The sequence below is a fragment of the Paramisgurnus dabryanus genome, chromosome 19, assembly GCF_030506205.2.
Source record: "Paramisgurnus dabryanus chromosome 19, PD_genome_1.1, whole genome shotgun sequence".
NCBI lineage: Eukaryota > Metazoa > Chordata > Actinopteri > Cypriniformes > Cobitidae > Paramisgurnus > Paramisgurnus dabryanus.
The window spans coordinates 9,629,035-9,750,930 of NC_133355.1; the positions used below are offsets into that span (position 1 = coordinate 9,629,035).

At 37.4% G+C, this 121,896-nt stretch overlaps 8 protein-coding genes and 2 pseudogenes across 9 annotated transcripts in view; 5 read left to right on the forward strand and 5 right to left on the reverse strand.

The window, feature by feature from the left end:
* Positions 1 to 848, forward strand: part of LOC135773517 (sentrin-specific protease 2-like) — a 1,284-nt gene extending 436 nt beyond the window's left edge. The window contains exons 3-7 of the mRNA XM_073812656.1: positions 1 to 5; positions 94 to 182; positions 279 to 381; positions 459 to 564; positions 678 to 848. The exon at positions 1 to 5 is cut by the window's left edge and continues 61 nt beyond it. Coding sequence (XP_073668757.1) covers positions 1 to 5; positions 94 to 182; positions 279 to 381; positions 459 to 564; positions 678 to 757 — 383 coding nt within the window. The 3' untranslated portion in view covers positions 758 to 848. The remainder of the gene's footprint in view (positions 6 to 93; positions 183 to 278; positions 382 to 458; positions 565 to 677) is intronic.
* Positions 849 to 20,702: 19,854 nt separating this feature from the next.
* On the reverse strand, positions 20,703 to 23,550 carry LOC135771858 (E3 SUMO-protein ligase ZBED1-like). Its single transcript, XM_065282227.2, has 3 exons — positions 22,598 to 23,550; positions 21,551 to 22,179; positions 20,703 to 21,463 (listed from the first exon to the last, which is right to left on the reverse strand). The coding sequence occupies exons 1-3, from the start codon at positions 23,469 to 23,471 to the stop codon at positions 21,071 to 21,073; spliced, it is 1,896 nt and encodes a 631-aa protein (XP_065138299.1). The 5' UTR covers positions 23,472 to 23,550; the 3' UTR covers positions 20,703 to 21,070.
* Positions 23,551 to 29,683: 6,133 nt separating this feature from the next.
* LOC135771873 (barrier-to-autointegration factor pseudogene) lies at positions 29,684 to 30,160 on the forward strand (annotated as a pseudogene).
* Positions 30,161 to 30,227: 67 nt separating this feature from the next.
* Positions 30,228 to 32,596, forward strand: LOC135777807 (barrier-to-autointegration factor pseudogene; annotated as a pseudogene).
* Positions 32,597 to 43,556: 10,960 nt separating this feature from the next.
* On the reverse strand, positions 43,557 to 47,674 carry tekt2 (tektin 2 (testicular)). The gene is made up of 10 exons (XM_065282238.1): positions 47,460 to 47,674; positions 46,710 to 46,877; positions 46,480 to 46,605; positions 46,110 to 46,315; positions 45,854 to 45,997; positions 45,627 to 45,741; positions 45,427 to 45,534; positions 45,186 to 45,329; positions 43,887 to 43,966; positions 43,557 to 43,755 (listed from the first exon to the last, which is right to left on the reverse strand). The coding sequence occupies exons 2-10, from the start codon at positions 46,863 to 46,865 to the stop codon at positions 43,557 to 43,559; spliced, it is 1,278 nt and encodes a 425-aa protein (XP_065138310.1). The 5' UTR covers positions 46,866 to 46,877; positions 47,460 to 47,674.
* A 203-nt stretch (positions 47,675 to 47,877) lies between these two features.
* Positions 47,878 to 50,132, reverse strand: olah (oleoyl-ACP hydrolase). The gene is made up of 7 exons (XM_065288058.1): positions 50,072 to 50,132; positions 49,398 to 49,531; positions 49,180 to 49,318; positions 48,888 to 48,987; positions 48,578 to 48,747; positions 48,359 to 48,441; positions 47,878 to 48,267 (listed from the first exon to the last, which is right to left on the reverse strand). Exons 2-7 carry the CDS (start codon positions 49,525 to 49,527, stop codon positions 48,125 to 48,127), a joined length of 765 nt encoding a protein of 254 aa, XP_065144130.1. The 5' UTR covers positions 49,528 to 49,531; positions 50,072 to 50,132; the 3' UTR covers positions 47,878 to 48,124.
* Positions 50,133 to 50,583: 451 nt separating this feature from the next.
* Positions 50,584 to 67,009, forward strand: ago3b (argonaute RISC catalytic component 3b). 2 transcript variants are annotated; one of them, XM_065288045.2, is made up of 19 exons: positions 50,584 to 51,161; positions 53,489 to 53,660; positions 54,117 to 54,237; positions 54,359 to 54,567; positions 54,764 to 54,900; positions 56,749 to 56,883; positions 57,155 to 57,242; positions 57,456 to 57,603; positions 57,773 to 57,892; positions 58,161 to 58,304; positions 58,766 to 58,899; positions 58,979 to 59,163; positions 59,248 to 59,407; positions 62,481 to 62,571; positions 62,856 to 63,050; positions 63,225 to 63,359; positions 63,446 to 63,547; positions 63,791 to 63,990; positions 64,082 to 67,009. In XM_065288045.2, the coding sequence occupies exons 1-19, from the start codon at positions 51,143 to 51,145 to the stop codon at positions 64,188 to 64,190; spliced, it is 2,604 nt and encodes an 867-aa protein (XP_065144117.1). In that variant the 5' UTR covers positions 50,584 to 51,142; the 3' UTR covers positions 64,191 to 67,009. The 2 variants fall into 2 exon arrangements, with proteins under 2 accessions (XP_065144117.1, XP_065144118.1); XM_065288046.2 differs by having other exon boundaries at positions 58,161 to 58,283.
* A 4,157-nt stretch (positions 67,010 to 71,166) lies between these two features.
* On the reverse strand, positions 71,167 to 90,204 carry slc9a3.1 (solute carrier family 9 member A3, tandem duplicate 1). The gene is made up of 16 exons (XM_065288093.1): positions 89,950 to 90,204; positions 84,867 to 85,169; positions 84,251 to 84,411; positions 84,062 to 84,140; positions 83,768 to 83,945; positions 83,043 to 83,263; positions 82,742 to 82,944; positions 82,564 to 82,653; positions 82,399 to 82,469; positions 82,175 to 82,304; positions 81,791 to 81,957; positions 81,509 to 81,626; positions 72,205 to 72,375; positions 72,081 to 72,126; positions 71,938 to 72,000; positions 71,167 to 71,645 (listed from the first exon to the last, which is right to left on the reverse strand). Exons 1-16 carry the CDS (start codon positions 90,167 to 90,169, stop codon positions 71,380 to 71,382), a joined length of 2,487 nt encoding a protein of 828 aa, XP_065144165.1. The 5' UTR covers positions 90,170 to 90,204; the 3' UTR covers positions 71,167 to 71,379.
* On the forward strand, positions 72,586 to 80,104 carry LOC135777835 (uncharacterized). Its single transcript, XM_065288070.2, has 2 exons — positions 72,586 to 72,799; positions 73,311 to 80,104. The coding sequence occupies exon 2, from the start codon at positions 73,496 to 73,498 to the stop codon at positions 79,262 to 79,264; it is 5,769 nt and encodes a 1,922-aa protein (XP_065144142.1). The 5' UTR covers positions 72,586 to 72,799; positions 73,311 to 73,495; the 3' UTR covers positions 79,265 to 80,104.
* Positions 90,205 to 96,440: 6,236 nt separating the features above from the next.
* On the reverse strand, positions 96,441 to 118,500 carry slc9a3.2 (solute carrier family 9 member A3, tandem duplicate 2). Its single transcript, XM_065288081.2, has 16 exons — positions 118,067 to 118,500; positions 106,754 to 107,056; positions 106,504 to 106,664; positions 106,343 to 106,421; positions 105,856 to 106,033; positions 105,466 to 105,686; positions 104,802 to 105,004; positions 103,775 to 103,864; positions 102,899 to 102,969; positions 102,675 to 102,804; positions 102,158 to 102,321; positions 101,909 to 102,026; positions 101,616 to 101,789; positions 101,405 to 101,456; positions 99,739 to 99,816; positions 96,441 to 97,787 (listed from the first exon to the last, which is right to left on the reverse strand). Exons 1-16 carry the CDS (start codon positions 118,335 to 118,337, stop codon positions 97,525 to 97,527), a joined length of 2,556 nt encoding a protein of 851 aa, XP_065144153.1. The 5' UTR covers positions 118,338 to 118,500; the 3' UTR covers positions 96,441 to 97,524.
* Positions 118,501 to 121,896: the final 3,396 nt, after the last annotated feature.

Genomic DNA, 121,896 nt, shown 5'->3' on the forward strand with positions numbered 1-121,896 from the left:
TTCTGGTCTGTTTCTTTCCATTCTAAAGTCGTAACGTTTTAGAAACCACAGTGAAAGAATTTGGGGCCTGATTCACTCATTAACATTTTACAGGTGATTTATCCGAAGGAATGGCGTATATTATACATAAACTCATTTGGGGAAAGCCGAAGTAAATTACTTCAGTGCGAAAAGGCTATAAGGTCAGCTAAAATATGCTAGTCATGTCAATATTTCTTATTTGTTGGTCTGATTGTTAACTTGTATTGACATTATACATACTTTTGAACCCAACAAAGCAAATTTATGGACACAAGGGGAAAGGTTGGGAAGTGGAAATGTTCCACTGTACCGCACTGCTTCCAACAGGATGGCAATTCATGTGGGGTATTTGTCTGTAAAGTAAGTTTCTGTTATGCATTGTCTGAAATGCATTAATTCACATGTTGAATATTAAAGCTCTGTTTTGCTTTTTTTAGTTTGCAGAAGCTATTCTCACAGGTGGCAGTTTGCAGTTTGCAAGCACAGCAGACAACATTGCTTTGCTACGCCAACAAATAGGCCTCTGTCTGCTTCAAGGAAGTGGTATATTACACACACACACACACACACACACACACACACACACACACACACACACACACACACACACACACAACAATATTATGTGCATAAAATTGATGCATTCTATTCCACAGATGACCTGTCAGAATTATGTTTGACATGTGGAGACCAACATTCTTTCACAGAGGACATTGAGGACTGTTGGGTGTGTTAAGCAGTATGCTCTGTGAATATTTACCTTGCATTAAAACATGTTTTCAAGTGTTTCTTTTCTTTTTCAGATTCAGTGTGACTGTTGCAGTGGATGGTTCCACTGGGAATGTGTAAACCAACCCAGTCTTTCTGAAATATTTATTTGTCACGGATGCAGATTTTGATTTTGGTTTAATGGTTTTGTGTTACTAGAGTCATTTTTGTTTGGCATTGATGGCAATTTTGAAATTACTTGAAGCTTTATTTTGTAATATGGATGTGTGATTGTATTTAATCAATAAATACAAGAAGTTCATTTGTGTGTGTTTAATGACTGACAAGCTATTTGGTTTGGCCTAAGAATTGTAAACATTCTTTTATAACTGGTATAGCTTTTTGGTCTGTCTCATCCTATTTCCATAGCACACGGGTAAATACTAAAATTTTTTTTAGCTCTTCAGAACATGGGTCTTGCATTTAGATAAGGCATTCAAATTTGTATGTGTAAAACTTTTCATGTCATTCCATTTACATGTATAATTCACCAGAGAAACATGAGTACAGCACGTCATGAAAATCTGTCCTTCATGCGTGATTTTGTTCTTGACCCAAATGAAAAGATGCCATTCTGAATGCATTAAAATTATTGCAAAGGCTCATTTGTGAAAGGCCCTTTAAGTGTAACTGCGTATAAAAACTGACAATAAGCAACACAACAACAGCAACCATTTCCAAGTGTTTATTTGCACATCTTACATTCTTGTGAAAGTTATGATGCATTAAAATACAATACAGCTAAGGAGAACTTCAAAAGACCGTACAAAGACAAACGAGGAACAAGAGAAATGTGCTCGATCTGTGCACTTACTCACACGCGTAAGTTAAACAGCAAAAACATTACGTCGCCATAACAAAGCGTTCTGATAAAATAATTTGCGCAAAGCGCATTAGCCTACATTGTAAAGAATATAAACATTTGTACCTAGATCTACATGGGACGTATGACAATTCGGCTTTATTACCTTATAGAACTAACCAAACAAGAGCTGAAACACAATGAAAGACCACTCCATGCAATCGCTCGCAGTACTCGCCCATGGTAAAGCAACCTCATGAATATGCATATATGCCCCGCCCATTGAGACAGTTTTTCATGGGGACTGAATTTTACACAACACCGGTCCATCTCTCGTCGACGACGCGGTTTCGTTTATATCCAATCTTGTATCTTTGCTCCGCGATCATGCTCTTTATCAACTTCTCCAAAACACTCTCAACACAAACAAGTCCTCTGCAGTCGACAATCCACAATGTAGATGTTATATCTAACCTTTGAGAGGTTTCTCAGCGGCTCCGGAGAGCCTAGCCGGCTGCTATGCTACCCAAACAAACAAACGCGCAGGGAGGGGGCGTGGGCATTCCTCTCCATGCGCTTCTGTAGATTTGCGCAGAAGTACACTTTACTGACGTAAGTTGAATCCTTGTAATCGTTTCATGATTGGTTACTACCCCTGCCCATCAAAACTTTGCTGGCTAAGCATTGGCTGTCTTTGTTTTGGCGTAATCCAGTCAAAAGCCTATGGTTAGCTGAAGGACATCTGTCTGGGCAAATCGGTGTTCCCGATTCATTTTGAGTTGTCAAACCTTATCTGATTGAACAAAACAGAAAAATAGGGCGGGATATTTATCGGAAGAGTCTAACGAAGCAGGAAGAGATGGATTTTCACTGATAAAACTCGATATTTGATAGAAAATAAACATGCACGATCATACTAAGCGGACGCGCGGATGTAAATAAAGGAGGGCATTGCTGGATTTATCACTATATTTCGTTGTTTTGGATTAAAACGTGGGATGCTTTTTGAAGAGTGGACCCTTACGTTGCAATGTACGTTGAAGTTTTTGGGAATTGTCAGAGATGATCAGAACCATATGGCAAGACATGTGAGTACCCACACCCATTTTTATATGCGTTCCGTCTGCATTTCATGTAACCCTTTCCACACCAGTGTATTGATTGCAAAAATAAGCTCAGAACATGAATTTTGAGTGTTTAAACTTTCAAATAATGCAAAGTTTATGATTGTTGATTGAATATTTGATGTTAAACAAAGTACAAAAACACGTAAAAACGCCCCCTAGGGACCGCCGCCGGGCCGGTGCGTGTTAAGAAGTTTTAAGGTATTGTCATGTTCTACTAATGCAATTAATTAATATGGCATATTTATTTTTTATGTTCAAACCATCAAATGTATGATTCCTGCTTAACTGTTTCCAAATGTATACTGTGGTTAAATTAGTCATTGTAAATGAGAGTTCACTAAGTATGAATTTCTTTAAACATTACATTGCAGATTGATCAAACTATAAAGAGATTGAGAGAGTATAGGTGGGTGAGCTAATAGATTTGATTTGTTTATACTTAAGGACTGCTTATGTATGTACTTAAACACAAGACTTACAAAAGAAGTCTTGGGGTCGAGGACGAGACAGGGAGACAAAAACAGAATTGTATTAGCGTAGGGGCCGTTCGCATGTAATGCAAGTGTCATACATTATAGTGGTTTAATTCAGCTCGGTTCCAGACAGGCTAACTATTGCGGAAAGAGTAAATTACCCATATGAGGTATGTGAGTGCTTTGTTCTAGACAAAATAACTACTGCGGGGAAAAGTACATTTATTGGACATTCTATGTGAATGCTTGTTAAAGAAGAATGTATTAAGTTTAGATTTAAATTGCTCGACTGTGTCTGATGCTCGAACATTTTTTGGTAAGTCATTCCAGAGCTTAGGGGCCAAGTAGGAAAAGGATCTACCATCTTTAGACACTTTTGATATTCTAGGGATAATTAAGTAATCAGAATTTTGTGATCGCAGTTTACGTGGTGGATTGTATTCTGATAGTAATTCTTTAATATACGAGGGCGCTAGGCCATTTAAGGCTTTGTAGGTGATTAGTAATATTTTAAATTGTATGCGATATTTAACTGGTAGCCACAATCATCATCAACCTTTTTCTGTTTTTTGCTTCAGATTTTGTTTCCCAGAACGTTTTGCTTGATGCTGTTTTTTTAGTTTTACTCTGTAAAGACAAAGACTTGTAAATGTTAAATGTTCATTTAACTTTGAACAAAATTTTGCCAGTAAATAACATAAATTTAAATCTACGGTAAATTACCGGCAACCCAGCTGCAATTTCTACAGATTTTTTTTAGAGTGTACGCCTAAATTCTTAACCGTGGAAGATGGCACCACCATGCAGCCATCTATGGGCAACTTGTAACCTGACATATTATGTTTGCAGCGATTTGGTTCAATAATAAGTATCTCAGTCTTATTGGAGTTTAGCATAAGAAAGTTATGTGCCATCCAGTCCCTAATATCACTAATGCAGTCTGTTAGTTTAGCAAACTGGTGTGTTTCGCTCGGATGTGACGAGATGTAAAGCTGGGTATCATCCGCATAGCAGTGAAAACTTATGTTATGTTTCCTGATAATGTCTCCTAGAGGTAACATATATAGCGAGAATAGGATAGGGCCTAGAAACTGATCCCTGAGGTACGCCGCATTTAACGGGGGAGTGATAGGACTCTTCCTCATTTACATAAACAAAGTGATATCGATTGGTTAGATACGATCTTAACCATTTTACACATGTTAATATTTATATTGGCTTCTGTAACTCTGCTGTATACACAGTAGGGGTGGGCGATATGACCAAAATCTTCTATCACGATAGGATTAATTTTATATCATGATAACGATATGTATCACGGTAGAGTTTTTTATGTTTTAATAAGGTTTAAATCTTTAATACCATAGAAATGTTCATAATTCTCACAAAAAACATATACAAGCATAGAAAGAAGATAAAAACAAACAAAACTCAAGCTCTCTGAAGATACACAGTCAATAAGAATGATAATAAATAATTATGCATGTATGTATAGGCCTATATATATTTTTATTTAAGGTAGAAAAGTGATTTAATCAGGAGCAGTGAGAGATTTTTTTCTCAATGCTGTTTGATTAACACGAGTGACAGACAGGAGCAAAATTAGGTAACTTCCCCTTTAAGACCAAAGTCCGGATCCAATACACTGTTACACATGCGCTTTCTCTTTTAGCTGCTTACTTTCTCTTAAGACCTTACTGGTCGTGTTTATGATGATGCTTGCAAAGACGGGAATTTTGACGCATATGTGTATTTAAGGCCAATAAAGCGGGAAAAATGCTCACGAGCTCTCCTCACAGACAGAAAGAGCAGCGGTTGCCCGACTTGTCCGCTCCTGACACACAGAAAGAACGCACGCATACAGATCTGTTGTCTGTGTTTCAATGGCTTAAAATAACTTGTTTTAAAACTGCAGTGCTTAAATACGTGTACAAACGTTACGTTTTCGCGACCACACGCACAGGAGCGTGACGTGGGCACGTAACCTCGATAGAAACGATAGTCCAAAATCTCTACCGGTTGACAAATTTCTACCGGTTAATTTTGTCTACCGGTTTATCGCCCACCCCTAATACACAGTGCAAAACTTAAAAAATGGGCTTTTATTAGGCAAGGCAAGGCAGGTTTATTTGTATAGCACATTTCATACACAGAGGTCATTCAAAGTGCTTTACATAGAAATGAGAAAACAATATATAAAAGAGAAAAAAAGAAAATGTATATAGACAATAAAATCACAATAAAAACAAAGATACATGAGAATTTAAAATAACAATTAAAAAAAATAAATGTGATTTTAATAAAAACAGTTTAAAATGTTAAAAAGAATAAAACAGATGTAAAAGTGACTTGAGTTAATTGTGCAGTCAGTGTGAAGCAGCACAGTGCTCATTCAGTAAATGCAGAGTTAAACAGATGTGTTTTTAATCTAGATTTAAAAGTGTTCACTGTTGAAGCACATCTGATCTCTTCTGGAAGCTGATTCCAGCTAGAGGTGGCATAAAAGCTAAATGCTGAAGCACTTTGTTTTGAGTTAACACTTGGTATCTCTAACTGACCGGATCCTAATGATCTGAGTAATCTGTTAGGTTTATATTCAGTTAGCATATCTGTCATGTATTTGGGTCCTAAGCCATGAAGTGATTTATAAATGAGTAACAATACTTTAAAATCTATTCTAAATGTAATAGGAAGCCAGTGTAAGGACCTGAGGTTTGGAGTAATGTGCTCAGATTTTTTGGTTCTGGTCAGAATTCTGGCAGCAGTGTTTTGTATTAGCTGCAGCTGTCTAATGGTCTTTTTGGGGATCCCAGTAAGAAGTCTTTTGCAGTAATCCACCCTGCTGGTGATGAAAGCATGAACAAGTTTCTCTAAGTCCTGTGACTCCTGTCTTAAGACAAAACATCTAATTCTGGCAATATTTCTGAGATGGTAGTAAGCTGATTTGCTTATCGCTTTCACGTGACTACTGAAATTAAGGTCAGACTCTAAAATTACACCAAGATTTCTGACTTTATTTTGTGTCTTTAGACCCCTAGAGTCAAGGTATGTGTTAACCTTGAGAGTTTCATCTTTATTTCCAAATACAATGACTTCAGTTTTGTCTTTGTTTAACTGGAGGAAGTTTTGACACATCCAACAGTTAATTTCATCAATGCATTTACATAGAGAGTCAATAGGGCTGTAGTCATTGGGTGACAGGGCTAAGTATATCTGGGTGTCATCTGCATAGCTGTGGTAAGCAATTTGGTTCTTTTTCATTATTTGACCAAGTGGGAGCATATACAAATTAAACAGAAGCGATGCAAGAATTGAACCCTGCGGGACTCCACATGTCATGGGTGTCCACTCAGATTTATGGTTACCTATGTTCACATAGTAACCTCTCCCTTGTAGGTATGATTTAAACCATTTGAGGACCATCCCAGACAGCCCTACCCAGTTTTCCAGTCTATGTAAGAGTATGGTGTGATCTACTGTGTCAAAGGCAGCACTAAGATCTAGTAGCACCAGCACTGATATTTTACCTGAATCAGAGTTTAAGCGAATATCATTTATTATCTTTATGAGCACTGTGTCTGTGCTCTGTGCACTGTCGGAAGATTTGAGATTGGTCTGTAGTTGCTATGGTTTTGTCTAGGTTACTCTTTTTTAGGAGAGGCTTAACAACTGCTGTTTTTAATGACTCTGGAAAAGTGCCTGTGATCAGAGAGGTGTTTACTATTTTTAAGAGGTCAGTTTCTAAGCAGTTAAGTACCTTTTTAAGAAAAGATGTGGGGAGCATGTCAAGGCTGCAGGTTGATGCTTTAAGATGTTGTACTGTTTCTTCCAAGGTTTATATATCAATTATGTCAAATTCTGAGAGAATGACTAATTTCTGAGGTTGTTGCAATGATATCTGACTGACCACGGTACAGAGAGGCCCTTTCGGCGGAGTTTAAATCTTCATTCGAGTCTCTTGCGTCTACATTGGAGAGCATTAATTCCACCATTACTGATCACGGGCAACGCATTGTTACTCTGGAAGTTAACGCCACTTCAGATGACCAACAACTTCAGCATCTCGAGGGTGCCTACTCCGCTTTGCAGAAAGACAACGAGTTGCTCAAACTCAAAGTAGCTGATTTAGAGGGTCGTAGCAGACGTCAAAAAATTCGGATTTTAGGCCTACCTGAATCGATTGAAGGTCCTCGTCCATCAACGTTCTTCTCTCAACTACTTGTTGATGTTCTTGGTACGGAGATTCTCACTTCGCCCCCCGAGTTAGATCGTGCGCACCGGAGCCTTGCTCCTAAGCCAGCTCCGGGAGGAAGACCGCGGCCTGTTATTTTGCGTTTCCATCGATTCCAAGATGTCGTAATTCGCGAGGCTCGTAAACGGGGTGTCCTGGTGTATAAAGGCCATACATTTCGTCTGTTTGATGAATACAGTCCTGACGTGGTGAAGCAGCGCAGCGAGTATAGAGGTCCCATGTCGGAGTTATACAAGCGCGGGTTCAAGCCGGCTCTGCTTTACCCGGCCAAGTTGGGCATCACTCTTCCCAACGGAGATAAAACATGGCTCCAGTCCGTCTCAGATGCTGTTAAATTCATCCAGGACCAAGACAAGATCTCGTAAGCTAGCAAATCGTCTCTTTCAACCTGCGACTGATGATGCTTAAACGTGACTGACTTTTTCCTGCCTTATTACGGTCGATTGCACCGTACGTGGGCTTTAAGGGGATTGCTGTTTTGGTATATTTTCTGTTAACTATATATAAATACATATATATATTTGGCCTCACGGGTCTTATAAGTCCTGGCCTTGTTTCTTATAATGTGTTCTATTCCAGCTGTTTGATATGGTTTAACTTGTTCTCTTAAGGTTTATTTGCACTGTTTGTGGGAGCAGTGCGTTTGTTTTAGGGAAGTAGTAATACTCGCTGATCGTTGTATCAGAGGTGTGCACATTGCTGGTTTTGTTCTTTACAGCAATCGTGTTGGGGTTAGTATGCCCTTTTTTCTTTATTTTGAATTTAAGTTTGTAGTTTGTTTTTTTGTGCTTTGTGTGTTTTCCCTCTTTTTTCTTTTTTCTTTAATTTGTGTGCTGCCTGCCCCTCCCTCTTTTCTGCTGCTGCAAATTTATCATGGGTGCAGATCTGTTGGTTTGTTTCACCTTTAGCATATCCTTTCTTAAACTGTAATGCCAGGTTGGCTTCTAGTGGTGGGTTAAGGTATGTCAGCTGGAATGTGAAGGGGCTTAATTCACCTGTTAAACGCAATAAAGTGATTGACCACTTAAAACATTTAAATGCTAAAATTGCTTTTTTGCAGGAAACCCACCTTAAACCATCTGATCATCTTAAACTTCGTAGAGGATGGGTAGGCCAACTTTATCATTCTTCTTTTTTAAGTAAGGCTCGTGGGGCTGCAATATTAGTGCATAGGTCAGTACCTCTGTCTGTCTCTAAAATCATATCGGATCCCAATGGTCGTTTCATCATTATTACAGGTAAAATTTTTGGCGTCTCTTTGATACTAGCTAATGTTTACGGCCCTAACTGGGATAAGGAGGATTTCTATAAAAAATTTCTATTTTCAATTCCTGATATAGCGTCTAGTCACCTTATTCTCGGTGGTGACTTTAATTGTTGTCTGGACCCCTCACTCGATCGTTCATCCACTAAGCTCATTTCTCCATCTAAATCATCTAAAATTATTAAACTGTTCATGGAGCAGTATGCAGTCTCGGATGTATGGCGCTTCTTCAATCCCAGGGATAAGCAGTTTTCTTTTTTTTCCCCAGTACATGGTACATTTACTCGAATTGACCTCTTTCTCATTGACAATAAGCTGCTTTCGTCTGTTAACACCTGTTTCTACAGTCCCATAGTTATTTCGGATCACGCCACTATCATAGTTGATATCTCTTTTCCTGGTGTGTCCGTCACACGATCCCCGTGGCGTTTTAACTTGTTTCTTCTCACGGACCCGGATTTTATAAAATACATTAATGATCGCATCAATCTTTTTATTTCCACTAATGTTAATTCAGATGTGTCAGCATCAACAATTTGGGAGACGTGCAAAGCTTATTTACGTGGAGAGATAATTTCTTACTCTGCCTTTCGGAAGAAAAGCACTGTTGAAAGGAGTATCTCTATCTTTAGGGAATTGGCTGACCTGCAGTCCAGGTGCGAGGCTACACCAGAACCTGAACTTATAAAAGAATTGCTTACTAAAAAGTCTGAATTTGATATATTGGCCTCCGATGGTGCAATAGAAGCATTACTTAACCTGATCCGAATCCGCTGTACCGCCGGCGGCACACTGCATGTGTTTTGGTTGATAACATTGGGAAATACAACAACTTAAAAAAGACAAACCTAAACATATCATATATCATTAAAAAGCTGAGATTCTTGTGATTCGAACGATGTAAACCATATTAAGATCCAGTCAACACAGTCAGTGCAATCAGAGTGTTTGTCAAACAACCAACAACCAAAAAACCAGCTACAAAATGTGTATGAAAATGAAAAAACTGACCTATGACGCCTTCTTGTAGTCCAAAGATCCATAAAATTCCAACAAAAACGGTGTAGTTACACTCTGAAGGGTCCAGTAAATCCAATTCAGTGAAATATTTAGTCCACAGCACATGTATAAGTCAATAAACATCCAAGGAACATAGTAGTATCATTTATAAATAGCCAACAAAGCCACCAAATCTCCGACGCATTCCGTCGTGTAGCGTCTCTTCACTTGTAAACATTGCAGATGTGTTGATGTCAAAATGGCCGCTGAACTCTGCCCTTTTGATTGACACCTCACTTGAGCGAATAGGTGCTTCTCATAGGTGACAACAGGGAGAAATACACAAGGAACGCCCTTGAGCGAGGATGGGACCGTCCTCTATTTGATTGACAATAGATCGATCCTGTCGCGTCAGAGTTTGCAAATGACAGGCGTATCTGATAGCCAATAAGATTCTGAAAAGAATGACATGCCGCTTGACTAGAAAGATTCAACCTGTAACCCGATTGGCCGTGCACAAACAATCATTCGTTGGGTTGCGCGCTGTGCGCAAATCCCAGTGGTGACTCGGGGCCGTGCGCTAAAGCTGCTAATGCTGTGCTAGGAAAGCATTGAGCGTCTAAAAAGTTTTACAATGTCGAAAAGAGCAAGTAAAAGAAACTTTTCACTTGAAGAAGTTGTCGAGCAGTGTACCAGGCGTGAAAGTGATTTGTTGGAGGAAGACGTTTCAGACGAAGAGAGCGTTTCCGCCGTCAACTCGGTAGCAGGAAGAGATATTTTGGATGGGGGAGACTTCACTCTCGACAAGTAAGTGTTTTATTGTATTATAAAACATATTTTACTGTTGGTACTGAGGTTTGTGTTTGGGTGCGTGTTTGGGGATCTCATGCACGAGTGTGTTTGTTTGCGCTCATGCACAGGTATTTGTGCCCGTATTTGCGTGTGTGTCTGTGTGTGCTTTTGCGTTACTTTATGCAAGTAAAATAGAGCTTTGTTTGGGTGCGTGTTTTGTGATCTCATGCACGAGTGTGTTTGTATGCGCCCATGCACAGGTATTTGTGCCCGTATTTGCGTGTGTGTCTGTGTGTGCTTTTGCGTTACTTTATGCAAGTAAAATAGAGCTATGTTTTGCTGCGTGTTGTGATATATTGTGCGTGTTTTGTGATCTCATGCACGAGTGTGTTTGTATGCGCCCATGCACAGGTATTTGTGCCCGTATTTGCGTGTGTGTCTGTGTGTGATTCTGCGTTACTTTATGCAAGTAAAATAGTAGCATATGCAAGTAAAATAGTAGAATATAGATTATAAATGAAAAAAATATGTGCCTCAATGTTGTCTTATCTGTCCATACAGGTGCATGGGTGGTGTGGACCTTTCCAATGCCCTAATCAGCTATTATAAAGTGATCCACAAAACCCAGAAGTGGTAAAGGCCTTTTTTATCATTTCTTAGACATTGCCATTGTGAATGCCTTCCTGATTTACAAGCATATACCTAAAGGTAAAGGGGAGGTGCCAATGCACCAGAAGGCATTTAGTGAGACACTAGTGAGTTGCTGGTAGCGGCTGCTGACATGCCCGCTCCATCGCCCACTTCACACAGAGCACATCACAAGCCTTGGCATATTAGTGGAGACAGCACCACAGGTCGTCTAAGGTGCAGGCACTGCCATGCAAAGACAACTGTAAAATGTTCTTCATGTGATGTGCCTTTGTGCTTTTTGAAAAGCCGTGAGTGTAATAACGAGTGGCATGTTGCCAATAACCTGTAATATTATTGTAAAATTTCTAAATAGTTTTTTATATACATTGATATATTTAGATTGTGTTTTTTCTAATATTAAAAGTATTTTATTACTATAGAACTTGTTTTGTATCTTTATTTTTACAAGTATAGTTTCAAGAATTTAGTTTTTTCAACACTATAAAGTGTTTATGCTTCATTTACTATGTGTCAGCAATTATTGACAGTAAATTTGGACATGAAATAGAGTAGCTCTAAGTGTAACCTTTCATTAGAGCCCAAAAATATGATTGTACATTGAAGCATTCAAGAAAAACAGCATTTTATGTCAATGGTTACAAAGGGCCATTTGGTGTCTCCAAGTGCCCTTTATAAAAGGCCGCCTAGACATAAACTTGGATAAACATGTGAAAAAGACACATTTTCTAAGATATTGTAATCAAATTTGCTTGGTAAAGCTTTGTAAGGCTTCATGCTATGATCTGAATGTGTTTTCCAGCTAAAAGCTCCCCATTATTAGTCATCTGCAGGCAACTGTTTACAAAAAAAAAGTAGGCGGAATATTTTTTTCCCCTCTTTCAGTGTGTTTAAAATTCTATTACTTTATAACAGTAAGACTTAAAGTGAATCTGACTGTATAGGAACAAACTTCAGAGTCTTACCTTTCAAAAGACATCAAAATCATGCATATACTCCAAATACTTCAAGAACAGTATGCAATTTACTTTGGGTATGTTTTTTTTAGGCGTTTTTGCAAAATATAGCAGGATTGCAATGGGGTTAAGTCCCGTCATAGCTATTATGAATTTGGTGATAAGCCGGGCAAAATATTAGCTCACCAAATCCGACAATCTACTTCGGCTCAACATATCTTAAAAATCAATACAGTCAATGGCACAACTATTAACCCTCAAATTATTAATGACCAATTCAGAAATTTTTATACTTTGTTATACACTTCTGAGTGTTCGTCTGATGAGGCTGAATTGGAAAGTTTCCTTAGGCCCCTGAACATCCCTTCCATTGACCCCGAAACATCTTCTAGGATGGATGAGCCTTTTACGGTAGACGAAATTAAAGAGGCGCTACACTCTATGCAGAATGGGAAATGTCCGGGGCCTGATGGTTTTCCTATCGAATTTTTTAAAGCATTTACAGATAAACTTTCCCCACTACTTCTAAATATGTTTAACGAATCTCTAAAACATGGCATATTCCCTCCTACTTTAAGACAGGCCACCATTTCACTCTTATTGAAGAAAGGCAAAGACCCCCTTTTTTGTAGCAACTACCGCCCTATTTCCTTATTATGTGCGGACGTTAAATTATTGGCTAAATTGCTAGCAAGGCGCCTAGAGGCTGTTCTGCCTTCAGTCATTTCTACAGACCAAACAGGGTTTGTCAAGGGCAGGCACTCCTTTCACAATGTCAGGCGTCTATTTGACATATTGTACTCTCCCTCAACTTTAACCACCCCTGAGTTGGTTATTTCAATGGATGCAGAGAAGGCATTTGATCGTGTGGAGTGGCCTTATTTGTTCCACACATTAAAAAAGTTTGGATTTGGCTGTAAATTTATCTCGTGGATTAAACTTCTTTATGCTTCTCCTCTGGCCCGTGTCCGCACAAACAATGATTACTCCGATCACTTTCCCCTTGGACGTGGTACTCGGCAGGGCTGTCCCCTTTCCCCACTATTGTTCGCCATCGCAATTGAACCACTAGCAGTGGCCCTTAGATCTAGTCATATGACGGGCATTATAAGAGGGGGCGCTATGCACAAGCTGTCTTTGTATGCTGACGACCTTTTACTGTTCGTATCTGATCCAGACAGATCTATTCCCATCGTCTTAGATCTACTGAAGGAATTTGGGCGGGTCTCGGGGTACAAACTGAATCTTCATAAGAGTGAACTCTTGCCTATAAATTCCGCAGCCATAGCTTACCCTCTTTCAAAGTTGCCATTTAAGACATCATTAAATCAATTCAACTATTTGGGAATCTGTGTAACCAAGAACTACTCTGACCTGTTTAACTGTAACTTTTCTCCTCTTTTGGATCGATTAGCCGCAGATCTCCATCGCTGGTCTCTACTGCCTCTTTCTCTTGCGGGTAGGATACATTTTATTAAGAGGAATGTACTACCTAAATTTCTGTATCTTTTTCAATGCATACCTGTTTTCATTCCAAAGCGTTTCTTTCACTCTTTAGATAGTACTATTTCTCAATTTATTTGGAATGGAAAAACTCCTAGAATACAGAAAGGCATTTTACAAAAACCTAAGGAGCTAGGGGGTTTAGCATTACCTAACTTCTTGTTCTGTTACTGGGCTGCAAATGTTCGTAATATGTTAATCTGGTACTGGCCTAACGATCAGCCTCCACCCTGGTTAAGGATTGAGGAGGCTGCTTGTGGCAGCTCTTCGCTTACCTCAGAAGTGCGAACTTAACAGTAACTGGTTTTGTCACTGTATCAATCTCAGAATGACGTATTATAGGCAGTAGATTAGATAAAATTGCTGTGCGGCTGGAGAGGGTCTTCGGCTTTCTATCACATGTCAGGACAGAGATAGGGAAAGCTAAAGGGACATCGGGCGCCCGCTTGTTCTTAAAATATTTATGATTGTTACTGCTGACGTAGCGGGAACCCAACACACATCAATTACCAGTGCTGTTTGCAGATGAGGGCTGGTGTGATCCCTGACTTTGAGGCAGAGGTCGGAGTGCTCTCTCAGATGGAGGGGGAGGAGGAGGGCGGGCTGGGCCCGAAGGCTTTGGTGGTTGAGGAGCCCGCCGTTTCTTGGTTGATATTTGGGGACTCGCAGCAATAGAGTTGTAGTACAGCTGGTAAATAATCAACTTTAAGTTTATTTATGAAGAGACACTATAAAACAATTAAAGCTCAGGTGGTGTTGCTAACCCAAATTTGACTCTTAGGTGAAACTCTTTACAGACATGCAACTCTCTGTTCTCCTAATCTCTTCATCACAAAGGCTTTGGCACTGTTAGCCTTAAGGCTAACATCACTGAGTATCTGCTGAAATATATGATGTAATGTATACATATTATGTGGTTCTAAGATGGTATTTTATATTAATGTTAAGTATTATTTTAAAGGTCATGGTGCGATGAGTAAAAAGGTCTCATTTCTATAAGTCTAAGACAGGGGTCACCAACGTGGTGCCCGCGGGCACCAGGTAGCCCGCACAGAGTCTGTGAGGTGCCCGCCAAAGCACATTCTATTAATAGTCTCAACTGTAATATTTATTCATTACATATTTTTCTATATTAGCTTGGCTTGGTTTACGTATGTTAAAATTTTAAACAATACTAAAACATATAAACAAGTCAAATTAAATAAAATAAACAAGTAAAACAAAAAAGTTTTAAGTAGACTACATCAAAAAGTAGCCCTCCAGATTGTTTTATCCATTGTGGTAGCCCTTGCTCATAAAAAGGTTGGAGACCCCTGGTCTAAGATATGATGGATTAAGGTTTTAGAACTTTGGATAGAAGATGCATTTCTTGTAGAGTTGGGGTTTTGCCTTGATATTTCTGGCTAGTTTGACCAGTTGCCAAGATACTCCTGGCTAGTTTGACCAGGTGCTCTTTAGTATCACTTGGCACAGGTCAAACTGGATTTTGACCAAAATCTGTGTATAAAAGGTGGCCTGGCAAAACATTCTGGGAGGCATCCTGTAACCAGGAGCTCCCACACTCTGTGTGTATTCAAACCTTATGGAGGCATCCTGTAACCAGGAGCTCCCACACTTTGTGTGTGTACTAAAACATCATGGAAGAAATCTTTAACAAGAATCTTCCTACACCATTTTAGGTGTATTATATCCACGATGGAAGTACTCTGTAGCCAGAGTGTCTATTGCCAGGCATGACTTTTAACTTTTGAAACTGTTGATCATTTTAATTAATTGGAATTGAATCATATTCTGTATGATATTCTTTAATTGATGTTTGAAGCTGGAACCTGCCTGGTATAATAAATTGTTACATTTGATTCATCTAAATTCTTCAGAAATTGTATTGATTTATTTTAATTCTTTCAGAAATTATTATGACTAGTAGATTAGAAGGAGTCTGGTATTACCGCAAGATTATTCTGTCAGGATATGATCACACTGGTGTTTTGATGGTCGAATGGAGCATGGGGCACATTCATTAAAACTCTCAGATTTATGTCTATCACCTGTCTTAGCAAGTTGCATGAGCGCTAAACTAAAGTAACTATTTTATGATCGGAGCTAGCATGGAGTGGCCAGACATAAAAATATTAGTTTTCCCGGCAACCTCTGACTAAGATCAGACTGACAATTTTGTGTCCGTGAGATATACGCAACGGCCGGCGTATACTCTGTGCGATACCGGGTCCCTAATGACTATGGGAATTTATAAATAATCAAACATATAAATTATGATCAACAGATAATTGGAATAATGCACTAAATTCTTACTATATTAAATTGGAGTCAGATTATAATTTAACCACAGAGGTCAGAGAAATAAATGGAATTATTCTTCTAGAAGCTCTAAGGACGGCAAGAACATGTGATACCTTCACCAGGCCATTGGATACCTTCGTTGGACCGATGGGTGGCGTCTAACAGAGTGGAAGAGTTTTGTTCCAGCAGATGCCAGTTTCTCCATTTTCTCTGAAAAGCCCAGAAGTGGTGATGTTGGAGAGAGGGAGAGAGAGTGTGGTGACATCAGCTGTGATTCTGGTGTTCCTGAAGGCTGGGGGGGAGTGTTATCCACAGACAGTGGCGTGTTTACCCACCACGCAAACCACGCAATTGCTTGGTGCGCCACGGGCTTGGGGGGCCCCCTACTGTCCACAAGCGGTTAACTTATTTTATGATTTTTTATTTAATGATTGCAGAGTTATAAAAAGTCTGCGTGGTAAGCATTCCGCTTTTTTCTTATTTTTTAAGATCACACACTGAAGTTGCAGTACTGTATTAATTACATCATTTTAAATACATCCTATAAGGAATTTGCCAGCAAAGGATATATCTGAGATAGGCTTAAAAATATTTTTCTGTACAAAAGGGAGGCCTTTTGGAAAAAGTTTGGAAACCACTGCGGTAAAACCAAGACCTTTATGTTTTTGACAGAAAATGATTCTTTATTCTTTCGAATAAGACAATGGGCACTATTTGTATTTTTAAACCAAGAATTTTTTTCTTAATGTTGGGGCATGGGGGGTAGGGGTGTGCCGGTTTTAGAATTGGTGATGACGGTTATGACGGGAGTCAAATGTGACGGTTCGTCACATAACCGTCAGTGGGGGGCGTTTTGCTCGTTTAAATGCTCGTGGATTGACGGGAAAGTGTCATTTTACCATAAAATCATGAATGTGATGCCAAGTGTGTTTTAAACAGTAATAACTTTAAACAATTTAACAGAAAGCAATGAAATATTTCAAAAAAACACACTGTTGCCAGAAGACTGCGCTGTCACTCTCTGCCCAGCATAAATTAATCCTCTATCTATCATCTATTTTAATAATCTTCATAGAAACAGATTTGTGCATTGGGCTTTTTATGTCTGTAATTGTGTCTATATCTGTCATTACATGCACCAGAACAGCACGAAAACAATGTGGATTAAAAGCGTATTGAAGAGGTTTTGCTCATAAATGCAGGTAAAAGAAAGTAATGTGAACTTGAGATTGTTATTAAACGCAGCCGGTGCGCAGCAAACACTCTCCGCAGACGCGCTGCACAGTGCTCACCCGGCGTTTGAATAAACTAGACACTGATTAGCTACTTGCTCTACGTTTCTTTAAAATTAACAGCAAGACAACTAGCAGTGAATGTGCGTTCAAGAGAGTTAGTAGATTAGCATGGGAGGATTTGAACTTGAAAAGCGGAGTGTACTGACGCCTTTCCGCGGTTAAAACAACATTCCTTCTCATGGTCATTCATGTTTATTTGATGCTATAAATTAACTAGAAGGAAGAGATTATTTGAAAGGTGAGACTTTGTTTAATATGTTTAATCTCAAAAGTAACCGAAAAGTAACCTGGTCTGTCCTGTATGACAGCGCGTTGTCAGTGTCTGCTCCGCTTGGTATTTTTCACTGCGTGAGAACGTGAGGGGGCGTATAACACAGACTGTTAACAATTGTTTTTAATTACTATTTAAAAATTCTTTATGATAAAAAATGTTTTAATTATTTTATTTTATTTTAATAACACGGTTTTGGCGGTTGTAGAGTCCTAATGACGGTGTTCAACTATAACCGTCGGTCTCACGGTTATATAATGACCGTCACACCCCTAATGGGGGGTCCCAGGTCCTTGGACTTTGCTTAGGGCCCCCAAAATGATAAACACGCCACTGTCCACAGAAACGTCCTTGGGTGTTGATTCACAATCCAGCTGTATTAAAGGGATAGTTCACCCATAAATGGAAATTCTGCCATTATTTTTCCACTTTCGTCTTGTTACAAACTTGTATTAATTTCTTTGTTCTGATGAACATAAAGGAAGATATTTTGAGGAATGTTTGAAATCAAACCATTCATGAGCCCTATTGACTTACAAAAATAATATTGACATTAAATTATACATTTAGACATTTAGCAGACATTTTTATTCAATACGGCAGTAAAGCGATATGTCATAGGGAGGCAATAGCACAAAAGATGCTTATACCACTAAGTTTTCACTATTCCAAAACAATACCTGTTGTGTCATGATACGTTTGCAGGAGTGAGAAAGTGAGGACGCAAGTGCAGAGCTTGATGACTGAATAAATAACATTTAATAAATAAACAGGAAACAAAACATCAAAATAACAGCAATTAAGCAAAACACATGAACAGATGAACATGGACCGGGAAACAAACATGGTAGTACTGACAATGATCGGGCAATGAGTGTGACACAAACACGGGTATAAATACACAAAGACTAATGACACACAGGTGGAATGAATGAGGTGATAATTAACAAATGTTCAATTGATGACAATATGGAATAAACACAAAACATGACACGGATCACCGTGACATGTTGAGAGAAAAAGAGAGTTAGTGTTTTGTTTTTAAGATAAAAGAGATAGAAATGCAGTCAAAAGAGACTTGGCAGGTGACTGGTGGGTGTGGCCCAATTATTAAGTTTCATTTTCCTAAAAGACAACTTTATAAGGTGGAGTTTCTGGTAAAATGCTCATACAGCTGTCATCAAGATGAGGAGGATGAGGAGGATTTTTGATGAAATCGGGCCCCCTATTTGTACGATAGGGCCCAGTGCCCGTAAAGTTACTGGTCTAAAAATCTACTTAAGTAAAAGTAAAAAGCAGGTCACTTTGTTTTACTTTTCTTTCTTTTTTACATAACATATTTGTATATTTTTATAGCTGTACTTTTTATTATATTATCTGTATTCAATGAACAAATAAACTGCTACATGTTAAAACAATCCTCTGCCGACACGTTCTCTGCTATCTGTGATGCCTCTTTTTTTAGCAATAATTGTAGCAACTGAGTAATTTAAGCACAAAGTAATTTAAGACACACTTTTTTCATGGTTAAATGTTTGCTCAAATAAGCCTTTGGGCTTCACACCTGGTGGTTTGGTTTGATAATATTTTGTACCACACTCATCGTGAAATTCAGGTAGAAACATGATGGGCTATAAAGACATGCAGAGGTTTAATCATGCAGAAAATACATGAATCATATTCTGTCTCATCAATGTCATTCAAATCTCATCTTTAGTGTATGTCTAGTGTATATGCGTGTTGTAATAAATTTGTTTCTGCATGTATTAGCAAACCAGCCCCAATACATATATATCAAGGCAAACCCTTTCTCTTCAACTTCCCTCTCCATTAGCAGATTAAGTTAATATATCCTCCCCCAACTAATTCAAATAAAACCATAACCTTACTTATCCAAATCCAGATACCGACTTCTGGACTCAAATTTGCCTAAAAATGCCAACCTCCAGCTCATACAGTATAAGACTCTTTATAGTACACATTACACTGTGGAAAGACTGTCCAAAAAAGGGATTTACATCAGAAATTTGCTCGCACTGCTCACAAAAATGTCCGAACACATACATCCATGCCACATGGCCCTGCCCAACCATTAATAATTTTTTGTTAAGATGTCACTGAATCCCTATCCTGCCTCCTGGGATTCTCCATCCCCTTACTCTTTCTACGTTCAGAACCCCATTCACACAGACCTTTGGTCCCAGAAAATACCCGTAAAATTGCCAGACAAGCGTCTGTGTGAACACAAACACGTCCCGTATATCTTCTGGGATCGTTGCCGAAAAGAGGACCCGGAAAACCCTCTTTTGAACAAGAAGCCGAAATGAGGGTTTTACAACATTCACGACAAGAAATGTCAGCAAACTGGACTGAAGCAGATATCAGGTAAGTTAGCTCGTCACTTTCTGCACTGAAACGGAGATCATTCAGCAGCATAAAATAATATTGCGTCACATGCTCATTTGAGCTATAATAAACGAAAATACCCACGCATTATCCCAACAAGATATATCGTTCAGCTCCTCAAAATGCGGGTTTTTAATGCATATAAACAATCACGATGAGAAATGTCTAAAAACTGAGATCAGGGAGCTCGTCAAATATCCACTCTGAAGCTGAGATCATTCACCAGCATAGAACTGTGCGTTCACGCGCTCCTTTATCATAAACAAAAATGCACGCAAGTTGTTTCTGGAGAGAGAAATAATAAATAATATGCAAACTTCAGACGCTGCGTAGAAAACGTGTCTTTCCGGGACCTTGCAGATGCCGGCTAATCATGGCAGTGTGAATGAATAAAAAATTAAACAATTCCGAAAAAATCCAGGTTGGCTTTTCCATGTATTTTCCAGAATGTCTGTGTGAAAAGGGCTTGGTGGTTGATAGATGGTTGATCTATCAAGTCACTTATACCACGGGTCTGTTGAATGCTTTATTCTGATTGGCTGAGAAATAAGGCTGAACGATTTGGGAAAATAATCTAATTGCGATTTTTTTCCCCAAAATTGCGATTGCGATTTAATATGCGATTTATTTTTATCCTTTTTTCCCAACAAAACAACGAATAATTTGGATACGACCAAACACAATATTAGATACATTTAGTGTGAAATGTTCTTTCACATAGGCTGGGCCTATTTGTTAGTATTAAATTCAAACATGTATGACTTGAAATAAATGACATTTTTATTGAACTTCTCATTACAGAAACATCTGTGGCTTTGCCACTGTGCATTTAAATAATTGAAACAAAAACATGCACTTTGTAAACACTGTGTGCAAAATGTACAGTCTTAAGAAAAAAAATATTTAAAATGATGTATCTTACTGCTCCCTAGTCAGTAACATTTCACACAACTGAAACAAGGAATTTGCATTGAAAATATTTTGTAAAATCAAAGTAAATAAAGTTATAAAAAAAGAGAAATGCACTTTTAATTTAGACAATAAACTATTTTTTATAAACTGTTTGAATGTTATAATATAGATGAACCTCACTTATCTCAAGTACACAACAATAACACACCACACAGACTAAATTTCACTACGAGTATGGCACTGCCAGACATAATTATCCAACAGTTCTGTTCTCAGTGGCTCACAGGTTTTTTGCTAAGAAAACCAGAATATTGACTTTTGCTGGCTTCAAGGATGAGCGAGTGCAAGTCACAATATTTCCTCCTGTGCTAAAAAGACGCTCTGAGGGAGCGCTTGTAGCAGGTACACAAAGATACTTGCGTGCCATGGTGCACAACTGTGGGTAGCTGATCTTGTGCACCCTCCACCAAGCCAATGGATCATCTTCTCCATCAATGGTAGGAGTCATCAGGTAATTGTTTATCTCTGCCTCTGCGACATCTTCAAGACTTACAGGCAAAGAAGGAGAGGCTGAACTGGTCTTAAAAAAACTGCCAAGAGACTTCTTCGGCTTTTCCCCCAAGGACTGTGCACTTTGAGGCATCTGAACATTTTCAGTACGAGACCTCTTCTCCTATTGAAACATGAAAACAACAGCCATTAGTTTTCCAGTTAGATTTTACAAAAAATGTTTGTTTTTGTGAAATACATAATTATTTACCAAATGATATGTACGTTGTGCCAAGTGTACGATCTCTGTCTTCAGACGAGTCTTGATAGCAGGGATGTTGTCTGTACTGATGTACTGTATTTTGAACCTAGGGTCCAGGAAACAGGCAACATCCAAAAGCTCCTGGATGTTTGGGTCTCCATATTTGTTGTTGAGGTATGCTAGGACTTTGGTTTTTATTGATTTAGTCAGGTCAGTGTCCTCAGCATCTTCAGCCAGGACTGATGTGGCAAAAAGTTGGAGAACTGGCTTGAGGTAGGAGATGCTTACATACTCCTCTCCAGAAAGAGCATCAGTAAACTCCAGTAGAGGATGCAGTGCCTTGTGAATCGACTCCAACACGTCAATATCCTGCCAGGTTGGGATAAGGGAGCGTGCATATCGATCTACAGACAATACCTGAGAAATGGCTTTGGCCTGTTCAAGCACTCTGGCAATCATCATTTCTTTAGAACCCCATCTTGTTGGGCACTCCGTTATGAGGTTGTGCTCAGGGAGTTTGAGCTCTCTCTGTGCCTCCGTCAGGGCTGCTTTCTTCTTCCAACTGTGGGAAAAGTGCCCCACCAGCTTCCTGCACAGTCCTGTTGCCCTTGACACTCTGTCATCTTTGAGTGCATTTTCTAAAAGAAATAAAAAGTAGTGTTTTACACACAATTTGAGTTTTGTGATACAAGGCTCTCACTATTACACATTCACATTAGCTGTAATTCTGAAATACACTCATCCACACCACTGTCCTCTCTCTCTCTCTCTCTCTCTCTCTCTCTCTCTCAATTAAAAAAAAATGCATGTGGGCATTTCAAGTAAAATGAATTTACATATTAAAAAAGGAGTGAAAGTATGAATTTATTTAATCCCATCCGATTTATATAATATCATTATTTTATATATATTTGTATATTCAGCTGTACTAACCGACGCATCTCTCTCTCACACACACACACACACACACACACACACACACACACACACACACACACACACACACACACACACACACACACACACACACACACACACACACACACGATAACTTACCAATGGCAAGATGTAATCTGTGGCCAAAACATTGGAGCCTCGTCCATTCATTAAGCCGCGCAGCAAGCACCATATTCGACGCGTTGTCCGTCGTGATACAGACGTGATTCTCCTCGTGGAGATCCCAGCTGACAAACCCTTCTCTCAGGCCGGCTGCAATATTTTCCCCTGTGTGATCGTCTGGGAAGTAGATCGTTTGTAGGCAGCGAGCTCGGAGGTTGAAATCTTCATCAATAAAATGGACTGTAAGACTCTGGTACGGCTCAGCTGTGCGGCTTGACCACATATCAGTAGTGCTAGCAAAAAACTCCACCGTTTTAAGTTCCGCGGCGACTTTCTCTTTGCACTTTTTGTACAGCTCCGGTATGGCAGTCTGACTGAAGTATGTGCGGGAGGGCATACTGTAACGTTTATCAAGCGTATGTATTAATGCCATGAACCCAGGCTTGGTCACCGTGCTGAGAGGCATCATATCTTTGGCTATGAACTCGGTTATTCTCCGAGTGATTTCCCCGTGCCGTTTTGAATTACGTTCATACGGAGTGACACTTTCGAACATTTCTGTCAGTGATCCCTGTCTTGAGGTATTTGGCTTGACTCTCGCACTGGTGCTTGGCATTTTGGTCATACAACTGTCATGCATTGATTTGTGGTATTTTTTTAAGTGCTGAAACAGATTTGTAGTGTTTCCCCGTGAAGTAGCAATGGGAGCACGGCATGCTCTGCACAACACCTGACGCTGCTCAACATCATCTTTTTTAAAACCAAAATAGTTCCATACCACCGACGTGCTGTTCCTCTTCGAGATTAAAGTATCAGCTGTGTCAGTTTCTGACTGTTCCGTCGAGCAAGAGGCCATTGCGCTGGCCAGCATGAAAAAGTGATGCAGCCGTCTTCTCCGCTCTTTCGCTCGCGTCACGTGACCACCTCAAATCGCGCACGTTGCGATTAGAAAATCGCGTTCTGTCAAATCGCGATTTTATCGCAAATGCAATTAATCGTTCAGCCCTACTGAGAAATGTTCCACAGGTGTTGATTATTTTTCTGTAAACTGCACACCTAACTTGTCAAATGTCTTAAAAATAGGCACTATAGCAATGTTTGCGGTATAAGAGAAATAATTGACTTTTGTCATTTGAATTATTTGAAAATAATGCACACCCAAGGCCCGTCGTCAATTATTCCTTACTTATTTTACATCCTAAAAAATTCATAATATGATTCCTTTAAAGCAAGACTGCTCAATTGTGTTCCTGTTCTGTTAAATAAATTGAAATATTCAACGTGAACAAATTATAACCGAACTTTAGTATTTTCTTTAAAATATATATTTTTTTATAATTTCTGGCCCCGTTTTGTAGCATTTCAGTGTAAAATGTAACTAAATCTTTTTTTAAACTGATGTGCAATTGTGTTTTTAGATCAAGCAGAAAATAAAGATGAGATGAGAGATGAGATGAGATGAGCCTTTATTGTCTCCTATTGGAGAAATTTGTCTTGGGCAATCAAGAGAATGAAAAGCGATACATTAATACATACACAAAAAAAACCACACTTTACTTACACAAAACACACCCACCATCCTACCTCATCCTGACAATTCCACATGTCCCGTTAACCTTGCTAACATTTTGCATCTGTATTGCACATTACCCGATTGCACAAATTCCATAACAGCTATAAACACAACATATACACTCATAAATACATAACCTTACAATATATTGCACCAGTGCCCTAAAAGTACAAAGCCATAACCTATTCTACTAGTATATCCAATCTCATTTAATAATATTTATCATAAATACATCACTGCAGCTAATATACACACAAACGCACCCCTATCTGTTGTTATTCATTAATTTGATTGAAAGTGGCACAAATGAAAATTTATACAGATTAAGTTTACAGTTTGGTAACCTGTGCCTTCTAGCCAGAGGCATCAGCTCGTACTCATTATGCAGGACATAATTGGGGTCATTGATGATTTTAAAACCTTGTTTCTTCAAAGCCTCCTCAAAGAGCTCATTAAGAGTAGGTGGCATTTGCCCAATTATTTTCCCTGCCCTTTTTATCAATGTTTGTAGCTGTGATTTTAATTTAACGGACAGGTTACCAAACCAAGCCACAATACCATACCGGACAATGGACTCAATAGCTGCCTTATAAAATACTTATCATTTATCAAAATACAGGCTGATGGTCGACCTGCTGGGCATTGCTGCCTGACGCACCTCCACCGGTGCCTTTGTGCAGTTGTGCTCCACCTCTTTAGGGCACCTCTTTCTTCTGATGAATTAGTCATAAAGATATGGATATAGGTATAGAATTTTACAATCTAAAAATCACAGGCGTGTTATGCCTTCTGTCTCCTCATCATTTATAATGAATGTTGATCATATCAGTGGTTCTCAAACTGGGGTGTGAGATGGAGCCAGGATTTATCAGAAAATTCCCAACCAACAGCACTACATTGTATATTTTATTATATTGTCTTTTATTCTACATTTGAGATTGTTTTATGCCATGAAATGTATTTGGGGGCGGGGCACAAAAGGGATGCACGCTACACACCACTGCTCTATATATACACACAGCACATTTAGACAGTAAGTGTGGTTTAATGAGGTGCAGTGCTTGTAATAACAGCAAGAGCTGAATTCATGCTTTTCATATTGTTAGTCATTTAGACCTAATTATAAAATGTATGGATCTTAATTCACTGGGATATTTGCTTAATATTTTATTATTATTTTATGCACTATACCTGTTTGATTTAATGCATGTTTAAAATATTTTTAAAAGCTTCAGTAGTGTTTTAATTAGGGGTGTGACGAGACACTTAAAGTCCCTGTTGCAGGATTAATTTTTCAACAAATTTGTGCAATTTGAATGTTGGTAATAAACATTTAAACTGTTATCCACTGTATTTTATGTTGTTGGGTATCACAAAACGGAATATAATACAAAAAGTAGGTACTGTTTTACAACGGTTTGCAACAATTCCTTTCCCCCACAATGCATTGAATTACGTCACTTTGGGGAGAGCATTTATCAAACCTGCCTTGAGATCATTGAGAGTGACAAGAGGTGAGTAGACTAAAGTAGTCAGATAGAGTACAGATAAATACATAGATATAGATACACTAGATATAGACTCAAATCCAAGTATTCAATGGCAATAAACGTTTCACATGACAATAAATATCCTCACAACATTAGTATTTCTCAAAACATTATGGCAAAAAATAATTTCAAAGCTGTATTTTTACAGTTATTTAAAGATGCACACATTATTCCGCATATGACTTGAATATGAGATAAAAGTATTCATATAACGACAATGCCATGGCAATAAATATCCTCACATAACTTAACATAACAGCATAATGAAACTAGATATTAATAAAGTTTGAAGACAAACTTTATGTTGGCTTATTACACGGCTCTCTGGAATGCTTGATTCTGATTGGTCAGTTGAGACATTTGCAGGTTCGTTCTTTTCAAATAATAACCGCTCCAAAATAATAACGCATAGCCGGACTACTTGCACGAGTAAAATCGCTCCGCGCCAATAAAGATCAATAAAGATTACTGTCTGTTTGGCGCCATCTTGTGACAAACACTCGACAACCACGACAAGACACAGACAGCTTACTGAGACTGAACTTGACAAAATGGCAGCTACGAAGCCAACACACAAAAAAATACAGAATGGGCATTAAAACTTCTCAAAGACTGGTTAAAGAGAAAAAATGGAGACAGACAAGTATGAAGCAGAGGATCTTAATAAGGTATTACGATCATTTTATGCATCTGTGCAAAGTTTCGCGGAAGGATAAAAATGTTAATTTAAAACAAATATGCCAATCAAATGTTTCAAATAAATATTCATGTCCAGTTTTTTTCTTATGTGGCAAGTAGCCGTGTAATAAGCGGGATAATGTAGAGGCAGCCGGTAGTTATTGGGAAATAAGCCCCTTCAGTGTGATACAAGACCCTCCGCTTCGCGTTGGGTCCTGATCACACTGTCGGGGCTTATTTCCCAATAACTACCGGCTGCCTCTACATTATCCCTTACTTGACAAAGCCTGGTCTGAACGTTTATAGCGGTTTGACAGAAGTTTGACAAAAGTTTAGTAGGCTATCTGGTTGTTAGTATGCTTAAGTATGAAGCTTTTTAGCATCTTTACACTGGCTACCAGTTAAATATCGCATACAATTTAAAATATTACTAATCACCTACAAAACCTTAAATGGCCTAACGCCCTCGTATATTAAAGAATTACTATCAGAATACAATCCACCACGTAAACTGCGATCACAAAATTCTGGTCACTTAATTATCCCTAGAATATCAAAAGTATCTAAAGGTGGTAGATCCTTTTCCTACTTGGCCCCTTAGCTCTGGAATGATTTACCAAAAAATGTTCTAGTATCAGACAGTCGAGCAATTTAAATCTAAACTTAGGACATTCTTCTTTAACAAAGCATTCACATAGAATGTCCAGTAAATGTACTTTTCCCGCAGTAGTTATTTTGTCTAGAACAAAGCACTCACATACCTCATATGGGTAATTTACTCTTGCCGCAATAGTTAACCTGTCTGGAACCGAGCTGACTTATAAACCACTATAATGTATGACACTTGCATTACATGCGAACGGCCCCTACCCTAATAGAATTCTGTTTTTGTCTCCCTGTCTCATCCTCGACCCCGAGGACAATGAGACAAACAGACCCAGATCCTGTAGCTGTGAAGGTCATCGCACCACTGATCTACTGGCTGTCCTTCAACGTGATGCCCAGCCGATGCGCGACCAACGACCACTGGCTGTACCAGTTTAATCCGCTTACCCGCTTCCTATCCTTACCGTGTTTATATATATAAATATTAATTTCTCCCTAGGGTTTTTTTGTCCTTCTAGGAGTTTTTCCCACCGTGTATTCTCCTAAGGCTTTTTTTAGTCCCAGGGAGAGTCAGACAACTTTGGCTTAATTTAGCACTTTATTGTATACGTTACATTATTTAAACGCTCGCTTACACGGTTTATCCTTAGCCGCTATATTCTACTTCTTATACTATCTATTGATATTCAGTGTTCTCCTCTACATCTACTCATGTAAAGCTGCTTTGCAACAATTAACAATTGTGAAAAGCACTATATAAATAAAATTGAATTGAATTAAATTTAATTGAATAAAGCTAACATAATTTAGCATAAAGCTAACATGATTTAGCATAAAGTTAGCATGAAGCTAACTTTACGTTGTTCTGATGCAGAGATATAAGGCTTTGTTTATTCTGTTGCTAGGGTAGTAAGTTTGTTTCATTTTATTTTCTCCCATTGCTTGGGCTTGAACTGCGCGTGGGCCCCTGGGCACGTGCCCATAATGCCCATTGGATAATCCGGCCCTGATGCAAAGATATCCATCTGGGCATTTTATAATGGCAGTCCATGGGAGATGTTTCTAGGGTGCCCAAAATGGTTGCTAGGGGAGTAGCTTAATAGCTTTGGAGAGATCATGAAAGACTGATTGGATGCCTGAGTAAAATGAGCCCACCTCCTTTTCTCTACGACACTTTAAAGCAAAGATATCCCATTTCAAATGTTTTTATTCCCTTATATGGGTGTGTTTTTCCTGCCCTATTATAAGTCAATGTGGAAATTTGGGTGCCTCTTACACCGCAGGGGTACAGCTTACACCCCACTGTGATGTATGTTCTTACACAGCCTGCCAGCCTCTTCAACTGTGATAACCCACAAGTTTCTACAAATTTCTCGTTCGCAGCTATGATCCGTCAAAGTTTGTCGTAATGTTAAGTCATTGGAAATTTTGGTGTGTTTGATCACCCCGTTTAGGAATTCGGTAAGTCCCATCAGTTGGAAAAGTCATAACATAAATCTACGGACCAGTCTTAAAAGTTCTGTAAAGTTTGGTGGATCGCGCTGCGCCGAAAGCACACCTTTCATTGACGCAATGACGTGCACTTGCAAGCCTGTTCCATTTACGTGTTCTCCAAATGATTAAGAGGAGCCTCGCCTCGCCTCTGAAGGAAGTGACTTGTAAGGACTAGTCCTGGAAGTATCCTTGACATTGATAAACGGCCTATATATGGACATGATCTCGTATATAAAGCAGCAAATTTAAATAGAAAAGCATCACAGTCCGGAGATACTTGTGCAGGTGTATTTCGTCTTTGGTAAGAACAATTTTACATTTTGAAATTTTTTAAAGATAAGATGTTAGGGTTGTCACAATATCAGATTTTATGTACAAGATTGTCGTGGCAAAAGGAATTAATTATTTACAACAATATTACGAATTAAATAAAACTTATTGTAAGTCACATTTAATTTTGTTTATTATGTGCTTTGTATTTTTTGTTCAATATATCACACTAAAATACAATTGTAGGACAACCGAGAAACAGTTTTGTAATCCATCGTGGTTCTCGAAGCAAAACTTTGTAAAAACAGGTTTAAAATTGTCACCTACCGTTCACTGTTAGAAATAAAGGTACAAAACTGTACCTTTTCTGTCACTGGGGCTGTACTCAAAAAGTATAGCTTTGCACCTAATGATTTCATTGTAGTACCTCAGAGGTACATATTGGGACCAAACAGAGCTTATTATACCTCAAAAATACATAATAGTATTTCAAATGTACATATTGGTATATGTTTACATATCTGTACCTAATGGTCCATACAATTACCTTCTTAAAAGGTGCTGCCCCACTGACAGCTAGGGTACATATTTTGACTTTTTCTAACAATGTAGGTCCTAAAGGTATCCAAAATTCTTTTTTGTATTCATGGAAAGGTACCAAACGGAAACTTAGGGTACAGCCCCAGTGACAGAAAAGGTACAGTTTTGTACCTTTATTTCTGACAGTATTTAAGCGTTACTTAAATAAGACGCTAATTATCATTCACACATTTACGGAAATGTGTCAAATGAAATCAGTAATTACAGTTAATATCAGGATTATTATATTTATCCTACTGTATATGTATTTCTGTCTCACTTTCTCAGGTCTGCAGATCTCATTTATTGCTCACTGTCAATTCACAATTCACAATGCAAAAAACAACCCGAAAGCACAAATTATTCTGTTCTGGGCCAATGGGGAACAAATCTGTTAACAAACTTCCTGGAATTGGTCCTGTGTTGGCTGAACGACTTGAAAAGATTGGAATAAGAAGAGCAAATGAGGTCCTGGGTCATTTCCTGGTCTTGCAGTCGGATGAGTGGAAGTTTAAGGACTGGCTTAGAGACTCATGTGGAGCTAATGCAAAGTATCAAAGTGATTGTTACAACTGCCTGAAGGAATGGACAGATAATTTTTTGTAAAGTTGATAAAACTGGTTGCCTTGTTGCACTCATATTACGTATGTTAATGTCATTTATATAGCCTTCTGCAACAGCAAGGTATAGTACAACAGTTGAAAAGAATGGGTCTTATAAATGTGTCTTTATCTTTACTGCATCTTGCTTTAGTTAAGAAAGCTGTTTATGTCACATAATAAGTACAAATAATGCATTACAGTGCAAAACTATTTGTATTCTTATGTTGTTTATTTATTTATTACAATTTTTAGAAATACAAAAAAATGCTAAATTAATATGCCATTAGTAAATTCAAGCTCATATAAAGCTTGAAATGTTGAGTTTGTGGTAAGGCATAGCAGTGGTATATAGAATAAAAATTAGATAAAATGTTGACATCTTTTTCATAATGGTGATTTTAATGCTTTTATCAGCCACAAAGTAATTCAGTTACCTTCATTTAGGACCATATTTGGGCCTGGTTTCACAGTCAAGGCTTAGCTGAAGCCAGGACTACGCCTTTGTTAAAATAAGTAAGCATTTCTTAAAAACATGCCTTAAAAATATCATAACTGGTGTGTATCTTGAAACAAATGAGTGGCTTATTTTTAGATATGTAAGTGCAAGTTATTTTTAGTTAAGACAGCATGTGTTCTAATCTAGGACAAGTATTACGCCTTGTCTGTTAATATTAAATAAAACCCAAACAATTAAATGTGATTTATTCAATATATGTCTTCCTCTTCCAAATGCTTTGGTTTCCACAAATCGCCAAATGACGGCGTGACTCCCTGCTCATAAATCACGGTCTTTGCATAGGCCCACTGTCTGTCTCTAACTGTCTTTTACCACATGGTTTAACATACAAAAGTAATAAAATATATTTGAACTTTTATTGGATTTAGTATATTTTGTTTTACACAAGGATTTTCCATCACTTAAAACAAATTTACCATATTATTATTTGTATCAGTCCTTCAGCATTTGTTAATTAATGGGCGTCACCCAATCCTTTAGTAAAGTTTCATTTCTCCAGAAGACAACTGAGAACCTGAACAATACAGTAATGCTGAATAGAAATGACTATGAAGTGAAAGTAGTGTATGCTGCTTTTTAATTCAGAGAAGATTCTTTTTTCTTTTAAACAAATATTGAAATAAAATGTAAAGGCCAATGTAGTTTTTTTAACATAGACTCTAAAACATCACACAAATATCAATTTAAATGTTTATAATTTTCTCACTTTTTGTCAGTATGCGTTTAGTTTGGATAAAGGTAATTCAGCACATCTTTTTGGGTGGTTTTGGGATATTAGCTTAAGCAAGGACTAGGCCTTAGTTTAATTAGGAAATATAAGTTTAAACAAACATGTCTTACTAAAAACATTACTTCTCTTCAAGCATGTGAAAAAATAGGTCAGATGGCATAATACCCCTCCTTAATCTGCACAATGGTACTGACATTTAGTGCAGAGATAAGCTCATTTGCATTTAAAAGGACACACAAAAATGGCACAAAGTTGGGTGAGGCCAAACCATTTGGTTAAGTTTCATTTCCCTAAGACATCTTTAAAAGGTGAAGTTTCAGGTAAAATCCTCACTTAGATTGAATTGAACAAGAGGTAGGTCATACTTTATTATTTGTGTTTAAATTTAAAGGAATTTAAAGGAAGTGTTTGTGTGTTGGTAAACATTGATAAATAGATGTGCTAACAGAAATTAAATGTTAAAACTAAATCTCAGAATGTTATACAAACTTAGCCTTTTCTGGCTATATTTCTGCCTTTTATGTACAAGATTGTCGTGGCAAAAGGAATTCATTATTTACAACAATATTACGAATTAAATAAAACTTATTGGATATCACATTTAATTTTGTTTATTATGTGCTTTGTCTTTTTTGGTCAATATATCACACTAAAATAAAACAGAGAAACAGTTTTGTTACCCGTCGTGGTTCTCAAAGCAAAACTTTGTGCAGGTATAGAATTGTCACCTATTGTTAAGCGTTACTTAAATAAGACGCTAGTTTATCATTCACGCATTTACGGTAATGTGTGCCGTATTAACATTAAATCAGTAATTACAGTTAATATCAGGATTATTTAATGTATATGTATTTCTGTCTCACTTTCTCAGGTCTGCGGATCTTATTTATTGCTCACTGTCAATTCACAATTAGCAGCAATGACGACATCCCAAAAGCACAGATCATTCTGTTCTGAGACAATGGGGAACAAATCTGTTAACACACTTCCTGGAATTGGTCCTGTGTTTGCTGAACGACTTGAAATGACTGGAATAAGAACAGCAAATGAGGTCCTGGGTCGTTTCCTGGTGTTGCAGTCGGATGAGGGGAAGTTTAAGAGCTGGCTAAGAGACTCATGTGGGGCAAATGCAAAGCATCAACGTGATTGTTATAACAGTCTGAAGGAATGGACAGATCAGTTTTTGTAAAGTCGACAAAACTGGTTGCCTTGTTGCACTCATATTACTTATGTTAATGTCATTTATATAGCCTTCTGCAACAGCAAGGTATAGTACAACAGTTGAAAAGAATGGGTCTTATAAATGTGTCTTTATCTTTACTGCATCTTGCTTTAGTTAAGAAAGCTGTTTCTGTCAAATAATGAGTACAAATAATGCATTACAGTGCAAAACAATATGCCACACTGTAAAAAATAAATTGTTGGCTCAATGAATTATTTTTTAGTAACTAGTTCCACAGAAATTTTACGTTCACTCAATTTCTGTCTCCAAAGTGTTACCTGGATTGATGTTTTTTAGTTGGCCCAAATTTGACTCAAATATAAAAAAGTATGTCGGCTCAATTAGCTTTATAGTTCATTCAACTAAAATGTTTTAATCAGTTGAATCTTTAAAAACTTACAGCAAAGACTCTGTCAATTAAAATTTAAGTATTCACTCAATGTTTTATGTGTTACTTCAATTAATATTTATTATTTGGGATTTTTTTAATAACATTTTTAAATTATTTATCAAATAATTTATGCTGGTGTTGTAAACAAAATAATTAACTTCAGTCACATAAAAACAAAAGCTTTTTATTCACTTATCATACAGACTGAACATACAGAATTAAGTCTTCTTTAAATAGAGGGCATAAAACAGTCCAAAAAGCCTCCAAAGTCAGTCAGAACATCACCAGGGCCATTTAGGAGACTTTCTTCAGCCAGTCCAAGCGGAGACTGTCTCGCTATGTATCCTTCTGGTCTGCATCTTACATCATCTCCGCTCTGGTTTGATAAACAGAGGAATATAAACACACACACATACATAAATAACATGTTTAATATAATAAAGTTTGACGGTGAAAGACTTTATTCCCTAAATAATGTTAATGTTAGGCCAAATTTCCCTCAGACATCACACATAATTAAACACTATTGGGCGGTTTTCTCGGACAGGGCTTTTCACTGACTGAAATAACTTACTGACATCTCTTAACATATGAGTGCTATTGTTTTGTCTCAAAATGCACGCCAGTATTGTATTATATAAGGTTTGTTTGTAAAAATGTCCCAATTATAATAAAGACCGAGTTCTAAACTTTGTCCGGTAAACCAACCCTATATCCAGGCTTTTTATCTTAACTAAAATAGCTCCACTTTACTTCGGTCACGTAACATAACACACTTCTAATGTATCTTTACAAAAATATAATTACAAAAACGTCGAGTATTTGCGTCTTTGCCAATTAATATATTCTAAAATTAACATTTAATTACAAACACTTACCTGACGTGAACTTCAGGAAACGGCTGACTTGTGTCCTCCCTTGTGTGAATCAGTAAGTGATTCCAGCTGTTGCGTGCGGATTGATCTCAGATGAAATGACCTGTGATCCAGATCCTTCCGAGTTAAAACATTTTAAATTCAAAATACACAGACGCACGTGCATACATACATACATGCACACGCGCGAGCACGCGCGCGCGCACACACGCACGCACACGGGTACACACACGGGTATATTTAGAAGTTTTAAGATTGTTATGATATTGGGACTATTTCTCCACTCGCACCTTCAGCTCTGAAGTTCAAAATCGCAGGCAGTACGCAGCCCAGTTATAACAAATGTGAAAGATATGAAATATCATTCAACAGCGATATCATTTAAGTGCAATCCTAACATATGATTTAAAACATACCGGTAAACCTTTTATTATGAAGTATAAGAAATTAAAATGAATTAAATCGCATGTTTAAACGCCACAGAGATATCAGAGCCAGCAGTCGGTTTCTGATGGGCTTGCCGAGGCGAGGCTGCGCTGGGCGGGGTGTGAGCGCTTAAAGGACAAGTTCGGTATTTTAGACTTAAAGCCCTGTTTTCAGATTGTTTATGGTCAAATAGAATGGTTTTGACTGAAATTTCGACATTTTCGGCTGCCCTGAGAATTTTCGCTTGTTTGTGTTTCAGCTCAGACCTCTACAATGGCTTTATAGGTGCACTGGAACAATCCTTCCTAAAATGCATTAAACTTTCGTTTACAAAGACGAGAAACTCACCGAGTGGTCAGGGGTGTTCACTGATATGCTCACACAAAAATCGCGTCAAAAGATGCTTTCCAACAGCTGTTTTACCATTCGTTGTTAACTTGTGGACCTATTTCCCCAAACGCCTCACACCCGTACATTCTTCCGCTTAGAGCTTGAATAATAAACACTCCAGCCCAGGAGGTGGCGCTAATCCGCCTTTGCCAATTGCAAGAATAGAAACAAAGTTCCCGGCGCGGAGTAATACCGTACCTCACAGGACGTCTAATACAGTCAATGGAGTTGGTAAAAACTACGATAAAACCTGTTGGAATGCGTCTTTTGGAGCGATTTTTGTGTGAGCATACCAGTGAACACCCCTGACCACTCGGTGAGTTTCACGTCTTTGTAAACGAAAGTTGAATGCATTTTAGGAAGGATTGTTCCAGTGCACATATAAAGCCATTGTAGAGGTCTGAGCTGGAACACAAACAAGCGAAAATTCTCAGGGCAGCCGAAAATGTCGAAATTTCAGTCAAAACCATTCTATTTGACCATAAACAATCTGAAAACAGGGCTTTAAGTCTAAAATACCGAACTTGTCCTTTAACAAGTTTATATGGTCGCGCTGGAGCATGCCTTTGCAATATTGGCATTCTTCACGCATATCAAGCAGATATTGTATGAATTAAAGGGTGAACCTGAATCCTGTAATATTAGATGAGCTCAGGAGAGCGGCGGAGCTTTCTCTCCGTGCTACTAAAGAAACGGGTTTTTCCTCGTCGCAGTTTCCCCCGAGAATCTGCATCTAAACAGTATTAATCAACATACAGATAACAAAAACAGAGTGTTGTCTCTCGTGCCCCCCCCTCTCCCTCAGAGAGCTTGGGGGACGAAACAACAACCAGCAACCAGAGAGGCATATAAGGCTGATCTGAGAGCAGTCATTGTCTCAAAATCATAAGGCTGCGTTAAAGGGGACCTGTCGTTCACAAGTGGCCTCTTAGGGCACTTTTCATAGAGCACAGATAAAACCTGTGCCCGATGTGCCCTCACATACAAAATAGTTTGTTAACCCCTTATGTTCCGTCTTCATTAAAGAAGACCTAATTTTTGTCTCCATTAAAAAAGACATATAAAACAGAACAATAGGGTTTTTCTTAGTAGCTCAGCTGTGCCCTGCCGGTCCTCCGCTTCAGGGCAGTGAGCATTCTGGAGTCAATCTCCTTTTTAGTGCATTTTTCCATGAGTGGAGAAAATTAAAAAAATGTCACAAAATGGCTGCTAGAGGTTATAGAGAAAGGCTACATAATTCAGTTTGTTTCCCATCCTCCCAGGTTCGGAGGGGTTTTACCCACCGAGGTGGGCCCCGGAAAAAGACCACCTTATTAAAGGAATAGGTCATTGCTTTATAGCCATTATTTTATTGTACCAAAGAAGGATGGAGGGCTGAGGCCTATTTAGATCGATCTCTGAAGAGATGAAAAATTCTAAAACTGACAATTCCTTTTATTGTGGCGTTAATCAGGTCTGAGGACTGGTTCGTCATGATACATTTTAAGGACCCCTATGTCCATATATCTATCCTCCTGCAGCATCTGGAAATCCCAGGTTTGCTTTCCGGGGCAAACCATACCAATATCGGGTTCTGCCGTTCAGAGTAGTTCTTTCACAGCGCATAATGCATGGATTTAACCCTTGCTCCTCTGAGACTTCAAGGGATCCAAATACTTAATTACATAGACTATTGGCTTGTGTTAGTCCAGTCTCGAGACATGGCAGTTCGGCATCGAGATGTCGTCCTTGCCCATATGAAGCGCCTAGGGCTACGGAACAACGCCAAAAAGGGCATTTTAATCCCCTAACAGAAAATTTAATTTCTTTGGGTAACTTGGGACTCAGTGAGGATGTAGGCACGTATGTCTCCTACACACACAGAGTCGATCCTGGCATCAGTGTCTAGGATCAGATAAGGCCAATTTTACACCGTAAAGCACTTTCTAGAGTGTTAGGTCCGTTGGCGGCAGCATCTAGTATTAGGGAGGCCTGAGGTCGCGCCCTCTATACAGACTGGCGCATCAGGTTCTCCTTTGGTCTCACGGGAAATTTTTTGTCATTCAGACATCCCCAGGGTCCAGAATGTGAGAGCAGACACCCTGTCGAGGCAGGGGCTGAGGTTGTAAAGCCCATACTATTCGAAAGATTATGGTTTAAAATGGAGATTACTCCAGATTTAAGATCCACTATTTCTGTTTTTATGCTCCTATTACTAAGGGCTCTTTTTAGTGTTTCGAAAGCCCTTTTCATGGCCTCTTTCAAACACATTTGACTTATGTGCAGATACATTTCTGTCACTGAAGTTAGCCTTTTTATTAGCCATCATAGTTCAACAGGTGCCCGCAAGTCGGCTTCATCCGTTTTAACCGTGAGGGCTGTGAATTACTCTAGTTCTGAGGATCTAGATGTAATTAATGTTTATACATAAAACACAAATGAGCTCCACACGAAATTAAAACTATTTTAAATGGAGACTATTCACTACTCGGTTTAGTGACAAACATTTATTTCCAAACTGCCCAGTGGCTTCAGTTCTGGAATTTTCACAAAATCGGTTTTCATCCGGTTTATATCCATTTACTACCAGAGTATAGGCTGCGGCTATCTCTGTGTCTATGCTCCTATTTCTAAGGGTTCTATCTGTGGTGCTTCGAAAGCCCTTCTCATGGCCTCTTTCGAACACATTTGACTCATGTACAGATACATTTCTGTCACTGAAGTTAGCCTTTTTTATTAGCCATCATGGTTCAACGGGTGCCCGCGAGTCGGCTTCACCCGTTTTAACTGTGAGGGCTGTGAATTACTCTAGTTCTGAGGATCTAGATGTAATTAATGTTTATACAGAAAAACACAAATGAGCTCCAGATGAAATTAAGGCTATTTTAAATGGAGGCTATTCACTACTCGGGGTAGTGACAAACATTTACTTCCAAACTGCCCATTGGCTTCAGTTCTGGAATGTTTACATTACCGTTTTTTCATCCGGTTTATATCCATTTACTACCAGAGTATAGGATGCGGCTATCTCTGTTTTTATGCTCTTATTACTAAGGGCTCTATCTGTAGTTGTTTCGAAAGCCCTTCTCATGGCCTCTTTCGAACACATTGATTCATGTACAGATAAAGTTCTGTCACTGAAGTTAGCCTTTTTATTAGCCATCACTTCTCTGAGGAGAGTGAGTGACTTCTTATTCATGCCTGGAGTTCGCTTCAGACGAATTAAGGCTATTTTAACTACCTGGTGTAGTGACGACATATTTAGTTCCAAACTGCCCAGTGGCTTCAGTTCTGGAATTTTTTACAATACCGGTCTTTTATCCGGTTTATACCCAGAGTATATGCTGAGGCTATCTCTGGTTTCACACTCATATCCCTGAGGGCTCTATGGGTAGTAGCATCACTTCTCTGAGGAGAGTGAGTGACTAACAAGCTTATCAGCTGCTTCTTCATGCCTGGAGTTTCGCTCCAGGCGACATTTAAGGCTGTTTTAAATGGAGATTATTCACTACTCTGTGTAGTGACAAACATTTACTTCCAAACTGCCCACTGGCTTCAGTTCTGGAATTTTTACAATACCGGGTTTTCATCCGGTTTATATCCATTTACTATCAGAGTATATGCTGCGGCTATCTCTGCCTTCACGCCTTATTGGGTGGTACATTTAGGATGAGGCCTCCTGCTCAAATCAGAGTTCCAGTATGGGACCTGGCAGTAGTTCTGAAAGGGGTTCTTTATGGCACCTTTCGAACCCATTAACTTGTGTACAGTTAAGTTTCTGTCACTGGAGTTAGCCTTTTTATTAGCCATCACTTCTCCGAGGAGAGTGGGCAACTTCCAAGCTTATCAGCTTCTTCTCTATCCTGGAGTTTGCTTCAGGACATATTAAGGCTATTTGCACCCAAGACCGGGTTATGTTCCCAAGGTTCCTAGCAATGTGGCTAGAACATTGGTCTTTCAGGCTTTTTCATCCTCCTCCTCAAGAGTCGGCGGATCAACAGAGGCTACATCTTCTATGCCCTGAGGGGTTTTTAGAGGTTTACATTTAATAGATCTTCCACCTTAGAAGATCCGACCAACCTTTGGTCTGTGTTTGGTTCTCCAAGAGAGAACATTCTTCCTCTAAACAAACAATCAATAATTGATTGTGGAGGCTATTTTTATAGCGTATGAGGTGCACATTATGTTTTCACCTCTGCGAAAATTAGGGCACACTCGACTAGGAGTATGGCGTCTTATCTGGCCCCTTTGTCAGGGACCTCCATGCTTTGTGGTATGGCGGCATAATCTCCCCCACACATTTTTATGAGGTATTATGTTTTTAGACCTCCCTTTTCTACCGGGATCTCAGGTCTTTATGTCTTAAGTTGTGCGTGGACACCTTCACACTTACAGACAGTCACAATTAATTATGGCGTAGTGGGTATCTCGTTCCCCATAATGTCATTACATGACACAGCGTCAAGTATCCCTTGAAAGGGAACGTCAGGTTACGACTGTAACCGTGGTTCCCTGAGATAGGGAACGAGACGCTGTGTCCCTTTGCCATAACTCCTTGTGCCTGTAGCATTCGCTTCAATTTTAACAGAAGCTGTTTGACCTATATTATTTCCGCATATTTATAGCCTCGCGTTGCCACGTCACTCTTGACGTCATCCGCCGGCGTCTATATATAGACCTAGTTGACACAATATTCACGCGCGTCACGCTGCATAGCGTTCCCCATAATGTCATTACATGACACAGCGTCTCGTTCCCTATCTCAGGGAACCACGGTTACAGTCGTAACCTGACGATCTCTACCAAAAGAGCACAAATCTAACCAATATTATTATTTTTTTGAATGAGGACAACTCCAAAACAAATGAAAAAAGTTTCTGTATGTTGACCACAAAAAGTACAAAACATGTCAATGTCACAATTAAATCTGTTTACAAGAAGGGGCGTCAGTGTGTGTTGAAAAATGGTGGGGACAAAAGATCAGATGAAAAAACATTACAGCAGTAGCCTACGGGAAAATTTTATTATTTTATTATTAAACCAATATTATTATTTTTTTGAATGAGGACAACTCCAAAACAAATGAAAAAAGTTTCTGTATGTTGACCACAAAAAGTACAAAACATGTCAATGTCACAATTAAATCTGTTTACAAGAAGAGGCGTCAGTGTGTTGAAAAATGGTGGGGACAAAAGATCAGATGAAAAAACATTACAGCAGTAGCCTACGGGAAAATTTTTGAATAACGGCGCATCAAAAATGGACAACTTTGTCAACTTGGACAAGAAACTGTGTCAATAATTTGTTTGAGTTACTGATTGGCACATCCATGTTTTTGGGTCATTTTTAAAATAGTTTATTTTGTTTAAGTTACTTTTTTTGGACAATGCACATTGTTTCTTTCTGTATCTAAACTGGAATGCATGTTTTATTTTGTGCAAATAAACCTTCGACATTTCTTGGTTAGCTTGATTTTTCAGAACATTTTAATCAAATGCTTTCAATAAGTGGTGGGGACAAAATCAGCCATTTTTAAATGTCCCCAGCATCCCCAGTGTAAATGACACCTAAATATTTACTGGGGTAATATTTATAAATGAGTTTAAAAGAGATTTATTTTACTTTATTTGTTAATAAACATTAAGGTAAAACAATAGGTAATTTCCAAATCCTATGTCATATCAAACCATCAACACGGCTACTCCAAAAAGTTATAAGAGGTCTAGATACAACATCCCTTTGAAAAAGTGCCCGAACCGCCTTATTTTGATTGGATGATCTGCATTTTATTGGTTTGAACCACAAAACATGTGATGTCCATTCCAGTGGACGCAGGGTCTGAAGGGGTCAATGTACACACGTTGTCGTTCATTCAAAATTTTATAAATCAACTTTGCTGAAAAAAACATGGTGTGGTTTAACTGATTCTGACATTAATTTTGGCCTCGGATCATTCTAAAGTTCACCCACAAATAAAAATTCATCATTCACCCTCAAGTTTCCAATCGGTATAAATGTCTTTCCTGTTCTGAACATAATGAAAGATATTTGTAATCAAGCAGGAAACCGGAGCACCATTGACTTACAGAAAAATCAATGTAATAGATATGTCAATAGTGCTCAAAAACAGTTTGGGTACAAACAGTGCTCTAAATTTCTTCCTTTGTGTTCAGCAGAATACAGACATTTATAAAGGTTTGTAACAACTTGAAGATGAGTAGGCCTAAATAATGACAGATTTTTGGATAAACTATTCCTTTATAGACATAAAATATAAAATTTAATGTTTCTACACTGTCAGATAACAATTTATCAAAAGCTGTTAGTACACTTTAAATGGCCCAAGTATGTACTATACAGATATGTACCTGTGAGATATCAATATGCATCTTTGAGGTACCAGTATGTGTCTTTGAGGTAGTAATATGCACTCTTTAGGTGTACTTTTTGAAAGGGTGCCGTCCCAGTCGGAGAATGTATGAGTGATGAATATATAAAATCAATATTATAACATATCAACAATATTTTCATTCACATAACTTATGTGATCCTGTCTGTGAAATGCAGGATAAAGTATCATAAGTATGAGATTAGAAGCAATATAGTTTAATTTCATTAATTGATTTAAATCTTTTACATGACATTACTCTATCAATATTAAAGATACCAAGGTTATATTTGAACAGAATGTTCTTTACTTTATGTAGAATGATTTTATGTAGAAAACTCAAAAAAAAAAAATGACTAGGTTTTGTCAGAAAGGTCACAAATGCACCTAGAAATTATGATTTCTATTCTATTGTTTCTATATATTAACAAAAAGAGCACCAACAAATTAACACATTTTATGTTTACTAACAAAATAAAGCAAACACACATAATGTTAATAGAATATAGCAAAACATAATATACTTACTGATTAATGTGACCAGTTGTGAGCAACCATTTTTACAGTACAGCACAGTAATATTTGCCAAACATGGGGAAACCTTCCTCTTTCTCTATTTTATTTTACACAAACACTCCCATTTAAAGACATTAAAAGCTTTAAGTCTGGCTGTTAACAGCACTAAACCTGATCATCATTGGATGCGTATGTTGGTTTTGGATCACAGTGCTGAGTGTGTGTATGTTTTTATGTGAGTTTTATGTTGGTTTTATTTGTGTGGATGGATGTGGAGTGTGTTTTACCTTTCTTTTATCTGTTTAATCGCTCCAGTCAAAGTCCAGTCTAAATACATACTTTACATCATACGACATAAGCTTCAAATAAAATAAAACATGTTGACAGATGGACTAACAACCTTGTTGGAAAGGACTGTGAAAACAAGGCAATTTAACCACAGATGATTCATGTGCAATTTGCTATGAGCCAAGAAAATAAAATATTATCATAACTAGTCTGTTTTTATTTGTTAGATATTTGCTCCTCTCGTCATTATATAATCGCCTGAATGTTTCAAATCGAATTTTAACTGAGAAAAAATTGTTGACTCTTGTCTCTAAAATCCAGGCTAGTTTCATACTCGAATTATGAGATTAGGAGCATCAAAGTTTGATTTCAATCTTTAACATGACCTTACTCAGTCAATATTAAAGATATTACAGAATTGTCTTTTACATTATGTATTATGATTTATGTAGAAAACAGTAAATCACAAAAAATGCTTAAGCTTGGTTTTCATAGACTAATTAAATAGATAAAACTACAAATGCAGGATACAAATTTACTGTTTAAATTCTTGTTTATCTTATGTGGTTCACAACTGGTTTAACTTCAGGTTTCACTTAAAAATCATTAAGTTACACAACCTGTTTATGTATCTGCCTCACTGCTTCCAAGTGACACATGAAGACTTTGATTATTGACACAACCAACAACACACCTATTTATAGTCTTATCTATATGCATTATTATATTGGAGGGATGCACACATAGGCAAAACAAATATTATTCCAAAACAAATATTCAGATTAATTTAGGTTCTTATTCATTTTAAAACTTCACTTTGTTAGATTACTCTGTAAAACAATTGTCAAACAACTTTAATGCAAGTGTTTCGTATATTTGCTGATTGTAATTCAATATGATTTAGGATTAGGGCTGTCAAAAACAATACAAAATAAAAGTTTGTTTCTGCATAATATATGTGTGTGCACTGTGTGTAATCATTTTGTATATAAAAATACACACATGTATACATTTAAGAAAAATGTTATGTATGTATATATATTTTTAATCTATTATAATGTAAAAGTTTCTTAAATACATACATGCATGTGTGTGTGTATTTATATATACAAAATAATTACACACAGTGCGTACACATATATTATGCAAAAAAAAAAAAAAACGATTATTTTGTATGCGATTAATCATGATTAATCTTTTGACAGCCTAACTTAGGATGCTTCAATATTTTATCACTGTTAGTAATAAAAAAACGGTTACAGTGAGAGTAAATTAACTGATTATAGTATTAATTCACATTCTTTACTTTTAACTGTGTTATGGTTAAAAAATATAAATTCCATTATCATGTTTTATTTTTTACCTAATATCCAGGCAATGTTATTTTAATATAATCAATGGAAATGTTTATAATTCTTTGAATGATCTTTAGTAATGTTGCTGTAAAAATCATAACACTTGTTCTGATGTAGATACTATATGATAGACCCCCACTGGTCCCACCCATGCTCAAATGTCAAGCTACGCCTATGGATGCACCAATTATCAGTATAGGCAGATAACAGCAATATTCCCCTATATCGGATATCGGCATATTGTTTAAAACAGCCGATGATCAGGACAGGGCAGATGTGATTTTAAGTAATCGAACATCAGTATCATTTGGTCTAGACCAGGGTTCCCCAAATCTTACCCTGGAGGGCCCGAGTACTACAGAGTTTAGGTCCAACCCTAATCAAACTTACCCACCTGTGATTTTCTAGTGATCATAAAAACCTTGATTAGTTTGCTTAGGTGTGTTTGATCAGGGTTGGAGCTAAACTCTGCAGTGCTCCGGCCCTCCAGGGTAAGATTTGGGGAACCCTGGTCTAGACCAAGTTGCTCAAGCCAGATCCAGCTTGTGTCTGCCACTAGAGTTGGTTAAAGGCACCACAGCTGAAGACAGTCTTTCACTTTGGGCAACCACATTGAGGCGCTGTCGTGTCTGACTGCTGCGCTGCTCCAATGACAGGGCGTCCTGCTTGCGAGACAGATTCTCCATCATTTGAGCTTCATGCTGCTTTAGAGACAGTAGAGAGTGTCTGACCAATGACAGGAGAGAAATGTCATGCACACATTCACATGTGGCATTGATTTCAAATTTGCATTGTCGTTGTACAGTAGCTGATCAGTCGACAACTCAATGCATAGACATATATAACAACAGACTCACCGGGCCTGTGCTAGTTTCTGTTTCAGGGCCAGAATTGTAGCTTCCAGTTGTTTGGCTTCATCCACCAACCCAAACTGTACCTAGATGTAATGGGTTATGAGACAAACAGTCAGTACACAGGCAGCAGATTAAGAGTGAGAGCTTTGAGTGAGGTCACATGAGAATTTGAGTTATGTGAGATTCATTCCTATATGCAGACACAGGAGAGTGGATACACAATTGCCTTTGTTGGATTTCAAAGTGTTTTAGTGACTAGCGAATTTGCATGGTGAACAAATCAAATATGAACAGAAGATCTAAATGTCTGATCTTTGGAAAATACAATACAAAACAAAATACAAAAGCATGCAAACCATATAGAGCTTACAAGGTAGCACATGAAATGTTGTTTATTGAAAACAGCAGCCCTAAATGATGACATCACATCCTGTTGCCCATGCTTAAAGTCAAGTGTGACCACATCTTTGTGGTTCTTTTTTAGCACAGGGTTCCCACACCTTAGTTAACTTCAAATTCAAGGACCTCTTGAGGACTTTCCAGGTTCAATACCCTCAAATTCAAGGACTAAATGTGGGGACACATCAATCAAGGTTGCATCGTGTTACCTTTTAAGATACATTGTTACAGTTCCCTTTCGAGGGAACTCGCACTGCGTCACTGTGGTGAAACTTTGGGGACGTCTCCAGGGGTGAGTGCGTCTGAATGTGTATATCAAATTCAACCAATGGTGAGGCTTAACGACAAAGACAGGGTGGTGCGGGAGCCAGGAAGTATATCGCTATCTGAAATACTGCCAAAGGTGGTGTTACAAGGATGCAGGAAGTGTGGCAAGGGAGACCCAGCGTCTTGTTCCCTTCTCAGGGAACAACAGTTAAATACGTAACCAGAGACGTTTTCATGTGTCAAACGCAACTATGCAAAAAAGCATTTTGGTATGAATCAACATTCACATACAGAAGATATAAGCATTTAAAGCGAACATTTTAGCACATGTGCTTAAAAAGTCTAGAAATTTTATGATATTATCCTACACTTCACAGGGAATAATATGGATTTTTTTTCCAAAAAACTTCTTGCATAAAAAAGATTCCAGCAATTTCAATGACCCGTATCTACTTCCCAAAACTTCCCAGCGCCTTGAACCCCCCCAGATTCACAAACTTTCAAGGACCCGTGGGAACCCTCAATTATATGAATTAACAGTTTAAGTTTATGCATCTTCCTATTGCTGAAGTTCAGCTTCGATACAATATTTGCTATTTCACAATTTCACAAAAACTGACAGGTTGTCGAGGTTACCTCATCTCTGCACAGGTCCATACCAGGCCTCTTGGTCCTGTTCTCCAGACGGGTGTGCACCAGCTGTAAAGGAGCCGTCTTGGCCTTCATATCATCCTCCAGGCCATTAATGTCTTTCTCCAGCTCGACAATCTCATCCTGAGTCTGAAAAATAGTATAACACAACCAGATAAACAACCATATGGGAATTCCCTGGAAGTCCATGACTTACCGAACTACAGGATCAATAATGAAGACTCACAGTTTTCAGCTGCCACTGCAGTTCCTGGTTGGCTTGTTCCTGGTGATGGGTTCGCTTACGGAGAGCAAACTCCACAGCCTTATGCTGGGCTTCCAAATCATTTTGCACCTAAATAATAACAATGTTATAACTTTTAACCTAAAGTTCATATATATGAACTAGAGGGCTGAGCTATTAAATGTAAATCTCAGGTGTTGCACCTGTGCTCTTGTGAGACTGCTATTCTCTCTTATCTGCATAGAAGTGTGCATCTCGTCCTTTGCACGGGCAACATTGTAGCGGCTGAACTGCTCCCACTGCTGGGGTGTTGTGGAACTGCAACCAAATACAACAAAACCCAGTCGTCTGCATTAATATAACTCTTTCATGAGCACTTGTTTCAATATAATCAAAATGCAAATATGAAGTATCTGGACATTACGCTCACCCTAGAGGAACTCTAGTGGGGTTGGGCTTCAAGGAGATCTCTGGTGACTGTATTGTGAGAGACAAGCACGACATGTCCACCTCAAGAGCTTCGATTTTATCCTGAAGGTCAATGGTCAGCTGCTGGCGTGCTTCCTGTAGGCGACTGAAAAGATCGGCCAAGATAACTAACTTCCAAGGAGATCTTCCATATATCCAATTTAAAATTGATCCAACCTTCGTTATCCAATACATTCAGTGTGTTTATATATACTTACCACAGTTGCTCAAAAGCCTGATCGATGCACTGCTGAAGGACCCGTTGTGCTCCATCAATCACCTCAACTTCTTTCTTAAGCTCGGCTTCCACCGGGTCACTGACCAGCTCCTTTCCACGGCGACCTTCCCGCAGGGTCAAGCACTCGGCTGTGACCTCAAGGGGCAGAACGGTGGCTGCCAGGGCACGTTCGGTCTCCTGCTTTGACTTTAACATTACAATGGTTTAATGCACACTTGAGATGTTTCTTTTCTTTACTGTAGGCCTACCTACATTAGTGTGGATTGGACCTTCTGTTATGTAGATACTTAGACTTGACTTCAAAAGTATAAAAATGTAGCTGTGTAAGTTTAAAGAGAAATGTTAATCACCAGAGTAAGAGCCTCCATTTCTGCATCCACTTCCTGTGCACAGGCTTTGAGATTTTCTTTCCAACGTGTGACATCATTGATTCTGTCACTCAATCGCCGGCTGCTATCATAGTTATCCCAGTTTGTCTGATGGAATAAGACAATAACAGCAAAAGATTTATCACAGAAAAGTCAGTGTCACTTACAAATCCATTTAGACAATCTCTTACAATATTTCAACCCTGTCGAACCTTATTTGCAGTCTCATTGCGAAGAACCCTTCCTTCCTGGCGTAGATCGTGTGAAATGTTTCGCTTGTGCTCAGCCGTTTCGAAGATCTGTTTATTGTTGGTCACCCAGTCAGAAACACTGTAACGTAAACTTGGCTTCGTGCTCAGTGTGGCCATGTTTGTTGGTATCTGGTATCATGGAAACAAGAGGACAAAAAATCAGGTTGTAGTAGCATAAAGATCCCAGTACTTTATGCTACTACAACTGGGTCTCCATTTGATGTTGTCCATTTCATTTTACAATATGTGTTGTGTGAGAACAATTTATTTAACCTTTTCTGGGATTGAAATGAGAGGATAAAAGGACAAAAGTAGTTCCTTACAAAAATTAACAAAAGTTTTACTATTTACTATTTCTGGGATTTTATCCATTTGGTTCAACTGCACATTTGTATTAAGTCATTGTCTGTAGAGTTTAGTAATACATTTAAAATATGCAAATCTGTATATGGCAGATCAATTTATCTAAACTTTACAAGAGGACAAATAAAGACAAAATACTGTAGTAGTTTAATACAGTACATGACATCAACAAGGCTAACATATCCATTCTAGCTTGTAGAAGATCATTAAAAAAGCACTACATATAAAAGCACATCATTATATTTTGTTCATCTGCAATTTAAATGAAATTGTAAAAAATAAACTTACATTTACAATGCACAAAAAGTGTTTTTTCACGTAAATTAACCAAACCGTTAAGTGACTTACCAATAATAGTGAAACTTTCAGGCGCGTGCTGTCGATTTGCAGTGGTCTCGGGTATGTGCGTCTCTTGGTAACAGGAACGCGCAACCGCAGTTTATTCAATAATTTAAGACCATAGCGACGCTCAACAATTACTCAACAACGAATCCGTCTACTTCATCAACTGTCTTGACATGTTTAGTCCATGACAACTAGTCAACCCGTATTTGCTTTGCTCAGCTGCCCAACCCAGTAAACTGCATCCTGCCCAAATCTAGCACTCGGAACAGTTTATGGCGCGGTACCTCAAAGTGTTTTGATGACAAAAACTGACAAAGTATCTTATAATGACAATGAAACCATTCAGGGCATTCATTTTGTAATTTTATTCTTTATTTTTTTTCTTCTTTAACAATTTTAACAAAAAATATTTACACTCTCATCTTTCATTTCATCTATATTTATACATGCATGCACGCATTTGATTGGTCAAAATAATTTTTTTAATGTTACTAATGGAATGAAAACTTTTGCTATTATTATTGTACTCTCTGTCTCCCGACATTTATTCATTTGACATGAAACTTTACTTAATCAGTGAAAATATAAATAAGCAATTATTTATCACATAAATATGTTTTGATAGTAGTCTAAATGAACTTCCATTAGTATGACAAAGGACTGAGTTTCTACATATAGTCCATCTCTGCTGTCTCAAGATGTTTAGTAATGTGGTCCAGTATTATTTTTTCATTTGCTTTTTCTTTCAGGTAAAAGTGAGATCCAGGGAGCATCTGCACTGTAAATTCACCATTTGTCATGAGCTTCCACGCTGTAAAGCAAAAGAGACAGAATACAAGCATTGGATATAAAAAGAAGACTCAAATTCGTGCATTTTATATTCCTTGTCCATTTCGGACAACCTTGTAAGTCATGGGGCATGTCCTCCTGTCCATCAAAGCATGTGACTGGACATGATAAAAAGGGTGTTGATGGGCTGCTACACCTGACAGAAATAAAGAACTCAACGTTATTAAGTACTTGTAAAACATAGTTTTATTTATATATATATATATATATATATATATATATATATATATATATATATATATATAGTTTTAAAGTGTGTTTTGTAAACCCACCTAAAGTTTTCAGCCACACAGAGGTCCGCCTTCAACGCAGGCAAGAAGAGTTTTACAAGCTCGGCATTGGCCAGTATCTCTGGCGGTGTTCCTCCAATGGAATTTACCCATGCAAGGAAGTCTTGATCTGAAAGGTCACTTCTTTTTGGTGCCTGCAATCTTGCCTTAGACTTAGAGAACAGTTTATATTTTTAATATCTAAACATAAATATGCATTTTATATAATTTGCACATAACATAATTTGTTGGCTCACGTGGCACTAAAATTCACATAAATAACAACATACAGTACAAAACACAAAACACTTACATATGGTGCAGAGGCTCCAGAGAGAAATATATGGATCGGCTCAAGATCGAAGACCTTCTTCACATGCTCGGCAAAGGCAAAGCAAGTCATAGCTCCAAAACTGAATTAACAAATTGCAAAAGAAAATATTTTCATAGCATGTCATAATGATTTTTTTTTTTTTTTCTTAACTCAAACTATGCATTTATATTTGCTGTCATAAATCTTGACACATGTGGATTCATCATATTCATTGACATTTCATATTTCATTAACTAGCTTCGATGATCATTACACCATTAGTGTTGCATACCTATGTCCAAAGAGGGCAAATGGCTTCTCTTTGAGTTGTGGAAGTAGCGCACCAATCACCTCATCAAGGATTTCTTGCATATTCGTAAAAAATTGTTCCTTGATTCTCCCTTCTCTGCCAGGCAGTCTAACTGAATACACTGCAAAAACAGACAAGCCTGCATTTAAAACAAGTTCTGAATAAATAAAAAAATCACTTAATATAAATAAATGACTTGCCTTCAATAGAGCTGTTGAGAGATTTGGCCCAGCGGGCATAGTGGATAGACCCTCCACCGGCCCAGGGGAAACAGATAAGACGGACAACAGCATCTGGACACTTGCCGAAACAGTTTATGACTTTGTCCATCCCTCTGAGACAGAAACAATGTATATGACCCCTGATAATACAGTCATATAATTCATGTAAAGATTTAATCAACTTGCAATGATGCATAAATGAGAAAAGTGTAAGTTTATAAAATCTTTAATTAATGAAATTAATTAAATGACTGTGTGATCAAAGATCATATATATTACAGTTAAGTTACTTATATTGAATATAATGCATACAGTACATACAGTTAGAGAAAATAACACCTGCGCTTTATTGGAAGCTATAATTGCATGAATATTTGTAATAATGAATTGTCATCGTAGAAAATCACATTTACGTTATATAATTAATCTCCCCATATAAATCAGTTGTAAAATGTTTCTGTAATTCATACACATCTTGTGGAGATTCAAGTGCTGTCTGTGTATTTAAACTATTTATATATGCTGAAATGATTTAATCGTTTCATTTGTGATGATTCAGAAAATAATATTTCAATTAATTCATATTTTTTGTTGTACATCATGTCCATTATATTTTCATATCGATTAATCAAACGATAAAGTTCTGTTCTCACGATTAAATGCTGGTTATTTCCTGTACAATCTTCTTCTGTGGTAATGATATGATACACATCTAATCTTAAACACGCTGCTGCCATCTATAGGTCACAATTTGCATTGCAAATATCTTGTTGAAGGAGGTTTCAAGTGGAAAGTGATAATTTATTTATTTTTCTTTCATTTAACAAGCTTTAAAAATATTTCTAAATAAAACGAAGGCTGCCATTTGTATGCCAAACTGTTCGTATATAATAAATATGTTAGTCATTATAAATACTATTTTATAAGGAGTTCATGTATCATTTATGCTTTAAAGTCACTCATAAATAAACACTCAAAGTGATCAAATAAGTAAAAAAAATAAGGTTTGTTCGACTACATGCGGCGCTGCGAAGAACAAAACAGCGCGAGAGCATTGCCTTATTTTCCAATCTCTCTCGCGGTACTTTGGTGTCATACATAGATGTGTCTGCGCAGCGCCGCATGAAGTTGAATACACCTCTCAATATAATAGGATGTGACGGCGTTTCCTGCAGTTGGTATTTCCTGTAGGGTCTCCCTGACTGTGCCGAGATGGTAAACCCGAAGCAAACCGGTAACAAGACCGAAGCGAGTCGATGAGACGCCATCCGACGCCGGTAAACGAGGGTTAAAGTGACTGAAATCAAAGTCTCGCTGTTGATTCAGGAAAGATTATCAAGCTATCAGCTTCAGATCCGAGTGTTTTTATCGATGTTTATAAGAGACTGGACACTTTAGAAGAGCCATTGCGGATGGTTCAAGGCTGCTGATAAATATTTTTCTGAGTTTTTGAGTTTCCGGTTGCAATTTTATACTTCCGACATAGGGTTGACAACATTTTGTTAAGTCAGTGCCTTGTAGTAGAGCGACACCGGTACTGGCCGGTGAAGCCCCGACCAGGGCAGAACCCCCGAGCGGCCCGCTTCAACGTACGTGGCAGACGCCGGGACTGTAGGTCTTTATACGGATCTATAAGTGACGATAGTCAGTGGTTTTAAAGAAACACCCTTCAACCGGTATTTGATCTCCTGGAGCCGGCTAGAATCCGGACAGAGACCTCATGAATGGAAATCGGAACTACAGGTAAGTTGTTGGGTAACATATTTACAATTCTTTACTTTAACTATGGTATAACTTTGTTGCGTCCAACGTCATTCATGAAATGCTTGCGTCAGTTTTGTAAGACTAGAATATATGTATTATGCCAGTTCATGAAGGAATATCAGGTTGCTAGACTGAGCCACTTCGCCGCTCTTTGACATTTGGGTGTAGCAAACAAATTTGTGTGGAGGTTTGGTTTTTTGCAACGAAACGCCATGTGTGGAAGATCGTGACTCACTTACCCTGCTGACGTCACGGCATTATGGCCCAGCTGTCACGCACAGGTGCGTCGTTCGTCAGGTGCGGCGGTCCTCGAGCGGAGGAAGGGCAAGTTTTGTTCATCTGTTGCCATGACGACTGTCAGAAATTCGTCTTTATAGTCTTTATATCTCACCAAAGACTTTAAAGATGATGTGTGTTTCACTTAGGAAAGTTAATGGTTTACCATAGTTTTACTATAAATATGGTTAAACTGTGGTTACTTTAGTGAAATTATGGTTCTCCTGCATTAACTTGTTTTTCCTATTCCAGTTGAAGTGGAATCTGTAAATGTATAATTTTTTCCAAAAGTTTCTGAACTGTGGCGCTGGCAACACATTGCTCTGTTTGAAGATGCCAGCACGATGGTGGTTGAAGTAATGGTGTAAGATGAGACACGGTTCAACAAAAGGGATATCCCAATTGCCCTTCCAGAAATGTTGGGAAACCCTGTTATAAAAAGTTTAAACCGAACGCACCCCCTTTGTGCTGGTTATGTATTGCTCCACCACTGAGCTACAGGAACACTACTGAAATGATGATGATAATCTTAAACTGCACTTGGGTCTGAAAATACGGGTTGATTAATTTGCCTGACTAATATATCGCTCGATCAATAAGAAGTTGAGTTTGTCTACTATAGCTTTTCAAATGCCATCAGTCAACTTTCAATTCTTTTGCTTGGCCTGCCCTAAATTATTGAATCATAAGAGGAGAGACATTGTGTCTTATTTCCTGAATGAGTAAAACCCTTGTAAATGTGCCAGTTTGTCATTTTAATTTTCCTTATAAACTCCAAGCAACCAGTCAACACCAAACCTGGGGTACGTTCCAGTCAAATGTCAGGACGCTCCTAGCTATATTTAGCACACCCTTTTAGGAATTTCAGCGAAAGTGAGAAAAGTTGACTCGTGTGTGAATGATTGTTTTTTAATCGAGCTATTCGGTATTAAATCAGATTTGTGCAGGTCTATGCATGACTGTCGTGTGTCTTACATTATTGGTGTACCTGGGTTTATTTTTGGAAGCATTTGTTCATCTTTTAATTGGTTGTTAATCTTAGTGGTTTCGGTTACCATGGCGAGAGGAAAGCCGCATGGGTATCGCCAGCATGGCAATGGCTCCCTGGGAAATGTAAGAATCATTTGCCGCAGAATTCCCCTTACACACCTCTCAATAACAGTTTGACTACGTAAACCCCTTCAAAGCATCTTTACAACAGTAATAACAAGCCCACCTCTGTTGTTACATGATGCCATCATCTGCAAACTCAATGTGAGAAAACAGATGTGATGTCAAAGCTGATATTCAAAGTGAAACAGCAATGGAAAGAGTTAAAGGTTAAATCACCCACTCACGCACGTCTTAAAAATACTCACAAAAGACAATTTTGGTCTCCTAACTGCAAACGCTTATTCTGACGTTGTAAATAACCTGCTTTAAAGTACATTTTAAGTCATTGCAAAAAATGTAAACCGCTAGAATCAAAAACAAAGCGTATTGGCCAAGTGCGCCCTCAGGAAATTAAAGTAAGACAAATCATGAAAATTGTGAGTGTGCCGTCAATAACTATATATTGCTGCTAACTATAATTTTATTTGGAAGTCACAACCAAAGAATGTTGTTAGGTATGTTGTTACTTGTTAGTTTTGGTTTCACATGTGTATGCTGGTGTGTCAGTAAGGCGTGGGATACGGGTTATTTTCATAGTTTGGTAATGCTGAGTGTTTGCCTTGATGCAGTGAGTAGGCATTTAAAGGAAATTTCCTTTTAAAGCATCGCCCACTTTTATGTCGATTTTTAATTTTCGCTGTCACAAAATGAACTTTGGAATGCCACATTGCTAATAAATCCATTATTAATTATATATATATATTTCATAAAAAGGGGCTTGCCTTTATTTCTTGATGCGTTATTATACATTTATTTCTTGTGTGGGGTGTTCTGGGTTTTTTGCTGTCTGATCAGTGGGTATTGCTGACGTTGAAAGTCCAACTGATATAGTGATAATAACTACCGTTGATGGAAATTCCCTGTGGTTTTCCCGACAGGAGCCGTTGGGGATGCGCCCCTGTTCTCCGTCCCTCGAAGGCCAGGCTATGGCACCATGGGGAAACCCATCAAGCTGCTGGCCAACTGCTTTCAGGTGGACATCCCCAAGATGGACGTCTACCTGTATGATGTGGACATCAAGCCAGAAAAATGCCCACGGCGTGTTAACAGGTGCCACATACACACAACAGTCAACTTACGATATATTAAATATTATATATAAAAATATATAATTTAACATATAATAAACATTGTTACACTAAAATAATTTTTAAATTAATTAAAATAAAGTCCAATAATGTTGCTAAGCCGAAAAGCTATTTTGAGACTATTTTGATATTTGATCATCATTTGATAAAATATGGTAGCCGTGACAAATAAAAAATGTAATAAAAAATAAAAATCCCATTTACTACCTGCTGATTTGACTTCTAAATAAGTCATGAATAATAATAAGTGTAGTTTACATAAAAGGGAGGCACTTTTAATAAATTAGCACTTGTGATATATTATATACATTGTGGTTTATATAAATTAGATTTGTAATCTAATAAAAATTGACTAGTTTGGTTTCATTAAACCTGTGATGACCACTATTTACCATGACCTTTCTGTGATGGCTTCTAGAGAGGTGGTGGATACAATGGTGCAGCACTTTAAGGTGACAATCTTCGGGGACAGAAGACCCGTCTATGATGGCAAAAAAAGCCTATACACAGCCCAACCATTACCAGTGGCCACAGGAGGGGTAAGTGAAGAGAGAAAATCATTCAAAGTTTATTCAAAATGCTGTTGAATATGCTAATCAGGTCAGCATTCCGAACAAAAAAAAACATTCAGTAAGAAACACACGTGTGTAATTCCTGTAGGTGGACCTGGATGTGACCCTGCCGGGTGAAGGTGGAAAGGACCGACTGTTTAAGGTGTGCATTAAGTTTGTGTCGCTGGTCAGCTGGCACATGCTGCATGAGGTTCTCACTGGACGGAGCATGCCGGAACCTTCAGTGCTGGATAAACCAATTAGCACCAATCCCGTACATGCTGTAGATGTGGTTCTCCGCCATCTGCCCTCTATGAGGTAAGACTTCCCATGTGTACTGTTACCTGATCATGTATGCTGGTTAATATAATTAGAGCACGTGTTTGAGTCTGTTACATCTTCAGCAATGGACTGCGTGACTCAGTGTAGTAATATGAGATGACCTTTCGATGTAGATTTTCGATAAGGTTAACACATCATTGCTCTCCATGTAATTTTTTTTATGTCTCTTCAGGTACACCCCAGTGGGACGGTCTTTCTTCTCCTCCCCCGAGGGCTATGATCACCCACTGGGTGGGGGGAGGGAGGTGTGGTTTGGATTCCACCAATCAGTGCGACCCGCCATGTGGAAGATGATGTTGAACATTGACGGTGAGTTAGAGAAGAGTCTAAAGCCCTTTTCACAAAGAGATTATGGAAAAATGCATGTAAAATGCGTCTGGGATTTGTCTGGGATCATTTGATTTTTGGTTTGTTTACACTGTCAATGATTTTCCGGAATCTGTGTGCGCATTTACACACATGCTGTTAAGATTATCATAATTCCTCCCGCTTTGGACTCAGCCTGTAAGTTAACTTCTGTTAGCATTGAATTGTGACCGAATCTTTCAAATATGGTAAGGAGCGTGTTTCAGGAAGAGAGTTAAATCTGGAGTTACAAAATTGTACGGTATATGGAAAATAATGTGTTATTACATAAACCACTAGGGGTGTGACTAGATCTCGTGAGATTAAATGTGTCTCGCGAGATTTCTTGTGGAGGTGAAATGCTGGCCGTTTCTCAAATAAAAGACTGCATCCTTCGGAGGTCGCATTTTTAAACTGCATTTACCTCATAAAGACTGTCTTTTTAGAAAATAAATTATAAAGTTTACTAATTATTTAGTTAATTGCAACTTGTAATATGCTCACGACTTGCGAATGTAATGCTCAGATAATTAACTGAAATAAACCTTGATGACGTATGCCCCCTGCATATGCGACCTCCGGAGGATGCAGCTTTCTGTTTGAACTTTTTACTGTGCATGCATTATATTCTGTCTTTTACAGCGTTTGCTTTTTTGTTTGGGTTTCCAATAATGTTCGTTTGGGAGCTCGTGTGAAGTCTGAGACGCATTGTGTTTGTCTGTTGAACAGTGTCAGATGTGAAGTCTCAGCAGATTAAACCTTCACTCAGTTTACATGATTTAATGTTTGCATGTTCTTGCTCAAAAATGAGGGTGGCTGTATCATTTCTATTGTAAAGAAATGGACATATATTAAATATTAAAATTGGTTTAAACATTGTTTGGCTAAAAATAAGCGTTTCTCTCTGTCTAAAGTAAAAGGTAAGATAGCATCCGCGAGACGAGTCCACTATCGCCCCCTGCAGGCATTTGTCATAAAACATACATAATGCTTTTTATTTATAGGACACAAATGTAATGTGTTTGTTAATCTAATGTTGTTTAATGTAACTTGGTTTTAATACTTTATTTGAACCAATTATTATTGCATCTTCGTTATTATGTCATTTTAAAGGCTACTGCTCACTTGGGTCTATTTTTATTACCGAAAAATAACAAATTACTTCATTATCAGTTAGCAAAATAATTGTTAGGGACCGTCCTTGATTAGCTAAAACTTTTTAAAATGACATGATTTCAGTTTCTTATTCATTTATTTTATCATTGAGGATTTCTTTAAAAGTGTAAAAATATTGTCTCGTCTCGTCTCGTCTTGTTCTCGTGAACCCAATCTCGTGGATTAAGTGTCTCGTCACACCCCTATAAACTACGCAAACACATTGTATTATACTAAATACACAAAATAACGTTGTTTTAGCAATGAAATCGGTGCTCTTTAAAATAAATTTTCTGGGATCCAAGTGCTGTGTGAGTACAGTAAAAAAAAACGATTTTTGTTTCATAATTTTAAAATGAATGAGCAACTGATTGGGGGCAACAAACCTTGAGCACAGATTTTTTGTAAAGGGAATAAATTCTGCACTACTATATTACAAAAAAGAAATGCAAATATCTCAAAGCTTTTTGGGTGGGTGTATGAGGACTGTTAAGGTCTTTTAAAGCAGAAAAAGTAAAACATTTTCCCCTGAAAAATATTTATGTTTATTTAATAGTTTATTTATGTTTATTCATTTAATTTTTTATTAATTTAATTACCAGCATGTGGCTTTTTCACCCAAGCACTAACTGAGGTTAAATTTTTTCCCACCCATAGTTTCTGCAACTGCGTTTTACAAAGCCCAGCAGGTGATTCAGTTCATGTGTGAGGTTCTGGATATCCACAATATCGACGAGCAGCCCCGCCCCCTCACCGATTCCCACAGAGTCAAGTTCACCAAAGAGATCAAAGGTTGGTTTGGGTGTCATGTTCGTCGACTTCACTCAAGAGATGGCGACTTGAACATTTTCCTTTATCTGAATTATTCGGTGTAACTGGGTTTTTCTGCTTCTCAGAGAGGGTAAACGTCTCAGATTCAATCGTGTATTACAGATCTATGAGTTTCTGTCCTATAGATGAACATGTAGACCTGTATTCATCTAGATGTGTACTGTGAAACTGACCGATACACTGTAGATTTTGGAGTCTGTGCAGTGGTGTAAATTCGATCTCATCTCTTTAGGTTTGAAGGTTGAGGTCACCCACTGTGGCACCATGCGAAGGAAATACAGGGTGTGTAATGTTACCCGCCGACCAGCCACCCACCAGACGTAAGTGTATATTCAGTTGCAATGACCGAAAAACTTGACAGAAAATAAAAGCCTAGCTGACGCTATGTTTTTTTTTTTACATACACATCAACCATATAACCTTGCATATAAAATTTTTATCAATTAATGCCAGAAGTCAAGGACACATCTGCATGGTTGTCTGTTTGCCATATTTCCTCATGATATCTGTTTTTCATATTTTTATCTTGGCAGGTTTCCTCTACAGCTGGAGAACGGACAGACGGTGGAGAGAACAGTGGCCCAATATTTCAGGGAAAAGTACAACTTACAGCTCAAGTACCCCCATCTACCCTGTCTGCAAGTGGGACAGGAACAGAAACACACCTACCTGCCTCTTGAAGTGAGAGTCAAGATATTAAATCACAAGATTTTAGTATACATGTACAGCGTCACCATCAACGCTTTGTGTATTTGACTGTTGCTATCTCTAGACGCCAAACTGCTCAAACCTTGTGAAGCTCATTTTCTTGTGATCAGTACCATCCTTACAGTCTCTCGTCTTTGCTCAGGTGTGTAACATCGTGGCAGGCCAACGCTGCATTAAAAAATTAACAGACAACCAAACCTCCACCATGATTAAGGCCACGGCCCGCTCCGCCCCAGACAGACAGGAAGAGATCAGCAGACTGGTGAGCATTATCGTTTGTATTACAATATTTATTTTTTGAAACATAAAGCTATTATCACTATAATATAAGTTATTGCATATAGCATTTTTTTAATATCATGATGCCTTATAAAACATAAACATTGCGAAAGTTTTATAATGAAATGTGAATAACAGCCAACAAGTATCCATCATACATGAATTTGAAGTACAAAGAATGTAAAATTATCCTGTCTGATCATTCTCAATGTATGGATATAACTCTTTCTCCACCATCTTTCTTCCCTTAGGTTCGCAGTGCCAACTACAACCTCGACCCCTTTGTGCAGGAGTTTCAGTTCCGCGTACGGGACGAGATGGCGGAGGTTACGGGTCGCGTCCTGCCCGCCCCCATGCTGCAGTACGGCGGCAGGGTGAGCTCTGAACACTTCATGGTACCCGCCCCTTTCACTCGTGTGCTGTATGCTTTTGTGTTTGTGTAGGAGGATAGAAGTTGGGTTTGGTTTGAGTCTTGATGAATTGGTGAATACATTTTTTGGCTGTTGCTAATTGTATCATATTTGCATGATTTTTCTAAATTAATGGCATGAATTGCATGACTGCGTGCTTTAACATTTTTATGTTTAACTGCATGCTTTTTCTCTCTTGCAAGTATCTTACTTTTGCATTTGGTGCAGTTTTTATTAAGTATATGGGTAACACTTTCCAATATGATTGTCATAAGTGACCAATTAAGAGAAAGCTTGCATAATAAGTATTATTTAAATGCAAAAAAATGGATCCAAGTTCTGGCAGACATGAACCATCCTGTAGTCTGTATGTTTGTGCAGTGTTTTAACTCATTGTAAGCAGCATGTATGAGTGGAAAGTAACCTTTATCATATTAATCTTACAGAATCGCACAGTAGCCACCCCGAGTCACGGGGTTTGGGACATGAGAGGCAAGCAGTTTCACACTGGAGTCGAGATCAAGATGTGGGCCATCGCCTGTTTCGCCACTCAGAGACAATGCCGTGAAGAAGTTCTCAAGTGAGGTGTTTTCCATCTCTCCATCTATTATCAAATGCACCTCTTGTGCTAGAATTAAACCAGAGGTTATTTTCCACAGGGGCTTTACAGACCAGCTGCGTAAGATCTCGAAGGATGCTGGGATGCCCATACAAGGCCAGCCATGTTTCTGCAAATACGCTCAGGGAGCAGATAACGTGGAACCGATGTTTCGTCACCTGAAGAACACCTACGCTGGCCTGCAGCTCATCATCGTCATACTGCCCGGAAAAACCCCTGTTTATGGTGATGATCAATACTTACTGTTACATTTTTTGCCACTGGATTGTTCTTGGTCTGTTGTGCTAAGTTTGTCATTTCTTTCTCTAGCGGAAGTAAAGCGTGTCGGAGACACACTGTTGGGAATGGCCACTCAGTGTGTGCAGGTAAAAAACGTGGTGAAGACGTCTCCCCAGACCCTCTCCAACCTCTGCCTCAAAATCAACGTCAAGCTGGGTGGCATCAACAACATACTGGTTCCACATCAGCGGTGAGAGAGCACAGTATATTAAATTCTTTCCATAACTTTATATATATGAGGAGCTCGGATGCAAACATCGTTAAACGGCACCTCCATCAAAAATGAATTAATGATATTCAACTAATGCTTTCGGCAAGTATTGTACACACTGCATTTAAATTCAGTTGTCACTTTACCTTTTAGTGCTTAATCCTGTTTTGTACACACACAGTTCAGTAATTTATGGGACTGACAAACACAATCTACAAACAAATTAACTCCCACAAAATGCAGGTAGTGACAACCGCATTTACAGATACTCTGTGTAGTGTGTACAACTAGTTACTAATGAAGTATTTAAAGGTGCATCATGGACATGACGGGTCTCTCTTCTGAAAAAATAAATGGTGAAAAAGGTGAAAAAGTCTTCTGTTTTCGTTGTGCAGAAAAGCATTGTGCGTTGTGACGCAGGCACGAGTGTTTGCTGACTAGTGTTGACAGATTTTGCACGAAATATCTATACGGCTAACAAGAAAAATACAATAATAAACTGAAATAAATCTAAATGCTTTACCTCAAAGATTCAAAATATTGGACCGGCAGTTTCTCACTTTAAAGGCGGGGTGCATGATTTTGGAAACGCTTTGTAAAAGGAAGTCGGGCTGAGTACCAAAACACACTTACAGCCAATCAGCAGTAAGGGGTGTGTCTACTAACCTGCATTGTTTCCTGGGTTGCGCATGTGTGGGGTGGGTGTATCAAAAGAAATGCTCAGATTCTATTGGGTTAGGTGATTTCAATGTCAACCTTGGCTTTCAGAGATCGTGCACCCTGCCTTTAATAACACCAAAAACTTAATTACTTCATGAGCCTAAAGCCATAAACAGTTAAATGCCACAACGGTATGCGGGTACAAAAAAAGCAGAGGACCTGGCAACACTGCAAGACAGCGCTAAGAAAAGCAGCTCACAAATGGGTATAACACACAATGCCAAACTGTGGTTTATTGCGAAACATAACGCTGTCATTTTGTTTTAGTCAAAGCTGTGAATGATAAGCATGCAAGACGGCAAAACGTTGCTATGGTTACATCTGTTTTAATTATCATAGTTTCGGGAGTGAGTCTTGTTCCGTACACGCATGGAATGATCATTTATGGGATTCACTCCCATATGTAAATTCGGTTGTCAATCCCGAAAGTTTGCAGTGTGTACGTGGTCCTATACTGCAAAAATGACTTTCGTACTTAGTATTTTAGGGCTGCCTAATGATTAATCATGACACTTCATTTGCAGAATAAAAGTTTTTGTTTACATAATTATTATACACAGTACATTAACAAATATTATGTATTTATAAATACAAACACATGTATGTATAATTTTAAGGATTGATATAATAAATATTTATATATGATATAAATTATATGTAAATATACAAATGCTTATACACATGCAAATATTTCTTAAATATATACATAAGATATATTTACATATATATAATTATTATACACATAACACACACGTTTAAAGGTAGGGTAACACATTTTGAAAAATGCTAACGGTAGCCGCCTAGCAATGAAATCCCGATCCCACCCTCAAGTCAAATCACTCTCCAAAGTCACGCCTCTTTCCAAACACATGAACACGCACAGATCAGACGGTCACGTCTCATGTCTCATTCACCAGTGAGAAAACTTTGCAGTACAAAGTGAATAACACTTCCAAAATACCCAACATAAACAACTGGTTTACATCAGAATTAGTTTAACCACAAGTTCGGTTGTGTAGACGTAGTAACTATATCGTTATGCTAATCCGTAAACGAACACAAATTTCATAAGCAACACAACGTTTCATCAAAGTATAATATCTGAATCCATCTCAAATCAAACATATCGCGTACCTACCTTACCAAAATAAACAGTGCAACGACCCTTTCAGACCCTTTGCCTCCTGCAGCTGTTTGCATCTCGTGGTAAAGCAGTAAAGTTACAGATGTTAATTTGGGTTTTTGCTCTTGCTGATCCAGGCAGTTTTTGCTGTTGATGTTATAAAAGATGCATTTAGTTCTGTTGCTCCTGTGTAGGTTGTCAGTTCAGCAGAAAAGTTTGGTGTTCTCGCTGTTTACAGACAGAGCGCATGTGAATGCGCCGATGACGTATGGTATCTGCGTGGACTCGCTGCACGGTGGGAATTCAAATTACGCTCACTGTACGTATGAGGGACATAAAAGGAAACGTCCGTTCGGACCGAAATCTATGATTTGTTGAACATTTTTTGGTCCTACGCCTTTCACAGATGACATAAATTTTTACAAATACATTTAAACAACTTAACACAGTGATTGCTATCAGGATGTGAGGAGACTTTTAACCAGCATAACTAAAAATGTTTCCGGATCAAATCTGTTACCCTACCTTTAATATGTAAAAAAAAACTTTCTTTCTGCAAACAATTAGTTGCGACTAATCGTTAGGCAGCTCTAATATTTTTGTCTCGTTTTCAATAAAAATATCTAAAAATTAAGATTTTCCTAGGACATTTGTTCATCAAGAAAATATAAGTCTAGTTTTTAGACAAAAAATATAAAGTGTAAGCGAATTTGTGCTTAAAACAAGCAAAAAATATTTCTTGAATTAAGTGTTTATGAAAAAAGTAAACTTATTTCAAGAAAAATTTTCTTATTCCATTGGCATTTTTTTGCTTTTGTTTAAGCACCAATTTACTTTGTTTTTATATATATTTTTTATATTATTTATATTTATTTATTTGTTTATTTATTTATTTATTTATTTTTTTGACTAAAAACTAGATTTATTTTCTTAGGGCATTTTGCTCATCAAGAAAATGCATCCTAATTTAAGAATTTTTAGAATTTTTTTTAGTGAAAACAAGACAAAAATACTAAGTAAGAAAGTCATTTTTTGCAATGTAAATGGTTTTGCATCCAAGCTCTTTTTATCACGTTTCACTTGCTTAGGTCATGGTGTAAGTTTAGAGTTTTACACTGTTAATAATGTTGTACTGTGGAGTCTGATTCAGTGTGGAAAACAAAAACCTTAATGTTTTAATGCCTTTGTTTCTGTTTATTTGTTTTCCAGCCCATCTGTTTTCCAGCAGCCAGTCATCTTTTTGGGAGCTGATGTCACTCATCCACCTGCAGGAGATGGGAAGAAACCGTCTATTGCAGCTGTGAGATGCCAATATTTGCATTTATAGAGTTTAAATAATTGAAGAAATGTCACGTTTGTAAATATATTGCTGTATGACAAAGATTTGTGTTTTTATCAAATCAAAATTCTCTCACCGTTAACTTACCTTCATGTTATACAAACCCATATGCTTTTATTTAATTTTATGAAACATTTAAATTTGATGTTTGCTTTCCATATACGACCATTCATAATGAATGCCTTAATATCGAATCTAATAAATTCAACTGTTTATATTTCCTCAATATCTGTTGTTCTGCACAGGTGGTTGGCAGTATGGACGCTCACCCCAGCAGGTACTGCGCTACAGTCCGTGTTCAGAGGCCAAGGCAGGAGGTCATTCAGGACCTGGCGTCCATGGTGCGCGAGCTGCTCATTCAGTTCTACAAGTCCACCCACTACAAACCCACCAGAATCATTTTCTACAGGGATGGAGTATCTGAGGGACAGTTCAGACAGGTAAGGCTCTCTTACGCCCCCTCTCCTTCTTTAGACAGCACTGCATTTATTTATTTAAGGAATGGTTCATCCGAGGTTTAATTTTTGGTTGAACTGTTCCTTTAAATATTACATCTCTTATAATGCTTAAACAATTCTATTTTTAACATTTCTATGTGTCGTATGTCTTTCTAGGTTCTGTACTACGAGTTGCTGGCCATTCGTGAAGCCTGTATCAGTCTTGAGAAGGAATATCAACCCGGCATCACCTACATTGTCGTCCAGAAACGCCACCACACACGGCTCTTCTGCGCCGACCGCACTGAAAGGGTGAGGAAAAGTCTCTTAACAGTTTAGTGTTGATTTTTTGCTGCGTTTCTATTTCAAAGCTCACACTCACTTTTTTTGTTTTTAAGGTGGGCCGAAGTGGAAACATTCCAGCTGGTACTACAGTGGACACTGACATCACCCATCCTTATGAATTTGACTTTTATCTGTGCAGTCACGCTGGAATACAGGTATGAACATGTGCACATATGTGAACAGAAGTGTACAGTATCAAATATTAACCAAAACTAAAAGTATGGTATGACACTGTATTGAAAGTGAAAGTGATGTAAAGACAACTCTTGGGGTAAAAGCCAGACTTTCCCACCTGTATGACTTGCCTGCTAGAATAAAACCGCCAACGCTTGCATCTCATTAAATCATTTTGTTCGCATTATTGTTAATTTGCTGTAATAATGTTGCTGTTAATTCAGGGTACAAGCCGACCTTCACACTACCACGTGCTGTGGGACGACAACTGCTTTACAGCCGACGAGTTCCAGCTCTTGACCTACCAGCTGTGCCACACATACGTCCGCTGCACCCGGTCCGTATCCATCCCAGCACCAGCCTACTATGCCCATCTTGTAGCCTTCAGAGCCCGCTACCATTTGGTGGACAAAGAGCATGACAGGTAGGGAAGATATACAGGCTTGGTTTTTGCGGTCTTAAATGTAGCAAGTTATGGGTCTTTGAACATTTCTCTTTTTTTATATTCTACACAGCGCCGAAGGTAGCCACGTGTCAGGCCAAAGCAACGGCCGCGACCCCCAGGCCATGGCCAAAGCCGTACAGATCCATCACGACACGCTGAGGACCATGTACTTCGCTTAGCCCCGCCCTTTTTATTTTTTCGACCTGTTATCATGCACTTAGCTGGGGAGGGCTTCTCCATATCACAGGCTGCTAAAGCGAACCAAATGTAACCGAACTTACAGGAGGACAACAGCACTGTTATGCAATAGAAAACGGCCAATCTTTTCACTGCTGCTTCGCTCGAGGATTTTTGGTCCGTTTAATTGTTTTTATGATGTAGATTTAGCAGCTATACCATTATTTATTAGATTCGTAGAACTGTTCATTTTACATGTATAGGTCACAAAACCAAGCGTAAAGGTTTGCTCGATCAACTATTTGTGAATCAGCAAATAATGCAGTGTTATTTATTTGGCAGAGGTGCGATTTGAGACGCGAAGATTTCTGCACGTAGCTGCTCTAGCTTGAGTCACTTGCAGATGTGTTGAAGCACAACTGAAACTAATCTTGGAGCACCTGGTTTATGCATTTTATTAGGTCTTGTATAAAAGTATGTTGGAGGAACGCCACTAGAGGGCGGTGCAAAGTTTGTTGACATTTGAACTCCACGTGCTTTTAAACATTGGCAAAAACTGGTCTCAGCATAAAAGCAAGTTACTGTACTTAGCTAATGCAACATTCGAAATAGAGACAAACTCTTCCTGGAATGTCATTCCATTCCAAGTCAGACACGTCTGTTCCTTTGCATCTCATTTACATCTCAAGTTTCCATGTCTTATTTGCTTATCAAACATTTGAGAGTTATTGAGCCTCACCTTTCCATCCAATTCCACAGTCTTTTTTTGAAGGATTATGCGTGTTACGTAGACCTCTGTGATATATTAACTTTCTGCTCCATGCACTGCATGGAAAATACTTCACCTTCCGTCTAAACTGTTGCTTCCGCGCCGTTCCTCTTGCCGTTCTCCTCGGCTCACTCATTAAGCGGGGTGACAGATTAGCTAAGGGCTGCAGCTCCATCGAAAGGGGAACTTTGAACTTCATTGAAACACAAGGTTGGTGAAAAGTTTCCATGTAGTAGTTGACTGTACGTTTATGTGTGTGCATTGAATCCTGGGTGCCTCGTTGTGTCCTTGCTCACCTACGGCGGAAGCTTTGAAATGGGATGGTGCGTGACCATAGCAAACTTGTATGAATATGTAGGCCTACGCACGTGTAATTCCACCCAAGGCTACTCGGAGGCCTACGATATGGATAAAAAAACACTTTACGGCTGTCGGACATTTCACATTTCTCTTTGGTTATTTATGATTTTCGTTTGCGCTTACAGTGTCAGTACGCATCTATAAATTATGTGTTTAAGTTATTATCAGGTGTCTTTCCTGTTTTACCCCTGTGAACTCTTGACAAACACTGTCCCATAAGCCTTTTAGTGCAATAAGCCAATTATTGAAGGCTCTGTTGTAGACTTTCATTTTACGATGCAAACCGTACCTTATAATCAAATGCTTTACTTTTAAAAACTCACTTTTAGATGCGTTTTTTTCATGAACTTGAATGCCACGGATATGCGAATTTTATCAAAAAGCCAACTGATGTATTTTAAGGTTGTTGGGTGTGTGGTGGGGGCTGTTTTCATTTTAGGGTTAAGTTTACAAAGATGATCGTTACAGTACTCTCGTAAAGCTTTGTCATCTTGAGATCTAAACTTAGCATTCGTATAAAAAGTTAGATAAAGTGCCTGTTTTGTAGGAAAGTCCCTAAATTCAATTTCGCTGGTGTACGTTTTAAATATATAAAGTACGAGTGGCATGTACATAATGTCTGATAGAAATTTAGCTATTTGAACTATTGTTAATGTTTATTCAGCAACCATTGAATCAGTGAACTTATATAACAGAAAGTCCCAGTCGCCACTCTCCCCAGTTAACTTTTTTTAGCTTTCTGTTTTTTTATTAAAAATTTTAACCCTTTCTATTTCATAGCCCCTTGTATTAAACTACATTCCACACAGACCAAACCAATGTGCCTCCAAAATCAGGGTTAGGAGAGGTGGTAAATATAAGTTATTTAGAATGTAGCGGGGTGGGTTATATTTATTAACTCTGTGACCTCTCGCACTCTTTTACATCACCCTTACTGTGAATGGCACTGTGGTCTTTCTGCTTTGTACCAGTAATTGCGTGTTGACCGGTGTAGCTGCTATTTTGCAAAACACTTATATTTGGAGAGATCGTAAGAGAGGTTCTGTGAAAAACGACTGACAAATATATTGCTGCACTTCATTGTTTAATAAGAAGCTGTATGGTCTTAGATTGGGTGAAACGCCCAAGGTGCTAAAGAGTGAGATGCTGTAATAAGGGTGATCTCTGCCACACTAATATCTCAGCTGTTCGTTTACTGCGAAAACTTGTAAATTGTGTGTGAGTAATGAATTTTTACAGAGGAAACACTTAAAAATTGAGCTTTGGAGCGCTTTTGTGTGTTTCGTTTTGTTTGGTTAGCTTGAAAATGTTTAAAAATTTGAAACATATTTTGGCCTTTAATTTTTACGCTTAATCAAATTGCATGCGCATTTTATTAAATTAAAAATGTTTTGGCTACACTTTTACTTATCAAATTAGGTTAAGCAAAAAAAAGTTTAAAAGAAGTTGAAATTGCCTAACTTAATCTAAAAAGTTAAGGTTTAGCCAATATTTAAAAACAAAAAGTTTAAACACATTTTTATTTTATGACTCTTATTTTTTTATAAATGACCAATTTGATTAAGTAAAAAAAAAATTAAGGGAAACTCCACTTTTTTTGAAAATATGCTCATTTTCCAGCTCCACTATTAAACATTTGATTCTTACCGTTTTGGAATCCATTCAGCTGATCTCTGGGTCTGGTGCTACCACTTTTAGCATAGCTTAGCACAATCCATTGAATCTGATTAGACCATTAGAATTGTGCTAAAAAATAACCAGAGTTTTGATATTTTTCCTATTTAAAACTTGACTCTTCTGAAGTTACATTGTGTACTAAGACCGAGGGAAAATTAAGTTGCGATTTCCTAGGCAGATATGGCCAGGAACTATACTCTCATTTTGGCGTAATAATCAAGGACTTTGCTGCTGTAATATGGCTGCAGCAGGCATAGTGATATTACGTACGGCTCGAAAATAGTCCGCTTGGTTACTTTCAATAGCAGGTGACTATTTTTGGGCACTGCGTAATATCACTACGCCTGCTGCAGCCATGTTACATTAACAAAGTCCTTGATTATTACCCCAGTTGAGAGTATAGTTCCTAGCAATATCTGCCTAGAAAATCACAACTTTTAATTTTCCGTCGGTCTTAGTACACAGTGTCACTACAGAAGAGTCAAGTTTTAAATAGGAAAAATATCTAAACTCTTTGGTTATTTTTTTAGCGCAATGCTAATGGTCTAATCAGATTCAATGGATTGTGCTAAACTATGCTAAAAGTGCTAGCGCCAGACCTGGAGATCTGCTGAATGGATTCCAAAACTGTAAAAATAAAATGTTTAACTCTAGGAATCCTGGAAAATGAGCATATTTAAAAAAAAAAGTGGAATGTCCCTTTAAGGCAGCCAAAAAATAGTGTAAACTAAGCAAATCAATAAATCCATAATTTTATTGTAGTTTCAGGCAAATTAAATGTTTTGGAATTTAAGTAATGAAATAAATGTTTAGTGGTTTAACTGGAATTCAAAAATTGTATCCTTGTGCTAATATCGAATGGCATTGGTGCTCTTTCCTTGATTTATTGACTTTAAGAACTATAATTTCTGTCTCTACCAGCATAAATTTACTTGAACAAGGGAAGTGATCAGAAGAGTTTGCAGACATGTGTGTTGAGCTGTCAATGATGTGTGATGAAATCTTACACAGCCTTCTTAACGTGCCACGGATTAAGTCACTTAAGGCCTGTGGGTGGGAGCAGTTTAATTTGTGGGTGTGGCTTAAACAGCTCCCATAAACCCTGACATACATGGCTTAAAGCTGGACTGTGGATACCTTAAAGCGTTTTTAAATCAGAGGAGAGGTATATTTGTATATTTTTAAATAACAGACCTGCATATGCACATCGATTATTTTTGCTAACAAAGTCTATGAAAGTTGATAATAAGCAAAAGATGGTAATGGTGAAATTAATAGCTACTAATATAAATTGGGGTGATATGCAATAGACTGTTGACCATTAGATTCATCTCTTTTTCTTTCAAAAGAAATTAGTTTTAAGTGAGTTTCTTTGCATTCTTCTTCTGTGGTATTTATATTGTCTTACAAAAGAAATAATGTCAACAAGGAGCTGAGCCTTCAGTACCTTATTCTTATGCTTTATTATTACATGTAGTAACGTAAACATGAAGGTACCGCCTTAACTTTCCATTTCGGTTAAGTGTTGGGTGATTCGCACACGAGCACGTTTGTAAAGGCCTACTAACCCTTTTCACCTTGTCATGTTATTGGTGTCTGTTTTCTTCGAGCTTGGAGTATTTACCGCTTTTGTTTGTTTCTGTGGCTTTGTTGAGGTGTTTAGTAAGTGGAATGTGCCTTTTCTGATGGTGCTGTTATCAGACAGAATATTAAGACATTTTTAAGGGCCCAACAAGCCTATATTAAAGTTAGTATATATTTATATGATATACTGTATAATGTGTGTTCAAGAGTGTTAAAACTGTATGTGTGGGTGTGATTGTGCCTCTTTTTCGCCAATAAGACATTGAATCACAGAGTTTGCCAGTAACTGGGTCTCTGGACCAAACTTTCTACAAAGGTAGTTTTTTTATTATTTGGCACTGCATAACTTTCAGATCATGCACTGAACAAGACGGCTTTACAGTACAAAGCCTGGAAACATCCCAAATGCACACTTGTAGTTTGTTTTTATCTTGAAACTATTTTCAACAATCTGTGTCAAATCAGTTTTCTCTGTATGTGATGAAATGGCAATAATGCAAAATGGCCTAGTTGGCAAAATCACTAACATTTTACTTAACATGTGAAACGATTACTGTATACGTAAGATGGATTGGTTTTAGCCAGGAGCCAACTTTTAAGATTAACTGTTACTTTAATATCATGGTTAACCGAATCAGGAATTATCCAAAGTCAGCAGTCTTTCCATTGAGATACAACACATATTCAACACTTTGATGTAATGGTTTAGTTACAGTGTGACGAAATAACAAAATGAATTGTCTTGTTTTGAAATATATTCATCTCTTTTTGTTTCATCTCAGCCTCTCTAATGTATTCTTTCATTGGATCGTTTTATTCGGCTGTTCTATTTAATTCTCAATATTTTAAATAAAGTATATGGAAACTTTCAATATGTATTTTAAAGTGTGTTTGTCTTGGACAGAAATAATGCATATTAATAAATTTTACATTTGCATGTTTGCTTCACATGGGTGAGGAATAACACTGGTGATTTATTTTTAAAAATGTTATATATTATAGCTATTAACAAGATTATGGATTATTATAATGTCATAAATATAGATAAGATTAATGCTGCACTCTAAAAACGACTAGGTTATTTTTAACTCATAATGGTAAATATAGGACAGAACAATAGGTTATGCTAGGTTAAATATTACCCAATGTTGGGTTGTTGTTATGCAATGGGATAAAACAACCCAGCATTGGGTCAATTTCAATCCAGCGGTATGTTCTGTCCAATTTTTACCAAACTTGGATTAAAAATAGCCCAGCTATTTTAAGAGTGTGAGTTCCAGATAGCTTGTATTTAGGATTTCCCACCTTAACCTGAAAATAACCTTTGGAATGGTGCTTTTTATGTTAGTTAAAGGCCTGGCTTTACAGATGAGGCTTAGCTAAATCCAGTACTAGGCCTTAGTTAAATTAACATTTTAATATAAACATGCATTAGAAAAAGGCGTTAGTGGTGTGTATCTTGAGGGGAGTGGCACCGGCAAATTTTTAGCTCTGACAGTGCTTTTATTTTCAGTTAAGACTGCTCAAACGTGTTTTGGTGTAGGACTAGCCTTAAGCCATTTCTGTGAAACCAGGGGTATATGTTTTAATGTAAATGCTTCTACCTAAAGCAGGAGAGGGGAACCCTGGGTCCTGGAGGGCCACTGTCCTGCAGAGTTTAGTTCCAACCCTAATCAAACACACCAAAATTTAATTTCCAAGTAATCCAGAAGACTTTAATTAGATTTTTCAGGTTTGTTTAATAAGGGTTGGAAGTAAACTCTGCAGGACAGTGGCCCTCCAGGACCAGGGTTCCCCACCCCTGAGATAAATAAACAGTATGTAGGATTGTGGCCAAAACTGGTACTGCAATCACAAAACTTGTGGCTAAAACTGGTACTGCAATCACAAAACTAGTGGCCAATACACAAAATGACAACATAAACATCAGTTGAGGGCTGCAAGTTTTTTAACTTAATAGGCGGATGACATCAAAGTACCGCAAGAGTGATTCGAGAAATCATACAGAGGAGTTTGCTTATCAATCATTCTTGCGGTACTTTCATGTAATCCGCCTGCAGTTTTTGCCATGCTGCAAAAAGTCGAAATCACTTTATAACTTTGTCTAATACTTTCAGTAGTGCTTGGTGGCCTAGCGCACATGGATTTAGCATTTATGGAGGCCCCCACTCCAAGCCTGAGGCCCTAGGGCATTTGCCTACTACTCTGTTTATAGGAAGCACCGGCCCTGTGTTACACTGATAAAGTGCATTTAATAATAACATCACGTGCTCAAATATATTGTATAAGTCTTATATGAGTGTTTACTTGCCCAAAATGCATCTCTTTTTTTTGATAAAACATACAGTAGTTAAAAAAAAATGTTGGTCCATCCATTAGTGTTTGGGTGTTTCTGTAGGCCTACCTCAAGTTTAATCATGAACCTTAGGCATGTCCAACTTGATATGTGCTTTATGATACAATAGTGAAAGTCCTATAAACAGACTCTTCACCTAAACTTATATACAGTAAGAGTACATAGTCAGCAATAATACATTAATAATAAATGTTCAGCTGGTAAAAATAAAAGTTCTGTATAATATTTCCCCACCAGCCATAGTCTACAGTATATACAATAGTTACAGAACAGAATAAGGGCATTGTACTACAGTACAAACTTCTACTTTGTGGCCATGTTCCCGGTTGCCCTCAGTCCTTAACAATGAGCGCATATTCTCCAGAAAAGACCGGACTAAAAACTTCCATACTGGTCCAGTTGTGCTTTTCACCAATAAAAATAGCTCAAATAAGTGAAGGTGAGGTTACATTTTTGCACTTTTATCGTTTTGAGGCTGTTCCTCAGGCACATCCACAGTTAAAAAAACATCAGCCATAAGAAAGGAGTCTATGGAAGAGTTGCTGATCCTCATTGGTGCGAGGCGTCGCAGTCTGTTGGGCGTCCAGGGAAGGCGTCGCTGGGCCCTTTGTGACGGTGCCACGGTCAGGTCCATCTCTGTTCCTGTTTGCCAGGGCGGACTTTGCTGTGCCATATCCATATCTGGCATGAACGCTGGATTCTCTATGCCAGCTTTGGTGGGACAAGAAGGAAAAATGTTTCTTGTACAATTTGAATGAGTTTTGCTATTATATTGACTGCATATGATCTTTATATACATACACTGTCAAAATGGTCAAAATATGTACCCCAGCTGTCACTAGGGCAGTACCCTTTAAAAAAGTACAGCTTTGGACCTAAAGAGTTCACAGTAGTACCCCAAAGGGACATATTGGTACTTTTTTGCCCCAGTGACAGCTGGGGTACATATATTTTGACAATTTTAACAGTATACAAAGGAACATGTTTGAATCTATTTCCTCACCTCCCACTATATATGTGTTGTCTGTGTCATCTATATGTGCCTCACTACTCACAGCGCTGTCACCTAAAAATACAAAATTACCATTAGTGGAAGTGGTTAATAAATAAACAAATGCATTAATAGATGGAGGGATATATACATACCATCATCTTCATGATGGTCTTTGCCCTCTGGGTGTCCATTAGGCATCTGAAATGTTTGTATAAATTGTGAGATGCAACACAAACGTGTATCAATTTGAGTATAAAAAGTGATTTACAGTTATACCTTATGTGTGTGCTCCTTCTTGTGGTGCTTGATTTTTTTGGCCTGGTTTACACCCATCTTAGCAGATTTAAAGGACTCAAGGCGACTCCTCATGGTCCTCTGGAAGATCTCATGCATTTCATCCTCGCTCTGGTTGATGCCAAACTGACTGCGACTATATTTGTGACGATGCTAAATGAGAAAGAGAGGACGTTGAATATGGCTGTACAGATGATCAAAAGCATTGGCATTCAGTAAATGTAGTTAATTCACATATTCCATACATAGCAAGTCTATTATTATTCCTATTCTATACACAGTATAGATGATTTCATCAGACACACGCGCATTGCACCATGCCTGATCCGGTCTGTGCTTGATTATTGGTCTGTGTGACGAAGGACGACCCCTTTCAGGCAGATAGACCTGTCTGCGTGAGAATCAGCCTATCAGGAGCGTCATTGCGCTCTGCGACCAGCGGAAGCGGACAGGTTAGGTTTCAGTTTCGAAAGCTCAAAAGAGAGCGCTGACGTTGGAATACTGTGCAGTTAATAAATAATATAAGAGAGTGTTGCTGTTCTTAAGAGTTTTGAGTAATGTGTGCGTGCAACTACCAGTAAGTAAAACTGATGTTTGTCATCACAATACACAATAATGTTACGCTAATGCTATGTTAATGCACTTTGATAATTTCGTGGCATGTAGTGGCATGTTATAATATAATGGCGGAGCCTCGTGCTACCCGTGCGTATATATAGAATGCTAAATATTAACGTAGGTGGTTCTTTGGAAACCTTATGTATGTTTAGTACATTTGCACAATGTGTAATGTTTATTATAAGGAGGAATTCTTTAGTTCATGATTATTATATGTTAATCTGCATTCAGTATATTGTGTATTTTGTAGTTAATCTTCGGAAGATACGTTTAAGGGACGTAGTGTATTAATGCCTGTTTAGTGTATTTGCTTAGTGATAAGCATTTATTATGGCACTGCATCTAAAGGTTTCTATATATATATAACTAATTATAATTTAATTCTTGATTGTGTTTGCTTTATTATATACCTGTTAAATATTTGATATACGTTTTACTGATATATATATATTCCTGTATCTCTGTTTCAGAACCACACACAAATACTTTCTTTAATAAAACATCCTAAAGAGAACATCTTGTCAGCATTCTGATCAATGCTCCGTGGTGGCTGCAACCATTAAAGGACCACTCAATTATACAGTCCTTACCAATCTCCATAACAAATTTGGTCCTTCGAGCCGGATACGTGTGGTCATCGTGGGATTGTTTAGAGATGTTCTCGGATCAGTATACACGCCCAGCAGATGCACGACCCCGCCGAGAAGTCCGGCGACCAGCCTGGATGGAAGACTATGACATCCCCCCCCAAGCATTGCAGCAGCCCTCTCATTTGCCGCCGCCAACGTCTAATCTGCCAGAGCAACAGCAGCCTTATGACCACATGGTTAGATTTCCAGAGAGACACGCCAGGATGACGCCTCTCACACCCCGACTGCTGCATGAGGATGGGAAGGTCATACAGGGAGCAGAGGCTGCCTATTCCCATCAGTTTGAGTATTCAGCACCCCTCTATGAGAGTACGCCTGCCTCGACCAGATCGAGGCCTGCCCCAGAAACCGCGCCTGAGGTCCTAGAAGCTCTTCATAAGTTGAGGGAAGATAATCAGAGGCTACAGCAACAGTTAATGGACATGCACAGGCGACTGGACGCCCGAAGTTCCCAACCAAACGTACCAGCACTGCAACAGACAGCCCCTTCTCCTTTCCCTACACCAGCTCCCCCTCAACAGCAGTACAACATAGAGCAGGATGGCGCCCTATATCAAACTAGGCCAATACTGCCACCTGCACGGGTTGGTGGTCATACTCTGCCTCCCGATGATGATGACTGGCCACTGCCACCTCCCCCAATAGCAGACGACACTTATCAGCCACCATCACAGGATCTTATGGCAGAGCTCATAACAGCACTGAGGGACATCAGAACGACACGTCTGCAGGAGTCTCCTAATCGCCTTGAACCACCTTCTCCAGCGCGACCACAGACACCAGGGTATTGTGTGCCCTACACCCCACAAAGATGTGAGTCGCTGCCCGAAGAGTTACAACCCTCCCCCCACCATGAGCTAGTATACCGCGGGCCTAAACCCACAATCCCGGTATTTGCAAAAGGAGATCCGAGAGAGTTTGCCAGACTTAAGATCGCTCTGGAGAACTTACTGCCTGTGGATGCTACAGAGCGCTTTAAATATCAGATCCTGGTGGATCACCTGAAGTATGAGGAGGCACTGTTAATAGCGGATTCCTACACCAACTCACTGCGACCCTATACTGACACCATGACAAGCTTAATTGAGCATTATGGACAGCCTCAGCAGCTAGCGCTCAGAAAAATTGCTGATCTAATGGAGGCCCCTAATATACCACGTGGTGACACCAGTGGGTTTAAGCTGTTCGCCCTGAAAGTAAGAGCACTCGTGGGGCTGTTAGACCAGCTTGGAGACAGTGGAAAGACTGAGCTTCACTGTGGTTCACATGTGACACGGCTGCTGTCCAAACTGCCACACGATATACGGGCTGAATTCAAGAGGTTCCTGTACCCAATGCGTGTTACAATTCCAAGCCTCTTGCACTTTTCTGACTGGCTTGACTACGAGCTGAAGATGCAGGAGACAGTGTATGAGCCTCTAACTAGTGAAAACAAAGGCAGAGCAGGACCAAGGGTAGACCGCCGCCGTGAGTCTAAGAGTGGCAAGAATACCAACATTATGCTTACCACGGACCAACCCGAGAGCACACTGACAGTAGAGAAAGCCTTATCTAGCACCAAGCAGCCAGAGAGGACAGCATACTGCCCTTACTGCTCTAACACACAACACTTCTTAGATAAGTGTGCAAACTTTGCACAGCTTACAGTGGAACAGATAACAGCATGGATTAAGACCAACAAGAGGTGCTGGCGATGCGGTCGCTCACATCAGGCTGCACAGTGCCGCTTAAAGATCACATGTCACAAGTGTAAAGGTAGACATCTGCAAGCTTTGCATGAAGTGAATATAAAACCTGCAGCTGAGGATACATCCTGCCTTATCAGCACAACTAATGAAGTTCTGTATGTAGACCGGCGGGCTGGATGCAGCCAGGTCCTACTGAAAGTGAGTAAAGTGCTGCTGCGCAACGGTGAACACACCTTGGAGACATATGCTATCCTTGATGATGGTTCGGAGCGGACCATTCTCCTCTCTGCAGCAGCGCAGAGCCTCAAGCTTACTGGTGAACCTGAAAATCTGATCCTCAGAACTGTTCGGCAAGATATCAGGGTTCTGCACGGCACTGCAGTGTCATTCTCTATCTCTCCAGTAGACCATCCAAAGAAGTCCTTCAAGATATACAGAGCATTCACTGCTGATCAACTCGGTCTGGCTGAGCACACTTACTCAATGAAGGCACTTCAGAGGAAGTATAAACATTTAAGAGGCCTCCCTTTCCAGACGATTAACAAAGTGCAACCCCTGCTGTTAATCGGTTCAGATTATACACACTTAATCACTCCGGTGGAGCCTGTGCGTTTGGGACCCCACGGGGGACCAGCCGCGGTGAAGACAAAGTTGGGCTGGACACTTCAAGGGCCGATCAGGTACACCAAGCAACAGGCAACATCACAACAGTGTCTGCACATCTCCACCCTCTCATCCACTAGCGAGCTTCTACAGAGTGTAGAGAGATTGTGGCAGCTGGATGTTCTGCCTTACAGGAGTGAAAAGCTCGTCACACGCTCCAGGCAGGATCAGGAAGCAGTCCGCCTGCTGGAGGCGAAGACTAAACGAGTAGAGGTTGATGGAATTCAGCGCTACGCTACTCCCCTCCTCAGAGTGAAGAACATGCCACTGCTTCAGGCACCTAAGGAGGCTGTGCTAGCTAATCTCCGCAGTACAGAGAAGCGTCTGCTGCGAGACCCTCAAAGAGCAGCAGCATACTGTGCAGAGATTGGAAAGCTGGAAAATGCGGGCTATGCTGTTAAAGTGTCAGGAGAAGAGCTGAGCAAAGCAGCTGAGTCTTGGTTCATCCCACATCACATGGTGAGCCACAACGGAAAGAACAGAATTGTGTTCAACTGTTCCTACACGTATAAAGATAAAAACCTCAACAAGCTGCTATTGCCTGGGCCCACCTTAAGTTCCAGTTTACTGGGTGTACTGCTGCGCTTCAGAGAGCATGCTATTGCTATCAGCAGTGATATCAAGGGCATGTTCCACCAGGTGAGGCTGCTCCCGGAAGACAAGCCCTTGCTGCGCTTCCTGTGGCGAGACCTGAATACAGAGGTACCACCCAACATCTACACATGGCAAGTTCTTCCATTTGGCACCACATGTAGCCCCTGTTGTGCAACGTTTGCGCTGCAGAAACATGTGTTGGACCACAGTCAGCCAGGTGAAGATGTTCGAGTGTCGATAGAACGATCCTTTTATGTGGATAATTGTCTGCAAAGTCTCACATCTGTTGAAGAAGCCCATCACCTGGTCGACAAACTGACCTCACTGTTGGCTACAGGTGGATTTGAGTTACGCCAGTGGGCAAGTAACAACCCGGAAGTCATCAGTCATCTGCCCAAAGAAGCAAGATCTGAGAGCAGTGAGTTGTGGCTCAATGAGTCAGGCACTGACCCACAGGAGCTCGCCCTTGGACTCCGCTGGTTATGCAATTCAGACACCTTAAGGTATAAATACCGTATGCTGGACAAAACTACACCCACCATGCGAAATATATACAGAGTTCTGGCACGCCTTTATGATCCCTTGGGATTTATAGTCCCCTTTACCACGCGGGCCAAAGTTCTGGTGCAGCACTTGTGGGATAAACAGAGAGACTGGGATGACCCGTCACTACCTGAGGATGTGCTGCAGTCATGGCTGACGTGGGAAGAAGAATTGGAGCATCTCTCCCAGATTATACTGCCTCGCTGCTATGTGAGCCTTGAAATGGACAGTTCAAACCACCAGAGAGACCTACACATCTTTGCTGATGCGTCAGAGAAGGCATACGGCTCAGTGGCATATTTGCGGACGGAGAGTTCACACGGCAGTGCAGAGGTCTCTTTTGTTGCTGCCAGGTCTAGGGTGGCCCCGAAGAAGCAACAATCAATACCCAGACTGGAGTTGTGTGCCGCTCTGACAGCTGCACAGCTAGCTGCCCTATTGCAAAGAGAGTTGACAGTTAATATCCGCAATGTTGTCTTCTGGACAGACTCCACAACAGTACTCGCATGGCTCCAGTCCGATTCCTGTCGGTACAAGGTATTTGTGGGAACACGGGTAGCCGAAATCCAGGAGCTGACTGATGTCCGAGCCTGGAGATATGTGGATTCTGTTAATAACCCAGCCGATGACATTACGCGTGGAAAATCACTGCTGGAACTGGCTGGTAAAACCAGATGGAGTCAGGGCCCTGCCTTCTTACAACAGTCACCTAAAGTCTGGCCTACACAGCCAGCCACAGAGGTAACAGAGGATCCTGTTGAGCTGCGAAAACCCACTATTTGCTATCTCACTACAGGCATACAGACTTCTCTGCTACCAAATGCTGATCAATTTTCCTCTTTTAGAGCGCTGATAGAAGCGGTTGCACAATCGAGCGCTGTGTCATCAGGGAGCCCAGTCAGTCTTTCTGCCGATGATTACCAAGAAGCAGAGAGAGAAGTATTGAGAAGAGCTCAGCAGGACAGCTTTCCTGAGGAGTTTAGTCTCTTGAGTACCAGTAAGCCAGTAGCTGCCACCAGTAGGCTGATCTCTCTTGCACCAGAGTACGACAAGACTGTTAGACTCATACGGGTTGGAGGAAGGCTTCGCCGCAGTGAACAGCTAGAGCTAGATTCTATTCACCCAGTGGTCCTGGACCATCGGCATAAAGTGACCCAGCTTATCATCCAGGACATGGACAAGAGCCTCCGCCATCCAGGATCAGAGCGCCTTTTCGCAGAGCTGCGGCGCAAATACTGGATTCTGCATGGACGTGAAGCTGTTAAGCGCCATCAGCACTCCTGTCCTGACTGCCAAAGATGGAGAGCCTCTCCCGTAGTACCCAAAATGGCAGACCTCCCACAGTCAAGACTACAGCTGCTGAAGCCCCCATTCTTCTCTACGGGCATGGACTGCTTCGGGCCTTTCACAGTGAAGGTTGGTCGTCGCCATGAAAAGAGATGGGGCATATTATTTAAATGTCTGACGACGCGCGCTGTGCATGTGGATGTTCTGTCCAGCATGGACTCTGATTCCTTTTTGATGGCTCTTCGTCGCTTCATTGCACGAAGGGGTAAGCCAGCAGAGCTCCGGTCTGACCAGGGCACTAATTTTAAGGGAGGTGAAAGAGAACTCCAAGAGGCCTTCAGGTCATTACACCCCACAATCCAGACTCATCTGGCTAAACACCAGATTAGGTTTCAGTTTAACCCCCCAAGCGCACCACACTTTGGAGGAGTCTGGGAAAGAGAAGTGAGGTCTGTAAAGGCTGCACTATATGCCACCATCCAATCACAGACTGTCCCTGAAGAGGTTCTGCGGACGGTACTTATTGAAGTGGAAGGGATTTTAAATTCTAAACCACTGGGTTATGTGTCAACAGATGTGGCTGATGTGGACCCAGTTACCCCCAACTTGCTCCTCATGGGGCGGCTCGACCCCTCTTTACCACAGGCTGTGTATGCTGAGTCTGAGCTCCTGAGTCGCCGTCGCTGGAGACATTCTCAGGTGTTAGCCGACCAGTTTTGGTCCCACTTTATACGACACTACCTCCCGACTCTTCAGACTCGCTCCAAGTGGCACAAGGACCCTGCACAGCTGCAAACTGGAACCATAGTCATGGTGGTGGATCCACAGCTGCCAAGAGCACAGTGGCCTTTAGGTCATGTCACGGAGGTCATTACAGGAACTGATGGAAGAGTCAGGACTGCAGTAGTTAAAGTCAAGGACAAACTCTACACAAGGCCTGTTGCTCGCCTGGTAGCTCTGCCTGCCATACCAGACAGTGATACGGTCAGTCCTTCTTAGAGTAGCAAATATAGTGTAACATATTTGGGGGCGGCTGTGACGAAGGACGACCCCTTTCAGGCAGATAGACCTGTCTGCGTGAGAATCAGCCTATCAGGAGCGTCATTGCGCTCTGCGACCAGCGGAAGCGGACAGGTTAGGTTTCAGTTTCGAAAGCTCAAAAGAGAGCGCTGACGTTGGAATACTGTGCAGTTAATAAATAATATAAGAGAGTGTTGCTGTTCTTAAGAGTTTTGAGTAATGTGTGCGTGCAACTACCAGTAAGTAAAACTGATGTTTGTCATCACAATACACAATAATGTTACGCTAATGCTATGTTAATGCACTTTGATAATTTCGTGGCATGTAGTGGCATGTTATAATATAATGGCGGAGCCTCGTGCTACCCGTGCGTATATATAGAATGCTAAATATTAACGTAGGTGGTTCTTTGGAAACCTTATGTATGTTTAGTACATTTGCACAATGTGTAATGTTTATTATAAGGAGGAATTCTTTAGTTCATGATTATTATATGTTAATCTGCATTCAGTATATTGTGTATTTTGTAGTTAATCTTCGGAAGATACGTTTAAGGGACGTAGTGTATTAATGCCTGTTTAGTGTATTTGCTTAGTGATAAGCATTTATTATGGCACTGCATCTAAAGGTTTCTATATATATATAACTAATTATAATTTAATTCTTGATTGTGTTTGCTTTATTATATACCTGTTAAATATTTGATATACGTTTTACTGATATATATATATTCCTGTATCTCTGTTTCAGAACCACACACAAATACTTTCTTTAATAAAACATCCTAAAGAGAACATCTTGTCAGCATTCTGATCAATGCTCCGTGGTGGCTGCAACCATTAAAGGACCACTCAATTATACAGTCCTTACCAATCTCCATAACAGTCTGGTCATGGGTGTCGGAACCATAAGCAGAAGGGACAGGACCATAGACTGTAAAAAAATATGGATGTAGTGTCCCTAACGTCACCCATAGGTGTGTGAAGACCTTTTTTGAGCTTAAAGTAGGCGGTGCCTCCCGTAATGCACATCACTGCAGAGTGCAGATAACCAAAAATGGTTAAAGATGTGGGACATGGGTGAAGCTGAGGTGGCTGGTTGCTGAAACCACGCCTGTCTAGCTCGATTCTAGTGAAAGCAGTTGCAGTTCACCTGTCACTCAAGTGGCCACGCCCTTAATTAGGCAGAACTTTGAGTTGCAAAAAAAATTCACTCCCCTCACGGTTTACATGAAGGGCAAAATTAGCTATATAGACCAAAAACACTCTTTGTATCAGGCGCTAAACATTATTTTCAACTGTAAAGTTAGGCATTTTAAAATGGAGGTTTATGGGAATTGACTCCCTTTTGAAGCCAGCCTCTAGCGGCCGGACGATGAATTGCAGTTTAAGTCACTTCCGTATTGGCTTCATCGGAAGGTTGCCCCTCGGACAGGACTCATCCATTTTTTTAAGACCATAATATTGAACCCACTTACTTTTTCTCTAATTTAGCGCATATGTCTGTTCACTTGTCAGAGCCCCGTCAGTCAAATCCATTCCACTTAAGGAATGCCTTAATATATTAAACTCCGTTCCGCGTTTTAGCTGCAGCCTTGACTTTCACGCTGCGGCTTACACAAATCCATTCCACTTGGCTCATAACTATGTGTCAAATGATTTTGGTTCATATAATTTGAACTCCATTTCGTGTTTTCGTTACTTTCGCAGGGTGCACTTTCGACACACAACGGTAAAAAGTTTTTAGTCTATAAAAGCACTTGTTTAATTAAAAGTTAATGTAAGTAAAATTTACTACAGTAAATGTAATTTTTTTTTGCTTCTGACGGCCATGGATTTGGCGCGAATAAACTGACCTCTTCAACAAATGCCTTGTGTAAAATTAAAACGTGTTGGTTTCCGAAAGATGAGGGAAGATGGTGAGCACTCATCACTTTTGTGCGGATTTGTGCAAGAATTTAAGGATTTGTAGCTAAATTGTTTACATTAATTTTACACAGTAACGTTATAGCTGAATGTAATAGTTGATATGCTTTAGTTATGAGTTTAAACTTACTGGTTATTTCTAAGAAATAATCTACTCTAGAAGTATTGTGTTGTTATCATTTTTTTGCACAAGTCTACCGGAAGTTAAGTTTGGGCCACAAAAGCCGTTTGTTTACCGATGAAGCCATCATGGTTATAAAGTAAATGATGATATTTGTGTAAGTGAAGATATTCATACATTTTTTCGGCTTCTGTACAGGTGCTGCTGTAGAAGATGATGGGCATTGAAGTCTTCGACCAGATTTTTCCTATCTTGCCCGTGGATGTCCAGGGATACAGAGGGAATGCTGTCTTTTCTAATTCAACAAAAGGCAAAACAATGTTAACATCTATCCATCTGGAGATTTAATTTCTCGTTATCAGGGCCGAGGATAGGCACAGTCCTATCAAGGTATGTAATGATAAAGTTTATAATAATTCTTCTCTGTAAGCAGCTGTGTGAGAAAAGCAGTAAACTTACACAATAGAGGTTACGGAAATATTTTCTATTCCAAACTGGTAGTTCGTCATGTCGACCATTATGTCAGGCATCATCCCATTAGCAAACTCTGAACCAAAGGGCTTGCTGAAATCTATGTTGGGTGACTGTTCACTACGAACGAAGGACAGAGATCCTTCCCGTTCGGCCTGCGTAAAAAATAAATAAAAATGTTCAAAACTCAAAAGTAGAATAAATTACTGAAAAATATATGTCAAATAAATATTGGAAAAGGTGCAAGTGGTTCATTAAAATGTTCACAATGCCATCACTTGTTTGTAAATGATACTGTTGCAAATGCTTATTTTGGGATACTTGATTGCAATTTGAGACGATAAGAAAACAAATACATTCCCACATTCTTACCTCTGTGACATAGTTCACAGCGTCTTCCAGGTTAAGCTTGTGAAAGACATTAAACAGGTAATCTCTGTTCTGTCTGACCTTAGGTTTCATCAAAAACCAGCTTATATAATTTTCCTCGAACCTGTTCCAACTAAAAAAGAGACAAATGTAGAGATATATATGAATATAAACTCGTATATACAGTAAGTAATTGACTAAATCCAGAAAACTGAGGAAAGCTTCACCCTCTTGTCCACCAGTTATCTCCAATACGTCCACAGATGTCTTCCACTGCTGCCAGTATGTGGTCAAAAGCCTATAAGACACCATAACACATTAATAATTGTATTATTAGTATAAGTATCAGTATTAATAATAAGACTTATTAGAAACTAATTTTAGGAGATTACCCTATTGTTTAGCTTTTCTATAAGTTTCAACTCAGAATGAGACGCTCTTTTGACCTTAAGCCACTGAACCAACGGCTTCATTGTTAATCCCTGAAAAAAAAAAACAGCATTATTTTTAGTATAAATTAGGACATAGAGTAAAATCCTTTTTCATAATCCTGATTTGAATGTTTTGTACCTGAAGGATAACAGTGAAATAAACCACAATGAGTGTGGTACAGACAATTAAATTCTTCTCTTTAATCTTTTCCTCATCCAGCATGGCCGCCAGTCCGTACGCCACGGCCCCCCTCAGGCCACCGTAGCTCATCACAACCTGGTCGATGATCTCGATGGGAACCAGCCTGAACTTATTCAAGATCCAGGTAAGAATGAAAACACCTGCACACATTCCCCAAACATGCTGTCATGAAAACCTGAGCGTTTGTAAAGATTGCTCTGATTATAATCTCTATTGGACGGACACTGGTTTTTCTTACCTATAATCCTGTAAATGAAGATAAAGAGGAGGGTGAGTAGGATAAAACCTGTGTTCCAAACCCAAATGGATATATCAATTGCTGTAATACCCAGGAAGACAAAGATTATGGTCTCGGAGGTGTTCGCCAGGACTTTTATTGCGTGACGAACTGTCGTGACCGATTTTTCGTCCATGTTGGCATTCACGTATTTCTGACAGCACACCCCACAGAAGGTGATCCTGTGATGAAGGAAAACATTAATAAGAACGTGAATGACTATTATTTTGGCTTTTATGTTCTTGGTGACTCTATGGTTATTTGATGGACTTAAAAGCATTCAGTCTTAATAAGAGTGCTACAGTAAACTTTGCCATAAGAAAGTGGGATGGAGAGGGATAAAATCTTAGCAGTTTCTGGGAAAGGGATACAGTGTTGGGGATTCTGGCCTTAGGTCATCCAAAGACTTTTCACCTACTATTTTGTCTATACTATGAAATCTTACATACTACTCGCCTCAACTACTATACAGTATGGAAGTAGGTGGTTTCCGAGGCAGCATCAGTCTGCTGCTTGTTCCATTACTCAATGAAACACATACTTTTCTATACAGTGGGAAACACAAGCCACACCCGCTATTTTTCTCCTGTGATATTCCGAGTTTCCCTTGGAAATACATTACAATGGACCCTTTTCACAGCCCAAATATAAGAGAGATAACCATATGTATGTTAAAAGACCCTTACGAAAGTATTGCCGAAAGGGAGAGCATGTCTGCTGTCAAGTAAGCCAGGTAGCCCACCACAAAGATGAAGCCGGCTTCGATGATCTGAACGTTTTTGGTGAACCTGGTCAGCAGGCACAGCAGAATAGCGAACACAACTCCAAGAAATGAACCTCCGAAAGCCACCACAAAAAACGAAACTAGAAGCAGATAATTGGATAATATTAAACACTGAATAGTACTAGAGTAGTTATACGATAAACAGATATTATAACATTGTCAATAATATGTAAGTGGTTAAGTTCAGTATTCATACATATGCCCTTGATGATCTCTGCGGCGTTAATCAGTGGACCTCCTAGAGTAACAAAGCCATCGAATACATTGTACAGCACCTATAAAAGCAAAGAACAAAACAAAACCCAAGAGATGAGATAATGCTCTAAAGGTGCCATTCTAATTAAAATGTGACATTAAGAGCTTATTTAGAGAAATCACTTCTCACCACGGTCACTCCGTCATTGAGCAGTGACTCTCCAAACACCAGGATAAATAGCACTTCGTTCACGTGTACTTCCTCGAAAACTGCAATCACTGCTACGGGATCCACTGCGGCGATTAGACTACCGAACAGGAGGAACTGAAGAAGACCAATGTCCAAGTTGCCTGATGGGCACACAGATTGTGATATTCATCTATTGTGTTGTATGTAGATAAATCATACAAAATCTAGCATTAAAAATAAAGGTTTTTTACAGCAATGTAATAGAAGAACTATTTTTGGTTCTCCAAGGAACCATTCAGTCAAAGGATTTTAAAAGAACTAATTCTTTTATTTTATTTTGTTCATTTTTTGAAACAGAAAGATTCTTCAGATGTTAAAGGGTCTTTATGAAACCATACAGCCAAAAATGGCTCTTCTATGGCATCCTGTAGCACCTTTATAAAAAAATGTGCATGCAGGTCAGAACAATTTGCTTCGACATGGGGTCAGTTAAGTTCTCCTGGTTTTAAAGGCCTTGCTGTATCAATTTTCAAGTGGGCGTGATCCTTGCGTGCATTACATTACGTGTGCATTAACAGAACAGTAAAAATGCAGAAAATAGCAGTATTGGATTTACCCAGTATACCCGCCAGGTAGCAGCCCCACAGCGAAAGACCGAGCGCCGCCGCATTCCAGCACGTTCCAATAATGGCGTAAACGAGAATGGTACCCAGGTTTCTGAAAAAGAGCTTGTTGGGCATAAAGTAACTCGCGTCCAAGATGATCTGGGGCAGCAGGTAGTTAAAGAAGGTGGTGGGCGTCAGTCTGAAAGTCTGCGTGTGGTCCGCTGCCCAGATGACCCCTCCCAAAAGAAATCCAACCATGATGAGCATCCCACTTTCTGGAATCACACTGGTGACGTGGTTGGTTATTAAGATCACTGGAGAGAGAAATAACAATTACAAATAACAATGTATTTATTTCAAAGGAGGTATACACATTATACAGTATATTACAATGTGGATGCGATTGATGTGCGTTAAAGGTAAACTGTCTACCTTTAGACTGTGAATTGCAACCAGTGACTCAAAAAACTCACAAAAAACAATACAGTTCATTATGTAAGGTCTTTATACACCACTAATAATACAGTTATGTATTATTTTGCATTTCTGCCAAGAGATCCTTCTTTAAATTAAGCAATTTAACCATAGATTATATTGCAAATGTTAAAGTTGTAATTGCTGTGGTTAAAAGGTTAATTAAAAGGACAGAAGTGTGATGGTTTATTCACCTTGAGTCCAGTTGAGATGTTGCATTAGCACTTGGACTAAAGAGAAAACATGTCATATTGGTTTTGATAAAACAATTGTCCAGTCGATAATCTGGGTGTGTCCTAATAGTACGGAATGTACCAGGTTTTGTGAACTTTGACTACAGATTTAGTCTAAAAGATTAAATTGAATAGGTATGTTGTTTACCACATCCCAAATGGCTTAAAATATTTAAGTCATTTTAAATTATGTAGATGGCTTGTACAAAAAATCTGAATTTTTAGATTTCTTTTTTTACTTTTTGTCTTCTACTGTATATAAAATTTTTATAGAATCTTTGAGCTTTCTCTGAACTGTTTTTGTAATCAAGATACCCTGTATTGTATAATTTCCTAGTACGACATTAAAGGATCATCTTGCTTTTTGAGAACTGAACTGACATTTATCCTCTCATTACGCATGCATGACCTCAAGTTCAGAACAAACCCCTTTAATTCATTCATGAGGAATGTTTCACAGGTGTTTAACTATAGGATGCTTTCAGGTCTTTGTTTCTACAGCATTTATTAGTCTTTCTAAATGTTCATTTAGTCAAAATCTGAAAATGTACTTCTGCTCACTTGTGGAGAACATTCTCTGATGACATCAGCTAGGCAAAGCATCTATTAACTCCGCCCCCTCCTACTGTAACCCTGCATCCGAAACCGCATCATGTGATAGTATATACTGAATAAGATGACGTTTTGACCATTAAAAAAGTATGTGCTATATAGTATGAATATGGGTTATGTCAATAAAATTTGAATGTACTACATCCGCAATGTTGATACATCACGTGACACACAACATCATAACAACAGCCTTTTAACTTGAATGCGGTTAAACAAGCACAATTTAACCACAATGTGTATTTACATTTGAATAGGGTCTCATTATCCTTTTCAGACATTTTTTAATTAACAACGCCCCTCCTTCTTTATCGTCATTGGATGACTCCACTTCAGGGGACTCATAAAGTCTCCGTAGAGTGCACACTTCAAAATCGTAGGTCATCTGAAGACTTTTCGCCTACTATTTTTTCAATACTATGAAATGGAGCCTTTTCAGAGTTCTGCATCAGACATCACATCCACAGACCATTAGCGTAATTATAACAAAGAAAGATTTGTCAAAGTCTTCGTCTTGTGTAATTTTTTTGTAGTAACGTTTAATGTGTAAGGAAATCCCATTTATGTTTTTTTTTCAGCTGATTTGTTTTTCTTCTCTTGAGTTAAGATCTCTCTCAGTTAGGGCCGGGACAACGCGTCGACGTAATCGACGACGTCGACGCAAAAAATACGTCGACGCAAAATATGCGCGTCGATTCGTCAGACCCAAAAAGGTGTCGCCGTATAGTAGTAGCAACGCGAGTGGCTCCAGTCCACGCCGGTTTCACAGCAAGTGTGAGCAGTGCGTAAGCGACGCATGTTTTTTTCGGCGCCCATGTTAGGAAGCATGCACCCCGCTGCATGAGCAGCGCAAGCTCGCGGCGCTGTTGTGGCAGTGCTGCGATCGTTTCTGCGTCGTTTCTGCTGCGCTGCTCAAGCTAAATTAAAGTGAAAGTGCTTTGTTTATGGTTTAAATGCTCGTGGATTGACGCGAAAGAGTGTCATTTTACCATAAAATCATGAATGTGACGCCAAGTGTGTTTTAAACAGTCATGACTTTGAGCAATGTAACAGAAAGCAATGAAATATGTAAAAACACACTGTTGCCAGAAGACTGCGCTTTCATTCACTCTCTGTACAGCAGTAAATGAGTCCTCATCTATCTTAATAAACTTAAGAGAAAGAGATTTAATAATGTTTGTGCTTCTTAAGTCTAATTCTGTTTATATCTGTCATTACATGGACTAAAGCAGCACGAAAACAGTGTGGATTAAACAAATCAAGTTAAATGAATTACACTGACCATCAAAAGGCACATGAAGAGGTTTTGCTCATAAATGCATGTAATATAAAGGAATATGTGAACTTGAGATTTTTATACTGTTACTAAACTGCACTGTATGCTCTGAAAACGCTTTATTGAATGCTACTCTGACTAAGAATGCATTATTTTGCACTTGTATAGTCTTTTTTTATTTTGAAATTTTAAGAGCAATAAACATAAATTGAAATGTTTACATTCAGATATGTAAATCAACATTTATATATTGCTATTAGTTAATTAATGGGGAAATAATCGAGAATCGAATCGAAGTCGAATCGGACTGATAGAATGAATCGTTAGATTAATCGATGCATCGAAAAAAGAATCGCTAGATTAATCGTTTAAAAAATAATCGTTTATCCCAGCCCTACTCTCAGTAAATTATAGGATTACACTTTGTGCTTCGTACATTTAGAATATTTTAATAAGAAAAATTAAAGAGAAAGGGGTGTATGTTTTTACATTCCCTGAACGATTTGCCAACCTTTACGTTTACATTGATCTCTTAGGCCAAATAAATATTATAATAGAAATATTATAGTATAAAAAACTTTTCGAGAAAGTTCTTTGCTAAGGATAATCTTCACAAATACGAAGGAAAGGTGATAAGATGTATTGTTGGAATGGGTAGCAGTAACCTAACTCCTTTGGGGTTTAATGGCATTGTGTCTATTGTGGTTAATATGAGAGTAAAAGCTTGATGCTTTCAGGTGAATGAGGAGAGGAAAGAAGATGCATAATTTTGAGGTTGTTTAAAGGTTCAGGAGGAATTTTACAGCTATTTTATGATAACTATTGCAAGGTTCATTAGCTTTTCACATGCAGCGGTTGCAGTTTGTTCTGTGGTAATAAATAATGTTTTTAACTAACTTATCGACCATGCTTGACTATTTAAAGATGATATATGCAGGACCTGATGATTTTTGACATGCCATTAACCTAAAGGAGTAAGCTTATGGCTATTTTTGTTCAGAGAACCAGCGTTGAGAAGGCTTTAAACTTAAAAACGAAAAATCATAAAGCGACAGGAAAAAATACATCACAGCGCCCAGCAGCTATTCACTGAAAAAAATGATTCATTCAATTTACTCAATTTTTTAAGGTAAGTGGTTGCAATCAATTTATTTAAGATACATTTAAACAAAAGTTTTTTGTTTTATTTTGTTTTTCTGATTTTTTTTTTTGTTTAAATGTAGCTTAAATAAATTGATTACGACCACTTACCTAAAAAAAATTTAGTAAATTGAATAAATAATTTTTTCAATGTTGCTGTTGTTACCCAAATGTGGCGATTTCCGCTTCACGAACGCGGAAGTGTGAAAAGGGTCCATGTGGAAGTAAAGTCAATCTTCATGTTCACTGTGGCTTGAAACTAAAAAATTATTACAATACATTCAAACTGGATCAGGAACTTAAAACCAGTTTTTTTTATTCTTATGTACTATTTCCTGCTTTTACTTTTTGTCACAATTTTTCTTACAGTATTCATTCTTATTATCTTTTGAATTTATAAAATAACATGGTCAAATGTTCCAACAGCCAATGTTAAGACCCAAAATTGAACTGTCCTATCACCTTTGATAAGAAGGACTATTTTTAGTATCAAACTGTGAATACTTGCAATAGAAACTTGCGGAAAAACATCAATAGCATGTGAGGAATGTTAGTGATAACGGAAGAATTGGCACATGCTACACTAGCAAGTTACCAATATGTGAAAAATATAATTTTTTTGCAAATCATTCATTACCCTGCCATTGTAATCAAGTTACATTGTATTGTATTGCATTTCCTTCACATAACTAAACTGGAACTCTTCCTTTTAATAAAGTATGACATCATCTTACAAACAAATCCCTTGAATTCATTCATTTGTGAAATTGCCCGCAACCGTATTGTTTTATGCAGTTTTTATGCACAAATGTTTTTTAAACAATTATATTTTTTGCTTATTTTTTGTATTTTTACATGCAATTGCAAAACTTTAGCATTAAATATTTTTTGTTAATCTTAATTCTTAACCAACCAAATTAGGGATGCACCGATACCGATACTGGTATCGGGCATTGGCCTCGATACCACATTTTCTAAAGTACTCGTACTCGTTAAAAGTCCCCCGATACCTGGAATCGATACCACGGTCTGAGAAATGTCTATGTTTGAGCGGCGTGTAAGGGGTTAATGCCTCTTGTGTTGTCCAAAGAGGCAGAGTTTACAACAAACTGGAAAACTAGTCCTTTGTTTTTTTGTTAAATTATATGACTAAAGCTGTTACCTGTAAATTTAAATCATTTTTTTTTATTAAGTACTCGGTATTGGTATCGGCAAGTACTGAAATGCAAGTACTCGTACTCGTACTCGTATTCCAAAAAAGTGGTATTGGTGCATCCCTAAACCAAATCCTCCAACAGTCATTCATTTTAATGAATACCCAATGCATTAACTAATGTTAACATGTAGAACCTAGTTGCATACCTATTAGTTTTGCCAGGCCAGCCACAAATATCCACAATATCACCAGGTATGGCTCCTCCACGTGGTGCCACTGGAACGAGACTATTGGAAGTCCAGTGAGATTTTGCTTTAACAGATGACGGTTCTGAGTTTCTTCTCCATGCATCCCTTGCACGAAAGGGTTAACCAGACACAGGATGAAAAGTGCCGTTATCAGGCAGAGGCAGGCAGAGGTTGACATTGTACCAGTTGAGTAATAAAGATGCTGTATTACAGTTACAGTGTGTACTAGAATGTCCTGTCCAAATATATATACCGGCTTTGTGATGAAAGTCCATCAGAAGGTTCCAATGTTTCATATGTGTTTGCTCATCCAAATGTGCAAAGTCCTCAATGAGACACAGCGGTACAATTTTTCCTTTCAGAATTTTTCAAAGCTTCCTTGCTGGCTTATCGTCCATTTCTCTGTCTTTGTAGTCCTAGAGAGGTGCAGTGCAATCAGGGCAGTGTGTAACAGGAGCAGTGGCGAGACGTCTTGTCAGCCTTTAATTTGTTAGACAGAAAGGGGGCTGAGATCTACGTCACTGAAGTGTTTCTCTGTCACGCTTTTGATCATTACTCTTTATGTTTCTGTTGAAAAGCTTCCCCTGAGGTTCTTGCTGGTTAGTGTTCAGCCAACATTAACAGTCTGTCCCGCTGCATTGTTGCATTGAATGAGACTATGTTTTTTTCTTTGCATATTTTGGTGCAAAAACTCTATCCAAAACTCTAAATAAAGCCTCAGTGTCATGATACTGTACATTTTTGCAAAAATTAACACCCAAAAATGAAACTAACTATGGAACTAACATCCAAAAATGAAAAATTGCTAAATTTACAAACCCACATGTTTTCTAAGCCAATGTCACTTTCAATCTATCACGTCCAACACAATTCCTCCACAAATGAGATTTGCTAAACTTTCGTGTTCCAAGGAAGAAAGTCGTATCGTTTTGGAGGTACTTTAGGATATTGACATAATTTTCATTTTTGGGTAACTATCCTTTTAATAAATTATTGCATGTTTGTTCTCATTGTTTCATTATTATTTTTCATGTGTTTCATTATTTTAATTAATTTGCAAACAATAAGTTTGTCATAAAGTTTTCCTGTGATGTCACATTGCTGACTTTCGATAGCTTCAGTGTTTAAAAAAAGTTTCAAGAAATTTAAGTTAAACACTGACTATTTGGCTCTGTCTGAATGTGACGTGATAAAGGAAGTCATTAGTAAAGCCTGTTACTGTGTAAGTGTGTCGTTGAAACTCTTACTTGTAGATGACAGCTGTACCAGCTACTGACTTGAGAAATAAGTGGAAAGGCTTGACTACTGAAAAATGAAATATTTAGCATTAATGCAAACATGATTAACAGTTCAGTTACAGTGACTATACATTGTGATAATAAAACATAGTATCCCTGATACTTTATCTGTCCTTTATGACATGCTATAGTTTATCTTAGTCAGGTTTTATGATTTGTTTTATTTTAAGGGTTTATGGGTGTTTTCTTTGTTTTTTCTTTTGTTTGTCTTTATTATTTACAATTGCTTTAGGGCAAAGGGTTACTTTATGATGCCAAGGACCCCCAAATATGATAAACCTTTTGACCCCCTATCTAAAATGTATATATAGAAATTATTTTTATGTATAACATAAAACATAAAGGGATTTTCAAGTCAAATGTATTTGTACTGCCGGCTGCAGTAACCTAAAATCTAAAATAAATCTTGTTTCATAGCAGCTTTACAAGGAATCCTGCTTTATATACCCCAATTATCTCAAAGTGAGATTAAATGAACTACAGTATAATAAGAAAACACACTAGACAGATACAAAGAAAATGCAATATAAATTAGTCTGAAATGTATGTAGCAAGAAATGAGATATAAGCACCTAATAAATACAATTTTATTTTCTGAATTTTCTGGGGACCCCTTATAAAAAGCCCCGCTCTAAGGTATACTGTCAGAAAAAAAGATTGTACATTTTTGCACCTAAAGAGTTCATATTAGTACATCAGACATACTGTATTGGTACTATTTAAATGTAGACATCTGTACCTAGGAACTTTTTAAACGGTTGGCACTGCCCCACTGTCAGCAAGAGGAACCTTTTTCAAACAGTTTTTAATTATTTACAGGCTATTTGAAATATATATACATGCACTTTGTTTAAAAAATGATCTGTTTAGAAAAAAATTGATTCCTCTCAGAAATAACTTCTTTAATAATTACTCATAAAATTAGCAATTTTCGACAACATGGTTGCACTGTATGTCTGGGAATGCATCTCAGCTCATATATGAATATAGAAAGTATGATTATCAGTCAAATCAATTTGATATGAACTATAAAAAACCACAATACAGTTGTGACATGAACTCATATGGGTGATATGAGCTTAATAATCTTAACACCACTTCTGAAAATAAAGATATGGTTTATACTTAATTGTACACTCTGATTAAAAGGTACAAAAGTTGTCACTGGGGCCGTACCCGTTTTTCAAAAGTATTTTTTATTCAAATTTGTGTTGCAACAACTTTGACAAAATCTTGTTTCATAGCAGCTTTACAAGAAATCCTGCCTTATAAACCCTAATATGTGAGATAAAGGGAACTGTAATAAGACAAACACACTAGAAAATGCTATATAAACTAGTGAAGAAATGAGATCTAAACACCTAATAAAGTGCTGGGCAAAGATAAATCGCGATTAATCGCATACAAAAGTAATTTGTGGAATAATATATGAGTGTGTGCTATGTGTAATTGTTATAAATACACACATTCATGTATGTATTCAAGAAACATGTGTGTGTATATATATTTATATTTTTATATATTCTTTATTATTTCTACATACAATTGCACATATCAGGAACTTTTTAAAGGGTACTGCCCCAGCTAGGGACTATTTATAAACTGTTTTTATTATTTACACGCTCTCAGAAATATATATAGCCTACAGTACGTGCACTTTGTTTAAAAAAAATTGTCTGTTTAGAGAAGATAATTTCCTTTCAAAAAAATATTTTTTAATTCACTTGCAGTGGCAAAAGCAGGTATTTTTGAGGAGGAATGTTGATTCCGGATATGCTCACTTCCTTCCACACAGTATGTGAAAATAATGTCACTTTAAATAGCATCAGAAATAAATCAGAAACCTAAGGGAGATGTGCCATGGTTAAATTGTCCTTTATTACAAATAGCTGAGTAAATTGCTGCTGATAAATCATTAATCAAACAACGGGTGGCCCAATATATGAACCCAATAACCTTTACAGCACTTTTTTTCAAAAACGTCTTTAATCCTTTAATTCACTTGCGGGGCAAAAGTAGGAATTTTTGAAGAGGAATGTTGTGTCTGGATTTGCTCAATTCCTTCAACACAGTATGAAAATAATGTCATGGTTAATAGCTTATCAGAAACCTAAGGAAGATGTAGTTGCTTAAGAATAGCTGAGTAAATTGCTGCTGATAAATCATAAATCATACAACACATGGGACAAAGTAGAATCCAGGAATGCATCTAAGATGTGAATATAAGTAGATGATTATCAGTCAAATTAATTTGATATGAACTATGTAAAATACAATGCAGTTGTGATATGAACCTATATGGGCGATATGAGCCCAATAACCTTTACACCATTTAATAAAGAGATGGTTTATATGAAATACTGTACGCTCTTATAAAAAGGTACAAAAGCTGTTACTGGGGCGGTACCTGTTTTTCAAAAGTACATCTTTGTACCTGAAGGGTGCATATTACATTGGTAACCCAGATAGACATCACTTAATTTCTTACATATGCTTAAAAAAACTAACTTTTAAGCATATAAAATTGATTAAACTAAAACATTTTATTGAAATGAACTTACAATGATGTGGTAGTGAATACCCATAATCCTTTGTGCCTGAATATTTTAATTATTTATGCTTTTCACAGAATATGTATTGATAAAAACTTAAACTATTTAAAAATTTGTGAACATAATGTCATAAAGGTTTAAGCTCTTATATTATTAATGTTGTTTTGTTGTAATTATACTTTTGTGAATTCTCCATTGACATGAACCCTTATCAGCACATTTTATTGTACACTGTAAAAAGTGAAAGTTGGATCTTTACATTTACTTCAATTAGTAACACTTAACATACTTAACTTTTATAAACCTCAATTTTCTCACTTTAAGTGAAACTTTTAAGGTGAATTTTTTTAAATTACTTTAAATACTTAATAACTTTTAACACCTATTTTTTTTACCACACTTACAGTGATTAATGTAAAGCTGCTTTGAAACAATTAAACAATTGTGAAAGCGCTATATAAATAAAATTGAATTGAATTGAGAAAATTTTAGGTGTTACCAATTACCAATGAAGTAATTGTTTAAGTTAATCAAACTTTTACCTTTTTAATTTTCTTCACAGTATTGACAATTCATGTCAAAAAATTATGCTTTGAATGTGAACAATTTTGAGTTTCCTTTTGTGCAATTTTTTTCCTTTTTCCCTTTTGTGCAAACAAAAGGCTATGTGAAAATTAAAGCAACACTATGTAGTTTCCATGTAAAATGACTTACAGCTCCCCCATGTGGTTGAAAAGCGCATAAGTGCCTGGTACAGAGCATGTGAGCGGTGTGGAGCGGTGTGACGCTCCGGTAAATATTCCGCTCTACTGTTCAAGCGCTCCACTCAGTCGCTCACTGCCCAAGCAAGCGCTCCGTTAACTTTCCGCTCACGCTCGCAAATAAACCAATTCCCGCTCAGATCCCGCTCCGACATAAAAAAATATTTAGTAAGCCTAATTGTTTTCTGTACTGACGTTCTTGGATAATTGCATTTAATTAAAATATTAGCTGATAAATAGCAGTTATGTACAGTTGTGTGTTGGCTATTAGACCTAGTTTAACTGATACGGATATAATTCAAATTAACAATTGGTTTCCACGACATCCACATTGTTTTACTAATTCACAATTTTAAGTTATAATAAATGTAATAAGTAATTACGAAATATTATAACAATTCGTTCCCCTTACGAGAAAAAGATTAACAAACTATAATATTATATAAATATATTTGTTGAAAAAACTAAAATAAATTGAAGAACAATTTCTTAACAAGAAGGTTTTTAAGTGCGAATTTACATTGCATCGGTAAAAACAGAACACAGTGTCTTAAAGAAATTAAAATTAGACAGTATTTATGAACCTGTAAATGTACAAAACGAATGCAATACAGAATATTTATTTATGGCATTTTCAATAGTATATTAGTAGATAAATTAACATGTATCTATGAAAACGAATAAATCATTATTTTGGCTAAATTAATCTGGATAGATCATTTTAGTCAGACTAAACATTTCATCATTTCAGTACAAGAACAAGCTTAAATGCTATCTATAACAACTTACATTTTATCCCAAATGTTACATGGTCGAAAATATGTAGAAATATAGCCTATACGAGAACAAATTACAGAACAAAAATGTTAAGGTCACGCGGACCGAACGAAAAGCCGTTAATTAAGTGGACTCTCTGTAAAATAGAGGATGTGCTGAATCAGTCGAGTCGGCAGATTATCATCAATGTTTATAATGTTCCACGCAGATACTGTTGATGAAAAAATTTAATATCTAAATGTCCAGGTAAGTCAAGTGTTCAGTCAGTTAATACTAAATGCACCGGCGTTTTTGGCTACAGCTTCCTCATCCACGGAGTGGCCGCTGTACATACACAAAGAACTATAAATGTTTTTATTTTAAGTGGTTTTAATGCTGGTAAGCAATCAGTTATATTATGTACAAATATATTTGTATTTGTGTTGATCAGTTAGATTAAAGTTATTTTAATCTTTAAAACTGCATCTAGATGCAGACGACGCTACAGTTATTCTGTCATCTTAGTTTCATTTCTTTCATTTATATATAAGGCTGACAACTTCATTAAAACAATATTTGAACTCCATAACTTATTGCTAGCCATTTTTACAGATTCTGGAACTAGCAAATTACCAAAGGGCATTCTGGGATGAGCGAGCGGTGCTGAGCGTATTGAGCGAGCGGAGCAGAATTTTCGGAAATGCGCTCTGCGCTCTGATGGAAATATTACCGCACCGCTCAACGCTCCGCTCCCGCTCCGCACCGCTCACATGCCAGACACTCTTCTGCAGGCAGGGGGAGGGGCGGGGCTGTGTTTCCTACCCTCCACCACCACTTTCAGAGTGTGCTTGTAGCAGCTAGGAGGCTGCTCAGGTTGCAGCAACAGTTCAATTTGTCCAGTTAAAAGTTGTTCTATCACGGAAATAATTTTAGAGACATTATTTTAAGGTAAAAAAACTACATAGTGTTGCTTTAAAAGTTGTTTAAAGAATAAGCCTGAATGAACCTTTTTTGAACCTTTATTTTTAGGAGTTAGATTAAATCCTATCACTGACACTATCTTGTATGACACAGAAATTACACACTGCATGCATCGTCGTGGCACAGTTTTATTTGCAACCTTAAAATGGTATTACTCCTTACGCATAATTGTATTTATTTACACACTGTTAAATAATTATTAATCAAAGACTTGAAAGTTTTTATAGTTAAATGACCTACAGTACATTACAAAGTTTTTAACTTATGACTTTTAGTAAAACAAATCAGTAATCAACGTTAGATTACAGAAAAGATTAGTCAGAGTACATTATGATAAATAGCCTTCATCATATCAGTAATAGCAGTGCCCGAGGAATTATTGCATATAATAAATAGCCACAAATACACCATGAAGTGATAAACACAAGCATAATGCTTACTTGATATTGTATGCAGTTAACCCATTTGCACAAGGTCAAATTATGCAGACCTAACATATAGACTACTGCAAAACTCTCAGTTGTGATTTGCCACGCGGTTTGTAAAGACATAAATATATCTAGTATGAAATGCATCCCTGAATCTACTGCTTTGTCTGTTGAACTAGTTGTTGGAAACACAGACTGGTATATGCAGTTTTCCAGTGTGTCGTCCTTAAAGTGCCATTACAGTTTTAACCACAGGGTGGATTTATAAAGAGCTGTCTGCTCCTTAACAATCAATCAGTAACTTCTTACATACTTTCATGACTACTTTGTTTCAGTGTTTTTTTATGAGCAGACAAAACAATTCAGATAAGATAAACACATTCTGCACATATTTACTTTTCCTGTTGTATTTCCAATTCTATCGGACCTCCGCTGTAGAACACAAAATGAGATGGGGACCCTTTATCCATGCCCTGAAAATAGGAATCATGTTCCTTCGTGGTCACCATTCACTTTCATTGTATGAAGAAAGCAACTGCTAGGAAATTCTGCTAATTCACTTTGTATGCAGGAAGGTCATTACTAAATGTTGACATCATTTTTATTTTGGTGTGAACTAACCCTTCAATGCTGTATGTGTGTGTGTATATATATATATATAAGATATTGTCATAATGAATAAGATTCGAATTCAACTCATTCCACAATCTCTGTGCTCGTAATATAATATTATATTGGCCCGTTGGAATTCATGAGATTATAATTTGGTATTTGATCCAGACTGTTCCTCTTGTTCATCAGGTGGCTCCTCATTCGTGTCAGCCATCATGAATGAGTCTGTGGAGCGGTTACTCATTCTCATTGGTGCTAGACGTCTGAGGTTGGTGGGCGTCCAGGGCAGTCGTCCTTGGGCCCTCTGGGAAGGGGCCACGCTGGACCCCGTTTGTCTTTGCCAGGGTGGGGTTCTCATGGGAGGACAGCTGTCTGTCTCCTCTACGTATCCTGGATTATCTATACCAGCTGTAGAGATACACAGTAAGTATGATGTTGAAATGAAAGAAAACCCATATGATATTTTGGTGTATACAACAATAATGCTCAGTTGGTTGCCTTAGCATCGTTAAGATTGTGGGTTCGATTCTCAGTGAACAGAGAAGTCATTCTAGATAACATTGCCTGCCAAATGTGTAAAAATAATACATTGAAATTGTACAATAAATAAAAAATTGCCCTTTTCCCTAATGAAAGTGATTTTAGGTTTGGTCTGTCAGACTTCAGTATGACTAAAATATACCAGAAAATCATCTAAAGCCAAGACACATGGGCAACTTTATGAACCTAAATAATTGTATACTGTTATTGGTCAAAATATTGTTATATGTAAATGAAGATATTTTTAATCAAGCAGGAAACAGGAGCACCAATATGGAGGACCACAAGAGTCATGCAAAATGTAATAAAGAACTTCAATATATAATAACTACCTGGACAATAAAAATAGCAATTAATAATTGTTTAAATTGTTTTTTAAATGTTTAATAATTTGTTTAAAAATTCATTAATTAATTTATAAATAAATAGACAAAGTTACAAAAAAATCATTATGTAACATTTTATTAGGCAATAAAAAGTGAGATTATAAAAATAATGTAGAAATGAAATATTAATCCATTAATAAATAGTTCAAATTAATATAACAATTTACAAAAACAACATAAAACACTCAATAAGTTCATCATTTTAAATTGCATTTATAAATTCTTAATTAAATAATGGAATTTCAAAATGTATTTCAAAAAGCGATTTAAAAAGAGAAATAAATAACTGGATTTATAAATTGAACTACAAATACAGGTTTAAATTAGGCATTTAAAAGGACATTTCTGTTTTCATTTTCCCGATAGTTCTCCTTATTCTTTTCGCTATTCGATTTGCTTTTCGTTTTAGCCTCTCTATTTAGCTTTTCCGAGATCTATAAATCTGCGCATGACATACAATCAGAGCCAATCAGCGAGCCTGTTACATCCACCTGGCCATAGCTAATTTGCATTTCTCATTTGAACATTTGCAAGGACCCAAAAAGTCACGGAAAAGCTAAATAGAGAGGTTAAAACGAAAGCAAATTGAATAGGGAAAAGAATAAGAAGAACCATCGGGAAAATGAAAACAGATATGTTAAACGGAAATGCCCTTTTAAATGCCTAATTTAAACCTGTATATAAATCCAGTTATTTATTTCTCTTTTTAAATTGCTTTTTGAAATACATTTTGAAATTCCATTATTTAATTAAGAATTTATAAATGCAATTTAAAATGATGAACTTATTGAGTGTTTTATGTTGTTTTGTAAATTGTTATATTACTTTAAACTATTTATTAATGGATTAATATTTCATTTCTACGTTATTTTTATAATCTCACTTTTTATTGCCTATTAAAATTTTCCATAATGATTTTTTTTTGTAACTTTGTCTATTTATTTATAGATTAATTAATGAATTTTTAAACAAATTTATTAATTGCTATTTTTATTGTTCAGGTAGTTATTAAATATTGAAGTTCTTTATTACATTTTGCATGACTCTTGTGGTCCTCCATACACCATTGACTTCCAGAGCAGGAAAGAAATAAACTATGGAAGTCAGTGGTACTCAAAAATCACCTACATTGCACATATGCAAACACTTTAGGGTTAGTAAATAATGACAGAATTTTGGGTGAACTGTATAATGTCAAATGTTGGTTATAACAGCTAAATAAATGCATAATAAAATACAGTAAAAAAGCTGACCATTTTGGTTGTATTCAGCCTATGCTGGGTAAAATATAAACATTCTATGTTAATTTAACCAAACGACTGGGTTTGTCCATTTCTGACCCAAAACTGGGTTAAAAATAACCCAGCATTTTTTAGGTTGTTGAGTGTACTAAATACAGTATGTTGATATCACAAACATTCATGCATGCATACCTCCAGTTTCGTTTGTCCTTCTGGAGAAATTTGCAGCGAACTCACTGCTAGACGCACTGTCTGCAGAAAACTCAAAATCTGACCGGACCAAACAAAAATATATTAATTTGGACTTTAAACATAAGAAAGCTACTACACCCCCAAAATACTGGACAGAACCAACCATTGGGTTATAAACAAACCAGTTCTGGGTTGTTTTAAGCCCTGTTTGGGTGATTCTCACGAAATTAGACTTATGAGGTGTCAAGAAACATTTTGATAAAAAAATAAGTGCAAAGTAAGGGGCCAGTCACACCAATAGCGTTTATGGCAGTTGCAGGCGCCTTTTTTGAATGATATTCTATGGGCAGGGCGCGTTTGCGCGCTGTTTATGCGCGCCGAGCGCCTTGCGGTTTTTTGCCGCCTGCCGCGCACGCGTTTATGAAGGAGCGCTGAGAGCGGAGAAGCGCCTGACGTCATTCGTGTCTTTCCATTGTCCAATCGAATGAGGGGAGAGGCGGGCCTTACGTTGTGGTGAGGGAAGTTAACAGTTGCTTTGAAGAACCGGACACCACTCGCTCACTCTCTCCTGTGTGTTTGTGCACCTCTCACCCTCAAACAAGGTCAGAGCAAGCGTCCTCTTTTTAAAGTTTCTGCTAATATGACAGTTAACAGCAAAAGAGCGCTCACGCTTCAATATTTGATTGACAAGACAGCTGACTCGGTGGTTGCTTAGCAATATGAAAAGCCGCGTCGCACTGCTCTTTTTTTTAAAAAGGCAGTGCGTCGCGCCTTGCGTTTGCAAGCGTTTAAAGCGCTTTTGGTGTGACTGCAGCCTTAGAGTATCAAAATAAGAAGCATACAGTTACAAACATCTCTTCATGTACTATTTTGCACATGATTTCAAATTACATCATAAAAACCAATTATGTTGTTTTTTCCACATTTAAGGGGAACATTTTCATTACCACAACATGTCCATGACTGGATTTGGGTTCTTTGACATGGAAATATTTATAATTAAAAAAATCAAAAATAAAAAGCTTCAGTGCATGTAAGAAAGAAACATGTGGTATTTGGTGATCATTGGTAAATGTAGAGACAATAATAAGGAATATAAATGTATTCAAGACCAATTTTCTCATCCTCCGCAACAACTTTCAATCATTGTTTATGCCCTCAAGGAACTAACATTTTAAATAAAAAAAGTGGTTGAAAAAGACATAATTGGCGGTGACACTCAAGATGGCTACCATGTAAGCAGTTCTTATTTTTTCTCTCCAGATAAAAGTTGAAATTTAGTTTGTCATAGTATCTAGACAACTTTTTAGTTCTCATTACCGAAACATGAGTTTGTAAAAGCATATATGTAATGTAATATCATGTTGTTGTAATGTTAATTTTTGATAATGATAATCTAAAGAAATGTAAATAATTCTATAGGTAAATATTTTTTAAATCCTCTAAAAATAATGGTTATAGTAAGTTCAGATCTTAATCTTATATGTGCAAAAAAATGGCTTCAAGGGCTTTTTAAAAATTCTGATGCTGGACACCTTCTAAATCTGGATTTCATGAGAATCACCTGTTTGGGTAACAACAACCAAGGTTTATTTATAACCCACTGGTTGTTTTTGTATTTACTCAACCATTGGTTAAACATCCACATTTTTTTATAAAATGTTACCTTCGTCTCCATATGGATGGGTTCTGGATGGGTCTGCAGGCTTATTATTTGGCTGAAAATACAAATTATGTATAGTGTAATACTATTATATAATGTATTTTTTTATTTAATGTATGTTTTTATAGCACATCAAACTGATGTGTAAAAAAGAGAAGAGGAAAACTACACCATTTTAAGTTAAGTTACCCTTGAGGATGTGCAGATTTAATACCTTCAGTTGTGAATCCTTCTTTGAATGTTTTGGGATTTTTTTGGAATGGCTGACGCTCTTCTTTGCAGCTTTGAAGGACTCGAGTCGGTTTCTCATGGTCCTCTGGAAGATCTCCTGCAATTCATCCGGATTCTCATTGGAGTTATAGTTATTGCGGCTATAAGTGGGGCGGTTCTGTCCGGAAAGAGGAAAAATGAATGAAAGACTGTGAAGTTCGTCCACTGGACAAAACTTAGTTTGTTTTTTATTTTTTATTGATGGGAAAGCGAAGCATGGTGTGTGGATGTTCTTACAAATCTCCTGCTCTTGTACAGATGCTCATCTAGTACATGATGGGCATTGAGATCTTCATTCATCTTCATCATATCCTGTTCTTGGATGTCCAAGGATACAGAGGGAACCGGGTGCTTTCTGATTGAACAAAAACCCAAGAACTTTAATCCTACATACATGACGCATTTATGAACGTATGCAGAGCGTATTTAACCCCATAACTGATTTACCCTCAGGTTACATAGCAACATATCTGGTGGACTACTTACACGATAGAGTTCACAGGAACGTTGTCAATGTTAAAGTCATAATCCGACATGTCAGCCATGATGTCAGGCATGAAGTCCGCGTAGTCTAAATCTAGCTTCTTCTTGAAGTCTACATTGGCTGTGTCATAATTTCGAATGAAACCCAAAGAGCCTTTGCTTTCATTCTAAATGTAAAAAAACAGTATTCTTCAGAGCATTCACTGTACTGTGGTATTTGTAGTTGTATTTGCAAATGCAAATGCAACGGAAAAAACATAACAGTAATGTACAATATAAAACCAAATTTCAGCAAAACATTTCAAATCACAAAACAATTCAGACTCAAATAAATGCTGGATTATTTTAACCCCTTTGTTGGATCAAAAAGGGACAAACCCCTGCAGGGTTAAATTAACGCACTTTATATTTGACCCAACGCTGGGTTGAAAATAACCCAGCACTGTAATAAGAAATTAATTAGTGACTTCATGCGAGCAGTTTGCGAGCTTTTAACTTGACAACATTAACTTTTGCTCACCTCTATGACGTAATTTTTGGCGTCCTCCACATTGAGTGTGTGGAAGGCGGCTAAAATTTTATCATTGATCTTTCTGGAATCTTTCTTCATTAGTAACCAGCAGAGGTATTTTTTATCAAAGTGATTCCAACTAAGAAAGTAAAAAAAGATATGATTGTACACATTTACATTTGTTAATTTATGTTATTTATATTGTTTTCTCTTTGAAGCAGTAGAATGCTCACTGTCTGGTCCACCAGTTGTCTCCCATTCGTCCGCAGATGTCTTCCATTGCTGTTACTGTGTGCTCAAATACCTATAGAGAAAGAGAGAGATACGATGATACCTTAAAATCAGATACTAAATGTTTGTCACACCACAGTAAAATGTGGTAAAAACCACCCAGCCAAATTTGAATGATGAAAAACCCGCAATAAAATAAGTTTGAAAACAGTCAGGATTCTCTGTTCTCAAACTCTAGGGGCATGTCCGTTGTCTGTGTTGAAACCACACCCTCTTGTGAGAAACCTGCCATCTCTCTTTAACTTTCACATACAGCTACAACTTAAATGGATACTCGCAATTGTGTTAGGGGCGGAGCCATGCTCAGTGGCTTTAGTGCATCATCGAGCCACCGTTTTAGCCCTGCCCAAATAATCATGAACACAGAAATGTGGAAAATAACAGTTTAATAACGGTGTAACTCCTCAATTCAGTACTACGTAGTTCACAGTCTTTGTAATGTGTTTTAGCAATACATTTATAATGTGTTTAGAAACAATTCTCTGAAATGACTTTAATTATATTCATAACATTCCTGTAGTTCAGTCCATTTGCAGTGAAAAGTCCAAGGCTTGATTCCCAGAGAATAGGCATGCTGATAACATGTATAGCTTGAATGCACATGTTAGTGCATCTGGCAAATGCATAAATTTTATAATAATGTTCATGATTCTCAAAATACACTAGTCAACATTCGAAGTGGATCAAAAAAGTTTATCAAAGGTGTCCTAAGACAAGAACACATATTGTCCAATATTTTAAGACAACTTTTATGAAAGGTTTTGATCCACTTCAAATGTTGAGTAGTATAATTATTTCTTGTCATGACTGATAGTTACCCTGTTGGCTGTCTTTCCATTGAGTGTCAGGTCAGACAGAGTTGCCCTTTTAACATTCAGCCATTGAACCAGTGGTTTCATGGTGATTCCCTACAAGAAAAGCAGACACAGTGAATATCAGGTGTGTAAGGCTGCGTAATGATTAATCGCAACTAATCGTTTGCAAAATAAAAGTTTTTTGCCTACGACATATATTTGTGTGTGGATATTGTGTATAATAATTATGTGTATATATATATAACACACACACACACACACATGCATATATATATATATATTTAAAGAAATATTTAAATGTGTATATACATTTTTATATTTATATATAATAAATATTATGTATAAATATGAATACCTAATATATACATATATTTGTTTCTTAAAATTATACATGCATGTGTGTGTATTTATATATATATACATAATTATTATTCACAGTACACACACATATGATGTAAGCAAAAACTTTTATTTTGCAAACGATTAGTTGCGATTAATCGTTACGCAGCCCTAATTAGGTAGGTGGAATATACAAACACTACCGATGAAAAGTTTTGGATCACTCCGTCGTTCTTTATTTTAAATTTTTTTCCACATTACAGAATAATCATAAACTCATCCACACTATGGCATAACAAAAATGTAACGTGTGGGAATTATGTTGGTGACTAAAAGTATCCCAAAAAAATAACTAAACTCTGTTATATTTTATCATCTAAAATGCAGTCACCCTTTGCCTAGAAATTAGGAGTTTTAATTTTAATTCAATATTCAGTCTAAGTCATCTATTTCAAAAATAATATTTTAAAATAAAATTTTAGTTTTCAAATAACCGAAATTAATCTGTTTGGCACAGGTATGTTTTTTTATTTACAAAAGTAATTTCAAGCATTTAACTTTCACAGTAAATGATTTTTAAGATCATAGTTAACATTTCAGTCAAGTGTTTCAAAACTTTTGACCGGTAGTGTGCATGCATATTCAACTAAACCATTGTGGTTATTTGTTAGTGGATGGGCGGGGTCCACACCTGAAGAACGACAGTGAAATACACCACGATGAGCGTGGTACTCAACATCAGATTCTTCTCTGGGATCTTTTTCTCATCCAAACCTGCAGCCAATCCGTACGCCACAGCGCCTCGCAGACCACCGTAGCCCATCACAAACTGATCTGTGAGGCTGATAGGAATTAATCTAGTCTGGTTTAAGATCCAGTTCAGGAAGAAAACACCTGCAGAAAGCAGAATAACATTTTAGGAATGAACACAATGGTTTGCATAATGTAAATAGCTGTTCAGTTTGTAGTCCTAAAACTTAAAAGAGAATAAATGACATTTGTTATGCACAATTTCAATTACGCTCAGTTGCACTTATTCAACTAACAACCTAACGAAGAAAATGTACTTCATTGGAAAACTTGGAAATAGATTTTTTAAGCACACACAACAGTTTCACAATTCACGTTTGAGGTGAGTGTGCATAATTCATGTTGTGTAAAACAAAAAGGAAAACTCTATAACTAATAGTAACCACAGAGCTTATTTGACTGCTGAAAACTGCTGTTAAAAAAAACATTACACATTTTTTTAGGAATCAGACATATTGTCGTCCTCATAACTAAACCACTCCATAAGTAAAATATCATATGTGTTATACAAATACATTTTTAATGTCTTTTGCAGTCTGACTCACCCGTGATCCTGAATACAATGATGAAGAGGATGGTGAGAAGGATAAAGCCTGTGTTCCAAACCCAAATGTTTACATCAATGGCCGAAACTCCCAGGAATACGAAGATCATGGTCTCCGAGCCATTGGCCATCACCTTCAGGGCGTAACGTAACGTTGACACCGATTTCTCATCCATGTTGGCGTTGATGTACTTCTGACAGCAGACCCCACAAAAGGTAATCCTATCACACACACAAACCATATTTTTGCCACACTGTCTGTTAATTTCTTCTAAAACGTTAAGAATTGTTTGCGGTCTTTTACTTTGCCAAATTATGAACTTAATAAACAGTATGTGAAGATTGCAAAACAATTGAAATAAAACTTAAAGCAAGATAATTAAGATCTTACGAAAGGATCGCAGAGAGCGACATCATCTCAGCCGTCAGGTATGACAGGTAACCAATGACAATGATGAAACCAGCTTCAATCACCTGGACTTTATGGGTAATCCTTGTCAATATGGATGTTAGAATTGCAAATACGACACCGATGAACGAACCTCCAAATGCCACCACAGCAAACGAAACTAGAAGAAAAATGTCCATTGACTGAACAGCAAGGTGTTTATACAGAGACCACATTGAATATTTTACTAGTTAAAATGTAAACATTTTAACATCAATATCTTTTGTACAAGACAAGATATTTCCTCAATGCACTGTATGCATTTCGACAGTCGACTGGGAATCAAACCCATGACCTTTGTGTTCCTAATGCAATTTACAATTTAGATCGAGTCTTTCAAATAGGAGACTTTTTTTCACAAGTGGTCTCAGATTTTTTGGCCTCATATGTTTAAGTGAATGAGTCTAAGAGGGAAAATTAATCTTCATACCTATGCCCTTGATGATCTCCGCAGCATCGATCTTCGGGCCTCCCAGAGACACAAAGGCATCAAACACATTATAAAGCACCTGTGATGTAGAAAACAAGAGACATATTAACAGACTCGTTCTTAGAAACGACTTGGCAAAAATAAATGGCCAACATTCTTACTACTGTGACTCCATCATTCAGCAGCGACTCTCCAAACACCAGGATGTAGAGCACTTCATTCACATGCACCTCTTCAAACACAGCGATGACAGCCACAGGGTCAACAGCCGACAACAGTGCACCAAACAACAAAAACTGAAGGCAGCCGATGTTCAAGGTCCCTGAGAGCCAACGGCATTGTAAAATTAATGAAATGATCATGCATTATCTGTATAATACATTTTGACCTATAAGCAAAACTAGGATTTACCCATAGCGCCCCCTTCGTAGCAGCCCCACAGCGCGATTCCCACTGTACCGGCATTCCAGCACGTTCCGATAACAGCGTGGAGCAAAATGGCACCCAGGTTGCCGAAGAAATGTTTGTTTGGCATGCAGTAACTCGCATCCAAGACGATCTGGGGCAGCAGGTAGTAGAAGAAGTTGATTGGTGCCAGTTTGAAAGTTTGGGCCTTGTCCGCTCCCCATACCATTCCTCCCAAAACGAATCCGAGCATGATGAGCAGACCACTCTCTGGGATCACTTTAGTAAAGTTGTGGTTCAGTTGAGTCACTGGAGAAAAATTTAAATATATGAAAAATTTTGGATTCTAAAAATTTTTTCTGTTGGTTTACACAAATTTCTGATTAAATGGATTGTTCGTTGGCATTTCATTTTATTTTTATTCCAATTTTCCACTTTATCTCAAGCTCATCTATAAATATGCCTAAGTATTGCTGAAACACTTGTTGATATGCAGTTATTGCAGTAAGAAAATGTGGCAGTGTGAAGATTTTGAAAGTTAAAATATTACTTCAATTGGTAACACTTAAAAAAAAGTACTTTAGGTGTAAATGTTCAGCTGGAAAAACAGATTTTTTTTAGTTTAACCAATTGAAGTAATACTTTAAAGTGATACAACTTTTCACATTTAACAGTGTGGAGGAATTTGATGAGAAACCTCTAAACTGGACATCAACCAGTGAAAACCCAGCTAATCCGTAAAAAGTGAAAAGTTGGATCAACTTAAAAAAGGTGAAAAGTGTTAGTTGAATAAAATGTAAAAAATTTAGGTGTTACTTAATTGTAGTCATTTTTTATGTTGAACCAACTTTCACTTTTTACCGTGTTAAGTCATTTTTGTGGTTGAAAAATAACCCTACACACTGAATCCACCTTTGCTAATTTAAGGAGGGGAAAATGGTTTGTGCGCCAAGTGCAAAGTCTAAAGGGGTTGTTCCTATTTTCATAATAGGTAATGGGTTTTTTTGGGGCGTAACGTGCAATAAACCAATGAGAGTTTCATTTCTCATCCCCTTTAAAAGCCAGTTGCGCTCGCTATGCCGATTCCCTATTTAGATGGCGGAATTTGTAAACTGAAAAACTAAAAATAGGAAGAAGACCCCCAGTTTAAGATTGATGTTAAAAATTTGAGTTATTTTCATTTGTATTGAAGTCTTTTATTTTTTATTTTTATTAAAACTTTTAAAATTTGTTTTCTTTTAGTCATGGAAGTAAAATTATCAGGCTTTTAATAGCTGTGAATGAATAGCCTATATGATCAGTGTATTTAAAAAAAATAATTAGCTAATATGCAAAAAAAGGTTTGTACTCTAAAAACACTTTATTTGTAACAATGAGAAGTTAAAGAACATCCAAATATGTGTTTGGCTCGTCATGTAAACTTATATGCATCACGCGTGATGTCAAAATACAAGCCTGCTGCAAATAGGTTGAAATGGTTTATGATTAAAGAGACCCTCACGTTCACAAAATACTCGCAAGACACTAACTTTTTTTTTTTTTTTTTTTTAAGATATTTTGGGCCATTTTTGCCTTTATTGGATAGTAATTTAGGAGACGACAGGAAAGTATAGGGTGAAGAGAGTGGTATGGGATTGGCAAAGGACCTCGAGTCGGGATTCGAACTCGGGTCGCCAGAAGTGCGTCTGCACCATATGTCGGAGCACCGTCCACTACACCATCGGCTCCGACGCAAGACACTAACTTAACCCTAAACTCTGATTACATATGAGATTAAGCGAGTATCTGGCAAACACAAGCTTTTGACGCATGTGCAGCAGACACATATTTTGACAAAACGCATGATGCACATAAGTTCACATGACGCGCCAAACACATTTTTTGACATGACGAGCGACACACATAAAAGGTTAAATACATGTTGCGACGAGCTTCGCATCGTGCACCCTTAAAAATAAATCACCGGCCGCCACTGTTTCCCACAGAACACTTGGTGAAACCAACAATAAAATATTGAAACAAACAACTTTATGCTCACTAGAACTTTGTGATTTATTTGAGATCAGTGACTTAAAATGAGCTAAAAATTAAACACTCTGAATGATGTCTCATTTTGTTTGACAGAACAGGCATTTAGAGGCGGATGGAGGACATATCCTGCTCAATGTTTAGGGGTAAGTTAACCTGGGTATGTGACACTGAATATATTTCCTTTAAGATGTTTCCTATTTCTTGGACCAGTCCGGCAGTGCAGCTTAACTTGTTTTGGTGAGTTGTTGATCCTAGAGAAAATTGCTCACTGCTTGTGCATTTTTCTTTTAAAGGTTAATGAGACCTAAGGTTTTCAGTTGCAGTATATGTTACATTTAAGTATCAACTTTGTCTCAAAAAATGCTGGGTTGTCTTTTCTATAGGGTAATTTATTGGGTCCATATTTAACAACCCAGCCTTATTTTCAAGTTCACTTTTAACCCTCATTTTGTTTTAAATTAAGTGTTTAGGTTTATGCATGAATTATGTTTTTTATCTTATTTAAATCTCTGGATTTGACATTTTTCACATCATGCATTGCAGCATGAATACTTTAAAGAGGACCTATTTCATAAAAAAACGATGTTATTTTGTGTATTTGGTATAAAACAATGTGTTTGCGTTGTTTATGGTTAAAAACACTTTCTTTTCAACATACCGTACATTTTTGTAGCTCCCGATTTCATTTTAAAAGCTCTGTGTCCCTGATTGGCCAGCTAATCTGTATCTGTATCTCTGACATCAGCTGGATATGTGACACTCCTTACTATGTTTGAAAGATTCGGTTGCTAACTTACAGGATGTGAGTCCGAAGGGGAAGGAATTATGATAATGTCGCTCTTTAGGAAGTAAACTGTTGCCTACAATTCGTGTGTTTGTTGTAGTCCAAGAAAAGAGATTTACGTTGGAGACGATAACTCGCGTCATCGTTTACTTTGGGGTTTGTACCTTTTCTACCTAACATGTACTAATACACACTTACACACCAAAGGAAATGTAAAAACGTGAATCGGACAATAGGTGCTCTTTAACTGCTACTTTTATATGAGTGTTGTTTTGCTGTATGTTGTCTTTTATCTTGTCCTCTTTCTTGTGTTAAAATAAGACGTGTAAAATAATAACATTTTTACATTGTTAACTGGCCGAACAGTAAATGTTTTGTTAATCTAACAAGGGTATATTACTGAAACAAGACATTTTACGTTCAGTGAATGAAACATTTAAGTCTTAAGTATAGATTTAACTTCAAGTTACCTGTTTGTATAACAAGGCAAAATTGACATTTTTAGGGCAGCGAGTTACCTGGGCTTACAGTGTTTGTAAAAGCTGAGATCTCTTCTGAATATAAAGAGAGTAATTTGAGGTATTTTCTGGATAGTATGGAAATATAATACTCCCATTGCTTTTGTTTAGTCTTGTTGCTTTCTAGGAAACATAAATCACAGACGTCATTAAATCCCATTGGATTGTTGAAGCTGTTTTCATTCATTCAGTATTTTAAAACCCCACCTCAGTCAGATCTTGTCAAGCTTTTGTCTCAATGAGATTGTGCTGTACTTTTAAGTGCCCACAATTCCTAAACTTTGCAATGTATTCTCAGTGTATAACTAATATTATGTAATGGGATTATTTCCTTGATCCTTGGCACGCTATCACGGCCCATTGAGAAGTCTCATGTTTAAACCTTGCAATTATTTAGCCAACCAACAATTAAAGTACTATGCGATTTTTGCTGAATATTTTGATTTAAAGCATTGAATAGTTTGAATCTTGCCAACCGCGCCATTGAGCAACAGCAGATGTAATGCTTAACAAACGGAACAGGATTAACTTAGTATATTGTTTAGTACACCTGGTTGACCTATCTCGTGTGTGGACGTGTAACTACACCGGCTGTTAAAAAATATTCAGGAAGTTGAGAGCTTCAGGGGGACAATTACATCCTTTATGGTGTGGGTGACCTTGAATTTATGTTTTAACCGAGCTAAAATGATTTTAATGATTATAATAATGCTGTAAAGATAGCAGGTGTATTTAATGAAAATATAATGTAATGATTGATATGTTTGTGACGCCTGTCCCGTTTACTGTACACAGTTTGGTGTACTTAACTGTCATTTTAAAAACATTAAGCTGTAATGCAGTTTACAAGTTTATTTGCATTGGGAGAACCAACAAAATACAAGTGTAAATACATGTCTCTGCGATAGATTAGAAAGTGTGCATGAGAAACATTGAACTGCTGCTGTGCCTGAAGTTATAACCTATAAATAAGGTTGCAAGGGCTTCAAGGACAGGACTACACAGCAGGGGTCTCCACTGGTTTTATGCCCAAAGACTCACAGGTGGACATAGAGAGTAGGCATTGTTGCTATAACACTGTAAAAAAATTATATTGCACTTATATTTTAACTTTAATCAACTTGAATTTAGTCATACATTTTTTTTTCTTGAATTGCTGTAATTTTAAAAAATTTGCTTTATTTTAACTTTATTTATAATAATATATAGAAATTCCTTACTAGTCAAGAAAGTTTAATGGAATTATAGTGTGAAACTGTAACATAAATTTGCACTTATATTTAATCACTTAAAAGTAGGGATGTCAAAAGATTAATCGTGATTAATCGCATACAAAATAAAAGTTTGTTTTTGCATAATAAATGTGTGTGTTTGAAATTATTTGGTATATATGTATTATATTTATTTTTTTATTTATTTTTATATATTTTATTTGATATATAAATGTAATACATTTATATATAAATAAATATATACATAAATAACATGTTTCTTAAATTTCTTAAATGCAAATATATTATGCAAACGCAAACTTTTCTTTTGTATACGATTAATCGCGATTAATCTTTTGACAGCCCTAATTGAAATTATAATCAACCTAAATTTACAAGTCATTTCAACTTTGATTTTTTTATCTTGACTAGTGATGAGTTGCTATAACTTATACTGAATCATGTTTTTTTTTTTTAAATAAAAACAGTCTTTTGCCTTAGTTAAACCAAAAGTAACTATTTAAATGTTTGAAAGAGAAACACAAACATTTAATCAAAATGATTATTATTTTTTAAATAAAGTGAACAGCATTTAAAAAAAATCTTGAGTTCACAAAAACTGATAACATGTATACATTGTAATGCACTTTAAGTTGTTTTGAATAAATGCGTCTGCCAAATGAGTAAATATCGTCCCTAAAATGCATGTTTGAGGTGACAAATCTTAAAATATATTGGTGCCATGTTTTTTCTAAGGCACATTTATAAAACTACCTAAATGTCCTAAACTAAGGACTACTAGAGGACTACTAATTAAAATGCAATACTAAATTGGCTTAATGCTGTTGTCTCAACAAGCAGTTTAAAAGTATGCGACACCTTCTGGTGTCAAATAAGTTCATGTAAGTCTCAAGATCCAACTTCACTATGCCTTTGAGGAAAGTCAAAGATGCATGGGGGTCATTAATTATTTAATGTAGTACATTATTAACCAGCAGTAAGGTATTGTTTCAATACTGCCATTTCTTTGAAAGCAATATGAAAGGAATATAATGTCCCTGTTTGTACATGTTTACCGATATGACGTTATAGTTCATGTTCTGGAACTAAATTAGCATTTAATTCTTGCCAACAGGCGATTAACAGACTATCAATGAGCTTTTGCACGCAGGATCTTTGTACAAACAGAATTGGAACATAAACTTCAGGTCACATTGACAAGAAACATGAAAGACTGTACTCTACAGCTATCATAGTAAACATAAATATTGCCCTGCCACATTTGTTTCATTTACCTTCAACATAACATACAGCATAATGTTTTCAGTGCAAATAAAAGTCGCTTTGGTTTCAAATAGTATGATGGCATAAACAAGGCAAACTAGATTTAACCTGAAATGTAACATCAGGTACAGAATTTCAGTATCTGATTCTGTGTGTTTGTGAGATGATTCAAATTCAGTTTTTTTTTCTAAATGCAGTCTTAAGCTCATAAACCACACATACAAGTGACAAAGATGTGTTTAAGACAGGCAAAAATACTTTCTTTTATAACAACTGTCAGAAAATAAAGGTTTAAAACTGTACATTTTTTTTCGCTGGGGTGGTACCTTAAGGTTTGTACACCTTTACATGTATACAAAACATAATACAATGTTGTTCCATTATTATGTACATTTAGAGGTACAGTTAAATGTTTTGTAGCCCTAATATTTTTAACTGGTACAAAATTGGCCCTTAAATGTACACAATAGATACTTAGGGTATAATATTGTACCCCAAAAGGTATAACATTTTAATGTGCTGCATACCCATAAAGGTACAAAAATGAACATTTGAACCGCAGTACCATCCCAGTGATAGAAAAGGAATATTTTTAAACCTTTATTTCTGATGAAATGATGTCAAATCAACATATATTTTATGTTACTTTAATTTAACAAATAAAATTTCTTGTTTTTATAAGTTATGTCAACTTATTACAAGTGAAAACTTATAAATAGGTTCAATTGACTTGCAAAACCAAGTTGTTTTAACTTCAAACTACTTTTTTACAGTTATATGTTCAATGGGGATTCATCTTCAAGATAAAAATGTGGATAAAGTTAAACAATCTAATCCTTTAGGTCAGTGGTTTTTAAACTGGGGGCCGCAAGATTATGCTGGGGGACCCCAGTTTTATGACATTTTATGACATACATTAATTTATCATAAATTCTGTGTAATTAAACATCAGACTAACCAACAGCACCACATTGTATCATTTAATATGTTTTGTTTAAGTCAAAATGAAAGTTTTAGTATGTTTTAATCATACATTTTCTTTGGGGGGGGGGCACGAAGGGATGCACCGTGCACAAGGGTGGCCACAACCGGAAAACTTTGAGAAACACTGCTTTAGGTGACCCCTCAAATTTTTCGGCCTGTCTGGCATATAAACTTGACTCATCACTAAAAACATTCTAAAGTTAAACTAAAGTAAAATTTTAAAGGGGCCATGGCATGAAAATCTGACTTTTTCCATGTTTAAGTGCTATTATTGGGTCCCTAGTGCTGCTATCAACGTAGAAAATATGAAAAAGATCAACCCAGTAACTTAGTTTTGGTGAACCATTCTCTACAAGCACTTGAAAAAATAGGTCGTTGAAAATTGGCTCTTCTTATGATGTCATAAGGAGCTCTTATTATAATAAAACCACCCCTTAATCCAACCACAGCACTGCTATTTAGTGCAGAGAGAAAATAATTCACAGAACAATTGAGTTTCAATTTCAACAAACCACCATCATTGTGATCAGTGTTTGAATTTCATCTGCTCATGTGCATTTTAAAGGACACACCCAAAACGGCACATTTTTGCACACACCTAGATAGTGGCAATTTTAACATGCTATAATAAATTATTTATATGGTATTTTGAGCTAAAACTTCATATATGTGCTCTGGGGACACCAAAGATTTATTTGACATCTTAAAAAAGTCCTGTGACATGGCCCCTTTAAGTTATATTAACCAATTGAAGGTTTTTTTTCACTTTTTACAGCATACTGTAGATTTTATTTCTAGATGCCATCAGATTGGCTGCCATACCCAAACATCCACCCGCCCCTCGACAGATCCTATGACTGATTCCCACACGCCCGCTAAATCCCCAAACCCATCTGTCAGAGATCATCCACCTTAATCTTTTAATACCAACAACGCCTACTGCTAAACCTGATCTAACACTCATTCAGTGGACAACTCTGCACTCTTAATGCCACATTGGTTGCCTGGTTCAAGTTTCCAGCTACCGGGTAAAAAGTAATTGTCCACAAAAAATATAAACATATATTAGATATTATAACACACTGTTATGATGTCAAATCAACATACAGTACTGAGCAAAAGTCTTAGGCCACCACCACCAGACTTGTTGTTTAATGTCCATCCCTATTTATTTTTCAATGTATTTTATTAAGATACAAACAAAAAACATTTAAAATTTAATTTCAGGGCTAAATGTCGTCTTTAGGCATCGTCAGTGTTTAGTGTGACCTCTCTTGGCACTAAACACATCTTGAGCGTTTTTGAGCAGAATGAAGTAAAATAACTAATTTTTTTAAAAATAGAAATTAGGATTTAATTTTATTTAGGTTTAAGAGATCCTGCAGTTTCCTGCTATTGCTCAAATGGAAGGGGAGTTTACCCTAAAAACTTGACACATCAGTTTACATTTTTATACAGTTTTTAATACTACATACATTGGCTGTATTTTCTGGATGTATTATATTAAAGAGACTGAGAAATAATTATATATGAACACTTTAACATTGCAAAAACAACCAATCTAATTCTAGAATGGTGGCCTAAGACTTTTGCACAGAACTGTATATTTTTATGTTACTTTAACTTAATCAAATTAACACTTAATGACATTTTAATGAAAAATTCAATTTGTATCACTGGTAAAAAGTGGTTATGTTGTCTAGGTACTTCATGCTGCATTTGTATTTATAGTGAGGCTACATCAGTGATGATAATCTAGTCTGCAGTATACCTGTGAAGCCACTAGGTGGCAGATATAAATATTGAAACTGCAGGGTGGAGATGACTTTTATCAAATCTACCTTGATGTAGACCAGACAGCATTTTATTGCCGTATTTCTTTTTGATGAGAACAAAAAGGATTAAGAAAAGCAAACATTCTGACAATTATTATTGCGAGAAATGCTTTGCCTTTTTGAATACATGTAGCCTATTGTATCTTTGAGCTATGTAGACTTAGGTCAAAAGGTCATTTTTCATCTCTTAAAATGAACCATTTACCTACACTGAGTTCTTTGTTCTTTATATTCGACAGAGGAAACTATCTGAAAATAATATTTATATATTAACCCAACAGAGAAAAATCTATAAGCATGGTTTCACAGACAAGTTATAAGGATGTTTGAGATGTCTTATCTGAAAAAATTTGCACTGTCATACACTCTCAGGAAAAAAGTACCTTTTTGTTGCTGGGGCGGTACCTTTTAAAAAAGTCCTAATACCGTTAAGATTGAGATGTGTACCTTTGAGGTACCAGTCTAGAGGTACCATTATAGATAAAAAGTGTTATTTTTGAAAAGGTAGTGCCTCAGTGACAACTTTTCTGCTTTCATGTACCTTTTTTCTGAAAGTGTACCTATATACAGTATCTGCACCATTGTTTTGTCTCAAGATGCACACCAGTAATTTTTCTACTTAAATATCCTTATATCACTAAAACTTACCTCTTAGCTTAATCGTAGCCTTGTTTGTGAAACCAGACATAGAATTATTATGCATACATATCAGTCATCTTTAATATACAAAATGCTTCTAAAAGATAAAATACCCTATCAGAAGAAAATGGTTAAAAATGATCCCAATCTGTCACTGGGGCAGTACCCTTTATGAGGTCCTAATATGTATCATTTAGGTAAAGGTGTGTGTACATTTGATACTTATTTGAAGCTTTGAGGAACTAATAATGACTCTTTAGGTGTAAATGTGTACTTTTTAAAAAGGGTACCACCCCAGTGACAGCTAGAGACCATTTTTGACAATTTTTTTCTGTAGGTTTATTAGTGCTTATACACTGTCAGAAAAAAAATTGTACAACTGTAAATGTTTTTATCGCTGGGGTGGTTTTTGTATAATATAAAAATTGCTGTAGTAATGCCGCTATTTGCCAGTAACTTACTGTATATTTACATTTATGTTATTTAATGGCAACCGTTTGTTTAGAGTTAAATTTACATTAAACATTAACAGGTCTTTATCTTTACTGAATAAAACTATAAAATAACAGCCGCATGCAAAGCAAGCTGGGAACCAGAAATCCTCATCAACCTTTTTCAGTTTTTTCCTTCAGATTTTGTTTCCCAGAATGCTTTGCACGAGGCTGTTATTTTAGTTTTATTATGTAAAGATAAAGATAAAGACTTTGTTTAATGTTCATTTAACTTCCAACAAACTGTTGCCAGTAAATAGCATACATTTTAAAGGGATAGTTCTCCCAAAAATAAAAATTGTGTCATCATTTTATTGAATGTTTGTAACCAAACTGGGCATGGACCCCATTTACTTCCGTAGTAGGAAAAAAGAATACATTTACTATGGTAGTAAATGGGGTCCACTAATGGTTTGTTTACAACAGAATTGTTACAACATGAGAATGAGTTAATGATGACAGAATTTTCCTTTTTGGGTGAACTGTCCCTTTAAATCTAAAATACAAAAGGTACAAAATTGTTCCTTAAGGTAAACAATAGGTCCATAGGGAATAATATTGTACCCCAAAAACGTACCACTTTTTAATGTGTTGTGTACCAATAAAGGTACCAAAAATGAACCTTTAAAGGGATAGTGCACCTTAAAATGAAAATTCTGTCATCATTTGCTCATCCTCATGTTGTTTTAAACCTGAATGAATGATGAACACAATAGAAGATATTTTGAGAAATGATGGTAAACACAAAGCAGATAGTGACCATTGACTTCCATAGTAGGAATAAAAAAAAAATATGGAATTCAATGTGTACTGCAACTGTGTGCTTACCATCATTTATCAAAATCCTTTCTTCATCATGTATCACAATACTTCCAAAATATTTTTATTCCTACTATGGAAGTCAATGCTCACTATCTGCTGTGTGTTTAACATCATTTCTCAAAATATCTTCTTTTGTGTTCATCAGAAAAAAGAAATTCATACAGGTTTATAACAACATGAGGATGAGTAAATGATGACAGAATTTTCATTTTAAGGTGAACTATCCCTTTAAGGGGACCACCCTAGCGACAGAAAAGTTATCGTTTTGTACCTTTTTTCTGACATGGTGTATGGGTCTTTTAATCGTTTCATATAAAAGAAAAAAAACAAGGTTGACTGTGATGTTTTTCAATAACACATTGTACATGTTTAAAGTACAGACAGGAACTCAGTCTATGTCTGTAATTTAATATTGTACATATCCGGTAACCTTTCCTTTCCCATTGGACAATGAGCTGTCAGATATAGTCACTGCTGGGCTTTAATAATAATGTCATTGTATTTTGAAGGTAAATTTTCCTTTTTACTGTTTCTACTTTTTCTAAACAGCCAGTACCAGTAAAACATTGTTAACAAATAATTTACTTTAAAACTACAGATGTTTATCTTTACACACAATCCAAGTTGTGACAAAGTAAATATCTGTGGCTTTTTTAACACTTATTGTCCTTTACAGCTTCCCGGCATCTACAGCGTGATAAATTAGTCACAAGTGCTTACCCAATTTACAGAGCCAACAGGTCAATATCCAGAGAGCAACCAGGTATGGAGTTTCTACATGGTGCCACTTCCAGGTGACAATCGGTAAAGTTGTGATGCCCGTAGATGTGTTTCCAGCACTGGACGTGTTGGTTGTGGATCCAGTACTCGCTGCTGTATTTTTGGATAACTTGTAAGTATCTTCATGTCCCTCGGTTATGAAAGCTCTAAATGGTGTACTAAAAAGAACTAATAATACTAAGACAAGTGCACACTTCTGTAGAAAGGCCATATTAGGCAAAGACCGGATTTTGTGTATTTATGAATTCTCTCTGATTCTGCAATCACATTGTCAAAGGGATTCCGAAATGCTGTCTGTCTGTCCCCCCTTACTGTTCCTCTGTCAGTATGAGATTGACTCTGACATGTATATGTCCATTCCCTCTACAGTTTGATCGTCCCTCCTCTAACAAAATATAGATTCTCTTTTGAGTTAGCGTGTGGCCCCTCCCTCATGTTTCTCACAGGTGTGGACGTATTTGTGTGGGACTCATCCTGAAGCATTTTGAAGGACAATTTCTTGTGGCTAACAGGTGGGTTCGTGCACGTGATGAAGGAGCAGAGAGATTATTCAATATCCTTTTACATTTTCAGATGTTATGTAAATGTGCATTTATGGAAAGCTCCAAATGACCACAAATATCCTGAAATTTAGTCAAATCAATTCATCTGACCTAGAGTCATAAAGTTTTGTGGTAAATCAGAAAGGTGTTTTAAAATACCACACGCCATTTGAGGCATGCAAATGAATTGTCCAGTTGTTTCTGCAATGTTTGTCTGTGAAATCCAGGCTAACGTCTCATAATCTAATTCTGAGATTTGAAGAAACAAAGTTTGAATCAATATTAAAGAAATCAAGGTTTCATTTTGACAGATTGTTCTTTACATTATGTAGGATGATGGCATTACAGGAATTATTCAGTTAAAAGTGTGATAATAGGAATGAATAGTTTATACATTAAGTTCTTTTTGCCCTTTGTTTAAGTAACGCAGTTAACGCTGATATGATCTAAGCTCTTAATATTAAAGCTGACTTTATTACAGCAAGATCAGATCACGACACAGACCTCTGAATGTGAAATATTACCATTGCTTTCCAAAGATCATTTGTGTGAATACATCCTGCTTCCCCACCGCAGCTAAGGAGAAGTTCATGAGCACTGTTGGACATTTATAACCCACATGAATCTGTGTTTATAGGACTCTGTTATCAGAAAGTCAAATTTTTTTGAGATGTTCCTGAACTACTTTGCTAACATTATGACAGTGAACCTCATGCCAAAATACAGATTGTTCCCATCACATACAGTTCCTTATGAATAGTATTGGATTTTATAAATGAATAAAGGTCATGTAATAGATAAAAATGTTGTTATTAAGCTGTTTGCCAGTCACTTACTGTAGATTTAAATTTATGTTATTTACTGGCAACAATGAACATTAAACATTAACAAGTTTTTATATTTACAGAATAAAACTATAAAATAATTCCTCATGCAAAGCATTCTTTTTTTCTTAAGATTTTGGTTCACAGAATGCTGTGCATGAGGATGTTATTTTAGGTTTATTCTGTAAAGATAAAGACTTGTTAATGTTTAATGTTTATTTACAAACTGTTGCCAGTATGTAGCCTCCATTTAAATCTAGTAAATTACTGTCTGCCAGCAACAGTGTAATTCATACAGAGCAAGCAGAAGTCTCCATACTCTCTATTTTATGTCATAACTGATTAGTAGCAACAATTTAGAGATCGTTTCCTCTTGCTCAGTGAGCATTGCATTAAAGGGACACTCCACTTTAAAATATATATATATATATTCAAATTTTTCAATTCCCCTAGAGTTAAACATTTGATTTTCACCATTTTGGAATCCATTCAGCTGATCTCTGGGTCTGGCGCTACCACTTTTAGCATGGCTTAGCATAATCCATTGAATCTGATTAGACCATTAGCATCACGCTAAAAATAACCAAAGAGTTTTGTTTTTTTTCCTATTTAAAGAGTCAAGTTTTGTCTGAGCCGATGGTGTAGTGGGCAGCGCTCCGACATGTGGTGCTTTCACACTTTCGGCGACCCAAGTTCGATTCCGGCTCGTGGTCATTTTCCGATCCCATACCCCTATCTTATCCCTATACTTTCCTCTCCTCTCCTCAATCACTGTCAAAACAAAAGGCAAAATGGCCAAAAAAATATATATATAACTTAAAGAGTCAAGTTTTATATAGAAAAAATATCAAAACTCTTTGGGTTTTTTTTAGCGTGATGCTAATGGTCTAATCAGATTTAATGGATTATGCTAAGCTATGCTAAAAGTGGTAGCGCCAGACCCGGACATCAGCTGAATGGATTACAAAACGGTAAGAATCAAATGTTGAAAGTGTGGAAAATAAGCATATTTTCAAAAAAAAGTGGAATGTCCGATTAATAGCGCAAAAGGTTGTCGGTTTGAGCCCAGGGAACAAACATACTAATAAAAGATATCCAGTAGCTCATAAGGAACTGTAGGTCACTTTAGATTAAGGTTCACAGTTCCTCAGTCTTGAAAGTCACTTTGAATGAGAGCATTTGCTAAATGCCTAAATGTAATATAAAGATAATGACATTCTTACAGATGATTAATTCTAGATAATTCTAGTTTCAACTGAATGGAGCAGATAGCATCTCCTCTATTTACTCTGGGTATTCATTAATGCATTGGATAAATAGACTTAGCTTTACAAAGACTTTAGTGCGTTTCCCAAATGTTCTATACGTTAACACAATGTAAATAAATCAATGTGTAATAAAAACTAAAAATGCATTAATGTTATGATATTCAGTTATAATAAAATTCACTGCAATGTCATCTCAAAATGTAATATCAGTAAGATTATAGTTTTGCTTTGATATGGAGGTAGGAAACATTTACAGGATCAATAATGCTTAAGGGTGGTATATCACTTTCCATGCTGGTCACCTTTGAGTGGTTTACAGTACAATTTAAATCTACAGAGATAGTTTTACTTAAGATGTTTCAAATCATAACACAGTAATAATAATTTGAAAAATTATTACACTCGGAAAAAAATAAGTTTTTTTAGGGCTGGCATAGATTAATCTCGATAAATCTCATACAAAACAAAAGTAATTTTTACATAATAAGAGTTTGTGCTGTGTGTAAATATTATGTAAATACATTAAGAAATGTTATATTTATATATCATTTTTATTTATATATAATATATAAAAATATAAATAAATATATAGACATTTAAATGTTTCTTAAATACATACATGAATGTGTATGTATTTATATATACATAATAATTACACACAACACAAACTCATATGTTATGCAAAAATTTATCTATGCCCAGAACTAGTTTATTTCCAAGTTCCCCCATTGTTGGGTAAAATATAAACCTCTTCTGAATTAAATTTGTGATGCCCTCTGATTTTCTTTGTATTTTTTGCGCTTCATGCCATTTATTTTTATAACAAAACCCTAGCATGTTAGCTCACGTCATAAACCTACTGTGATGTTATCCACAAAGGACAAAGGGACGCTGTAAGTTTTTAATGTGGAGAGAATAAACAATTAAGGTACTGTATTATTTCCCGACTGAACTCCAGGTTTATTTGAAACCGTCTGGGACGTACAAACCCAAAAGAAGGCGAACTACAGTATGACAAATCCTAAGGAAGTATAAGATTAGTCATTTAACCCCCTTAAAAACCCTGAATGGCTGTTTTATGTTCAAACAGCTTAATTCATATTTGGCACAGATGCACTGCTTGTCACTTCCTTAAT

Bases quoted from the DNA above. Each gene is read 5' to 3' on its own strand.
- LOC135777835 (XM_065288070.2), top strand. From the start codon at position 73,496: ATGTTCTCGGATCAGTATACACGCCCAGCAGATGCACGACCCCGCCGA.
- slc9a3.2 (XM_065288081.2), bottom strand. From the start codon at position 118,337: ATGGCCTTTCTACAGAAGTGTGCACTTGTCTTAGTATTATTAGTTCTT. The intron at 106,665-106,753 runs GTAAATCCTAGT...GTTGGCTCTCAG, and splicing joins CTACGAAGGGGGCGCTATGG to GGACCTTGAACATCGGCTGC. The intron at 105,687-105,855 runs GTAAGATCTTAA...TGTGTGTGATAG, and splicing joins TCGCTCTCTGCGATCCTTTC to GATTACCTTTTGTGGGGTCT.
- tekt2 (XM_065282238.1), bottom strand. From the start codon at position 46,865: ATGGCCACACTGAGCACGAAGCCAAGTTTACGTTACAGTGTTTCTGAC. The intron at 46,316-46,479 runs GTGATTAACATT...GTAATGTTAAAG, and splicing joins AAATGGAGGCTCTTACTCTG to TCAAAGCAGGAGACCGAACG. The intron at 43,756-43,886 runs GTGAGTCTGTTG...GTCATTGGTCAG, and splicing joins CAGAAACTAGCACAGGCCCG to ACACTCTCTACTGTCTCTAA.
- slc9a3.1 (XM_065288093.1), bottom strand. From the start codon at position 90,169: ATGTCAACCTCTGCCTGCCTCTGCCTGATAACGGCACTTTTCATCCTG. The intron at 85,170-89,949 runs GTATGCAACTAG...TTCTCTCTCCAG, and splicing joins TGGCCTGGCAAAACTAATAG to TGATCTTAATAACCAACCAC. The intron at 72,127-72,204 runs GTATAACTGTAA...CAAACATTTCAG, and splicing joins AGAAGGAGCACACACATAAG to ATGCCTAATGGACACCCAGA.
- LOC135771858 (XM_065282227.2), bottom strand. From the start codon at position 23,471: ATGCTGGCCAGCGCAATGGCCTCTTGCTCGACGGAACAGTCAGAAACT. The intron at 22,180-22,597 runs GTAAGTTATCGT...TATTTCTTTTAG, and splicing joins CAGATTACATCTTGCCATTG to AAAATGCACTCAAAGATGAC. The intron at 21,464-21,550 runs GTAAATAATTAT...ATGTTTCAATAG, and splicing joins CACAACGTACATATCATTTG to GAGAAGAGGTCTCGTACTGA.
- ago3b (XM_065288045.2), top strand. The intron at 56,884-57,154 runs GTTGGTTTGGGT...TCATCTCTTTAG, and splicing joins GTTCACCAAAGAGATCAAAG to GTTTGAAGGTTGAGGTCACC. The intron at 63,051-63,224 runs GTAAGGCTCTCT...ATGTCTTTCTAG, and splicing joins CTGAGGGACAGTTCAGACAG to GTTCTGTACTACGAGTTGCT.
- olah (XM_065288058.1), bottom strand. From the start codon at position 49,527: ATGGACAAAGTCATAAACTGTTTCGGCAAGTGTCCAGATGCTGTTGTC. The intron at 49,319-49,397 runs GCAAGTCATTTA...CTGTTTTTGCAG, and splicing joins TCTCAACAGCTCTATTGAAG to TGTATTCAGTTAGACTGCCT. The intron at 48,988-49,179 runs GTATGCAACACT...TTGTTAATTCAG, and splicing joins TTTGCCCTCTTTGGACATAG to TTTTGGAGCTATGACTTGCT.